Source organism: Calonectris borealis, chromosome 17 (assembly GCF_964195595.1).
Source record: "Calonectris borealis chromosome 17, bCalBor7.hap1.2, whole genome shotgun sequence".
Lineage (NCBI taxonomy): Eukaryota > Metazoa > Chordata > Aves > Procellariiformes > Procellariidae > Calonectris > Calonectris borealis.
The window spans coordinates 580,208-722,806 of NC_134328.1; the positions used below are offsets into that span (position 1 = coordinate 580,208).

At 43.5% G+C, this 142,599-nt stretch overlaps 3 protein-coding genes across 10 annotated transcripts in view; 1 reads left to right on the plus strand and 2 right to left on the minus strand.

Moving 5' to 3' along the window:
• Positions 1-5,603: 5,603 nt before the first annotated feature.
• On the plus strand, positions 5,604-77,448 carry PHF20 (PHD finger protein 20). Of its 4 annotated transcripts, XM_075166180.1 has the most exons (24): positions 5,604-5,729; positions 8,120-8,166; positions 9,588-9,635; positions 12,616-12,672; positions 14,337-14,465; positions 16,999-17,067; positions 18,270-18,384; positions 24,695-24,866; positions 25,079-25,163; positions 25,924-26,003; positions 30,792-31,179; positions 31,586-31,693; positions 32,677-32,853; positions 33,686-33,859; positions 43,971-44,249; positions 53,326-53,505; positions 56,901-56,999; positions 58,923-59,084; positions 61,384-61,553; positions 67,116-67,215; positions 69,573-69,768; positions 72,648-73,047; positions 74,473-74,656; positions 76,263-77,448. In XM_075166180.1, the coding sequence occupies exons 7-24, from the start codon at positions 18,302-18,304 to the stop codon at positions 76,403-76,405; spliced, it is 3,180 nt and encodes a 1,059-aa protein (XP_075022281.1). In that variant the 5' UTR covers positions 5,604-5,729; positions 8,120-8,166; positions 9,588-9,635; positions 12,616-12,672; positions 14,337-14,465; positions 16,999-17,067; positions 18,270-18,301; the 3' UTR covers positions 76,406-77,448. The 4 variants fall into 4 exon arrangements, with proteins under 4 accessions (XP_075022281.1, XP_075022282.1, XP_075022280.1 ...); XM_075166179.1 differs by lacking the exons at positions 5,604-5,729; positions 8,120-8,166; positions 9,588-9,635; positions 16,999-17,067 and having other exon boundaries at positions 12,586-12,672; positions 14,337-14,540; XM_075166183.1 differs by lacking the exons at positions 5,604-5,729; positions 8,120-8,166; positions 9,588-9,635; positions 16,999-17,067; positions 18,270-18,384 and having other exon boundaries at positions 12,586-12,672.
• A 5,806-nt stretch (positions 77,449-83,254) lies between these two features.
• On the minus strand, positions 83,255-87,400 carry SLA2 (Src like adaptor 2). 2 transcript variants are annotated; one of them, XM_075166189.1, is made up of 8 exons: positions 86,948-87,400; positions 86,327-86,463; positions 86,111-86,210; positions 85,886-85,972; positions 85,474-85,577; positions 84,622-84,771; positions 84,327-84,453; positions 83,255-84,224 (listed from the first exon to the last, which is right to left on the minus strand). In XM_075166189.1, the coding sequence occupies exons 2-8, from the start codon at positions 86,412-86,414 to the stop codon at positions 84,074-84,076; spliced, it is 807 nt and encodes a 268-aa protein (XP_075022290.1). In that variant the 5' UTR covers positions 86,415-86,463; positions 86,948-87,400; the 3' UTR covers positions 83,255-84,073. The 2 variants fall into 2 exon arrangements, with proteins under 2 accessions (XP_075022290.1, XP_075022289.1); XM_075166188.1 differs by having other exon boundaries at positions 84,327-84,771.
• A 2,188-nt stretch (positions 87,401-89,588) lies between these two features.
• The window catches only part of NDRG3 (NDRG family member 3), a 64,318-nt gene continuing 11,307 nt past the window's right edge, over positions 89,589-142,599 (minus strand). The window contains exons 2-16 of one of the 4 annotated variants that reach the window (XM_075166186.1): positions 123,843-123,948; positions 119,755-119,790; positions 104,355-104,460; positions 103,586-103,706; positions 103,009-103,071; positions 102,618-102,678; positions 100,835-100,921; positions 100,237-100,293; positions 98,934-99,037; positions 98,478-98,543; positions 96,812-96,863; positions 95,412-95,459; positions 94,674-94,709; positions 94,530-94,581; positions 89,589-90,672 (exon numbers count right to left, since the gene is read on the minus strand). In XM_075166186.1, coding sequence (XP_075022287.1) covers positions 90,605-90,672; positions 94,530-94,581; positions 94,674-94,709; positions 95,412-95,459; positions 96,812-96,863; positions 98,478-98,543; positions 98,934-99,037; positions 100,237-100,293; positions 100,835-100,921; positions 102,618-102,678; positions 103,009-103,071; positions 103,586-103,706; positions 104,355-104,460; positions 119,755-119,790; positions 123,843-123,899 — 1,014 coding nt within the window. In that variant the 5' untranslated portion in view covers positions 123,900-123,948 and the 3' untranslated portion in view covers positions 89,589-90,604. Of the gene's footprint in view, positions 90,673-91,107; positions 92,661-94,529; positions 94,582-94,673; positions 94,710-95,411; positions 95,460-96,811; positions 96,864-98,477; positions 98,544-98,933; positions 99,038-100,236; positions 100,294-100,834; positions 100,922-102,617; positions 102,679-103,008; positions 103,072-103,585; positions 103,707-104,354; positions 104,461-119,754; positions 119,791-123,842; positions 123,949-142,599 lie in introns of those variants that run through there. The other 3 variants (XM_075166184.1, XM_075166185.1, XM_075166187.1) reach the window with 3 other exon arrangements.

Genomic DNA, 142,599 nt, shown 5'->3' on the forward strand with positions numbered 1-142,599 from the left:
CAAGTGCTTCAGTTCAGGCTCAGAGACTTGGGCTTGCTCCTGCAGTCACCTTGGCCTGCCTTGTTACCTGGATCACTTAATGGCCAGAGTAGCAGCTGGACTCATAACGCGCTTGTGGTTTGTTCTCAACTTCCACCAGCAGCGCACTAAGACGCTGTGCCAGAGGGCAGCTTGGGACACAGCTCACTTCTTGTTGGCTCCTTGTAGAGAGGAGGCACCTGCAGCTTGTCTGAGACTTGCCACCGGTCATGGAAGGGTAATGTGCCCTGACGGGGCCAGCACCCTCGTGGCGCTGGGTGCTCTTGCTGGTGCTGTTGAATTTCTGGCCGGTTGAAGTCTCCTTTTCACAGAGCCTGGCATGAGCCTTTGCTGTCCCTGCGATCGTGTCCTGGGAATCTGCAAACAAAAATGGTATAAGCAATTCTCCCAGCTGCTGATTGTAGCTGATAGACACCGTGCCCTCAGGTCTGCTGTCCATGCTCCACCCCAGCTCCTGAAGAGGTTGGGCAGCTGTTGGGGGATCACATGGTTCAGCGTGGTTCAGCTTGAGATGGAGAAAGGTAGGGCCCAAAAATCCAGGGCAGTGGAAGGCCAGTTTTTAGCCTAATCCTCATGTTGAGCTTTGCACTAAATCAGCCCTGTGGGAAAACAGAGACTGGAGGAACAGGCAAGCCTGCGTCAGGAGCCCTGCAGCACCGGAGGGAGGCAGAGATGGGAGGGTCCCTGTCCTGACGCAGCCCCAGTGCGGGTTTGATGTGGGCGCAGCAAAGTGCCGGCGGATTCGGCTGAACTGGCTGGTGAAGATGGCACTGAGCTGGGGCTCCGCAGAGCAAGGCTCAGGCTCCGGCACACCCATAGACTGTGGGACAACCATCAACGGTAAGATGGAGAAAGCTGATTTAGCTGCTGAGCATTGCTGCTTTTAGAGCTCCTGTTGTCCTATAGCATTTGTCAACCACGGTTAATGGTGGGGAGAACTGGGTGTGGGTGCAGGCAGCTGGGAAACCATCTCAGACATGAAGAGGGGACAGGGAAAAGCCCAGGCATTCAGAGTGAGGTGGACCACATATGGACCCTGCTGGAGTTGAGTGCTTCCAGGTGGCCGTGCAGGAATACTTTTGGGACACATAGAGTCACTCATCAGCTGGGCTTTTCCTTTCAAAGCAGGGGGCACCAGCTGAAGACTCTGCCCAGCCCGTGAAGGTTTGACCCGTGAAGGTTTTGACCCTGGGGCTCCTCCTGCCTCCACCTGGAGCTTCCTCCATCTCACCATCAAAGCCATCCCGCTTTGTCTGAAGTGTTTAGTGTTCACCAGCGCCGTAAAGGAAGTTTGTGTCTGAGGACTGAGGACTTGAGGACTGTGCGACCTCAGCTGTCAGGGTTGGGTGCTGGCGGGATTCAGGGCCCAAATCCATGAAGGTATTCAGAAGCCCGAGACCAAGGCTGCTCTTACAAGCTAGTACTTCTCCCAGAGGAGAACTAGTGGCTTATGTCAGCTTGTCTCCACTCGCAGCCCCATTTCCTCCATCCTGTCTGTGCCAGGTCTGGTGCTTCATTCAGATCACAAGCAACAGGGGAGACCGGCTAGGTCGCAGGGGGGATGTGGAGGGCAGGGGGATGGAGGAGGATTGGGGCCCTCTCTTTCAAGGGCAGTGACCTATAGGATTGTTTCAGCTGCAAGGTACAACTTCCCCTGAAATGAACTTGCCTTGGTGCCTGCAGGGGAAGACGAAGGTGCTGTAATTGCAAACGGTACCCAAATACTGGGCTGGGGTGTCCCTGCGCTGTGTGCTACCTCCCCACTCTCGGGGCAGGATAAACATTCAGAAGAGCACAGGACAGCCAGACCCTATAGCCCCAGGGACCACAGAAGGGCCTATAGAGCAGGGTCTCTATGGCCTGCAGGCAGACAGCCCCAAAGAGGATGAGGAGATAAAGGGGGCTGCAGCCTTCCCCCTACTCCCAGTTGAATCAGTGGGGGGGGTGTCTAGGTGCACTGATGCAGAAGTGTCCGCTTGCTTGCATGTCTGTCCCACGCTGCTCCACGAATGGGGCTGTGCCTGCCCTCACCAAGGGCACAGGCTGAGGGTGGACATCCTTCCCTGGAGATCTGCAGCTGGTTCCCAGCCTCTCTCTGGATGCTCTGGCCAACAAAGAAGGGTGAGAAACTGTCCTGAGGTATAAACTGCCCAGATGTGGAGTGCTGTTGTGAGGCAGGCACACTGACTTGGCGAGTCCCTCATCTCCCACCCTTATGTGCACCTTGGGACCAGGCCTGGAGGTCAGCCAGACCTGTGGGGACCTCCAGCAACACTCTGGCAAGAGCAGGTACAAGCAGGGGGAGGCATGGTGGGGAAAGCTGGACGCAGAAAACTCATCCCTAGATGCCTGCACACACTTTAGTGTGGAGGGCAGGGAGTATGTCCAGATGAGTCTGTAAACTCCCCTGGCTTGTGCTGGCCCTCACCTAATCCCCACCAGGGCTGATGATCTGCACAGCACACCGCCTCTCTTGGCAGCAGAGCAGTCAGCTTCTGCAATCGTGCAGACTGCAGTGACCCCGCGTGGGCTGCGCAGAGGCAGCCGAGGGCTCCCTGCTCGGGCTGGCAGAGGCCCTTATGCAGGCGAAGATAAACCCCTGCGGGCACAGAGCCACCCCTTCGCAACCGCCGCGTTGGCCCCTTGGGTGGCTGGTCAGGGAGCAGGGGCGAGTCTCCTGCAGGGGATTATCCAGCCAAGTGCAGAGGCTGGCCTCGCAGACTGCTTGCTGGAACTGGTTTGGCCTCCTTTTACAGTCAGTACAAGAGGCGCTTTCTGAGCACAGTTCCTCTGGTGCCGAAGTGGAGGCAGAAGGCTGGCGGGGTGCGTTGATTTTCTCTGTTCAGTTACAGGGAGGCCAGCTAACAAGCTCAGCTCTTCGGCAGGCAAGGGAAGTGCCAGCAGTGCGGCTGCCTGCGCTCAAGGCCAGCTCTTCTATAGCACAGCTGTAGAGCTGGCCTTCAAGGGAAAGAGCTGGAGGACGCCTCACTGCGAGCTTCCTCCTTCTCCTTCAGGAATGTCGCCTAATCGCAGCCCCTCGCCCTTGGTCTCTGCATGAGCCAGGTCAGCCATTCCTGTGCTGATCTGGACCCTGACCCCAACCCATGGACTGACATCCTCCCTTGACCTCAGAACTGCCTCATCGCTGAGGGACTTGCATGCTCATCTGGTCACTGTCACTGGACCTGCTCTGCTCCCATTTACCCTTGGCCTGCACCGTGCTGGGAAGCACAGTGCCCTGCCTGTCCCGCTGCCTGCTCAGCTCCGGCTCGCCTGTCCCGGCACAGCATCCCGCTCCTGCCACTCCCTGACAGCGAGCCAGGTGGGGTTCATGACACTGCTCATGCTGAGCATAAATAAAGGCTTTGCAGGTCAGACCAGAATTGCTTTCCAGAGAAGGCAGACAGACCCTTCTGGGGCTGCAAAGTTTAATTTGTCCAAAGGTGTATTTATTGGTTTCCTTGATGTGTGTGGGAACACTGGATTCCAACTGATCCAGCTGAGCTGAGCAGAAACTCTTGGAGGGAGCCAAGATCTGAGATGCAGCCGAGAACAGGCAGAGGCGGCACTGGTGTTTATGATGGCTGCCAGTGCAGGAGGAGCACAGCGCCATTCCCTGGGAAGGGCTGCCACTCCGCCGTCGGCCAAAACAGGCAGGTCTAACGTCCGAGGGTTTTGGATAATGTTAACCATGGCTGCTGACATCGGATACTGAAGCTGGAGTCCAGGACAGTGCACAAGGAGAAAAAGATCACAAAGTGGCATAGACACACCGCTGGACTGCCAAAAGCCATCTGCTCTCGGTGGCAACAGCGGAACAAAGGATTATTTCCCACATTTCAAAACCAGTGGGATCTAGAAAGATCCATTTCTGTGCAGAAGGAAGTGGTTTCTGACATGTACCACCTTCTCATGGCAGATGTGCTAAGATTCCATGTTTTTTTAAAGTGATGGAAACTCCTGAATGAAATATAGTGATCTCAAAAAACCCAATACACAAACTATGCTGATGTTCTGGTAAAAAAAAAAAATCTCTATTTCCCTCAAAACTCTGGAGTTATTTTTTTAGCTGCTTTCTATTTTAATTCTTTCTGCATTTCTTTTTCTTGCTTCTAGAAACCGGCAATGTTAAAACCCCATGTGAGATTTCCAGGTTAAAAGATAAATCCAAACTGATAACTACATTTTCTGCCACATTTTTTTTCCTGTTGTGGTATTTTTAGCAAGCGACTCTGCTTCCACAAATTCCCAGCACGCAGGCTCTGTCAAAGAAGCATTAACACACAAGTTGCTGTACAGCTATGGGGACCAGTCTGCTTTAAACCATCCTTTGTGCTCTCCGGGTCCTGTGCTGCTCATGGCACTGGACTGAGGCTGATGTCATGGCAGCAGCCAGATTTGTGCAGTGACAACAGTTCCTGTGGCTATTCGGGAGCAGAAGGATACGAGAGAAAAGCACTCGGACTTGGGGCCGTGCTGTGCCCTCCTCCGGAGCCTGGCAGCACCTGCAGCCCTAGCCCAGCTTCTGCAGACACCGTGGCCACAGCAGTTACTCTTTCGATCCTGAAACCTGGCAGGCAACAATCATCTGCTTGTCTGTGGCCTCTGAGCAGAAAATGATGGATTATCCCAGGAAAACCACCTGAACCAAAAGAGTTTATCCACCCACAGTGACAAACACTGTAATATCTGACATTAAGAACTTCAGCCTGCAAAGATTTTTTACTCTTCTCTGTCAGTCTGGTTTTGGCTTTAACCCAGCATAAAACTAAAAAAAAAAAAAAACAAATTTATTTGCCCCTGTACAATTCTGTATCTACAGAAGAACACCCAGTTCTCCGGCTGTACCAAAGAGTAGCCAGGCAGTTGAGGGGCATTAACGGTGCCCCTCCAGTTGGCAATGGTAAGGCCTCACCTGGAGTGCTGCGTCCACGCCTGGGCTCCCCAGGACTTCAATGATCGGGTCCAAGTCCGACAGATGGCTGCTGAGACGGTCAGAGGGCTGCTGTGCGGGAGGAGCGCCCGCAGACCGGCCAGCCAGGTTCCTGGAGCACCAAAAGTGTCAGACTGCTCTTTTTTGCCTGTATTTCACCCTTGCATGGACGCCCACCACCCTGAAATGCCTCACGCTCCTGCCCGCACAGTGCTCCACCCGGCACTGTGGATTTTTTCCAGGGGCGTTGCCCAGCAGGACTCTCCATGGCCTCCAGCACACAGGACCGGGCACCCGAGGGGTGTTTTACCCGAGAGCTGGGGTGCCATTGGGGCCCAAGCTGCAGCTGCGGCAGGGGAACGGGGTCTTCCCTCTGAGGCGGCCCAAGGCTGGGAGGGCGCCACAGGAAGGTGCCGTTCCCGTGGAGGTGACGGGACGGCCGGGGCCACCTCAGGCCGCGCTCCCTCAGCGCCCTCGGCCCGGAGGTGGCGGCTCCCGCCCCCGCCTCGCGCGCCCAGCGCGCGCGACCTCCGCCGCCACGTGGGGCGAGCGCGCCCCCCGCCCACGTGCCCTGGACGCGAGAGGGAGGGGCTCCCCGGCCCCGCCCCTCCCTCTGGGCCCCGCCCCCTCCCTGGCGGCGCCGCATCGAGGCGGCCATTTTGTGGCGCTGCGCGGTCGGTGGCGCTGGCCTCGGCGCGGAGCGGGGCCCGGGGCGGTTCGGCTCCGTTCTAACCCTTTTTCCCGTACAGATCCCTCGGTAAGAGCGCGGCGGCGCCCGGCCGGGCCGGGCTGGGCCGGGCCGGGCCGCCTGCCCTGGCCCGCGCTGCGGGCCCGCGGCGTCGCGTGGCGTGGCGAGGCGAGGAGGGAAGGCGAGGCGAGGGGAGGGGAGGGGAAGGGAAGGGAGGGAGGCCGGGCGCGGCGCGGCTGGCACGCGTCCCCGCGCACAAAGGGCCGGGCCGGGCTGGGGCGGGCGGTGCCTCCCGGGGGCCCGGGGCGCCGAGCGGGGGCCGCTTCCGCCTCGCCGCGGCCTGGCACGCTGAGGCTGGGGGGCCCGGGCCGTCCCTCGCCCGCTCCCTCCCTCGCTCCCTTCCTTCCTTCCTTCCTTCCTCCCTCCCTTCCTTCCTCCCTCCCTCTCGCCGCGCCTCCGCCCGCGTCCGGCGGCCCGCGGAGCTGCGCGGCCGGCGCGGGCAGGTGAGTATGTGCGGGCCGAGCGCAGGCGCCGAGGGCCCGGCCGACGCGGGTGGCGGAGTGACCTTGCGGCGGCGGCGGGGCCGGAGCCCGAGCCGGGGCCGGAGCGCGGGGGCTCCGCCGGCGGCAGCTGGGGCTGGGCGGTTGCGGGCGGCGCCTGGCGGGCCCGGGGGTCGCGCAGCCCGGGAGCGGGCGGGAGCGGCGCCTGGCGGGCCCCGAGCTGCGGGTGAGCGGCAGGGCGCGGGAGTTGCGCGCCCGGCGGGTGCGGCGGCGTGGTGCCGTTGTCGGCGCCTCGCCCCTTCGGCGCGGGAGGAAGCGGTGCGGGGCCGGTCCCGGCGTGGCTCGTCCCGGGGGGGCTCCGCCGGCGGACGAAGCAGGGAGGACCTTCGCGTGGGGCAGGTAGCTGCATTTTGTACCTTCAAAGTGTTTTTAAGAAACAGAAATAACGGTGGATCCTTGCACTAACCTGCTTCATCTCATGTCTGTTTAATAGATGAAATTGGGAGGCACCATATTCTTTTTCCTGACGTGCCTAGGCTCAGACATGGCTTATTGCCCCCAAAATGGATTATTGTAACTGTAGCCATAGCAGGGCTTGGTTTATTGAAGCAGGTTGTTAGTACAATTTTGGGAAACAGTTATATCTCCTTTACTTACTGAAAATCTTCCTGGTACCAGTGATGTCTCCGTGATCCCAGGCTATTGTTGTAGCCTAAACGCTTGAAAATAGATCGGGAGAGATATTTGAATAGATCGAGAGAGAGTCTAAGCTGGATAAAATAAATGTCGTCTTTCTGTGTACAGAATTTGGTATTGTATGCAGTAGGAGAGTAAAACCAGATGTTAAATACAATGCTAATGACTTGAAGTAACCTTTTGTAGGTATCTATATAGAACCTTGTAACTAAGCATCTCTATAACAAAAATGCTTTTGACCTGGGTTCACTTATATGAACAAGGATCCTTTCACAGGACCAGTTTCCAAAAAAAGCCAGGTGAGAAGACTTGCAACAAAGATCACTCGTAGTATAATTTTCTCTTTAATTTTTGTGTGAAATTAATTTTTGTCTGAAATTGAAGCTGGCTTAGATGAATACTCATTATTTGACCTAAGTCAGCTTGTGGAATACTTCAGTTTACATTCTTGCTGGTAACTTTGTTGATGTCTCCTGAATGGAAATAAAATTTTACTTGAGCAGTCTGAGAGTAAAATCTGCTTGCCTGTAATCCAGAGTAATTAATTAAGGTCAAGCTGGGAATGAGGCTAGGGTAGTAATTGCTCATAGCAGTGCTGCCTTGACTGAAACGTAAGAAGCATGTAATTAATTCTTACCTTTAATTGGATAAGTTCTCTGAAGCGCTTTCTTTTGCTCTTGCAGTTCCTAATAACCTAGGCAATGATATTGATCTAAATTCTCCCCCTTGGTCAGGAAAGGAGGGTGCAATCCCTAATTTAATTGTAGAGTATGATAAATTCTCTGTAACTGCATATTGTAGTTATAACTGCGTTTCTAGAAGCTAGGTATTGTCTGTAGCTGTAATTTGTCAAACCTTGACAGGAGCTGACACTGTTGCTGTAGGAAAGCTGTCCTGCCACTTGTCTCCTCACTTCTGCCCATATGGCACTGTCCTGCGCAGATGTGAGCACTTGTGCAACAGTGTTGTGAGCTGAGCTAAAGAATGTACGCGGGGGGAGGATTTATTGTTCAACCCTACAAGTGGTTGTCATCAGTATTTAAACTGCGTTCTTCATGGTTGCCTAATTGCGTGGGTGCAGTGGTTTTTTTTTTTAACATTAAAGAAAAAGTTGGATATACTTTGGACTTAATGGTGCGTCATACTGAGAAGTCTTGTGAAGTGCTTGTAATAGTTAATTCAACAGTTGAATAAGGCTGCTTTCTTTTTTGCTTCAATTTGTTCCTTATCATCTTCATACTTCTGTTCCTTGCTTGCCTACAGGTTCATTTTGACTACTTCTGCTTCCTGTAGGAAAAGACTTTTTTCAGGTAAGAAATAGTGACTTGGAGCTCTTGTTTTGTCCTTGCTCTCAAAATGCCAATAGCTACATGGCCTGTAAATTTCAAATTCAGGTTTTTTTGTGGATGCAAGCACCAGACTTAAGTGATCATGTGTGTACAGGTGTGTCATGGGTCCATGCTGACTGACTATGGATGTGTGTGGCAGAAAATAATGCATGTTGCAATATAATTGCTTCTTTTTGAGGCTTGTTAGTTGGTTGACATGCCTTTGTGTGGTTTTACTGGGCTTGAGAACTTTCGGCCAGCCTTGTTTCAGTACAGCCAGCTGCAGTCTGCCTTATTTTTTTTTTTAAGAACTCCATTTCAGGTAGGTTTATGAAATCGGTTAAAAAGAGATATAACTGTCTCCATCTGCGTCTTTAGCTAGGTAGCCTGTATTAAAAGAAAGAGGGGAAGCACTACTGCATAGTGTGGGGTTGGGTTTTTTTTTTTTCCAGTATGAGGTTAGCACCAAAGAGCTTTCCTGATCTTGTTGCTGATGTTAAAATACTAGTTTCAAAATGGACTTCTTTCTCTGCTACTTACACTCAGCAGTTCTTTCCCGAGGAAATGGAGAATATCCTCCTGTTCCACAGAGTGCTTGAGTCAGGAAACTATCTTGAATGCCTCTTGAGCACTAGATACTCAGATGTAGAACTAAGCATCCTTAGCCTAGACCTGTGCATCAGTGGCACAGAGACAGTGCCATTGATAGGGTTTGAGTTAGGGTTTTTAGTCTTAAAGCTGAAGGCTTAAAGCTTAAAGGCTTCTGTTAGCGTAGCAGAGGTTGCAAGTATACCGGACTTTAATTGCTTCTTCACTATGATGCAAGTTGCTAATGGATTTTTTGTTATGTGATCCCCTGTATTTATATCATTCCTTTGCCTAGATTGCATCTCTGTCTTCTCAGTATTGCTGTGATCGGTCTTGCAAAAAGACGCACTGATTTCCCGCCCCCCTCCCCATCCCCCCCCGCTGTCCTTTCATCTCTGAGCTGGGGGACAGGTCTACAAGCAGCTTTGAAGTGCACCCCTTTCTTTCCTTCTTGTAATAAAACGGAGGGGCTGCATCCTTCTTACAGTGTGGCACATACACAAATGTTTTGTCTGTTTAATGCATTATCTTAAATGAAGACATAATTTTTCATCAAAGTGTAAGTTGCAAGATTTCCCTTTATTTGACTGTCATGAAAATATCCTCTTCTTTATGAACAAGTAGGTAAATTTGGTCCTGTCCAGTCAGGAAGCAATTGAATAATGAAACAGAATGCCACGTCTAAGTGTCAGAACACTATATACTGACTGGTTGGAAACAGTGCCCTATGGGATTTTCAGTGGCCAATATTGCAGGTGCTATAAATCATCTGTGGAAAATGTTTCTCAGATATTTTTTTATGGATGTTTTTACAGGTAGACTTCTTCTAAGAGTCAGAAGTCCAAGTCCAGTTACTGCTGCAGGTACTGTTACCAGATCATTTTTGTGCTTTCCTACTGGCTTCTTCCATTTTTGGTCATAATCTTTTCTTCTGATAGCTAAAATACATGTTGATACTCACTGATAAGAAAAATCTTAGGTTCAACAATCTGCTGTAAGTGCTGGAACACCCAGAGCAACCTCAAAGCTGGGGGCAGGACATCTGGTCAAAGCTGAGGAATTAATTGGTCAGCTTACTGACCAACACATACACATTTCATAAGTATGAAATTTGTATCTCAAATGTGAACTTCTCTAGAATATCAAGGTATTGTTTTCAGAAGGGATGTAGGTAGCACTTCAGAGCCACTTAATACTTTAATGTTTGTACTGACTTTAAAACATTAGTATCGAGTGCAAAATGGTATTAGACTTGGTAATCTAGGTGTTGTAACCAAACAGACAATACATAGGCAAATGGAAGTCGTGTTCTTGGACCCTGCCTGTTTCTTAAAGGTATGTTCTTTTAAGAAGAAACGTGTGGTCTTTGCAAAATTGTGGAATTGTCATAGGAGTTCTTGAGCCCACGTGCGGTTCCTTTCCTCATCTATCGTGCAAAGCCACTCTCCAACAGTTAGCACCTTGCCCAGGGTTGTTCAATAGGTTCAACATTAGGCTGCTGCAACGCCACCCTAAACCAAATATTTAAATATAGTCTCACTGTAAGTAAGTTTGTCCAAGGAGTTCTGTGGGTTTTTTGTTGTTTTTGCTTCTGAGGGAGTATAGAATGGCAATGAGAATCAGTCCACTTTTTTCCTTTTCCTGATTTCATTTTTATTTGACAAAGGCACTGTGAGCCCATAGGTACACATTAGGCAGGGCAAAAGTGTGTTTTTGAGGGCAATTACACTCGGTGCATTCAGCATCGTGAAGTGGTTTTATACAGCTTCAGTTCAGGTAGAAAAACAGGAGAGATTGCATTGGGATGCCCAATCTGCGGGCTGAATTAGGCTTCTCGGAACAATTCAAATGGCTGTAGCTTGTTTCTGCCACTCCTGCAGTTTGGAGAAGCCTTGCATGTATTGACATGAATTGGATTTATGGATGAAGAAACTGTTTGGGAGAAATTCTTTTAGTTTATTTCTCGTATGACCAAAACACAGATCCCTCTGCCATGTGATGAACGTAGTTTATTCAACTGAGGATATCTTCGTTAATAGGAGAGGGCTGCATTTGGTCATCCTGGCTCATGTTTGTTCACATGGCTAGACGTGCATGGATTGACGTGGTGAACTGTCATGACTTGGAGATTGTGCTTCCATAAGAAAGAACACAGCTTGCTTGAGCCATCTGCAGGTCTTTTAGCTGTTAAACATTTGAACTCTTAATTTCCTTGAGAGAATTCTTGCTGTCTGATATATTAATTTGCACCTTAAAATATCCTTCACACTAAATTTATTGTTTCTTAGCTAAGAAGAGCTAAAACCATAGAGATGTTTAGAGTCTTAAGTTGCTAGAAGCTTTTTAAGTGAAAAAAGTGTTCCATGTAACGTTTTTTTTCCCTGATTTGTTAAGCTGCTTTTTTTGTGTCAGTTGGAATTATTTCTAAATGCAAGAAGCATTTTTTTCTGTCTCTCTGAATGGTTTGAAAGGTATTTTTAAATATTCGGAAAGCATCAGTCTTACCATGATATATCTTGAAAAGCCATGCCTGTTAAATAAGAGTATTTCTGTAATTTGAGCTTGTTGAAGGCTTGTATCTGACCTAGGGTTTTGGTTTGTTTTTTAAAATAACCTGTACTGAAAGATGACTTGTTGAAGTTTGTTAACGACCACAGTATTGCAGCAGAAATCCACCAATATGAGTAGGAATTGTATGTTACATCGGAAGTGGTGACTTTGGTTGTGCGAATCCCAGTCCGCTGTAATTGTTTTACAAAAGAATTTTGATGTACTTCCAAATCTAGAACACTTGGGCATTTTGACCCTTTGACTCAGATTTGGCAGTTTTGATTTTGTTTATGGGCTGCTTCTCATACTTGGTCTTTCAGAATTGAAGCTTTCTCTTTTTTTTTTTTTTTAGCTACTGTCCTGACAGCCTGTGTGGCCGATAGGAGTATAATTGATGCAATGATATTTGTGGAGGTTTCTCAGTAGTAGTTCTCATTAACTCCTGGGAGGAAAAGAGGGTGTTAGATTTGGGGCAGATTGGTTGCATTTAAGTATCTTTGAATGTTTCAGACACATTTGCTTAAAAGTCTTATCTGCCAAATAGCAGTTAGATAGAAAAGTGGGGAGAGCAGTTAAGAATTTCTGCAACTTGGAATAACAGAGAAAGGGAAAGAGAAGGGGGGGCGGGGAAAAGGCAAATGAGATAAAGGAGGGCAGGGACACCCAACGTAGGAACTCTTGTTTTCATATTTAGCAATCCATTGGAAGAGATGGTGAACTCATTATGATCATCTGTGCTAGACCTTTAGGCTGTCATTTCACCTAGAATCATACATTCTCAATGTACAAGATAAAACTGACTGTAGGCTGTAATTTCCTGTAAGTGCAGCTTGGCCTATAGGGTAGATTTAACATGTCAGTGATCTATTCTTTAAATGTCTGCAGACAGTACCTTGAATTTTGAGTTACTTGCATATACAAGGTTTGGTAGTTACACTGTCCACTTGCTTAGTTCATGGAGTTGTTCTGAAATATCTGGTGCATCAAAGCAGGAGTAACGATAAAGTTACTGGTGGCTTCTGTTTGGCAAAGGATAAATAAAAGATGGAGAAATCTGTTGTGGATATGCAGAGGGAGTGTCTGTGTGTCTGTAAAGATCTCTAAGTTTCTCTCTAATTTGGATCACAGCAGCCTGCTGACCCTGTGTATTGAAATCTTTTCAGGTTAAATTGATGTTCTAGAGGTGTTATTGTATGATTGGGATATCGTTAGCTCTAGAGAAAATATTTTTTTGAACTCTAAACTACTTTTAGTCTCAGAATTCACATGACTTATGTTTTTTCTTCCCTGTAGTTATATACAACAGTGTTTGGAATGTTTGCAGCCGTATAAGCAACAAGTTTCTTCTTGGTGAGTATAAGCGTGGATCCTTGGTTTTGTTAATTGTAGCTTTACTCTAAGCTTTTGAATTTTTGCTTTAAAATTCAGGTTTTTCTCAATTCTTGCGGAGGCACTGTGGTTAATATTTCTCTAAATTAAATCCTTACATTCTTAAAACAAAGAACAAAGGCTGCACATTTTCAGTTGGACCAAGAAATGGCAGTTTCATTAAAGTAGATTTTCTTGGATGTTATTTTATTTAGGAAAAACCTGCTTTATTTCATGTGAGTTAAACGCTTTTCCCAAATCTTTTTGCTTGTCCAGTGTTTAAGAGTGTGTGTCTTTTACCTTTAGTGTGTTACAGGAAAAAAGAGGGGAAACCAGAACAGCTAAATGAGAGCTGATCAAATGATTGAAAAGAATTCTTTTCAGTAATGAGTATTTATTTCTTTAATTGCACTTGGTAATTCAAATAGGTTTTATTATAGAAAAATATTTTTTCTGTTCTGTTGAATTGCCCATGTTCATAATTTCTGCTTTCATGTTGGTCTGTCCAGTCTCACCACCAATTTGAATTGACAGCACAGTTACATGGGATGTTGTTGAGAGGATGAAAATCACGTTTTCGATGTCCTGTAATCTTAGGGAGAATGTGAGGATCTTGATCTGGGGAGGGTAACTTACCTTTTCACTTACTGTCACTGAGTACTTCGCGTAAGTCTTAGTTTCTGCCTGAAGAGGAGAGCAAATCCAGATTTTTACTGCTGTCAGTTTTATTAGTCTACTTGTATAAACTAGAGGAAAAATAGGAGTCTGAAGTAAAATACTAAGTTTTACGCTTTGAGGGAATGTTTCAGTGTTGAGGAATTAACTATACGATATCCTTGTTATGGAAATTGTAGGTATCAGTTCAGATCCAATTTCAGTGTTATGTTGCTCAGTCGAAGAGTTTGCCTGTGTAGTTGTTGATTTGAATCTGGGAAACTTTTAAAGCAAGAAGTGAGTGCTCATTAAGATCTAGTTAAGGATCCTACATGGTGCAAATAAGCACTGCATGTAGTCCAATGTCTCATTTGAAATCTGTCTTTTGGGTAGAAAAAGGGAGGTGATGCAGTATTCCTTGGATTTTGTTGAAATGTCTAATGGTCTTCATGTCCAGTTCAAATCTTTCCTGTTTCTGCTCCTGTTGCATTTAAAAAAAACTTGACTGAAGATCTGAGGCATTGTGTTTTGAAATACTGGTGCTAAGGACATCTTCTGAAATTTACTTCTGTATCCTAAAACTTACTCATCTTGCTATGAAATGGTATGCATAACCAAAACATGAGGCAGGAGCATAGGGATCCTTAGATGAATAGCTAGTACAGAAACTGTTTCTGGGTTAATACTTCAACAGGTGTGGGCTTTTATTTCTGTTTTTATATATAGAGTAAAATACAGTGAGGCATACTTCATGGTAGCCACGTTGCTGTAGGCAAAATTGGGCAGGCAGACTTTTTTGTCTGCAGGCAATAGAAGTCTGTTGTAATCAGCTTCCCAAGTCAGCGCCAGAACAATTTTTAAAAGTGGTGTTTAAATGTTTGTGAAACTTGTACTTAGTCTTCATAAGATGCCATTAGGATTGTATAATATAAATAGTGTCTGTAAATACTGTTTTGCAGTCTGATATAGCCATTACCTTTTCTCATCTGCAGGTGTGTGGTTTCAGCACAGCATGGCTGTGGTCATCCACTTGCAAGGTCTTCTGATTGTGGTGGGGACCATGGACTTCTCTGGATTGACCATTCCTGATGGGGGCATGCATATTGTAGGGGGTGAACTGGGTGAGGCTTTCATCGTTTTACCACTGATGAAGATGCAAGGCTTGATGTCATATATGCAGATGGTATAAGTAAAAGGTCAAAACTAATTATTGCAGAGCAATAAAAACCTTAAGTGCAAAATGTGATTGGACTTAGTCCTTGGCAGTTTCAAAATGGGCAAATATGCTAGCAGTTTTGGAACGCTGTCTGGTGCTGGAGTCAGTGGCAGAGTCAGCTTAGGCTTTGTGGAAATGGTAAACCTGTTTTGGTATAGAAACTGCTTATACTGCTATACATGAAGGAAACAAAACAAGCTTGTGTCTTGTCGCTTGTGTGGGAACTGCATTTCAAATCTTGGGGCTGCCTTTAGTATCCCAGTTCAGTTACACCTGTGCTGCATCTCCAGTGAACACAGGACAATCTCTTGCTAGTTGCTTTTAGTCCATGGTTTTGGCAGGGCTTTTTATTAACCTACTACCTCTCCTACTTAACCATGTAGTCCTACTGAATCACCAGTGATGTAGAATGCCTCAAAGGAAATAGACAGCAAGCTTACCATCTGGAATAAAATGCAATACTACTTTGCATTGAAAATTTATATTTATGCAAACTGCTAAAGTTTACTGTGCTCCTTTATCAAGCCAGAGAACTATGTTTTTTCATGGAGTTCCTCTTTTTTTTTCCTCTGTTGTGCTTTGTTGGGGGGGGAAATCCCTAGGTTTGCTACAGATACACTGAAGAATGAAGGAGATAAGAGGCTGAATTGTGGGAGTGAATTGCCTTTCTTCTGAGCTGCTTATGAAGTACTGAATTCAGGCAGTACTAAGTTTGGAAGTGGGACTGATTTAAAGGCAGGGATTTTGGTGTGATAATATGTAGGGAATGGTTTAATCATACTTACCAGTGATTTGGAAAACAGTGTTTGCAAAGGTAGGTAAGGTTTTGAAAAAGGCTGCAGTGATTCTGTAGTTTCCAGAGAGAAAACAATAGAAGCTGTTATTAGTGAAAGTTTGCCATAACTGCTTGGTTTTTCTTTATATGATAATATGAAAGATTTCTCCAGTGTTCAGTGCTTTCTTTCTGAGAAATGAAGTTCTCCATGACCATATGGAGAGGTCATTCTTGTGAATTGTGGATGGGCTTTAGTGTTGCCTGTTGTCCTTGTTTGTGAAGAGCTATGTGATGGCTCCCAGTGAAGGTCATACCATATGGTTTCAGTCTTGCTCTAAGGCTGTATGTTTCAGGGTAAAATTGTTGAGATCCTCTGAGTAATTTATCTCATGTAAAGTTCTACGAAGTATGTATCTGCTTGAGGAAGCTGTTCCTGAAATTAGCTGCAAATGAAAGATAGCCTGCTTTGCAAGGCATACTGAGTGTAGGGACTGCTGGATCAAGTTAAATCCAGTCATGGGATGTGAGAGAGAACCCAAAACAGCCCAAGTTTCATAACTTGGAGGGGAGAGGAAGGAAGACTTTTTGGGAGGGGACAGTGATATGAGATTTTTGCTCATACAGTTTCTCCTCTCTTTCAGCTTTCTGTTCAGCTGCCTTATAACAAGCTTGGCCGAGTTAGTGAGGTGCAGCCCGTGTGTGCTCTGACAAATGCTGGTGTTCAGCTGACTCTAGCTGTAAAGTGTACAGAATCTGCAGCCTCTGTAAATATGGTTAAATGGCTTCAGCCGTTTTTTTCAGATTTCTCTTTAGTTGTGATACTTGTAGGTTTTTAGTATTTGACTGAAACTATAGTAAGGCCTTCCTCACCAAAATTGATGTGCATTTATAGAAGCCCTATTGTATGAGATCCTGTAACTGAAGTCAGGAGATGTGTATGTTCCTTTTCCAACCTCTAGGTGAGCTGAAATGACTCCCATTCTTCAGGATTGCAGCTGTTACTGAAGGGGACACTGCAGAGAGCTTCAATAATGTACTTCCAGTACTTTTAGGAGTACGTTGTCTTTGCGTGTCCCTGCTGAGTGAAAAGAAAAAATAAGTTTACTAGGACAAGAATCATCTTGCAGCTGTAATTTCTCCTACAAGTGTTAAGCAAAATGTGTGTCTGTTCCACAATTGAAGGCATGGTATTCTATTGCTAGTGTGAGAAGGTGATATTTTAATGATGTAAATCTGTGGAGAAAATAGTGGATGTTTGAGGTGTGGGTGGATAAACTGTTTAAAAACGAAAATGTAGCTTTGCACTTGCTTCTTGGATTTCCAGATTTTTTTTTTAATTCCTACTGTTTATTTTTCATCAGAATATAAAACCCCAACCATCCTAACTTTTCCTTAATTTCCTTCCCCCTCTCCTTTCCCAGTTAGAAGTTATGGAGATGGTAGGTTAATTCTCCCAGCCCCAACCTCTAGCCATATTAGAAGACAGTCATTCCTGGACTGATTCAGGCCCATGCTGGGGGAACTCAGAGTTTGTTATCAGATACTCTAGAAAAGCAAAATGTTTCTCATCCTAGGTGGCTAAACTATTTTTTCTTTTGGTGTGAATCACTGTGGTGTGAATTGAGCTTACAGGCAATAGCATTTTTTTTTTTCTCCATTGCAGGCTGCTTTAACAGTAGTGAAGATAAGTCTAAAAGCAGTGCTTTAGAGGAAGACAGCAGATCATCTTCTGGTAGAGAAGTTTCTTTGCAATGTGGTTATGATACTCAAGGTGGTGGGGGTGCCTCCATGGCCAGCCCTGGGCAAATGGCCTGGTTTAAAAAGTCGATGGAGTAGCTTTTGTGTGCAATAGAAGCTTTATGACTTTCCTAAACATCTTTGATTTCTGAACCACTCTTGAACTTAGAGTAGTTCTTCATAAAATAATTTTAATCCTTTTATAGATGCAGCTCAGTTGATATCATTGCTGTTTGTGCATTGTGTGAACTAAAACGCTGCTGCTTATTTCTGTTGCCAGTGCATGTCTCCTTATTCTTGTAGTGTGAGACTAGAAGGTTTTTAAATTTAACTCGCATCCATTTTATACATCTTTAGTTGAATCTTCAAGATACAGCCTTACTGTAAGGCAGACAGTACTGAATAAAACTTATTCGTATTTTTGGATCTTGTTAGCTTGAAGACTACAGGAATGGATCATAATTTGTGTCTTATAATTGTGGGAGATGACTGACAAAAATCTGGGAAACAAAGCTCCTGATCAGGCTTTCCACTAAATGTACCTTGAGAGAAACTACTTTGGCAAGATTTCTTAAACCTTTATATTATCTGTTGGAAGCGTGTCTTAATGAAGACTTTCTGTTTTCTGGTTAAAATGGTGGAGAAATGGGAAGAAAGCAATGCAAATATGCAAGCAGTATAGGCAATCTTCTAAAATTGATTAAAGAAACTGCATATTTCTAATGTCTTTGAACTCTCTTGCATTTGTAGTGATGAGGTGACATAGTGTTCTTGAGTGTTTCACTAACATGGTAGCTGTTGAAGGATTGTTATTGTGTTTGTTTTTGCCCACTTCCTGTTTACTGGATTCCTTGTTTTCATCAAAACTGGGAGGGGGGAGAGAAAATCATGAGACTTCTATTTCAGTTGTAAATAAATACTGGATTGCAGAGTTCTTAACTGACCTGGAACTTGGACCGGTGGACAGAGGTTCAGCTTCAATCTTTCATGGTCCAGTAGCTACCATTTTGAACACGTTTTTGGAATGATTCTGCACACTGTCACTTGGGAACCCTTGTTTAAGAGATAATTGCCCCCATTACTTTCTGCAAACAAAAATACAGACGTCCCTTAATATCTAGCTTTTGGGGATTATGGTGCATAAGCTTATTTTGTGTATGTCTTGATTAGTGATTGATATTTAATTGCATTTTTCAGGGGAATAAAATCAGCAGTGTTGCTATTACAAAATGACAAAACATCCTCCGAATAGAAGAGGGATCAACTTTGAGGTGGGAGCCCAGTTGGAAGCCCGTGACAGATTAAAAAACTGGTATTTTTTTAAAACCATTCATATTATATTAACTCTAAGTCTTTAATATCTTAAACATTTTGTATTGGTACAATATTTAGAGTCCTGGTCATTGGTATGTAGGAAAGTAGTTAATTTATAAAAGCTTATATACCAGTGGTTGAAATGGGCGATACGTGCTGATACGTTGTGCTGGCCCTTACAAAGAAGTGTACTGGTGCTATCTGTGTCTCGGAAATAGGGCTATGCATAAATCTAGTGGGACTTCAGACTCTGGTACTCCTGAATTCACATTTAAATTCTGTGCTATACACAGATTGCAGAGCAGACATTATGAAGAGATAAATCCTTTGCGGTACAGAATACCCAAGGTAGTTCCTCACTACTTCCTTTCCCATGGCTGTTGTGAATTTGTAGGCCTTGAAGTCTGACTGAGATTGTTACGGCCCTTGCTCATGTGAGGGTGGTTGGCTTTAGAATTAAAGAACTGGGTGGGGAAACACATTCTACCCTAAGACGTCTGCTCTGAAGCCTGTCTTGCAGACTTCGGTGGTGAGGAAGAACACTTTTCTTGACTGACCACTGCCATAGGAAAGGGAAAAAGGGCCTAAAAGTTACTTGGGCTAATTTTGAGCCTTCTAACTCTGTTCATTTTAGGAAGTCAGCTCAAAAATTAGCATTTAACAATGCTCAGTGAATGAGGCATACAATGAAAATTGCTGGAGACAAAGACTTCTTAAATACAGGAATTAATTGGGTTTTGTTAGTTCCTTAAGATATCTTCTCTCTCCTGAAGTCAGCTATAGTTGACTTTTATTTAAGAGTCTGTGTGGGCTAGACATGCTGGCAGGTTAAGTGTGCGGAAGTCACAGTGTTGAAAACCATCTGGACACCCCAGAAGGATGGAGCACTGCCTCAGGCACAGGGGACTTGTTCCAAAACATCTTGGTTGCATGCAGAGTATTTCTCTACTTTGCAGGTACAAGGGGATTGGAATTGTGAAAATGAGTAAACATTACTTTTTATGGAAAGAACATGAAGTATGAACATTAAATATACTTGAATGTTATGTTGGCTTTCCTGTGTACCCAAGAGTTGAATAGGGGGACTTGGATCTGAATCTGCGTGCATCTTTTGTATTTTTGAGCTTTGTTTATACAGCAAGAAAATAGTTATGCCTACAAAAATGAGGTTTCTTGGCCTATCTGTAATGTAGACTTATTAAAGATGCAGTTTAGTATAGACCGTGTTTGAGTAAGGTTAATAACTTGTGTCCATGACTATTATCCTTCTGAGATGTTTGGACAGCAATGGTGTCTCAAAGTATGGGACTAAACAGCTCTTACACGGGAAAACTTTGGCGGGGAAATTCAACACCTACTATACTTTTCACATACACATACCCCTTGGCTTAAATTTGAATTTTGGATATGCTGCATGCCCAAACCCAAGCCATGTTGTTTGGTTTTTAAAAACACTTGATCTTAAATGACCTATCTTATGCCCAGTGTTTTGTAACTCTTCGATCTCACAACTTAGTTATTAACTCTCCAGTTCTGAAAGCTTTCTTTTGCTTGCTAAGCTTTTGAAACCTGGGTCAGAAAGTCCATGTTTCCTCAACTGGTAATCTACATGTATGTCTGTTTTCAGGGTTTGTGAACAAAAATTTGTTAAGAGCTGGGGGCTTATTTTCTCTTAGTAGTATCAGTAGTGACAGGCTGGCACACCTCCCCGGGTCTGGATTTGTAGAGGACAGCAGACTTTTTTCCCCTGCTACTTTCACCTGCTGCTGTGTGAACAGGACTGCTCCGTGGTGTGGTTACAATGTACCCCTTTTACCTGGATACAAAACTTCCCTCGTCTGATACTTGCTTTTCCCAGTACTAGACCTTCAGAGGTCCAAGCTTTTCTTTTGTGTACTTTTGTTGCTATGTTGGCACTTAAACATAGGCAGAAGTTTCTTGATCGGAGGGCTGGCTTTGATTTCTGTGCTCAGTACCAAACACACCAGTCAATTCATGGGCCAGTATTGCTTCTCAAATGGTAGTAGTGATTTGGAAAGTATTTAATCTCGGAGCCCCATTTACCTGCCTTTCATGGCTGTGGCTTGTGCCCTGAAATGCTAGTTGGGGACTTTCAGGGTGTTTGGATGTGATGCCAACCTTACTGAAGAGGAAAAAAATTTGTGTATGCCAGCAGAGTAGTCAGTGCAGAGTCTGCTCCTTGCCAAAGTGCAAGGTAAACTTTGCATCTTTAGAGCTCTTATCGAAGGTTGCTTTGTTGTATCTGGAATCATAATGTGTTGGAAGTGCACTTCAATTCCTGGTGCAGTTGTCTGTTACCTCCTAGACTCGAACTGCAGGGAGTAGAGTGAGTGCTTTTAGTGCTTGGCTTAGCTCTTAGGGTTTGGTTGATGCATCAAAGCTGTCAGGAAAGGCTTGTGACAGTGTCTATGACCTCAGGGCACTAAAGGGGGAGGTTCTGGCCATTGGGCCTCCCTGCATACTGAGAGGTCTCTTGGTACACAGTGCTGGAGTTCAGAGGATGGAGTAGTGGGACTGCTCCAGTAGTACAGTCCTAAGTGGAGAGATCCTAGTGAGGCTAGCTGTAACAATGTACATGCACACGCTGTTCTGGCTGAATTGAGTTCTTGAAACTTTTTGCATTGGATCATTTAAACTATTCAGTGCTGGCTAGCTGCAGACATCCTCTTTTATCGAAAAGAGGATGACTGTGCACTGGCTGCCTGCAGTAGGCAAATGATGACACCCCTTGTGTTACCTTATTGTAATGACACCTCTTTCAATTTCTTCTGTCTGTTGTGCAAGTAAAATGGATATGAAGAGACTCTTGATTCTGGTTGAAGCTCTTGAGTATTGAGAACAAGAGTACTATTGTTAGAGTATTGTGCTACCCTGTTAAGGTAGAGATTGTCAGTCCCATGAGTTTAAATGCTTGTGCTGTCAGGACTTTGTCTCAGTACTGAAAAGATGAAACCCCATAGCTGTTGTCTTTCATAGTACTGGTTCTAGATGCTTCCTTTCCTCTCACCATTGCTTTGACTGCAGTAAGCTTGTCCCTTCCTAGCTCAGAGAGAGGGGTTTTACAGCAATTCCATTTTAGTATATAGGAAAGGAGAAGGGAGACAAACTAGTCCAGGACTGAGAGATAGGAACTCCTTCAGTCAGCACCCTGATTCTGAATTTCCAGATATTTACCTCTTCACAGAAGAGAATAGTTTTACACTTGTGACTACAATAAACCTATTTACATACTGTTTGCTGTGCTCCGACAGCAGTAGTCTGAAGTTGCCAGTCATTGCTAACCTCTGTCTGTTGAGAGTTACGCTGTTTGAGCTTTTGATTGTCACTTGGGTTCTTATCATAACTAATGCCAGCAGTTTGGGCATCTTGGAGGTTTTCCTTTGCTGTTTAGCCAGTGCTTAAGGCCTTGAAACGTACAAGCTCATCGTTCTTTTTGAATTGAGCTGGAAAACTACTTGTTTTGGCCTCCCAATATATTGCAAGAAGTTGTGTCTGATTTCAGCTTGTTTTTTGCAGTGTGTTAAATAAATATTCAAATTGGTACCAGCTGGGGATTTCTTACCCAGGATTAGTTAGCTGTCTTGAACACCCATGGAGTCAGCTAAATGCTTCCTTTGTGGTTTGAGGGAGGATGTGTGGGATTATCCCTGGACACATGGCAGTTGTACTCTTTTTTCAGGCCTTAGCCAGGCTTCAGCTATTGGCCTTTCACTTTGTGTGTCCTCCATACGTAGTATGTTTTCTTGATAAACAAGTCTAAATTTTCCCTTGGCACATTCACAGGTCTTTTGGTGCATGTGTATGGATATGCTGTATTACTTCTCTTCTGTATAGATCTGAGGACTTGTGCCTCCTGATGTGGCATGCTTGCACAACGCTTTGAAGGCTAGGGGACAAATGTTGGAGGAAGGAAGCTTGCACTGTCAATATGTGGTGCTCAGGGCTGTTGAGAACCTATAAACCTTTCGAAGTTGCCAGCACTGTGTTTTGCACCTGAAAGGAAGGCGGTATCAGGGAGGGGGCTGTCAAAGTTCATGGATAGATCTAACACAGCTCCTGATAGGTTTAGTGTTCCAGTCAAGAGCACTGAACATGTGTTTGCTGATGTTGGTTGCTTCAGAAAAAGAAAATTTGTTCAGACTTTGCAGCGTGTTATCCAGGAGCTGGCTGAGAGCTTCAGTTCACCCACACTGGCTCTCAGCCAGGCTGAAATTTGGTCTCATTGTCAGTATGTTTTTGCTGTTCTTGATGATAAATCAGCATCTCTTCCCCTATCAGGGAGTTTTTAGAAGGTGAGGTGGGATACGTGCAGATGACACTGGGGCATGTTTCTGGGATGATGGTTCTTCTGGTGGAGAAAGTTCCTCCTTTACGGGGATGATGGTTCTTCTGGTGGAGAAAGTTCCTCCTTTACTGAAGCAGGGAACAGTCTTGCATCATAGAGTTAGTTGGCTCTTGTCACTTGGGCTTGTCTCTCCCCAGTGGGAGAAAGTTAGTGGATTGAGTGTGTTTACCAGAGATGGTTATCTGCATGGACTGGGTTGTTAGCTTAATGTTGAGCCAGTACTCTGTCATTTTTATCAGCTTCCCTCTTGATCTTTGAGAATCTGGACAAGCCCTAGGCCCATTGCAGTCCTGATGGCAAAAGCGTCCTTCTGGCTAGTTTCTTGTTGAGAGGACCTGGGAATTCCTACCTGTGTTTTTGCTGCACTTTGCAGGGAGCTGGATACTGATTTTTGTCATTACCTGTACCAGTGATAGGCAGTTGCTGAGATATATAAGAATAAACTACGTTTAATAGAACTAAGTTGTTATATGTGGAAAGACTCTGAATATTCCTCCCTCATGAACCTGTGCAGGGCAGTGCTTGGGGTTATCTAAATATGAAATACGCTGATTGTCACACGAAGGAAGTTACTTCCTTCCTAGGAAGCTGGTAACCAGTTAGAGATGTCCCTGCCATAAGTATCTCCCATTTGTCTTCCTCTCCTCCACAGCCTTTGCTGCATGTGTTTTGATAATATATTGGGATGAACTAACGGTATAGCTTGAGGCATGTGGCATCAAGTGTTAGGCAGGGCCTTAGTCTGTGGTTGACAGTGTAAGTCTTCAGCATGGCCTATTTGTAGCTCTTTTTGAACAAGTCGTGACTAGATGTGTCTGAGATCTGCTGAAGAATTTCAGTTGTAGGTAGCTTTTCTTTTCTTCTCTGTAGGATTGTAGAATGGTAGTCTGTGCTGCATTTAAGTCTTAATTCTGACATGTCTGGGTTTTATTTTTAGCATCAGGCTTGAATCTTTTGAGATACCATTTCTTTCTACCCCTTGTTCTATCTTTTTAAGTGTGATTTATCAGGTAAAGAATACTTGTGGATTTGGAGTTTTTTTCTTCAGCCCTTTGTTCAATAATTCAGTGGGGCCTTGTCTGTTTTCCACAAATAACTGAAAACATTTTCTCCTAGCGCTATTATTGTGGAGGGGAAAAAATCAATACTTGGGATGTTATCTTCAGTTGGGAGAGTGAAATATGCTATCATTCTGGAATACTTACTGAAGTTACAAATTACCAATGCAATTAAAGAAATGCATAGTTTATAAGGTCTTCCTGATTATAAACAACTGGATTTGACTGTTCTCAGATACCTGTACTTCTAATATACTGAGAGATTTTTATTTAAAAGTCCAGGGACTTTGCAGATGAAATTTAACTTTGAGAATCTAAAACTTAAATTAGGTTTAGTGTGCCTGCTAGGCTTTTACTGGGAAGGTGATTCATGATGCCTGTTGATGGATATCTATGAGAAGTGAGTGTATTGACCTCCAGGTGTTACTCTTCGTAAGAGGGAGCTGAAGCTATCATTTTTGTGTATATGTGAAACTTCTAGGTGTAGGGAAGGTTTTTCTGACTTCTTGATCTCTAGTTATGTTTTTTCCACCCTGGACTTAAAACTCTTAGACAACTTGGACAACTTAGTTGTCTCCTGGTCCTGCAGCCAGTGCTTGCCTTTGCTGTTCAGTTTTGGGATTCGTCCTGTGTTGAGCTCTTAGTCACTTTGTAGCATTTTTATTGCTTATACAAGTGATACATCTAATAACAACCTTCAATTTCTACAATCCTAGTATTAGATATAGTAACTTGGCTCCCCATCACATTTGATCAAGCAGATCTTCAGATATTTTGCTTTTGATCATGTAAAAGGCCCCATTTGTGTAATGTTTTGTACTGTAGTTGTCTGAGGCAGCTTATCTTTTTCTTAATTGAAATATTTTAATCTACCTTTTGACCAGGTATCCAGCTCACATTGAAGAAATTGATTATGAAGAAGGAAAAGTACTTATCCATTTCAAACGCTGGAACCATAGATATGATGAATGGTTTTGTTGGGACAGTCCTTATTTGCGTCCCTTAGAGAAGATACAGTTAAGAAAAGAGGGATTACATGAGGAAGAAGGTTGTGCAGTAAGTAGAAAACAGAGGACATTTGCGTTTGTAACGGTTTAATGTGCAGTTGTACGAATTATGACCATTAAAATGCTTCACTGTTGCTGTGTTGCCTGCTGTATAAGTTTCATGATTTATTTTAAATATTGGAAAATGAATCATTTTGTTTTAATGAAGTTGTATGTTTCAGTAATTATCAGATGAAAACGCTTTTAACTACTGTCTTGTAGGGATTTCATATAAATGATCAGGTATTGGCATGCTGGTCTGACTGTCGCTTCTATCCAGCCAGAGTTACTTCTGTTAACAAAGATGGTAAGGAGTCACTTTTGGTTTTGTCATGTGGGTTAGTAATGCATTTCTAATTGTATTTTAACCTTTTTGCTTAGGTGGAGAGAGAGTACAGCAGACAGAAAACAACTGTGAAGAGTTTTATTTTCAATCATATGCTTTAGTCTGCTGTCAACTTTTTTAACCTGACCTCTTACCCTTTTCATGAGATAAAAGAGCTTTCTGCTGGGATATCCAGTCAGTAATTGCTTTAAGTATATGTTTGGGAAAAGTTGTTGTTTCTTAAGTTTATTGTCAAGAGATGCATGTAACCGCAGTAAAACTAGTGTCAGAGCTGCAAAAGACCCTTTACAAATGGGGGCGGGGGGGGAGCCACAGCCATGCTTCTCCTTTTTGAATATCGGTAAGTAACCATGAAGGACTTGTTCTTGTGCTGTGCTTTCTTTAGATTGACTATATGTTATAAGATCAAGGAGAAAAAGTCTGTGTAATTATCTACTGGAGTATTCCACCAAAAATATTTTGGGGTTTTGTCAGGAATGTATATCTAAAGAGCAACTCTAAGCTTAGACATGCACCTTTATGCTTACCATAATTATTTTTGTAACTTCACTGTTTGTCCCTTACCTGGCCTGTGATAAGACCTCCGCTGTTGAAGTTTCTAACAGATAAGGCAGCTTTTATCTAGAGCTAAATATGCAGCTAGAGAATTGGAGCTGTTAGCAGATGCTCTGTTAAATAACTTCTGATATTTACACTCTTATGCTTTATTTTCAAATTTTAGGTACATACACTGTGAAGTTTTATGATGGTGTAGTTCAGACTGTCAAAAACATTCATGTCAAAGCTTTTTCCAAAGATCAAGTAAGTACTGAAGTATTGTATTTGGGCTACTAATGTATTCTAAAATGAACAGTTCGGTGGCTAGATTTGATGAATTATAGAATATGAAATGAATAAAACATCTGTATTGCTAACATACAATACATCTGAAATAAAATCTGTTAAAATTGTCTGTCCCACGGCATTCTCCTAGAGAAGCCGGCGGCTCACGGCCTAGACAGGTACACTCTTCGCTGGGTAAAAAACTGGCTGGACGGCCGAGCCCAGAGAGTTGTGGTCAACGGAGTTAAATCCAGTTGGCGGCCGGTCACGAGTGGTGTTCCCCAGGGCTCAGTTTTGGGGCCGGTCCTGTTCAATATCTTTATCAACGATCTGGACGAGGGGATCGAGTGCTCTCTCAGTAAGTTTGCAGACAACACCAAGTTGGGCGGGAGTGTTGATCTGCTGGAGGGCAGGAAGGCTCTGCAGAGGGACCTGGACAGGCTGGATCGATGGCCGAGGCCAACGTATGAGGTTCAACAAGGCCAAGTGCCGGGTCCTGCACTTCGGCCACAACAACCCCGTGCAACGCTACAGGCTTGGGGAAGAGCGGCTGGAAAGCTGCCTGGAGGAAAAGGACCTGAGGGTGCTGGTCGACAGCCGGCTGAACATGAGCCGGCAGTGTGCCCAGGTGGCCAAGAAGGCCAACGGCATCCTGGCCTGTATCAGAACTGGTGTGGCCAGCAGGAGCAGGGAGGTGATCGTGCCCCTGTACTCGGCACTGGTGAGGCCGCACCTCAAATCCTGTGTTCAGTTTTGGGCCCCTCACTACAAGAAGGACATGGAGGGGCTGGAGCGTGTCCAGAGGAGGGCAACGAAGCTGGTGAAGGGCCTGGAGCACAAGTCTGATGGGGAGCGGCTGAGGGAACTGGGGTTGTTCAGCCTGGAGAAGAGGAGGCTGAGGGGAGACCTCATCGCGCTCTACAACTACCTGAAGGGAGGTTGTAGTGAGGTGGGGGTTGGTCTCTTCTCCCAAGTAACAAGCGATAGGACGAGAGGAAATGGCCTCAAGTTGCGCACAGGGAGGTTTAGACTGGACATTAGGAGAAATTTCTTTACTGAAAGAGTGGTCAGGCCTTGGAACAGGCTGCCCGGGGAAGTGGTGGAGTCACCATCCCTGGAAGTATTTAAAAGACGTGTAGATGAGGCCCTTAGGGACATGGTGTAGTGGGCATGGTGTGTTGGGTTGACGGTTGGACATGATGATCTTAGAGGTCTTTTCCAACCTTAATGATTCTATGAAAATGAAAAACTTCACGGTATGATTTGCAAAGCTCTCAGGTTCATGTTCTCACGAATGCACCTCTTGAACTAAAGAAGTCATAGGCATATAAATAAAACAGTTTTCTAAAAATCATGGGAAGATTCAGAATGTACATCCTAAAGCTAGTGGTAGGTTACTGAAACACACTTTGGTTGTTTCACCTGTTTGAGATTAGTTTAAATACATGCATTAAGGGATGGGAACTATGGAGTGTACAGAAATGCTATTCTTTCCCAGAGTAACTTGATTGTCTTGAGACTTTTAAGGAAGCTGTCTAGTAATCTTTCACCTGAAAACTTTGAGAAGATAAGCTTTTTTACTAAACCACGTTCTGCTATGGTTTGAGTATTCTACCAACTCTTCAGCTGCTCAGTGCTGTGGATTCAACCTTCCGCTTGTGATGGAAAGTAGTAGTAAGCCATTCCTAAGAAAAAAAAATCCGTTCTGCTCATGGTGAGAAGGAGGAAGTGCTGCTTTGTACTTTAGTTTTCATGTGCGGGCACTTTGTAGGAAAGGCTGACAAGTTCTAGTCCTGTGTAACTTGGTTAAAACTTCTTAAGTACCTGCTTCAGAATAGTTTTCATTACAGGAATGGTTTTAAGTTTGAGATCTTGCCACACATTCCTGTGTGGTAGCTGTGGCCTGTGTTCTTAGTCATGCCTTCTGCTTTTAGTTTTCTGGAACTTTAAGTTTGATCAAAGAAATTTAATCCCTCCCCCCAACACAAGTCTTAAATACAGATTCCAATAATGAATATTAATGGCTACAATTTAAATCTGTCTCTGTTGTGAAGAGGCATGCCATTCCTTGGAGGTCTCCAGATTTGTGTATCTGCCAGGCTGGGAGGGAAAACTATTTCAGGTTTGCCACGAAGTGCTCTTAATAGCTTTCAAATTGTAATAATTGTGCCTGGTTGAGGGCTGACTGATACTCACAAGGGAACTACCTGATGAATTTTCATTGCCATGAGAAATATTTCTACCATATTTAACCTTAAATACATGAAGTTGAACAATCTTAAGAAATATTCTGCATAAGAAAGGCAAAATATTTTGTCTCTCCTTTAGGGAGTTTCATGTTTCGTGTAGCTGTGGGTAGGTTTTGAAAGGAGTTTAAGTTTTCTTCTCCCTTTAACCACTAGCCGAGAAGATTTCTTTTAACCCAAGAATAAGTTATGCTAGAACATTTTGTTCTGTCCTTCAGCATACAAAAGCATAAGGGGAGAATTTCCTAGTGAGCTCTGTTTACACAATCAAAAATAAAGTTTAAAAAATACTTGAGCCACTGCAGAGCTCAAGATTCAGTTGTGAATGTAAGTTACTTAAGGTGTGGATTCAGATACAGCACTAATGTAGCAGCATGCTGGCAGTGGAAAGGAAGCGTCTTGTTCCTGTTCATCAGTAGGAGAGACTGTAGCTGTGAAGACACACATGGCTTGTATTTTAGCTGTTCTTAAAACAAACAAACAAACAAAAGCCCCAAACCCACCTGATTTCTGAAGGGAGCAACGTATGCTGGTTGTCTTGTCTTTAATGACAGTGTTACTCTGTCCTATGTAGAGGGTGTAACATGCTAGGTTGAACAATGATGACCTGCACAGCGTGAATGTGCTTATGCAAGGACACACAGCTTTTAAGAGTTCAGTAACATCAAGAGGTAATTCAGACATACTGGTATTTATGGTTCAGTTTCTTGAGAATAATTTGATTAAGACGGTTCATGTGTGTTCGAGTGCCACATACTTGATTCAAATCGGATGGTTCTATCGGATGGTGGAGTCACCATCCCTGGAGGTATTTAAAAGACGTGTAGATGAGGCCCTTAGGGACATGGTGTAGTGGGCATGGTGTGTTGGGTTGACGGTTGGACACGATGATCTTAGAGGTCTTTTCCAACCTGTATGATTCTATGAGCAGCACAACTGATGAAACCTGATGTCTGAGGGTTGTTTTTTTCGAGTTTTTTTTACTAATGTTTGAGTTTCCACTGAAGCTTCTCCCATAGCTGTGGCATTTAAGGAGTTTACAGAAGACAGATTTTTATGATGTCTGGTAAAAGTGGTGCTCAGACACCTAAGAAGGTGAAAGACTTTCTTCCCCTTTGCCTAGCTGTTTTCATGAAATACACAGCAATTTGATGTCACATTTTTAAAAAGTGATTTTTTTTTATCACCTCTATGCCAAGTATGGTTGAAATAATATCATAGAGGGTGGAGCAGATTGCACATTCACCATTTTATTGCATGAAGATTATTTCTTAAGACTGTGGTCTGAAAATGACAATCTTAAAAGGTATTAGTTCATGTAAGCCACATATAGATAGGAAGATTGGGATGGGAAGAGGCAAGTGTCATACAAGGAGATAGTGAGTCTTAAGTGTATTCTCAGAATTTTGTATAACTCAAATCAGCTGTTCTGCTTTCTTTCCCCAAAGAGGTATCAAGAGGTATTTAGCCTTTCTTGTCCTCTGATCCTTGTTCAAAGTTTAAGCTTGTTGTGCCTTGCAGAACTATGGCTGGAAAGGAGTATGGTTGCTCTTTAATGCTTCAAGTTATTAGGCAACGGGAAGAGGGACGTTAGTTCAACTAAAGGCAGTGTTGACACATGACCAAATATAAATTATTAATCCAGGCGCAAAGTTAGAAAGCTTCTGTTCATCAGAGCAGAGAAGTTCTGGAACAGCCTGTAAGCAGGATCATTGGAAGGGGAAAAAACCAAAATCAGCATCCCCCCAGGTGGTGGTAATATGAAACCTGATCACAAAAGGGAGAGGACATTGAGTAGCAGTGGCCTGTTGATACAGGGGTGTTCTTCCTGGTTTGGTGGTGGTATATAAGAACTATGGGGAAATGAGATTACAGCTGAATATTGTATCAGTAGCTTGCTGGCTGGGCACTGCTAAGGATTTTCATGTCCTCTCACACCGAACACAGATTACAGAAAGACAAAGTTTAAAGTTTTGTTTTTAAATTCACATGTGTAAATTTTAACATCATGTGGTTCCTGATGAAGTTGGTGATTGCAATTGCTTTATATGACTCTTTACTTAGCACATTTCAGTAGCAGTGATAATTACAAGCTAAATACTGGTCTATTTTGAATGAGGTACTTTTGTGAAAGGAAGACGTTTTTTGCATCCAAGCGATTGAGCTGTTTGCCCTTTTCTGTGCTCTCAACGCCCACTCTTTCTTCAGTGTCCCAAGTAGGGTTTAAGTAGTACTGCGCAAGCTAATATGGACCTAACCTGCACGTGAGAACGAAGAAAGAGCAAATCTCTTATGCCGTTGAGTTGTGAAAAGAGTGAATCTGTCGCACTGTCCTGTTGAAGCTGCATGGGTCCTTCAACAGTTCAAGTGCCTCTAAGTTTTAATCTGTGGGTTGCAATAGAGTATATGCTTTTATCCTTTGAAAAACTGGACAAGGATGCAAGTCTGCTAAATACAAAGGCGGGGGAGGACTTTCAGATTGCAATAAGTTTATTTTCATATGTCATTCTCTTTATTCTAGAATACTGTGGGTAATGCTAAGCCTAAGGAAAGAGGTGATGAAATTCCGTCATCTCCTGAAAAGCAGGAGAAATTTAAAGAACAGAGGAAAGCAACAGGTAATGCAAAGAAAGACAAGGATGAAAAGACATTAAAGACTGAAAAAAGAATTAAGCAACCTGATAAAGAAGGAAAATTGATAGTCATCTTGGAAAAAGGCAAGGTCTCAGAAAAGAATATATCTAAGGATGGAAAAGAAGATAAAGAGAATATATCAGAGAATGATATGGAATATTCAGTAGATACACACATTGAGAAGAAGCCTGAGAATGACAATGTAAAGAGTCCACAGGAAAACGCAAAAGAAACTAAACGAAAACGTGGAAGACCACCGATAACACCTCCAACAGGTATGCAGCTAAACGTAAATGTTTAGGCCATATATCAGAATCCTTCTAAACTGACCTAAAAGAATTAAAAGTATCTTGCTCTTTCACAACCTAAGTCTCTAGAAACTCGTAAAAAAATTTAAATTCATCTTTGTTCAGGCTTGGTCAGGACACCTGAGATCATACTTGTTAGCCAGGTTTGGAGTTTCAGTGGTTTGGTCAGAGATTAGATTTAGGCAAGTGATCTTCATATATTGGAAAACATGTCTGCAGTAGGATTAAGTGCTAATATGTAGACTTCGGAAAGCCAGGTGAAACTGTATTTATGCATATCCAGTATTTTAAGTGTGAGGCTTGGGAATTTATGTTTTCAAGAGTTTCGCAGCTTCATTTCCAGTCAATTTTTGTTCTCTATCTAAATATGTAGAGCCAAGTTCTCAGACACTGCAGCCTATAACTTTGGAGTTAAGACGTCGGAAAATACCTAAAGGAGGTGAAGTTCCATCAAAGCGTCCCAGGATTGAAAAACACTTGTGTGAGTATTTTTTGGTGTTCAACTCTCACAGAATCTGTACATGTAAGTTCCTGTAGCTTAAGTGGAGGGGAAAAAAAAAGTCTGCAGTATTAACCTTAAACTGTGATACATGAAATGGCTGAAATGCAGCACCTGTTTTTCTTAAATTGGCCATTCATATGTCATCATGCTGAAATTTCCTTCTAAATCTTGGAAGCTGGGTTTGGACGAAGGAGCCACAAGCTGTGAGTCTTGATACAGAAGTTCATAGACATAAGGAAGGCAGTGATTATATTGCCTCCAATACGTAGAAGGTTATAAAAGCCTTTTTCTAGTTGTAGAAACTCTTTAGTTGCTAGATGGAGAATCTACCACATTGCTTAGCAAAGAAACTTTAATACTAGAGGAATATTCATGTCACTGCAGTCTAATAGCTTCTACTTTATCTTGGTATACTGTGTAGTGATGTTGAAGAACTTGAGTGTGTTGATGAGGAAAGAAAATTATATTTTCTATAGTAGTATCATGAACAAGGAGACAGAGATCTGAAGAAGGCTGTCTTTCCCTTCCTTAGGACCACAAAGTCTTAAAACTTCAGTGTGCGTATGTTATCCAGCTTAGGGTCAAAGTTGTTTGCGTGTCTGCGTTGTCTAATCTAACTTCTGGTATTACTTACATCTGTGGGACGGTTGCTGTTTAAAGCAGTGTTTTACCAGCACGATACTGATCTGTATTCTTACTTCAAATCTGTTACTAAAAGAAGAAGTTGAGAGACCTATAAGATAGGTTTTTGCTCTATTTTTATGCTTATTTATAACTGCTAATACGATCATAGCTTTTACAGAGAGGTCTAATCACCAGGGCTGTTTACCTTTTGCTATTAACCTCAGTCCTTAAAAAACACACTTTCAAACTGTCACTGGGAGGGGAGGTCTTCGAAGGTTGCTTGTGAGCTATTTAGTAATCCTGTAACTGCAAGGTACCATTAAATTTGTCTATTCCAGGTCAGGAAAAATTGAAGAACTCTTCAGATAACCCTGAAAGAGACCGGATCAGGAGACGATCGTCAAGACTCTCATCTAGCATTAGCCATGAGATTTTAAATACAGATCATGTCACAGCTTCAATGGAAATTCAGCCTTTGAAAGATGCAGTATCTAACCAAAATGAATCTGAGAAGGGTAAGCAGCTTCCCGGTATACTCTGGATTTGTGGTGGCATGGCAGTCATCTAGTTGTTGAAAGCACTGTATTTTCACTTGCATAACCTGCAGGCTCTATATCTGCAATTAAAACCTGATTTCATCAGCAGTGCAGAGAAAACTCAAGGAAAGTTTATATCTCTTTCTGCTGCCTTGATTACCTTTTGCTTTTAATTCGCTCTCCATCAGTAACTCTAGCATTGCCCTTCTGTGGTGGGAGCTTTTCCAGTAGAGGAATAACTGGGTGGGATAACTGGCCTTGCAAGAGGAGAGCTCCATCGGTTGTAAAATAACTTAAAGGAAATGTTGTGGGGTTTTTTTTGTTTTCTTTTTTTTTTTTAAGGGATGCAGGTTATGCTTGTGAAAATGAGGTAATTACAAAGTCTTATAGATTGAAGAAGTAACCCAAGTGCTAAATTTACAGTCTAATCCTCTTGTTGAATACTAAAAACACCAAATGGGATGCTTTTATTCTTAGACTGGGTGGACATAATGCTTCTTTCTGCCCTGTGCTTCACTGCCTTTCCCTTTCAGGGGGAGCTCTGGTAATGGTTTGAGGAGACCTGTCACATTTTAGGCTATAAAGAGTTAGCAGCCTGTGTGTTTCTAAGCAGCTCTAAACTGAGAGGGTTGTTGCAAGTAGCTGTGTTGTAAAAACTTAATTTTTACAGCAAGCAGCAATTTTTACAGCAAGCAGTCTGAGCAGAGATGGATATTTGTCTCCACTGTAATGTGGTGAATGCACACATCAGTGTTTTGGAAGATGCTTTTGTGAGCATTTTACGCAATGAAAACTTTTTCCTCTATTCTAGTCCAGTTAGAAATTCCTGTTGAATCTGACCAAAGTTCCAGTAAACAAGGATCTCCTGGAAACACATCACATAGCACAGCGCTCAGTACAGATGCCAGTTTACAGGAAGAAAAAGTTGAAGACACTGAGTCTTCCTCTGTTACTGTCAGAACTCAAGAACCTTCTGCTGCTACAGGTTCAAATTTTGATTTCATATTTAATATTGATGTATTTCTTAAGGCAACTGATGCTAGGTGTTTCATGCTTGTACGAGTGTCACTAACAAAAATTATGCGTTTTTGCAATGTTAACCACAGGGGAAAATGTATATTTTTATTCCTTCTGGACTCGCTTTTGATCTTATCTGTGGAGATTGACAGCAATCTTCCAAAAAGTGGAAATTTTTAAATGACTAGGCGTAATATTTTTAGCATGTGAATGGTGAAATTAACAAATGCTTGTTTTCAGGTTATAATTTAATGTTTGTAATTCTGGATTAAGTTGGACTAACATCTTAAAAGGTCAGGTTCTTTTGTAATTTCTGTGCTGCAGGTATGTGGTAGCATTGATGTTTGGGAATCCTGATTGTGCATTTCTATATCCTTATGTTTTGGCTTCTGTTATACTTAAGCCCTAGACTATTTAGAGGTCTTAGTGCAAATTTATGAAATAGCTCAAACATTTCAGTGTCTGTCTTAATAATGTATATATTCTATTTTCTCTTAGCTGGGGGTTGTTGCTTTGTTAGCTGTGGATTACCTTGCTTTTTCAGATTAAAATTTCCTATACAGATAGACTATGCCAAAATAGGGCTGTCCTGTGATTATTTCTTGTAACGTTAATACTCAGATCTGCAGCTAACTGGGGAAACTTAAACTACAAATTCCCTAGCTTATGCTCTGTCAGAGAAGCTTAATTTTAAGTGGAACTGAGAATTTAGAGGGCTTTACACTTGCTTAGCATTGCTGGAGTAATCTGTATGTGTTAGCTTTCATCCTGCTCGTTGGTGATTCCAAATTTACCCTCCTGTTTGCACATGTCCTCTTTCACCCACTCTCGTGTAACTGTACAAATGAAATGTCCTCTCTCTTTGCCACTGATGTGCACCTTCAGTGCAGGAAGGAATTTACCTCTTTTCCTTTGCTCAGGTTTGATGTGTAAGCGGTCTTTTACTATGTAAAAATTGGAGCTCTTTTGATCTTGCTCTCCTTCCTAACTACGCTGATGATATATCTACCTGTATTGTAACTATGGTGTATTCAGAGTCTTCTCAGTTGATGTGTGTTGGGACCATGCCTTTCCTTCCCTATATTGTGGCAGTGAGTTCAGAGGAGTGGCTGCAGATTCTTTTTGCTAGTCAGGCTGCTGTGTCCTTTTCAGTTTGTAAAGTACTCTTGGGTTTAACTTTTTTTAACTGATGGGTTGTAGCTTTTTTTGGCTCATGAAAGCAAAACCACTGTTTGGTTATTGTAGCTGAACAGAATATTACTCTCTCTGGTGCCAAGGAAATGCCACTACTCTCTGTATTAGCTCTGAGTACATGAGCTATTGACAGCCTGCCTGCAAGTCTCCAAAGCAAAGGAAAGATGTAACAAGTGCTGCTCCAAGTTTAAGTTGAATACTTCCTCTGAGTAATTGCAGTGTAACATCACTGGTTTCCTTAAGTTCATGTGCTCACAACTGGTGAAGCTCCTCACAAGCACTTGTCAGGTACTGCTGTAATAGTCTGCCATCCGGGTGGCTAAACTGGTACCCTGTCTATAAGAAGTTTGCAGCGCCAGCAATGTTAGCAGCTAGTGCTGTGCTTTGTAGCTCTTTCCTTTGGAATTTGAAGTTCCTCTCCTCCAAGGTGCCCTTGAAACTGAACAGGCATCCTTGAATGTAATTTTAAGATGAACAGCCATCGCCTGTTTGCAAATTTTCACCCTGGGGTAGCTTTTGCAGATGGCAGGAGGGATCGTCTGCTGTAGCAGCAAAGGAGCATTAATTTTATCTTCCTCCTTCACTGGATCTCTGGAAGATGTCCCTGGAGTTCTTAACAGAAAGACTGCAGAGACTTGTGTCATTGGGAGTGCAAAGAAATGCTAAAAAGCAGTGATGCTTCTTGATCCTGTTGGAATCTTGTGCTCCAGGCAAGCAGAAAGAGTGGTGGCTGTTGTGACTCCAGTCTTAGGCCTGTGAGAAGGTGTGCAGGTACAGGCATGATTCCAAACGGGTACGGTGAACTGAAACTGGCCTGAGGTGAAGGACTTGCACCTTAGAGACAACTCTTCTAAGAGATATAGCAGATTGTAGCAGTTTTGAAAATTGAAAGAATTTTTAGTATGTCTGATACTCACTTTTCAGCCTCTGACAAACTATTAAATAGAAGAGAAGGTATGGCAAAGCTTTCCCCTACGGTTGATACAGTCACCTTTTGGAAATGCTTTATAAGGAAAACAATATGATAAAATACTTTTGAACTTTAGTGATCTTGCACAACAAATCTACTGCATTTCTTAAAGTGTGTTTTTTAGCTGACAACCATTTAGCCTTTTATTTTGTAAATTCCTGCAAATTTTCAATTTGAAGTGCAGCGTTTTTAAGATGACACTTATCTTTTGTATAATCTTTTGGAGGTATTCATTGAACTACAGATTGACAAACCACAACTTTGCTTGATAAGGTCTGAGAATTTGCAGAATGGTAAATCTTGGCGTTTTGAAAGAACACACTGTATTAACAGTGTATTACCTGTGTTAATGGTTACAGATGTTCTTCCAAACAGTTAATGCAGTATTAAGAAGGCATCTGCTGCCATTGCCTCTGTAAAATAATCCAGAAGTACTCGTGGAATATTCTCAAAAATAAAGATTACTTTACTTGGTACCGTAACACATGTTTGGGGTTAGTGGTCAACTACTATTTTAAAAAATGCCTCCTGCAAGGGCATCTATTTTCTAACTTAAGGACTCATTTAGGCTGCAAAGCTTTTCAGGGTGTTTCATAATGTCTTAGTTTCAAGTAACTATGAAATCAAAAGCGTTTTAAAAATTTTTACTAGTGTATGTGAACTGGTGTGTTGTCGTAGCTGTATGGTCATCTTCAGAGAAGGCTTCTTTCCTTTAAAAAAAAGAAGAGTTTGGGGATCTGAGTTCAGGGCTATAATGTAGTGGGAACTAGTGTGTTCTCAGCAGTATATGTTAGGCGTTACAGCAAACAAATCACTTCCAGTGACTATGAAAGAACAAATAGACAAAACAGGCTTGACTGTGTAAAAATGTTACTTCTCTGTGTATTTGTTGCTGATGGGGAATCTCTTCTCCTTCCATGAAAAAACGTGAGGGAAATGACTGACAGATTTAAGGATTTAGGTTAAACTAAAACACCAGCAGATTTTTCTTCCTCTACTTGCATACTTACATTCTGATTGAGATTGCAGATGCAGTTTACAATTGCCTTGTTTTATGCCCTTGAACTTGTATAATACGTGTTGGGGTGAGATGCTGTGTTTTGTAAGGGAGGAAGTAGGGAGAGGAATTCACTTGTACATTTGAAATTTATAAGGTAGTATTTCTCAATTCTGCTTTTTCAGCATTTGGGGAGCATAATTTCGGCAGCAGGTAGATGGGGCAGGACACCAGTATAATGCTGGTGTGCAACTGAACCATTGGGAGTTCAAAAAAACTGTGACCCCTTTGGGTATCTTTTGCCGTTATTACCACTTCCCTCTGACTTCCTAATGCATATATTGCTGAGTGTTTGTAATTTGGGCTTGAACTGGGGAGAACTCCAGCTGAATGTGTAATACCTACATGTGTGGTGTTAGTCACACTGATGTGATGTGCAGGATGTGGTCTTCTCCTGAACTTGCTTAATTGGATACAAGATGTAGAGCTGTGGGAACATGACTTGGTTCACTTACTTGCCCAAAGCCTCTGGTATAGCTTGTGCACTCTTGATGCTGGCTGGATTAACGTTAATTCAAGAACATGTGCTCATATTGAATTCTGACCTGAAGTTCAGCACTGTGGTGGTGTCTGAAAATCCACACATCTGAGCATGGATTTTGTTTCATTTAATTAAAGCCATCTCATTTAACATTAGAAATGTTAACGGACATGCACCTGGGTGGACATCCAGATGTGGCAAGAAAGTGTTTTTATTGGAGAAAACTCTTAAGGATGGGGAATAAGAACTGTACAGGGTCTTTCTAGGTAAATACTGTAACTGAAATCCAAGTACAAAAATCTACGTTTCCATACTTAACAAACATTTAAAATGTTATTAACAAGTGGTTTGTTGATACAAGAATTTTAAAATCCATAGATGCTATCATGGATAAACCTTCTGTAGTTAGAAGTGGATTTATGTTTTCCTGTACGAGCTTCTGTCTTATTCGTGGGATGATGTCTGTATGCTCCAGTGCCGATGAGCTGCCTGATGGGGGAAGAGTAGGGCTTGGGCTTTCACCTGGGAGTTGCCATGTGACAGAGGTCCCTTGGTGTGGGATCTAAAAAGGTCTCGGAAAATCACCAGTGGCTTCCTGCTCTTGGGGGGGCTTGTGAAGGAGTCTGAGCATGCTGTCCTAAAAATAACTGGTGGTGGAGGCTGAAAGCCAAGTTAACTTATTTCGTGGGTAATTATCAAGGGAACAGATAGACATCTCTTCAAATACTGATAACTGTAAATCAAGCAGTTATGTTCTCAGACTGCCAAGTGTATTAAAGAGATTTGGGGTTTGGAAGGGGGAGAAGTATATTGTCAGACTGGGTGGCGTGGGTAGAAAAAAGGAATGTTTCTTCTGCACAAGATTCCCGCAAAATAAAGCATGGAAGTTAAGGTCAAAGATAACTTTTTACTTAAAGTACAACATTGTAACCCAGTACTAACTTTTTTAAATTTGTCTGTAGGCTTTAATTCTAGTCACTTGATGGGAATTCATTCTCTTCCTGTAAGAAAATACTACAAGACATAATAAAATTAATAACCTTCATTTCCTTCAGTGTGTTGTGTTAGTCTTGTTTTGGCATGGGTGAGTGGTGCACCCTCGTAGTATTAGTTTTAACTTGCATGATGTATAGGAAGAACTTGGTTTTTATAGTATTTGAATATCAGGAATAAGGACGAAAGCTCTTTTTAAAGAGTGTTTCCCAGTCACTGGTTGGTAGATGATTCAGATTTATAGAAGTTGCAGACATTTATAACAGCAAATACAATTTGGAGTGTTTATATGCTTGTTATGTTTTAAAATGTGTATGTCTGTAATGTGTTCTGAAAGGGCAATATAGCATTGCTTGTCAAAACTTAAGTTCCTTTTTAAAAATTTTCAGCAAAATTCTGGTTAATTACATATACTAGAGGATGAAAATCCTATTCTGCTGTTTTTTGGCTCCTCTAATGTTTAGGGACCAGAATTGGTGATTTAGGATTTAGTTAAATCCAAGTTGTCTTTCAAAAAACAGGGTGACAGTCCAGCAAATTTTTGCAGCCGGTTAAAGCTCTGTTTCATATATGTGAAAACAGGCTTAGAAGCACTCTAGAGCTGTTCATGTTGCTTTACTCTTGCAAACTGATTTGAATTTAAAGGTGGACTGCCTTTTCTTTGCACAGATCTGCTATTGTGTTTGTAGTTGTATTTACCAGAACTCTTAAGATTACTTTTTTATTTGCATAGACATGCATCAGGGATTCCATTTGCCTTATCCTTACCATGTGTTTTTCTAATTTTGTCACTTTTAGCTTTGGGTTTCAGTTAAAGAGAAGCATAGTATCTTTGCATCCAGTTTGAGAGAGCAGCTGTGTATTCTGCAGCTTACCTAGGTAGGCTTTGATTCCTTCAAGGTAGTGTAAAAGTTGTCTTTTTAAGCCTAACAATGTAGTACATAAAGAGCTCCATCCTGCCTTGCTCACTTAGTTTCTTACAGCCAGGCACCACGATCTGGACACAGTGTTTCAGTTACACCTCAAAGTGCAGGTGAAGCCTTTACATCCACCCAGCTGCTAGCCCCCTTTACAGGTATGTAGAGGTTTGCACAGTAGCGCATTGCACACTTACAAGCTTTTTGTGCAGTATAGACCTCCTTGTTTTTATTGTGACAAATTTAGTGCCAGCACAGGGAGAAAATGGTGAGTGGAGGATCAGATGAAATACTGTGTTGGGTAGTTCTTGCAATGTCAAGTAATGTTTCAGGCTCAAAAATCACAACTTTATGAACATGTAATGATCTGTGATTATTGATGCTGTATCTGTTTATTACACCAAGCATCTACTTCGTCGTTGAGTGGATTCTGGACACACGGGAAATGCTTGGATGCTATCCTTACCTACAGTAGTTTGCGAAGAGCAATTCGGAAGGATGCTCTTTGTTTCACAAGAGATCTTGAAAGACAGAGATTTCTGAAAATAAAGGAAGAAACATAGTTTGGGTGCTAAAATGATGAACAGGAACACTTTTGGCAAGCTCAAGAAAAACAATACAAGATTTCAGAAGAAATAAGACCAAAGTAGTAGGTAATTAATAAGGAAGCTAGCCCAGTGGTGTGAAGTGATCCAAAGCACAGTGTAAAAAGTGTCAGCTGGGCTAAGTAGAAGGTTGTATTTAAATGTGGACTATTATGATAACAGACGTATTCCCAAGCAAGCACAGGCTCCAAAATTGTTTTTAGAATTTTGAGACTGACTGCGCTGAACCAGTAACATTGGACCCCACAGGTCAACTTCACATCTGTGTGACTAGATGGAAATGTGAGAGATGAGGTTTTGTTATCGCTATCCAGAATCACCTATGTGTGTGCAGTTACCCGCAGGATACATAAAATTTATGTCTGCAGTTCAAGAAAGGTAATGGTGACAAACAAAATAATCTTGAAAATAATACAGATGGAAGGACCAGAGAACATATGTTCTGGAGAGATTCAATGCGTTTAGTTTAACAGCAGGTGAAGGAATAATTTGATTGTCACTTAATATTTCTGTGGAGACTAGGCAATAGAGACTAGAAGTCTCATCAGTTTAACAGGCAATTGTTTGTGAAGATCTAATGGCTAGAAACTGCAGCAAGGCCAGTTTTATTTGGGGGAAAATGCTCAGTGTTACGTGTACTGTTAGCTTTCTGGGATAGCTCACCGACATGTTGCAGAAGATGTCTCCGGATGGCAGACCTTCAGTCAAGATACTGTGCTGCTGCCAAACATTCCTGTCCCAGCAGGAGTCGATTCAAACAAAGAATTGGTGATGGGGCAAAAAAAATCTCTTGTGGACTCAGAAGCTTCACACAGTGACATTTTACAGTAAACTTACTGCTAAACATGGTCTTAGCTTGAACCTTGGATAACACAGCACAATGACAAGTGAGAGAGATTGCTGACTTGAATGCTGAAGGGATATTTTTTTCCCCCTCTGTAGTGGAATTTAAAGGAGACACCGTTGTTTAACCTTGAGCATCTGTGCTTAATATTGTAATGGCTAATTGAATGCTAGGTGAGGAGTTTTAATTTTGGTCGTAAACATGGAAGAAATAGCAGGTGGTAGGTCTATCGTTAACTTCTGTACTCAGAGAAAACACCCACCAAGCTCCTCTGAAAAGGCAAGTGCCTGAAAATCTGAAGCTAATACAGCAAAACTTCCTTTCCATAGAAACCATTTTTAGTACCATGCATTGTGAGCAAAAATTGTATATATGTGTATATATGTGTAAGGATGGAAGTTCCCCCCTTTGGGTTGGCTTCAGAGCATTTGGCTGGGAGCACAGGCTCTTCAGAGGCTCTCCTGGGTGGCAGAGTTGGGCATCAGCTTCCTGCTGTGCCCTGGCAGCAGGGAGTTCTATTGTGTTACTTGTAAAGAAGGAAAATGCCCCCAAATGTGGTGGTGATGGTAATAATTTAAACTTTGTTTCAAACTGTGTGGGATTTTCTGTTTTTATTACTCTGAATAGATTCCTTTTGCATTTTACAGTAAGTTTGTCTTCTTTCCTTCCCCTTACCCTGTGTCTTTGTTAGCTCTGTTTCTAAACTTCAGCTAACGTGATCCTGTGCTCCTCTTCTAACTTGTAGCTGATCAACTGATCATTCCCTGTATCTTCTCAAGAATTTGTCCATCTCAATGGAAAGGAAGTGGTCTGAGCTTGGATACAGGGCCTCATCATGACAATTGTGTGATGGTATAATAGTTTCCCTTGTCATTTTTGTAATATTTTTTGGCTAAATCTTCAGACCCTATTACCCCCTTCTGCTGCAGTTATGTTTCCCATCTTTATGTTAGTTATTAAATAGAAACAAGTTCTCTTTCATTGTCCTGAACACTGGTTTTTAGCTTTATAGTCGAGAGAACCTTTCTGCACTTGCTTTCACTAAACCTACAGGCCATTTCACTGACTATTCCTGAAATATTTTTCATTCTTTATGAACGTAACTTTAGATGGTGTACAGTATATTTTGATTTTGGTATTGGCAAACTTTGTCATTCTGGAAGTGGGATCCAATTGTCTGGCTTTGTTGCAATCTTATTACCATAATTGCTTGAAGCAGTATCCCTGTCAGGATGTTCTTAATATGGCTATGCCAAAATGTCTTTCTCTTTCTCCTTGTCATTATCTTTGTGAAACACCCAAAAGCAGTATCTTCATTTTTACTATTTTCTTCTCAAAATTAACTGAATATTCTTTCTTTTAACCAGCCTGATGTGCATATGACTTCTTAATTCTTCCCCGTACATCAGCTTCCATAGTACCATTACTTGTTTTTTCTCTAGCTTCCAAGTTTTGTTTCTTTGTCATAACACAGTACTTAAAAACTGAGTGTGCTTCAGATACAGCGATCTAGGATGATTTTCTTCACTATGACATAACCTTTAAGTATGCAGCTCAGTAACACTCACCATTTTTGTTGCTACACACTAAACATTTCTGAACAAGCTGTCCTGTGTTCTTACACCAAGATAGTGTTGACGCTGCCTTTAAACATTCCCATTCTATGCGTTCTGGCATATGTGCACTTGTGGAAAGTCTTATTTTTTTCTGCGCTTATTTTTGTTTGTAATGTTTCTGGGTCCTTTTGTGTTCCTTGTTTTCAACTACTTCTAATATAATGTTTTAATTTTCATTCATGTGCTGCATACCTTCAGTTTTGCATCACTGTTGCTAGGTCTGGGTCTTAGCTTTAAACACTACTCCTTTCTTAATCCTCCAAGTTTGAAAACATTTGTAAATATGGAAATTAAATTTTAGTGCTGGCAAAACAAATGGAAAAATTATATTTGGAAGCTGTTTTATAAAAACGACACCTCCTTTCCATTGCGCCCTAGTTGGTGAGGGATTTTTTTGATGCTGTGTGCATATTAGGGATGGATAATTGCCTGGATCTCTTTATATCTGTGTGTTTCCAAATTTCTACCTCTTCTCTGTTGTATCGGGTACAGATACTGGTGACAATAGTCTGATTTACTCTTAGTTCAGAATGTTTCTTTTGTGTATTTCTTAGCAAAAACATGAATTAAAGGCTTCTGAAATGCTGGAAAAAGTTGTAGGAATTTACCAGGTCAAGTTTAGGTGTAGCCCTGGGTTGCACAGCAGTGCTCTGTAAAACAGATGCCTTAAAATGTTCTTCAATTGAGTCTGAAGACTTCCCTTGCTTTTTTTGAGAAACTAATTAACTATAGCTCATAGGGGACATTTTTTAACAGATGCAAGTGATTTTTCCTTTTGCTTAGTTTCATTCTTTCATTGCTGCTTGAAAATTGAAATAAATTTCAATTTTACTTGAAAAATGTAGTTCTGACATACTGCTTCCATTGTTCTTGGAAATAACCAGACTTTGGCGGTAGGACAAGGCATCCAGAAAGCAGGTAGCAAAATAGTTATAAGGAAAGAAGCAGAACTGTTTTCCTTGGAAAGTGCTTTCACCAAAGGTGTGAACAGTTACAAACAATTAAATAAATAGTTGATAGAACATAATCTTCAGTGTTCTGACTAAAATACACAATCTCTGTGTAATTCAGTCTCGTATCTATAGTAGCACTATACACAGTAATATTGGCTGTTGAGCAAGGAACTCATGGAAGCAAAATGTCGTTTTCTTGACAGTAACTCATTCATAAAAACACTGGTGTCATGACAACCAATTTTTAAGAGGACAGTAGGGCGGTGTTTTCCCGTAGAAGCTATTGATCTTAAAGGCAGATACAGCATAAAATTTTATTTTTAGCATTTCATAGCTAACATGTTTGAATGCATGCCCATTTCTTAACTTTTTTTGTTGTTTTAAGTTTAGGAAACCATTTGATAAATATAGCAAAAGCATGGAGGAATTTATCTGTTTTGTTCTTACAGTAACAAAACCTTGTAGGAGAGCAGATTTTCTTGCCTCAAAAAAAGCTGCAACTGTTGATCAAGATCACAAGTTTAGATGCAAGTTCTTGGACTGTCCAAAATGCTTCCGCAAAGCCAAGTTATTGCATTATCACATGAAATACTTGCATGGAGTGGAGAACGCTGCAGAATCACAGCAGAACCCTGTAAAAAGAAATATTCAAACCAGAGCTTCTTTGGCTTCTGAAAAAGCTAATCAAGAAAGGTCAAAAAGAGGACGGACCACAACTGGTTCATTGTGTAAGTATGTTGCTGATCTCTTCCTTTTTTTTTTTTTTTTTTTTAAAAGCAGCAGCAAGCAGGAAAGAGCAGAAATCAATTTTCTTTTGGGCCGAAGGAGTCTCTTTAGGGCTCTGTCTTAGCATATTTCTTTGTGGAGAAAAAGCGTAATATGTGTAAACGTCATGTTTTAGAGAAGATAAAATTGAAGAAATTCCTTCATCTAGAAATACAGATCATGTTCTGTAATGAACTGACTACGCAGCTTCTCTTATTGCTTTGCAACAATATACTTGAATGTTAAACCTCTGTTCTTTTTTCAAAACTACATTTCCCTGAGTTTCTGATTTTTTTTTTCTTTTTCCTGGCTTGACAAACATCTAAATAGTATTGTTCGAAGACTTTTTTCCTTTTCTGTATTAAGGAAACAGTCTGGGTAACTCCCGTTCTCTCCTGTTTCTTGGTCTTTACATTTCATGATCTGACTTCAAGAGTATACTTAGCTAGAAATCCAGTATCAGTTTCTGCAGTACTTACAGTTCTCATTGCTGGACCAGGGCAGGGGGGGAAGTCCTAGTGTTTAACAAATGCTAATTGCTATAGCTGTACTTGAAAAAGATCCTTCTACAACTGATGGGTAGTGGAAAGGGATAAAAACTTAATGGTTAGGAAAAAAATCAATTCTTAAGTTATAACTGCTTTGCAGTCTTCAGAATCATGTTAACTTCTGCTTCACCATCTCGTTCTCTGAAGCGCTTTCTTCCTAGAGTCTTGCATAACATCAGAGTGGCAATCTAGGTCTAGTTGTGAACTGCAGTGTTGGTTGTTGATAACCTATCCAAACTTTGTTATTGTGGACTGACTTCTCTTTGTGCTGCAGGTGCATAAAAATTGTCATCTCTTTTGTCTTCTGATTGAGTCTGTCCTATAAAATCCAACTTTCTCTTTGCTGAATTCCCTGGTGGTTTTTGTCTTTGCATTTGATCTTTCATTAATATTCTGTTAATTAAGAATTTCAAAGTCTTGCAAGTTGTTCACTGAGCTACAGCTTACTACAGCAGAATATATCTGGCCTTGCTTTGCTTCGTATCTGCTTTTCCTAATGTGTCCAGCAAACATTTTTTTTCATTTGAGGTGCTACTGCCTGTTCCTAACAAGATAAGTGTAACTCAACATACTGCTACTACATGTAAACTTACATACCCCAAATACTTCTGTAACTTTAAATAATGCGAAGGCATAAGATTTGGTTAAGTAGAGGAAGATTTTTCTTTAAATGTATTTGGATGTGCGAACTTGCGTTTATTATGCTTTGCTTGCAGCTTAAATAAAACTGAAGTACTGCCTTGAGAAACACAACTGAGATGAGCGCTTTATGAAGAATAGCTGCTAACAACTGCACAGTGATGAAAATAGGCTTCTTGTGTGTCATGTGCTTTTCCATAAACAGACTTCTATTCAGCTTTTTGTAACTGCATAATTATTTTGGTTTGAGAAGTTGTTTTCCTTGTGATTGTCTTGAATGAACTGACTAGTGACTCAAGATCTTGACCCTTTCATTTATCCTTTCCCCCAAATGCACAGTGTTGGTTTGATGTCATCTTGGCTGCACTGGCAGGTAATTCTTGATGGTGTTGAGTTGTAACCGTATCTGCTTATTTTAAGCCCCCACCCCTTTCATTTCTCATTTGTGGATGGATACTTTTAACCTGGATTGTTTCGATGATGTGCTTCATAGCATATCCCTGCAAATAGCTCCTAGGTTGTGCTGACAGCTCTTGAACAGTGCATCAAGGTGGAAGGTGGACCGTAAAGTTTTCAAGTCACCTTCACTGTCAAAGCCTGCTATTGTGGAGCTACAGTAAGGTTTTTCTTGATGAAGAAAAGTGATGTCATTATGTATCGGTTATATCATATGTCTGATACTAAGTGCCATTTTGTTTTTAACTTAATGTGTGCTTAATTCTTCTAATTTTTGTTGGGGGGGGTACCACACATTCTAAAGGAGAGTTAATGGGGTTTATGAGCTCATACTGTTGCATTTTGTGTTCTGTTGTCCTGTCTTTTTGCAAGCATCTCTTCTGTTCTTAATGGCATGTATAGGAAGTCAGCCTGCTAAGCAAGACTTTCTCCATGTCTACTGAACACTTTTATGTCACCTTTTTAAAAGGCTTTTCAGGACGTACTGCTTAGTAAGTGTGAAGGCTTTTGAATATATAATTAAGTATGGTAGATGGTGGGTTTACTTTTCATCTTTACAACCCTTTTGTGAGCAAAAATTCTCCTGTTCAAAGTGATTTAAATCATTTTACATTTTGGTACAAATGTCCTTTTCCCTTCTTATATTTCACTATATTAGATAGGTTTTCGTGCTTAAAAGGTGGCAATTTCTAACAGGTAAGACTTAGAAATCACGAGCCTTGTTATTCCATAAGCTTGGAGATACTCTTGCCTTAGAAGCTTTATCACACTTAAGTCCTTATCTCACAAGTTTTATTTTGGAGTTCTGTGTCTCCTTACTGTTTCTGCTACACATTAAATAAATAAATGGTGGGGTGCACTGTTGGCTAGATTTAAAGTGAAAATATGTACTGTTCCTAAAGTTCTAGGAAATTATGCAATAGGAACAGTAGGAAAACCTTTTCTTTGTAGTGCTTAAAATTTAGAATTTCGACACAGAGAAAAGAAGATGGATGTAAGTGGTCATCAATGACTATGTTGTGGGATGCAGGAAGGAACAATTTAAGTATATTACTTTGCACTAAAGTGGAGACTCTGAAATTTCAACATCTGAAATGTAGATTGTGCCACTTGGCATTGGCTTCAAAACTTCAGTGAGCTGGAAAGGCTAATATGGAACTGATCTGTCCTGTCTCTCCCTTTTCCCTAAGAAGGATCTTACCCCTTCACAGTGGCAAATTTGACAGATATCTCTCTAAATTCTGTAGTGGCTCTTCATTGAACAGAGGGGAAAGAACTACCATTGCCTAGCTTGTATTTTAGTTACGCCTTACTACTCTGAACTACTCTTACTACTCTGAACAGAATGACGCAGACTTAAATGGCTACTGGATACATTCAGGCAATACCTCTTCTCTTTAATTTATCAGGAAATATTACAAGATCATTGTGATGAAACAACTCTTCCCCGGTCCCATGTTATAATACTTACCTCCATGAGTATTGCTGCTATTTTGTCTTCACTGAAAGAATTGTCTTTATAGAGAATAAGGCCGTTGATTTTGTGTCCCCCTGGAATATAGGAGATGCAGGTGTTTCTGCCCTCACCTCTGCAGGTGCATTATAGAGCTACTTGCAGCCGTTCTGTTAAAGAGGAGAATCAAGACCTGCACAAACTTATGTGGATGCATAAGCTTAAAACAAGTTTTTTGAGCATAGGCTGCAGGTGGCTTCTCAAAGTCTGTCTTGCAGGAAAGAGTTGCTTAGGTTTTTGACAGTTCAAATTGAGATGGTCTCTCAAATTTATCACTTGGAAATTGAATGTGGTGTAGTATCTGTTAAAATTTTTGGCAACTATTTACTTGTTGATTGCTGTAATAAAAAAAAGAGTAGAACCACACTCCACGTTCATATGCATTAACCCTAAGATAGGCTTTTTTCTTTGTGGTCCCTTCTCTTTCTCTGCACAATCACTTCGTTTACTGTTGAAATACGTCATCCCATACAGTGATTTGTGCCCTACAAACACTTACTGTAAAAAACTTCCTCTGAAGGTGCCAGTTTTCTCTTTCAGATGTCTGTCTGTCCATGTTATTTTGTGTGAAGTGTCTGCAAAAGGTTATTTTTAATAAAGTTTGTTGTTTCCTGACCTAGACCACTCCAAGGGAATGAGGCATGGAATAGCTTCATTTCATTCTTTTTACCTGCAACTCATAATTTGAACATCTGAAGCATCTCTCTTGAGTTTGAGTCTTTCTGAATTGATGGCTTTCATTTTTTAGTAAAATCTTTTCGTTTGGAGGTTCAACAAAATTTAGTTCATGTCCTTGTGTTGAACAGTTTTTCTGAAATCTGAAAGTCAACTTGTGCCAAACTTCAGTGCTTGCATAGCTGATGCACCTCACCTCAGACCTCGGAGAGGCTCTGTACTTGACAGGTACTGAAGATTTGTCAGGAAATTCTAACCTCATTAGATGTGAACAAGTAGGGGAGTTGATATGTGTGTTGAAGGAAGTGCTATCAAAACCTTCACTAATGTGGCTGGTGTAGTCTCAATGCTCTTAACAGCTTAGTAGTGCTGACAGACAAGATGCTGCCCTCAGCACAACGGTTGTACTGGCAGGGACTTCATCAATTCCCAGGATACAGCTCAGCTCCCCTGAGGAGTCTTGCTCTAGTGGAAGTTAAACCTGATTTTGAGACTTTAAAAACGCCGTGCAGTATTAGGTTGCAGTTTCGGTATGTGGGTATATAAATGGCAGCCTGAGTCTGGCAAGTCGCTGCCAGTCTTGACTCTGCTGTTCTTCTTGCCATGAGGAAGAAAAGAAAGCAATGGACCTGTGAGACCAAAGCAGTGGACCCAGAGACTGGAAAATCTGTCCCTACTGAGGAGTCCATAAAAGGTACTTCAAGAAAAAACATGCATTTTGTCAGTAGGTTTTTTTTGTACGTGACCTTGTTGTTAGAAAATTCTTCCTACTCAAAGTTAGTTACGATATGTCACGTTAATGCACGAGTGTCTTAATGCTGGGCATACGTGTAAAGAAAAAAGGGGTCTTGACTTTACTGATGTTACTGATGAGATCTTAACCATGCATGCATAGGGAACAGGTTGGCAAACTTACTTTGACAGCTTAAACGTGTAAAGCATCCAGTTGTCAACTGAGAGCTTTTAACAGGTGAACCTCTGGCATGTGGCTTGGGGGTTTTCAGGGTGATCCTTTGGGGGGTTTCCTGTTTCCTCTGAGTATTGGCTGATGGATGCCTCTTCGCTAGGCGATGGAATGTGCATGGGTGACCTACAAACACAAGGTTTCTCGCTGCAGTAGGTGAAGATCTGCATTAACACCCTCTGTGGTCTGCAGAATTGCTGATCAGCTTTGTGGCTTATCTTGAGATACTGCATTTAGTTTGTGGAGGAAGGCTGTGTGAAATACTTCAGCTGTAAGCCAAGATGATATGTGGTCATTCAATTCTTGAAAATATCAGTGGATGTTCTCAGCAAATGATCTCACAACTGTGGATGGCGAATATTGTCTAATTCGTAACACTTGGGAATTTAGTCTCTTTGCTTCCTGTGAAGGCTGAATTATTTTCTTAACTGAGGTCTGACATCTTTTGTGTTCCATCGAACAGAAAGCTATTGCTTTGTCTCTCACTGAGTCTTGACATGCTTAGGTATAAGTTCTCTTAAGGCTCTGTCCTTGTGGTTTCTGCATGGTTGAGGCGGTTTCATATCTCAGGTCTGTGTTTGTTAGTTTCTAAGATCCTTCACTGCTTCTGGATCGCCTCTTTATATGGAAGAGGATGCTTCTCCCAGGCTTAGAGAAGAGAGGCCTGAAAGAACTCTATGGAAGAAGGCTATGGGCAGTTATTCAGCAAGCCTTTTCATCTCCAGTTTTTTATGAACATATCTCCCCTGTTAGTGGTATTTAGCGTCATCTGAGCTAGAAATTAATCTGCTGGTGTTTAATTCCAACATCACTGTTCAAGAACAGTGAAACTGTTCACTGACCTGGATATCAGGAGGGCCTTTGTGATCTATTTGTAGATAATTGTATAATTCTAATAATGATTAATGATATTGTGGATCATAGAGGTATTAAAGGGTACTAATACCTACGTTGATTTTTGTTTGAGTTGGGCATCATCAGGAATGTGTGGAAGTTGTTGCTTAGATGCCACCTGTGTCCCACCTCAGGGTATCTCTGAGACAAGTGCAGGTGTCTTCATGGGACCTGCATAGACAGCTTTAGGAAATGCATAGGAGTCTCCTATGCACTTCCTAATAGGAGTCCCTATGAGCATAGTCTTGCTGTTCACTACAGACTCACAGTACAGTCGTCTTGTTGCCTGATAGTCTCAGTAGAGTGCTTACAGGGACAAGTGACTTGCGAGAGAAGTTAGTTACAGCACTAACAAAAGTTGAAGATGATGTCCATGTAAATACGGTGTATTGTGCCTCTGTGTTGGCCTTTCTTGAAACTGCAGATCAGGAGTTCCTGTGACTGGGAGGAGGCAGAGGAGTAGGAAGCCTTCTGGAGAGTGAAGGTTGGCTTAGGGAGTCAGGAGGATGAAAGCCCATGGCACACTCTGCAAGTGGTGCAAATGCAGAAACTCTGAGCCTGGAGAATGTGCAAGTTTTAAAGGCATATACCTAAATACAAGTTCTTGATTGTGGTTATTACAGTAAGTAGTTGCTCTTTGTTCTTTTCAGGGTAATTTTATAAATTGGCCTGTCTGAATTATACTTGAAAATGTTGTATTGAGAGGAAACGGGACACTAAATGTGGAATGCTTACAAGTTTGGGTCTTCATGGCACAAGTTTTAACGTTTACTTTCCCAAAAGTTTAGGATAACTTTGCAGTTTTTTAATCTCATCTTCTCAAATGTAGTCTCAACTGCTAAAATATATTACAGAGTGCTCAAAGATCTCATAGATTCTCTAAACTTTTCTATCAATAGAGCAAAAGGTGTTTCAAAACTTAATATATTTGTTGATACCTATTTTTTTTGTCAGTTATTGAAGAAAAATACATCTGGTGTATGATAGAGTACCCTTGACCTCCCCCAGGATAGTGTTACTGGTGGCTGAAAAATCTTACAGCAATGTATTAACCTTTCTGTGTCATAAAAGATATGACATATTCTTGGCAAAAATCTCCTTAAACTTCAGTCTCGCAAAGCTAAAAAACCTAATGGATGCAAAATACGGTTTTGTTTCACCAAGAGTCCGCGTGCACAAATCTCAACCTACAGGAAACCCGGATGTCTTGTGCTCTTTGGAAGACTGGTGGGATCAAGGGGGCCATGGGATTCTTCAAATGTTAATTCATGAAATTGAGTTGAGCTGTTGTGAGAGGGGAAAGTTAGGAGGCCTAAATGAAAGTTGTCTGGTTTGTATAGCTTTTTCTGTTGTAATTTTGGGGTTCCCTGAGATGGTGTTCTGTGAATATTTTTGGAACTTAATACAGAATGGTAGATAATCAGGAAAGCTCAAGAAAGGCTTGTTTACATGACTTTTCACCCTGTACTCCTACGAAGTTTGCATTTCAGAAAGTTTGTTAGGATACTGGTGTTCCCAAATGGGTTATGAAGTACCTTAATCTTATTTTTCAGCTGCTGTGTGCCATGGAAAAAAGTATTGTCTGTCTGAACTGATGATGTCTTGTTCAACGCACTAATCATGGAAGTCCTCAGATGAGCAAAATCTGTTAGCAAGAAGTCCTACAAAAATAGACCTGTATTTTAAAAAAACAACAACAACAAAACCCCCAAACAAACAACAAAAAACCCCTCTTTATACTTGTTCCTGCAAGAGGAGGAGTTAGTCCTGTTCAAAACGGAAGGCCATACACACACTGCAGTATCTTACCAAGGAGTATTTTCTGGTTTTGATACTTTCATATACTGCAGTATCTTACCAAGGAGTATCTTCTGGTTTTGATAATTCTTCGTGGACAAAGCATGCTACTCTCTACAGTCTTGCAGCTCTTGAGGTGAATAAGCACCCAGGGAAAGGCTACAGTGAGTTGCCTGCCTGAACAAAAGGTACCTTTATGAGACAGTCTTGTGTGGAAATCTGGGGTTTGGTCTAACTTCTGTCTTCCATTGTAGCTGCTCTGAAGCACTATGGCAGGTGGGTAGAAGGTAACCATTTGGTTACAGAAATAGTTACGAATGGCTCCTTTTCTTTTTTTCCCCCCTCAAGTTCTAATGCAACTTCAGAGTGAGAGGACCAGGCCAGAAGGCCATCTGATGGCCTTCAGATTTCTGGATCTTGGAGAAGAGAGCTACTTGATTCTGAAAGCTCCATAATGACATGTCTTAATGTGCCTTGTTATAGCTTCAGCTTGAAATGTTGGTCAGGGCAGAGTACTCGATCCCATTTCTTCTCCTAGGTATGCTCTCTTGGACTCTTTTCCTTCTGTTTTCAGTCATTTTCAGGTACTGCTCACAATTACTTACTTAGAGTGTCCAAATGAAAATCCAGCAGGCATGTAAGTCTTCAGAAAAGAAGGAAATTGCCCTTCATATCCACTGAACTTTTGAGATGCTTATGATGATAGAATTGGATGTTCTTGATGAAAGTCAGCAAGCTGTCACCTTGGCTACTGGGTCTCCTTGACCAAGATACTTGATGTCATACTCCAAAATGGCAACCTACTTGTCTCATTTAGTCTGACTGTCCTACATGCCATGCAGCCTTAGCTTTTATCAGCTTCACTTCTCTGTTTCCACATCCAGGAGTCTTTCAGTAGGAGTTGCTAGCTGTAGTTAGGAAGATGAGAAGTATTTGATTTGACTTAAATAGTAAATGGAATCTCAGATGAAGCCGTGTCTGCGTATCATGATTTCTGTGAGTTCTAGATAGTGATCCTGAACTCTTGCATCTCACTCTTGGTTGAAAACACTGTTGTTTCAGTGGTATGTATTTAAAAACTGCCCTTCCTTAGATGTGCAGAGCTGATCTGTGCCACTTCTACATGCCTCATTATAAAGCACACTTTTGAGAACAGGCTGCGGTTCCCCTAATTAAATCAACAGGGCCCCTTTTCTTTTGTCTTAAACGAATAACAAAAATCACCTGACCAATATCTCTGCCAAACTGAACTGTTTCTCTTACTATCTTTCTTCAAAGCCACACTATTTCTGGAAGACTAGAGCTTTGGGGAATGCATTTGCATCTGCTATTTCTTTTGGAAAAAAACCAAACCAACAAAAGCATTGCAGGTTTTAGCCTTTGAATTAGCTTCTGTTTAAAAGCTTTTCTGTGGTCAAGTTACTAGGATTTTGAGTTGAGCAGTGTGTCTGATCACAAATGCTCCACATGGACTACCAGAGCTGCTGCTGGTGACGTAGACTTACGTTTTGAAAGTATTTAAAGCTTGGACTTCGTATTTATTCTCTTTGTAGATGCTCCTCTACACATAGCCCTAAGGAGTACCCCGTATAGAGATGAAAAAATAGAAAAGAGAAGAACTTCAACTCCTGTAAGTGCATTAAATAGTCACCGACATACTGTTAGAGAACAAACCAAGAACCACATAGCGAGATCGCTGCGGAAGCCTCAAGAAAAAGAAAGAGTTGAAAATGGTACGCCTTTTTAGTTTGGAAAGGTCTTGGAAAAGTTTTAAGCATTATAAGGAACTGATAATATTGACAAAGTATTCTGTATACCTTCTTTTAGGGAGTTTAATTTTTTATGAATGTACAGTATAAAATGTAAGTGGTGTTTTTTCACTGTTTCTTTGCAGTAGTTTCAAATGAAGAATCAATATAGGGAATTTTATAAGTTTTCTTACTATACACATTGGGGTTTAATCTTCCCAGTCACTATGTAATATTTTTAAGATGTAAAAAGTACTAAAGTGTTTAAGGGCATGAAAAGATTCTTGCTTATTTCTTCCTTGTTTGATACATGTGTCTTAATTCCATTAAACTCTTGGTTGTCCAAAGCAGTAAATATTTTAAGTAACTCTGAACTTGTTGAGATACCTAAGCTTAATAAAGAAGGGGGGAAAAAAAAAAGCGGGGGAGGGGCGGGCAGGCAGGCAGGACAGGACAACTTAGTTTGTTCTCTGGTAGTTTTTTTTAACAGCATTTGACTACTTCTGGTAGTCAACATTCCTTGCTACTAACATGTCTGAACAACTTTACTTCACGACTTTGACTATTCAGTGGTATAGTGTAAACCCTCTTTATACTGGAATCTACTATAATATAGGTGGGTAACAGCCATACAGGGGGTGCTGTGTGTGTGTATACATACACACATATATATAAATAATATGCATTTTTTATATATATATATACATAAATAACATATAAATAATTTCTAGCATACTTCCAGATTTACTACATCACTACTTTCCTTCAGATATGTGGTGAGAATTTGAGTCACAGTGATGAGGAAAACACAAAAAAAATCTGTGCTTAGACTGTTCTATTTGTAACAGGTGATCTTTCCTCTGGAGGTAGTCTTGAGAAGATCACCTTACTTGCCTGTCACTGTGTTGTTCGGTTGGTCACAGTAGTCAGTCAGTACTTACCACCTCTGTTTATTCTTGGGCATCCTTTGCTGCCTTCCCTTATGGGAAGGTCTGAATGAGATCTATTAGTGTCTCCTCTATTGGGCTGACTCAGTGGGATATTTCTTGTTTGAGAGTATGGCATATAGAGATTGGAATAAACTTTTACAGTGGTGGTGGAGGATGTGGCTGAGTACTCATCCTGGTCCTGATTAGTCTTTCTGCCATTCAAGGAAATTGAGAGGGCTTAGGTCTTTCTATGTTTTTGCCAAAAACCCCTTTTTAAAAATGTTGAGTGATGAATTTTTAGGATTATATAAGGCAGTTTACCTTTCTCTTTGATCACGTGAATCTGTGAGGATGCTCCTAACCTAGGTAGCCTCCTTATCTGGTCTTTTTTCAGTGAGAATTCATTAGACTTCAGAGTGCTTACAAGAAACAACATGAGACACAAAGATTCTTCAGTACAGGGTTTTTGGAAGGTCCCTTTTATAATACTCATTATTTGCAGGGGTTTTTTTTTTAGAAAAAAAAAATCCTGCATTAACTGTGTGCAGTTAAGAAGATAGCTGTACACAGAAATTTGCAAATACTTGGATTTTTTCAGATTTTTAAAAGACATACTGGCAAGCTCAAGGGGAAAAAGTGTGGAACAAAGTGACAATTTTTTGTCATATTTATCATGGATATGTTGAGAGTGACTGAAGTAGCATACTCTGCGTTCTCGGATATCTTAAAACAAATCAGATGATCTGACCATGCAAATTTCAATTCCCAAGTGGAAAGATGCAAAGTTTTCCTACCTATGTTGACTTCCATTATTCTCTCTTTGCCCTTATGGAAGAATAAAATGGCAGAACTTACTTGCATCCCTGTGTATGAGCGGGGAGAAGGAAATGGTACCCAGAGGATCCTGACTGCTGGAGGACTAAGAGATGAGGACAAAGGAAAGTAAGAAGGAAGTTGGAAGCTCTGTGCTGAGACTTAAATATAAGCCTCTTTCTTCTTTCTTTTTTTTTTTCTTAAACCCTCCTCAACAAGTGGTAATGGAGGGGGAATGAAGTTTGTCTTTTGTGCTGCCAGTCATACTCCCTCTGAAGGACGTGTAGTTGGTATGGCAGGCTGCCATCAGTGTCAACAGTTAATGTGGCTGCTGGCAACCCACAGTTTTAGCAGACATCACTAATGACATGCCAAAAGGGGAACATACGTGCCAAAGCAGCAGGAGATGTTCAAGGACTAAGAGGATGAAGAGATACAGAGCTGAAGACTCTCATGAGGAGGAGCTAAAGAGCATGTCTCCTGCATGCTCATCACAGTTGGTAAAACGGGACTGAGATTTCCAGTTTCTGAGTGGGCTGTTTGTGCCATAAGTACATAGCTTTAGATTGTGAATTGGGCAGTTTACTATTAGCATGTAGGAAAGAGGTTAACATAATATACTGGTGTTGCTGGTTTGCTTCATGAGTGGTTACAGACCAGCTAGGGTTCTTAAATGTTTTATGTAGGAGAAGATTTCTTACAGTATGGAGTGTCTTTAGGTGCTTATTCTGATATCAATAATCAGGAATTGAAATAAATTTCTAAATGGGATGGTGAGTGGCTTAATCATCTAAGCACTCAGAGAGGAGAGCCCTTTTGAGGTGCAAGGTATCCTTCCGTAATAGATTTTATGGTTGCACATATAGTCTTGGCTGAGTCAGGATAATTTACTTAAGGAACTGTATAAGTATCTACAAATTCTGCTGCAGAGACCTAGATCTGAAAGACAGGTGTTGTAAACAAATGTTAGGATATGGAAAGCAAGGGTTTGTGCACATTACCTTGCAGCAAGGTTATACTTCGTGGCAAGTGCTCTGGAAGCATGCTTTGAGGATGGACTTGATTGAGAGATACCACCCAATCAGTTAAAAATTACTTTTTTTTTTTATTCCCATAAAAACAGGATGGAGAGCAGATGGTGAGAGAATAGCAGTTAAAGCCAACTGAACCAGTTGTTACTCCCTTTTCAATGAAAACAAAATATTTGACTGAGGAACTGTACTAGAGTTTGGGGGGTTGCAGTTTTGTTCTTGCCAGACTTCTGTCACAATGCTACTGAAATGTTCAGCCATAATAATTTAGAAATGGCTATAACAAATGCCCCAGTATTGTCTTAATAATCTCTGAAGCACGTAAGTAGTAAAGGGGCATTGGTGTACAGTTGATTTCTCCCACATGCTATTGTAATTTTGTTGTGGGACAATCCAATGAGAACTTAAAACAGACCATCCCAATTATGAGAGCTGGGAATTCTTACAAGTGAGTTTTATTGTTGTTTTTTTGCAGTGAACTGGCCCTGATTGTCCAAATCAGGACAGTCGTGCTCCACGGTTTCTGTAGTGGTCTTTAAGAAAATTAATAAGTAGAATAGGTGCGTATATATCTTAAAAATTAAATTGGAATGTTGTCTAATTTCAGCTGTTAAAGAACATGAAAAGAACAAAGAAAGAAAATCCAAAGACTATGGAAGGTCCAAGTCAAAGAAAAAGAAAAAAAAGAAAAAGAGAACTAAGCCTGGTAAAGCTCTTTTTTTCTTCTGTAGAGGAAAACAGCTTCATTATTTTGTTTTGCCTGTTATCCAGTTCCATGCTCTTAAGAGCGGGCATTACAGATAAGACTGCTTTCTTCATTAATCTATTAGTTCTGATTTTATTAGGTGGTTAATATTAAATTGTGATTGGCAAGATAATTTATTTCCTGGTTGAGGTGGATCATTAATGCTGGATGATGGCTTATAATAGTGCTTGTAATGGCACAGAATAAAGCTAACTCCAAAATGGATATGTCAGTCTTTAAGTCTGGCTTTTCATTAGCCAGTGTGCTTGTATACATGTTTTACCCAGTTAAAGAGGGTGCAGATCCCTTTGATTTGTTACCAGGTACTCCCTGTACCAGATGTTCTCAGTTACGAGTGAGTTTTGGGGCTCCTGTATGAATGACAGAGTTTGGAAATGTTGATGGGTCCTCTTTTTCTGCCATTAACCTTGTTATTTCTTACATCTTCACTTAGTATGGGATTTCAGAAGCTGTGACAATGAGCTCTATTAAACCTGTCGCATTCTAAATTTTTTTCCTAAAGGATAAATCTCTCCTCTCCTGGAGACATAAAGTAAAAGCCCAATTTAAAGTCTGTACTCATGCTGTGTCCCTCTTGTGTCTCATAACATGTTGTTCCACCTATGTTAATAGGGTTGTAGTAGGAACATGTCTTCTCTGTTGATTGCATCTACAGAGGCTTGGGAATGCTTTCCTTGGGCCACTTTACACTTTGAACTTCATGTGTAGGCCCAGGTGTTATTGGTGATTGGATTCTTCACTTCTGAAAATTGCAATTGACTCTGAAAGATTTCTCTAGTGAAACGTTTGCAGATCAAGCATGGCAACTTTCTCTACCATTGGTGGATGTCTAGGATCATTAATGCGGCACATTTCAATCTGGCATGCATAATTTGTTAAACTAGAGCTGCTTATGCAGGAGTTTCTGGGACGGGAAAGAAAATACCTTATCTTTTTGTTTGCTGCCATGAAGAAATAGGGCAGGTTGTCGTGAGAGAGTAGAGGGGAAGAACGAACTACAGGTAGACTGAGTGAGAATTGTATGGAAACAAATCATGTTAGTGAGTTTCTGATTATATGGTGCCCTCAAATATAATGATAATATGCAAAGTCTAATTTGTAAACTTATGTAATAGTTGTACAAATAGTACCCACAAACTGCTTGTCCATCTGTCCTTGGGTTTTAAAATGCTGCTTGCCTCTTTTTGATGTTGCCCTTGTGGTTCTTCCAGGAACTTTGAAGGTTTTCTCCAGATAACTGATTGGAGGGTACTGCTTATAACTGCAGACAGCCTTGATTTATATACAGTCCAGGATGTGACGAATGGATACTTCACAGAGGAACTGTTCTATGTGTTTTCTCCACACGTTCCGAATTGGGGCTGTTCTTTTCTACCCATGCATCCTGTTCTGTGTATACACAGGAAAATAAGAGAAGAGATGCTTTCTGTCCACTTTGTAGCCTGTGAGATTAGGGAGTGTGTATAGCCCCTGTGAACAATAGTGGGATGTGAGGGAGAGGTCTCCAGCTAACAGTGCTTGTGTAGAAGTGCCTGTAATGCAAAAGCATGTGTAGACAGATTCACCCTGAAGAACAGTTAGGTTTAAGTAACGAGTCTTTTCAGGCTTTCTCACTTACATCAGCTGTGAAGGATGACTGAGCTGCATAAGATTTTTCTGGCTCAGACAATAACTTTCTTGCCTCTAGAAAGCTTGCAAATCTTTCAGCAGCATAGTGAAGTCCTAGAGTCCTAGCATGTTGAAGTGGAAACTGTCTCAGTGAATTATACGTGCCTGCTATGGGCGTGCATGGTGCTGTTTTTTCTTCTGTCAACTCTTCTTGACCACAGATTTCTAATAATAACACTTCTTATAATTTTACAGAATACTCTGGCAGTGAAGAAAACACAGATATTTCACAGGAGCTTTCTCCTGAAAAATCAGTTGTCACAAAATTTATTTCTTCAAATAAATTATCTGCCCACCCAAGCACACTGCTACACTGCTCTGATTCTGGACAACACAGAGGAAAATCAAAAACAAATGGTAAGATGACTATCCTCTATGGTTTGCTGGTTCTGTCTTTCATTACCAGTAAATGTGTGAGCTGCACTAATATACACAAAAGCTGGTACTCATGATGTAAATTTGACTCTTCTTACACAGGACTGTGTGTGTTTCCTTTCCCCTGCCTGAAAAAGTTGAACCCAGTTCATTTGCCAGGGCTTGATGTTGCTGCTTTTTGCTTTGACTCTGCCTTCACAGAAGCTTTAAGATTGTTGCCCTTATTTCAGAACTCAAACTCATTTCGCACGTTTTTGCAGCACCGTATTAACTCTATAATAACAATGTTCAGACTTCAGTAATTAAATTTTTCCTATTTCCTAAGGTTTCCTCAGAGTAATAACTCAGAGTTAAAAATAGATGCTATGCAAGTTTTATACAGTATGTGTGCTGTATTTGAGAGACCACTGGATGTGGTTGTGTGTAGTTACATGTACTTACATGTAGATAAAGTATAATGCATGGTTATAATTACTTTCTGAGCTTCACAATGATGCGAAGCTCTTGATTAACTTTATTACTGTCTTCATAGTACTTCATAACAGAGCTAATAAAAATGTGGCTGCTGTGTTCCAGCTTTCATAATTTTTAATATCTTGGTACATCTTGCTATTTGCTGTCACAAGCCAGTACAATAAAAAAGGAAGACAAACATTTTGTTCTTTCTGTTATTCTTAAAGCTCACAAATTTGAAGGAAATGGGGAAATGTATGACGCTTTGATTATGTACAGGAACCTTAAATTCCTTGTTGCACAGATACACTGTTGGTGACCATTTGAATTTTTTTTTTGACACAGCCGTTTTATTGTTTGGTATTAGGCCAAATGTAAAAATTAACTTCAGTTTATTATATAGAGAAAAGAGGAAACATTAAAAGCTACTGAAGTGTAATGTCTTAAAACATGTACTGCAAGTCTGATCAGTTGCGGTTTTGGAGCGTATCGACCATAGAATGTACCCGCAGTTTAGTAACTTGGCCATCAGTTGCTCAGACTTCTTTTGATCAGTTCATAGACATTGAAAGTGGTGAAAAGTATTGGAAATAGTTTTACTTCATCCTTTTCACAATTGCTTTGCTGCTTTTTGCATCTGCAGAACTTGTACTAACAATAAAAGCAGTACCTATATAAATAAGATCTGGTGTAATAGTAAAACTCTTGTGTAGAATGACAGTGTAGCGTGCTTAACCTGTTGCTTCCAGAGTACTTCAGGAAAGAGCCTCGTATCTCAGAGGTGGAGTAAAACTTTTAAACATGGAAATTAACTAATGCATTGGGTTCTCAGCCCCTTAAATTTGAGAACAGATGTTTCTCTGAAAGATCTAGTTTATACCACAGACTGGTTCTTCTGTTTCTACAGTCTTTTTTTAGGGGCTAAGTGATCAGTATAGTTCTACCCAATATAGGTGAGAGACCACAATCTAGTTAAGAGTGACTAAAATTTTTACCTTCCACTCTCCTCCAGCTCATTAGAGTATTTCCCAAGTAATTAAAATCCTTATCTTCGCCCTCTGACCCTCCTGTCCTGTCCCTAAGGAAGGTTTAGACATTGCATTAATGTTATTGAGGTAAGCATCTCAATTTAGCGTATTGTTCAACAAAGATTTTCTTGGCAGTTTTATTCAACCCACAGAGATCCATTAATGCTTTAAGTAGCGTGGGAGCATTCTTAAAGAATACCTTGAGCAGTGCACTGCCCCTGAATTGATAAATGTGTCCTCAACAGGAGTCTAAATGAAAATAATCATTTCTGAAGCAGGATTAAATTCTGTGTTGGACTCTGAATGTTTCTGTAATGGAGACATTACTTTGTGAGATCGAATGGTTTATAAGAGATAAGAACCCTCTTATCTCTTCTTGGGAGCTCTGCACTTAAAGTACCAAGTCACAGTTCTATACAAATTGCAGAAAGTAGTATGAATCCTATTTGAATTTATAAATCTAGTTTTGTTTATTATACTTGTCTAAAGAGACTATGTGCCTTTGGTTTGAGGCACTGTATATTGAGAGTACAATTTTAATTACAGAGGCTGTTAAGTTGGAGCATTTTGAAGGAGCTATTAATGAGAATATAAAACTTCATTATGTAGTAACCTTCAAAATACTGTTTATTGAAGGTTTATTGAAGGTTACATAATGTAGTAACATTGTGATGTTCCTTAAATTACATGGTGAACTCATGCTTTTAGAAACGTATGTCTGCATACTCGGGATGAAATCTTGAGAGTTATTTGACCTTTTTGCAATTAATCAGGATTTTATCTAACTACTTTTTGTACAGAGGATGACACCCTGAGTGAGTCATCTATGGATAGCTTGCTTTGGAGTGATGATGACTGCAGTCAGGATGTTGATGTAACCACGAACCCTGATGAAGAAGTTGAAGAAAGTGATTTTGAGATTGTTCGGTGTGTTTGTGAAGTAAAAGAAGAAAATGACTTCATGATTCAGGTATGAAGTGGAGGGTGATTGCACATTTCAGTGAATACAGTGGAAGGTGTCAGTGGAAAAGCTGTTGTAGAAATATGCACAGGTATGTTCTGTACATGAAATAAACTGTTGTTGTCCTCTGAAATCATAAAATTTTTTAAGATAACCCTTTTTTAAGCAGGGTGAGCAACTGCTATGATAGGTAGAAAACATTGCTTTTTGATACAGTTTGTGAAAAATCATCAGTTTGGTTTTTTTTTAACCAAAGGAAGGTGGGGAAAGAGGGGCAATTCTATATAAGCCATTAATGGTTGGCTTGTCACTTGTGGATTTGCATTTTTCTAAAAATTAGAACACTTCCTAGGTTTAGAGAATACATATTTAAAATCAGTGGCTTTTTATCTGGCTTTTCTGCTTCCCTCTAATTCTGAGCATGTTCAGAACATTGCCATGAGATGGTGGTACCCTTCCACTTCTCTGCCCTGGCAAGAAGTCAGACTTAAACATACCATCCTCTGGATACGATGAACAAAAAAAAAATCATGACTTGAGTCTTCTATTTCGAAGCAGAGCTGCATTTGTCCATTCTGCAGCTTCTTCTGTAGTTTGTAAATTCAGAGTTCCTAAGCTGTGTAAGGCCATCTGTCCGTTCTCCATATATGTACTCTTTTTAAAGCAACTAACAGAAAACTGTTTCCAGCCAGAGCAGTATGTAGTATCTCTCCTGCTTAAAACTGTTGATAAAAGCCTCTTTGGAACTGCCGTAGCTGTTTACTTTTACTTTTTGCGATGTTTATAAATTATCAGGAAACCATTCCCCACATAGCTGCTCTGAGCCATTCCACCCAATTCCTATTAATTTCAGATAGTGAAGTCAAACATATAAATTAAAAAACTTCAGCATTTTTTACTCTAGTTCGTTTTGCCACTGCTTCTTACATGAGCTGCATGGTCCCCTTTGGTAATTCCCCCTCAGTCTTAGAAGAAGCATACGCAGGGGCTTAAGTGTGGGATCACAAGCTTTTCATAGTTGCCCTTCTGAAGAAATTAGTTTTTTCTTTTTCTTTCTTTCTTTCTTTTTTTTTTTTTAGGAGGCTCCCACGCTTCCTGTCTAGATAACTTTTTGCTTGTTGTGGGACCTCAGTTCAAAGTGACAGTAGTATAGCTTGGCAGCTGTGCTCATTGCAGATTTTAAGGTAATTACTGCATTCTTTTGAGAAGGTTGGTTTTTTTGTGAAAGGATATGGCATGACACTGACTTCAGAAATATTTTTCTGGCACATGAAGCTCACCCCCATCTGAAGCTTTTGAATTCGCTTTCCCAGGCATTCTGTTGCTAATTTTTGTGAGGTTTGAATCCCACTTTATGGGACCCCTTACTGGGATAGCTGCTGGCATGTTACTGTGAATTGTGTTTCTTTTTTGCTGTTTGGAACTAGGAGGAAAGACAGAAGCTGATCTATACCTACCTCACAGCTGCTGATGATTTTTTGGTGGACTTTATTGCTTGAATGGAGGTAGAAGCCTATTAAGGAGAAGAGGGGGTGCACTGTTTAAATTGTAGTGTGAAGAATTCCTGGCTTCTGCAGCAGGACAGTAGAAACACCTTTTTTGCTCTGAACATCAACAGCCTAATTTTAAAATTTTTTACAACTTAGCTAACGCAGCTAAGTTTGGTTTTTGTCCTCAATGGTTGAGTTTAACAGCTAACTTCACTGGGTATTTTTCTTTGGCCTTCCGTACTATTTTATGGAGATTTGCTCTGGAAGGTGTGACACTTTTTCTCTTAGTGCTTCATTTTGATGGACACCTTTGTATTAATGTTGGATCCTGACAACGCAGGGTGAAAGATACCTTGTGCATTAGTAGGAAAGGGTGCAGCGATGGGCAGTGGTCAAAATTATATAAATAGCATCTGAGTGTACAGGAGGAAGAGGAGTCTGACAGTTGGGAATAAAGGGGGCTGGCTGCCTTCTGAGGAGATGGCTCAATGAAAAACACAAAGATACAGTGTGGAGTATAGTTTTCTGGCAAATGCAGGCTCAGCACTAGTCTGTGATTGGAGAATGCAGAGAACTGTCAGCTAGTTCAGGACATAGTCTATGGATAGCTTTCATGTAAGGTTTTGTGGGCTGCTTCTGAGATTGGTTTTCTAGGTTGAACTAGTTTGGGGTCTTTTTGAGTGTATTGAGTTTTAAACACTTTAGCTGTGTTATAAAAGAATTGTCTAGGAGAGCAGGTTATTCTCTCTGGAAAAGAGATGCAGATGGATAGCATGGTAAGTACCTGCATTCATTATTGAAGCAATAGGAATTGGGGAGCAAGGAGCTGGTAACAAGACTTTTGGGGATGGGTTAGGCAGATGGTTTGTATAAGGTACCAAATGCTGTGCTCCCCATACGTTTCTGTCAGCCTGTTTTTGGGAAAATGTTTTGAATAGTCTGGTCTTCTGTTGTTGATGTGGAAATGCCTGAGTTAGCTCTTTAGGTAGAGAGCGTTAATACAAAGCAAAGATGCTATGTTATACAACTATGGAATTATGACGAGGGGAACCTATTTTCAGCTTTTCAGAGGTGTAGTGCCAAGATTGACGCTTCCCTTTGACTTTATAGAGTGAGAATCCTGTGTAGTTGTCATAACTTTATGAGGGAAAGATTTCGACCCTATTTCCTACTCAGACTTTAATTTGACACTTGGGAACTTGAATTTAGAAGTGTCTACTCTAAAGAACTTGCATTTAGACTTGCCCTCTCTTCCTGAAGATACGTAGTTTTGCTCAGTGTATGGGTTTTTAGAAGAATATTGTCATTCTTTGCACTTGTCTCCACTGGGGTGTTTATTCTGCCCCTGCTTATTACTCTGACAAGATCCGACTGAAATATGCTGACACTTGGGGTACTTGCTTGAGCATGTGCCTGTGTGCCAATATGCCTTGACTTGGTATGAAAATTAGGAGCCAGGGCAGTTTCTCCATGCATGTGACTGGAGGTTCATTCCTCCCAGGATACGGTGCCTTCTTACAAGAGGGAGAATGGCAAGGCATTTTCTCTTTGAACTTTGCTCATTTCCATGAATGTGCCAGCTTTAGAAATAATAAGGAAAAAATGTTAATTTTAAAAACAAGTAGCACCTTTATTTTTCCTGAATGATCGGGGACCATTAAGGTTTAATTAAACTTTTATACAGTTAAACTGAGAGTTTGTTCCATTTAGGTCTTTAAACTAGTAATAAAACCCCAAAAAAATTCAGCTTAGAGGTTTTGCAAAAAACTCTTCCTTTATCTTGAACTCACCTTAAATTAATTGTCTCAAGCAATTTGTGCATAAAGAATACCATTCATTACACCAGGATACAGAAATACGGTTTTGCATTTAAAGTAAGTACCTGCCTCAGTTAGTAAAAGTTAAAACTGGAAAAAAATATAAAAAATAATGTATCATTGGTCAATGCTGTTTCATTCCAGTCACTATAACTTTGCAAGGAGGTTACTAGATTTCATTTATGGAGCCAGTGTAAAGTAGTAGTTTAGCATTGCCATGTGTTACTTCTGAAGGCACAGGACTCCCTTTGTAGGGTAAGGCTTGGGCCCAAAGAAGTCCAGACAAAATGTTGTTGTCCCTTCCTTTTTGTTTTTATACACCAATATATAAACATTGGTGAATTTGTGTGTGATGTAGAGAATTCTGGGGCTGGATTTGGTGGCCTTGGAGGTGGTAGATGTAAATGGATATTTTTGGGATATTTTTGTTCTGGTAGATGAAAAGCTGCTTTAAATACATGTCCATTGGGTTCGTTTATTTCTTTCACAATTGAACTTCGATTTAAATATTATTGCACAACTCTACATGTTTTTCCTCTTCAAAATCTTTTATTTGAATCTCCCTACTACTGCCTGGGCAAGGGGTAGCTTCTGTGTGGCATGTGTCCGGAGCAATAGGCTGTAGCCTGGCCAGCCAAGCTGTGAAATAGAACATGCAGATAAGAGGAAGGACCTGTGTCCTGATGGGGTGGATATTTAAATATCAGTTGAGTAAAATAAAAAAAGTTGGGATGCTTCATTAGAGTTCTGGGCAAATTTGCCTGGAAAAATCACTTGAGTGTAGCTCTGTGCCGTATGGCATGATTTATAGGATGCAAGTGTAACTAGGTCCAGGAGCTCCTTTCTTTCTAGCACGCAGTCTATTTTTCTTAATCCGTTTTCTTCCTTTTAGGACACCTTTTTCTGGCTCCTACTAATCATCTTTGTGAAAGGACGATGGTCTCTCAGCCCTTTTTGAAAACATCTCCTTATTGCTTTAGGACTGTTTACCCATTTTGTAAGGCAAAACATTGTTAGTCCCACCTTTCGGAAACCTGTTTCTCTCTAACCTTTTACATTCTCTGTTCCCAGTGCTTCTATTTCCTCCACACCTAGACCACTAATTTAATACAACGATGTATTCAAAAACTGGTAGTCCCTCTCTGTCTCTTCTAGCTTGAGGAAAGGCAGCAGATAAGAAGAGCGTTAATAAAACTGGTGTAAATGGTGTTCAACACAGATGAGATGTTTATCAAGTTGGCATCTTTGTAGGTCAGTGAAGAGCAGCATCTAAGACTGCTTGCAGTTGCTGTTTGTGTTAGCTCATTTTGAAAACCTTTGCCAGTATTGATGAGATCTCTGCATTAAGCTTTTGGCTTGTGCTCTGAGGAATAGAGGTTATGATCTATTGTCTCACTGCTTGTGAAAATTGTAATTCTGAACTGACACCACAGTTTCAAATCAAAATTGACTTGATATTCTTATGTAGGGTTTTGTCCCATGTTTCAGTGGTCTTCAGGCTACTGTTGAAGATTTGTCTGCTTGTTGAAGTGTGTGTGGGGGGGGAAGTGACTGAAACAGAACGTGTGGATATAGTTTTTCCTGCTCTAAAACTGTATGGCTTTAAGTACAGTGATTGCATTTTAAATAGTATAACTGCACTAAAAAAGTCAGGCCAAATTATATTCAGTCTTTGCCAATATGATTGCTCACACTTGGAAGGATGTCAGAAGTTTTTAAAGCTAGTACAACCACATCTGCGCTTTAGTTTTATATTAGTAGAGCTACCTTTGAAATAGATAAAATGTTAGAGATAAAGTATCAGTAAAGCATAATATTGGCTAGTCCTATGTGACTAATCCCTTGGATTTTATAATTGAATGTGATTTACTGTTTGAGGGGGAAGCCTCTTAATTCAGAAGACTTGATATATTTTGCTAAAGAAAGCTTGATTGTTTACTGTTTTCTGTCCTGATTATGTGTGCATGCATCTTGTGAAAGATTTTCATCTCCAAAGGGAACATTTTTGCACCTTTCAGGATCTCTGTTTCCATTTCATAATTGTTGTCATTCTCCAGAAATCCATGTGAAAAATGTGTGGGAAGGGTTGAAACCTTATTGTGGTCTGATTCTTCAGTGTATTTGCTTGTAGCTGGAAGAGGGGGGTGGGTATTAATACACCTTTTTGTCTTAAGATATGTAGATGATGTTTCTTAATTGAGGTAATCTTACTGAGCTCCTGTAGGCTTCACTTCTGTTGATGTGCACTTCTTGACTTCAAACAGTGTGAAGAGTGTCTATGCTGGCAGCATGGAGTCTGTATGGGTTTACTGGAAGATAATGTACCTGAGAAATATACCTGCTATTTTTGCCAAGATCCTCCAGGTACAGAAATTTAAGGTTACAGAGCCGCCTTTTATATATATATACAGTAACTTTATTAGTTTATATATATATTGCAAAGATTAAACTTTTTTGCTCCCCTAGCTGTGTCTGTCATTATAGGAGATTGAGTTCAGTTATAAATACAGAAAATTTATTTTATGTGAATGTACATGAGTCAATATTGTGGAATTACAGCTGCACAGGAATGGAAATGAATGTTTTAACTGTGATGAACATCTGTCATATTTGCCAGTAATAAGGATTGTACTGTCTGGCTATGGAAGGCACTCAGGAAACTTAAGCAAAAACTCCGCATGGGCACATCGTACGGGATGTGATTGCAGCTTTCCTCCAACAAGACCAGGCTTACGCATTCTTTAAAATAAGTCAGCAAGAGGCTCGCTGGTTCTCAACAGCCGTGATGTGCTAGTGCTTGTTACGGAAAGGCACTTGCAATCTATGTATATAAGTACAAATATAAATTATCTTGGGTAATGCAGTCAGAGTTGATTAAGCAATATGTTCTGTACTCCTAACTATGTATTTTAAAATGTGTTAGTCCATCTTATGCAGCAGGTAAAATTACACTTACGTGGATCTTTTCTGACTTCCTACTCTATGAATTGTAAAGCCTTGCTGAATATGGAAATGGATGAGGTTCGGGCTTGAGTCCATGTTCATAAATTATGAGAAAATGGGATCTCTGTTTGCCTAATCACAAGACCTTTTTGGTGTATATACATATTTGGATCGTGATTTCTGCTTTTTTTTTTTGGCTATTTAAAACTACCAAGTCTTTGGTAGCTTAACTCATTGATTTGTGTAGTTTGTATATTAATGTTGTTCGTACTCATAGCAAGGAAGACATGCTATGCTTACATTCAGTTATCTAAGTAGTAAAATAGTTTAACACTTATTTAATTTTTTTTACAGTATCTTGCATCCAGGATTTTAACCCTCTATTTTCAAGATATTTTGCTTTGATTTGTGTCAATTTGAGTTAGTTTTAAACTAATTATTTAAACTTAACTAAAGTACACATGCAAACTGAAGTTGTATCATCACACTTGAACTATTTGTGTTTAGTAAGAAACTTTATCAGAATGCTTTTTAGTAAAAACTGATTACAACTAACACTTCATTAGCTTCATTAGTTTAATTATTTTCATTAACTATTGCTTTGAAGGTCCTGAAACTTACTTTTTTTTATTTGGGCTTAATTTTTATCTCTGTCTTGGAAAAGGAAAACATATCCAACTTTTTGACTGCAAAAGTGGCTTCTCAACTTCAGTGAATCTGCTGTTGGCTTGAAATGAGCTAAATAGGCTTTATGAATCTGGAAAGAAGTTGCTTTTAAAACTGGGCATGGCCATTCAGCAAACTCTTATTTAGGAGCTTTCGCCAGTTTAGTGCTGGGACTTGTAACAATACCATTCATATTATTGGAAATAAAAGCAAGTTTAGTGTAATTATGCCAAAAAACTGTACCAACTGTCATTTTAGGCAGCTTTTTTTGAGTCAAGTGGGATTTTTAAGAGATTTGTTAATATTTACCGTTGCTTAAACATTATCAAGATGCTTATGATGTGACAGATTCATTCAGGCCATAGAGAGCATACATTGTTGGATATTGTCTTGTGTCTTCTCTTAAGCTGATACACCTAGAAAGAGAGTACTTCTTGTCTCCGAGTCCATCGCTAAGTAAAGAAAGGAATGGATGGGCTTCAGCTGGATAATCTCAGTGTGGTTAAGATGACCATGGAGTTCTAAAGTTGACAATTTTGTTCTTGTGGACAGAACTTCATTTTCTGTCACAGGTGGTAGCTTCTCTAACACAAAAATGTGTAGGGGTTAATACAGGTATGTCAGGAATGTCTCTAAAGTGGTTCTGGCCATACCTAATATGTACTGATACATGTATGATGCTTAAAAACAAGACCACTGGAGAAGGGAAGTTCACTGCCTTTTGCTGCGTTTTTCTGTCTGCAGAGAGCTGTATTCAAACTGTAGATTTAGTTATAACCATGGTTACTAGACAGTGTGATACCCTGCTAAAAATACACTTTTCTCTGTGCATCAGCTGCAATTACCTGTTGTGGATGTCCTTTGATGGAATTTGGGATCTGAATGCTTTTACAGTTGTGCAGAGTTTTCTGACTGAGGTTATCATCTCACTTCCCACTTCACAAGTTCTTCACGTCTTCAGGGTTTTGTCTGCTATCATAGGATCTTTATTGGTACTGTTGATAAGAAAAATAAGCTGTCGCAAGACTTTGAGATAATCGGAATTACGACCAGTAATGTTAACATGCCATAGTTAATGCTTCATTTTAACACACTCATTACTGTTGCTTTAGGTCAGAGATCCAGCTTAAAGTACTGGTATGAGAAGGAGTGGTTAAGTAATGGTCACATGCATGGCTTAGCATTTTTGGAAGAAAATTATTCCCACCAGAATGCCAAGAAGATAGTAGCCACTCACCAACTTCTTGGCGATGTACAGAGAGTGATAGAAGTACTGCATGGACTGCAGCTGAAGATGAGCATATTACAGTAAGCAGTATTTAAGTATCAGTCGGCATGTTCTCAATGTGAATTAGATTTCAAATAGTAGAAAAATAACTAGAAATGCAGACTTATTCTTGTGCTTCTTTGTGGATATATAACAACATAGTTTGAATTGCTAATGTGATCTTGGGAAAGGACTTGGCTGTTTAAAAACTATTTAAGTGTATTGAGGAGTCTAAATTGACTGTGTATAGAAGGGTTGGGAGAGTATGAAGGGAAGAGGGAGAAAACTAATAACAGCTTCTCCTAAAGCACCTGAATAGATTTAAGGAGCAAGAAGAGGATAGGCATATAACCTATGGCAGCGTTCTTGTAACACTTGCCTTCTCCATTTCAATAATTCTAAATCATAGCTTTACCAGCAGAAATAAAATCTTTTTGTTTGGCATAATACATTGCTCTGTTGTAGTGGGAGAGCAGTTGCACCTTCAGCAACCTGTAGCCATTCCTTTCTATGCAAAGATTATTACAGATATATATGAAAAAATAACACATTCTGTAATCACTGTAGAAATCACGTTTTCTGCATCCTTTCCTGTTTAAAGTCATCCTTGGGTTCTGATGACAGAAAAATCTTTTTCTAACTCAAATCCAGCAGTTTTAAATTGATTGAATTCCATATTTATAATTTATTAGTTGATAAATTGCACAGCAGCAGCTATTTGGAAAGCAAAGCTTTTAGTGTTTCCAGTGTTCTTTAGAACTTTTTCCCTCAAATTTAATCTGTGGTGATGCAGTAGGGCCACTGGCAGTACCTGAAATGCTTGAACAGTGGAATAATGCTTAAAGCAAAAGAGTAGCAATTTTAACATAAGGTTTTGCTTTTCCACTATGATATCCTTTAGTCAGATCTATAAGTAATCTCTTTCCTCTTTGGAGAGGGTGGAACATAAATATTGTAAGACCACTCCTTAGGCCTTTTCTTACATTAGCAAGACTTTAGATTATGACTTTCCAATTGTAGAGTAAATTGAGATTTGCATAGCACTAAGGTATGGAGCACTGGGCAAATATGTGATGCTTGTTACAGACTTTGTTCCTTTTCTCTCCCATCTTGAAGTTGGGGTGATGACCTGGTTTAATTAAAGATGAGGTATGGTCCTGTTAGGACCATCTTGTTAAAAGCTATAGCCCCTGTTTTTCTTTATTACATAAATCACAAAGGATTTTAAAAATTGCTGAATTAGAAGAACGATTATATTGTCAATGCAGATCTACTATCTAGGGGGGAGGAGATGATTTCACAGCTGCCTGAAATTAATAGGAGAGTGTTGCTCAGTATTTCAAGAGGTGGCAAAGGATCAGAGGTGACGTTGACAGCTTTGGTGCAATGGGAGGGAGAGCCAGAAGGCAATAGTTAAAAGGTTGCTCAAATATTAAGCATTCGAATTTTCATCCTTATGTAGCTGGTGCATCATCTTTCGATTTTCTGTCTTCTGTAAAGTTATCCCTTTTTGCTGAGCAAAATAGTGCCTTTAGGTGTAGCGTATCAGTGGAGCTGGAATAGAAAGCTTTGGTAAATGAACACTTGGCTTTCACTTTTGTAGGTGAGCCTTCAGGATTGCTCACCAAGGATATTATAGACACGCAGTCCCTGGAGGTAGAGGCGCTTGTATAAAGCGGTCTGAGCAAGTCCTTGGCAGTTGTGTTAACTGCAGTTTCCTCTGACGGACACTGAAGAAACCTTAGCTACTGTAGAAGAGATTAGAAAGCAGTTACTTTGGAAGTAAAATGGTCATGTTTTGTTGAGTGGTTTGGCTAACAGCTGGAAAAGCTGGATCCGTTTAATGGCGTAATTCTATCTACCTTTGTTTGCAAGGAAGCATAGAGTGGGGTTTTGAAGCAGACCCCCTCCTTTCCATTCAGTTGAATGCAGGTGCTTCAGGGTCAGGATTTGTTTCTGCTGCATTGTTGCAGATAAGCTGCCTACCCTTTGAAGATAAGCAGATTGATTCTGCTTTGCTCTCCTTTTTCCTGCTGTTTTAATGCCTGACAGACATGTGGAAGAATAGTATCAGTTACAATGCTGAGTTACAATTTTTTGTTCGTTTGTCATACCCGTGTAAGAATCTGATACCTATAGTTGTCCCTGCTGCTGGAATAAATAATGTATTAGTCAATTTGAAAACAATTAAAATCAGAATTTTTATAAGAAGCAGGTGGGGGGACTATGGCATGTTGGTGTACCAGGCAGCAGAGTTTGCTCAGCATCTTGGGATTTAAAGGAAGGTTAAAGTTTCAAAGGGAATAATAAAGAAGTTCTACACCACCACCACCCCAAGTCCCCAGTTGTTGTTGTTATTAGAGGGTTATAAAATATCGATGGATTGAATTTTAAAGTTTATTTTGGGGAACTACATGCTAAAGTTTGATACTGAGTGGTTTGAGGGGGTCTTTTTGTTTTATTGGGGTTTAAAATTGTTAAAATCTTAGTTTAACTTCAGTGTACTTGACTTACCTATTTAAAATACTACTAAAAATATCCCAGAGAAAATGAGTTTATGCTGTTAATAAGTTGCAAATATTGAAGCAAAATGCTCCTCCAAGGGCAACATTGGTGAAGAGTTACATGTATCTATTTGAAACGTACTCTTCATTTTTTTTTTCTTAATGCCAACACTTGGCTTATATACCATGTTATAGAAATGAAAATAGTGAACCTAACAGAACACTGTAGGAAGATACACAACTGAGGTCAGTTAAATTATATTATTTCAGAATATTTGGGTATTTTTTTACTGATTACGGTGACTAAAGCAGGCAGTACTTCAAGTATTCTTACTTAATTTCTTTACATAATAGGATAGTTTGCTCAGTCATTTTGAAGTTTAAGTTTGGTGGATGTTTTACTTATGTTTGAACAGAAATAAAGAACATCCTGACTTAAAGTTGTGGTGCCATCCATGGAAGCACATTACAGTGGATGAAAAAATTCATACAAAACACATCATTCACCTTGAGGAAGACTGTTGCAAAGAGGAGACGGCAAGTTATAGAACTTGGAATGGGATGGTTGAGAAACCCTCAACCATTCCTTCTGTGGAGGAATCTTACATTACGAGTGAACACTGTTACCAGAAGCCTCGGGCCTACTACCCTGCGATAGAGCAGAGATTGGTTGTGGAGACGAGAGGTTCAGCCGTGGATGATGAAGTGAATAGAATAAGGGAAAATGGGGATGATGCCCTGTCAGAGAGATTTGGCTGGAATCTGGACCGAGAAATATGCAAGATGGAAAATGAATCCAAACACAATTACTCTAAGGTATTGTTATTAAAATAACCCTCTCTGCATAGAGGATGTGTTTGCCTGGCAAAGTGCAAAACTCAATCCTCTGTAATAGTATTTAGCTTGTCTATTTGTGTTTAGCTTTTTCCTATACTGTTAAATTTAAGTTGCTAATATGAATTAAAATGATAGACGTGATCAACTCCTCCATTTCAAATAATAATAAAAAAAAATCTAAGTTGAAGAGGACTTCTGGACCTTAGATCATCTGCACAGTCTGTGGAACATGCATTATGGCCCACTGTTCATTGCTTCTTACTTTTATGTGTGCTAAATGTAAGAATAAACGCTAGCAACAGGATAGAGAGAGAACAGGGCAAGCATGTATGATACTACCAAATACACTGGTATTCCAGCTTTTAGTTATTTCCCTCTTGTTCCCATGTTTCTTTTAATAATTACATTAACTAAATTGATTCCAGGTTCTTCAGGCATTTCGTGGGAGGGGGAAGAAATAGCCTGAACTGATTTTTTAAGAATGATCACTATTCAATAGTCCTGTGTCTTTTTCCTACTGGAGGACTCTAGTTTTATCTTTTCAACTCTTGGTTCTCATTTTCAGCTCTATCAGGTCTATCAGAGGCCTTTCTTTCTACACCCCAATGCAAAAATTTTGCTTTGATTAGTTAGTGCCAAGTCATGTGAAATACGGCCTGACAAATGTTAGAAAGCCTCTGGGAAATACCGACCTCCCTTTTTTAGATTAAAAGGTTGTTAAGCTTTTGTTTCATGCATATGTAAACTGTAATTTATGTTCTTTTTAACTTCTCTATCAAACCAATTGAGATTGCTTTATGTTTCCCAGAAAGGCATATATTTCAGTTCTTCAGTCTTTTAGGAGCCTTTTTCTAAATTCTGTTGTATTTCATCAGAATGATGAAAAAAGTAGGGGAGTAGAATCAACACTGCTGACAGCGTAGTCAAGTTTTATAAGTGGTGGTAATGGTTTTTTTTCCTAGATGCTTCAATGAAAGTTTTAGTAGCATTGAGATAGATTCCTTCAGGAAAAATCCCTTCTCACTGCAAAATCATTTGCTTTTTAGTTGATTACTGTCACGTTAAAAATGGCTTTAATGTTCCCTAGGATGCACAGATTAAGTGCAGTATCTTCCAGTTGGAAGTTGGCAGGGAGCTAGCTATGTGTATATATGTTACCTTTTGAAAATCAGATGCTTGTGAAGTGCAAAGAATAGGTCTTAGCAAAATACCTACAAAAGCACGTCTGTATTTAGATCCTCTTGCCCAAATGGCCTTAATATTTGTGTGTGATCTCTGTGTCTCTGTCCTCCACTAGCCTAAGATTAGTTGAGCAATTAGCTTGGACAACTGTAAGGACCCAGGCAGTCTGGCTCACCAATCCTATTTCACTGTAATAAATATTAATGTATGTATTTCTGCTAGGTAAGAGAGTCTGTCTCTAAGAAAGTCTCTCCAGAGGAAGCTATTGAAATGAAATTGCTGGAAAAAGGCAAAGAAGGAGTTGTGAACTCGCAGCTGCAGTGGCAGCTTAATCTTTTAGCTCATGTGGAATCTCTGCAAGATGAAGTCATACACAGAATGGATTTCATTGAGAAGGAGCTAGATGGTAGGTAACACTTTTCTATTTCAAAAATAAACTATATTTAACTGAACTACCTGTTCCAAACATGTTAACTTGAATTTTACTTCTGCAGACCTACAAAGAGATGAGCGTTGCTTTGTCAGATTTACTGCATTTACTAAAAGAAAATAGACATGCTGCTGATGTTGGGCGGGTCGATTTTAAAACAAAGATCAAATTAAAACTGAGCAGAATTTTATAGAAAAAGTTCTAGTTAGATCACCTCTAAATACTTGCATCAGATGATGTAGTGGAATATCTTCCATGTCTCTTTGCTTTCAGGTTTTTGTCATTTTTCCGTAATGCTTCGGTGTATCTGAGCTTCCTGCTTCTTCAGGGGCTTGCTGGCTGTTTCAGCCTATTCTAGGTGGCCTCTTTGGTGCACAAGGCTCTTATCTTTTCCTGTCTTTTACAAATTCTTTACTTAAATGTCTCTTGAAATTTGTTTTCCTGGTAATGGAAAACTTCTAAACCCTTCATGTGTTACATTAAAGAATCCAGGATAGTTCTTTTTCTTAACATCTTTAAGTCTGACCACTGGTTGTAGTCATTATAGCAGCAGCTTTTCTTGCAAGGGTATTGGGAATCTAACCTTTGCCAGAGTAAGAGTCCTCTTTTTGTAGTTCAGTAAGGTAATGAAAAGTTGAACAACTAAAGGAGTGTTTCAGGTAATGAAGATCAATCAGGCCTGTAATCCTAATGCCTATTTAATAAATGAAGAAGTTCTAGTTCACAAAAGTCAGGCTTTTTGTATCTGCTGCTGAGCTGGAGGGCTGTTCAGAGCATTGCTACTCTGATCAGAATTTTCTTATTTCAAGGCTGGAGGTGTCAATAGTTGGGTAATGCCCACTAGTTCCTCAGCAGATACTGCCCTTAGGTTAAACTAGCCTGTAATCTAGTTAGTGGCAATGGCCACTGCTGCTTCTCTTGACAGAAGTGTTCTGCCTTCAAGGTTTCAGTCTCCTTCTGCGATACTACCCCCTCCCCTGAACTCATCGTAGTTCAATGTGACCACCTTTCTCGTGGCTGTATTACATTGTCGCCTGAGTTGTCTTTGGTTAGTCTGGTTCTTGTTTCCTGCTGAGAAGCTTTAAAGCAGGAATTAATTTTCTTGGTGCAGTAGTCTGCTCTTTGTGCTTTTGGATTTCATCCCCTTTTTCTGTTACCCAGTTCTTTCTGTCTTGGTCAATTGTATTCTTTCATTAGCATAGTCCTATCCTTTTAGGATCTTCAGTGAAAATACCATGTAGTTGCATCTAATGCTGATCTTAAAGGTATTCTGATGGTATAAACTTCCTGTACTGCAGTGTCCTTGTTCTGGAACTGATACAGATCAGAGGAAGTTTAGCATCAGATTTCACAGTATCTAGTCCTGAGTTTTCCTTCCCTGCTTTCTCCTAGGAACATCTGCTTTTTTTTCTGTAAAGATTGATGTGAGGAGCCTGGTTTTCTGATTTCTCAAATACCACATGTCAAAAATATTGCCCACCGCTCTCTCAAGATTCACAAAAGATTTAAAGAATTCCTGTTTTGTGACTTAAGGTGGTGTATTTGAGAACTGGAATAGTGATGGTTTTGTTTTTCTTTGCAGTTTTGGAGAGTTGGCTGGATTATACAGGAGAGTTGGAACCACCAGAACCGCTAGCTCGACTCCCACAACTCAAACATTGTATAAAGCAGCTTATAACGGACCTAGGCAAAGTGCAACAGATTGCACTGTGCTGCTCAACGTGAGACTAGAAAATGTTGGAGACTGTTACTGAGTGCGAAGTGGGAGCATCTGATGTGAACAGCTCTGTATATTTAAATGAAATTAGCATGCTGATTGCATGTGATGCAGATTGACTTCAGGGATTTGTGAAGAAGTGCTGTTCAAAGAACAGCAAAAAGGTTATTTTATCTCATCATAATTTCAGGTTTATTAGGCAATTAAAATTATATGGAAGAGGTCATACTGTTGTCTTCAGAGGTTGGGTGTTGGTTGATAGATTATACTTAAATTTTCACTCCTTACAAGTTGCTCATTGAAATGGTAGACTTTCATAATTAAATTGACTAAAAATTGTGCCACTGAAGAACAGAGTTCTAAGAGCCAAAAATGTTTAGTTGACAGAGGTTGTAAATAACTTTGCATAGTTAAGTGACTTGTGTCATGTTTTATTCCTTCTGGTTTATGCATAATAGCACACAGTATTTAATCATTAGGAAATGTTATAACAGTTTTCCGACTTAGTAAGTATGAATGTCCAGCTCTTAACTACAAACTGTTACGTGGAGGTTTGCAAGTAACAGTGGCCTAAACCCCACTTCTATTACGTTAAATAATGTAGCAGAAGGTCACAGGTGGATTGCACTTATTTTCAGAATAAATGATTGTTTTCCATATTTATGCTGTCCCTATCACATGACTTGGTACTGGGGAAACCCATGAACGTTGTGTTTATGTGCATTCTTGAGCTCTTAAGTATGGCCATACCGTGCCTCCGGAAGCAGTGCTAGTGGGACACCCTGGTTGCGGCAGTATGAAATACCGCCGTGAAAAGACTGGAGATGCGCTCGGAATTCCAGACTTCTGCAAGGTCTGTAATGGACGTTATGTAGTTTTCTACCCATTTGTTAATACTTGCCATTCCGGTTATATTTTGAAATGTAGACTTTTTTCAATACTCTGAACGTGTTCATTGTAAAGACTTACTCGATGAATGTGTGGTTTTGGGAATCAGTTTATTTTATATTTGTGTAAATAAAGCCTCAAGATCTATGCATGAGGTACTGTCCTTGCAGACAGTGAGTGGGTTATTATCTTAAATGGTGTATGTTCACAAAGTCCCTTTTTATACCTTAAGTTTTAGTCTTCTGGTTTGTATTACTTTGAGAGCAAGGTGAAAATGCTGCTTATGTTCAAGTCACATTATACAGTACCTTTTGAAACATTGGTGTATTGTAAGTATTTGAGATGTTACAAGTCTTTCAGCTGCAGATCATAGCTCCATAAATAATGGCTGTGACTTTAGTTTTCCTTCCCAAACTTTGCTGAGTTGAGTTCGCTGTGGAAATTGGTAAGCTGTTTTTGCAGTGAGAGGGTGTCCTTAAAAAGCTGGGTTTGTTACCTTGATTTCATTGTGTGTGATGGTACCACCAAAGGGTAAAATGTAAGCACAGTTGTAATTGAAAGGCCCATACAAATTATTAATTTCGGCTATGAATCTATAATCTTTATATACTGCAAAGAATAATGTAAACTTGAAATATCCAATATTATTGTAGGAGTTAATGGTATCTACACAGTGAATATTTTATTTCCTTCAGAAAACAAAATAATTAGGCTACTCTAGGTAGTAACTAAGGCTTTTGTGCCAAGACTCATTTCAGGAAATAGTTTGTCTCACAGTTTGATAGTACTAGTTTGTATATAGTGAATACAACATCTGTACAGCAGGAAAGTAAACTTATTTTTCTGTAACACAATCGGAATAAAGCTTACATATTTAAGAATCACTTTGCTCTCTGAAGATGAGACCAGTGCTTATACCTTGTCTCATTCCTGTTAATGACACCTGAATTCATGTATACTGTGTAGCCCTAGGACAGGCGACAGTAACCGGACAACTAGAACAGCATTGGCAGGAGCACCCCAGACAACTGTGAAGGTTTTTGGGTCTTTTGAGGTGAGATCGACCAAAAAGGTGTTCCCTGGTTGAAATCTGGAAAGCAAGCTGGGTGTCTCTCCAAGACATAGCTGCGTTGTTAACAAGTCAGCTGTGCTTACAGTTTGAGGGCATGAAAGCAGTTGAATTCCTGAGCAGACTTTTCACTCCAGAGTGGAACTTCTCTTCCCAAGCAATTGTTTTTTGTGTGTTCATTGTACATTTTTATTTTGCCAGTTTATTTTTGCTCAGGGCAGTACTTAAAATTTGGAAGAAAAGGCGGTTCTGATGGGTGAATCAAATGGCAAATACTGGAGACTTGTATTCCTTTAGTAGAGCTAAGGAAGCCCTTGCAGATAAAGACTGAAAATATTTATTTAAAATAGAGTAGCATTTCTCATGTTCAGAAAAGATTCTTTATTGTGCTCTGCCTGGATTAATTTTTGTCCCTGTTTTTGCAAGTTTCCACATTGTTATTTCTTAGTCTGGACCAACTGTTCAGTCTGGCAGGTCACTTTTTAAATTTCTTTAAATCACTGGTAAGTGAATGCAACGTGGAGCCTTGATGAAATGAGCAAACATTGCACTGTGGATACATAAGTATATTTGTCTTTGTTTATGCACTATTAGAACTGAGGGCGCTGTATATAGAATTTTGCTTTGGAGCAATATTTGCGAAACTTGAAAACTTCTGTATCTTGGTGTTTGGAATAAATAAATAGGTTTTTGTTGGTTAAGTCTTAGTAAAGTCTTTGTTTCAATTAATGATTATTCAATAAAATAATTTTGGACTTTTTTCTTCACATGGTATTGAAATGCAGGTACTGTAGTTTGTCAGGAATATAGATCTTAACTGTTCCTAAAGTATGGAAATGATTGTTTTCCAGATCTGTGTCATATAAATATTCTTAATAGATAAACTGTTATGTACTGGTTTATGTTGGATATTGTTTTATCAAGGAGCTTGTACATTTTATTCCCAAATCCTCATATATGTAATATATTAGGACCTAGTATATGTAATCTCACCCTGATTTTTGCTCCTGTTTCAACAAATAGCCTACCAGGGCTGCTGCTGAGCACTCGGCGGTGTCGATGAGAGGGGCCCGTGGCTCATCCCTCTGATGATTCATTTCACAAAAGACTTGAGTGCTGCAGGTAGGAAGCTGCTTTAACCAGAACAGTGCAGCACTGTAGCATCTGGAAGTGTGTGTGTGAGACTTCTGTGATGGGAGATGAGTGTGAAGTGGGGATGCTCGTTTCAAGAGTGCAGACACCTGAAGGCAGTGTAGCTTCCCTCAACAGTTCCTCAGACCAGGTGAATTAGGACAAGTGCTGTCAGCTGTACAGTGCAAACTGCATAGAGGAAATAGGTAATTTCTGTGCGATTTTCAGGTGGAAGTGTTTTGCCCATGTAGCAGTGGGCTAGCAGTTGAGTTTCAGGTAGGTTTGGGAGGGTTGCGCTGGAGGGGAACAACATGTGGGTGCTGCGCCTGTGACATTCTCATGAAAGCTGCTGCCATACTTCTGGGCAGCAGCAAGCTTGGTGTAGAAGCTGGGTGTTTACTGTGTGAGGGAGTGCTGCTTTAGCGTTAATGCAAGAGAAGGAGCTTTTGATGTATTTGAACAATCCATATAGAGAAAATGCATAGGCACGGGAAGGGAAGAGGCTAGGAAGTGCTGGAGAGGAAAGTACCTGGCACAGGGTGCACCCGAAGGCAGGGGCAGGCATTGATGTGCCTTCAGATGCATTTTTGGTTCCATCTCTTCCCCTCTCAGTTTCCCCAGTAGGAGGAAAACAAGTTTATTCCCTTGTCCTAACAAATTGCCCTTCCTAACTTTGTTCTCAAAACAAGATTCCTGTAAAACTGGATTTTAAGGCCGGAGGGTGCATCACTCTGCTAGAGCCTGGCTTGTTGAAGCCTGGAGAAACTTCTGCCACTGATGGCAGATCCAGGTGTGTCTTTCATGGTTCAGTCAAATCGTGGAGGTTTTGCTGGTCACTTGTCTTCAAAACCTGATTTTGACATTTATGATCTGCATTTGAAATAACTTACTGAAATGTGTGCTGTGGTTAGCCACGTTTCTGGGAATGTGTGCCCTCTGACTTGAGCTTGTCCAAGCTCCCTGTTTACTTGCTTGATATTAAGATTCTTGTAGGGCCAGACTGTCACATCAGGGGGCAGTTGCTAAGTCATCTGTCAGCCTTCATGTGGGTAGATTCACCTAGGAGTTCCTCAGCTTAAGAAATCTGACACAACCATTTTAACATTCTTACTGTTACTTGACCAAAATGTCATCTCTTCTCATTACATGGTCTACTGTTGATCATCGTCCAGACTGTGGATCTCGTTTATGCTCAGTTTGATGGTAGAGTATCATCCCTGCTGCTACAGCACTGGCACTTCATCAGATTGCAGAAGCGTTCAAGACTGATACTTGGTCTGGTTTTTCCAATGGCATTGTTAAGCACCTCAAGCTGTTAGAGTTGTTTAGAAAAGTATTTCATATCTTCGTACTAATCTTTCAGCATTTGCATAGCAACTCTCTTGTGAAGGGAAAAAACTACATACAGCTCTTCTCTGCTTAATACCTGCTACAGCTAACCAAAAAAAGTCTATGTTCAAATAGGCAAGTAGTTTAAAAACGGAAAATACCACCGTGTTTTCCTATTAGAACATACATGCAGACAGCAAAACTGAGAACAAAACAACAAAAAAGCTGGAATTCATCATACTCTGCCTGCAGGGTGTTTCTGCTGGTGGTGCATGCGTGCCATCGAGGTGCTTGGTCAGTAAAGGCTGAAGGGTGCCACAGTCGCGTTGGTTAACACTCCACACCAAGTTTTTTAAGGACAGTGTGGGTGCTGTTTCCCATTGTTTAGGGATGTTGGGTGCACCTCCTGAGCCTTCAGACTGTGGTGGTTTTAAGTTATGCAGATTGAATACATAAACTGTTGCAAGGGACACCAAGGGAAGGACCTGCTCGTGAAATGGTGGGTTTCTGTACCCTCGTGTGTCAATTGGACTCATAGAATAGTTTGGATTGGAAGAGACTTTAAAGGTCCTCTAGTCCAACCCCCCTGCTGTAGGCAGGGACATTTCAACTAGCTCAGGTTGCTCAAAGCACCTGACCTTGAATGTTTCCAGGGATGGGGCATCTACTGCCTTTCTGGTTTGCCGAATGCCACGCTGAATCTAGGCTCCAGAAATGGCCGTGTCCTCTGAATAGAGGTCCAAAGGTACTGGAGATACTTTGGCTATTTTGCAGCTCCCCCAACTACCTTCAGAAGTCCCTTTGATACCAGCAAATGCTTGGTAGCTGCTCTTGTGAAAGAGGTGCTCAAACAGTTTGGTTTCAGGTGGATGAGGGGGCAAAGCATAGGCTTGTATGGCAAGGCTGCACATCTGGATGTCACCAAGTACTTGTCACTTCAGAGGAAGTCAGTGACAAAGCTTTCGGAGGAGGTCAGTGCTGTCCACAGTATGGTTGATCTGGCTGAAGTGGCCACAGCTCTGCAAGCTCCGTGTGCCCCCGACACAGCGGAGAGCATCTGAGAAGCTCCTCTTCCCATGAGCGTCCTGGGCAGCTGGAGCACCTCTGCTGAGGACAGGTGGCAGCCCCTGTCCCTCCTGGGTCTCCACAGCTGCCCACCCTTGGGTGGCTGAGGCAGCTGGCAGGTCCTCTGCTGCCCTGGCACCGGCGGGTCTCCTCAGGGCTTGTCCTGTCCCTCCACAGCCTTCGGCATCCCAGTCCTGTGCTGCCCGGGGCAGCAGCCCTGCAGCCGCTGCCTCTGCCCTCCCCTGTCTGGGGCAAGAGCTGCTGCTGGCAGGAGATGCCGGGACCTGCTCCCTGCCGCTTCCAGCTGTGAAAAACCTGGTTTGGCATCTGGCTTTGTGCCTGTGATGGCAACTGGGGCTGCGGTGTTCAACAGTGGAGGCAGGGAGCGGGGACGGCAGCACCCTGGGCTGGGATCCCCCCAGCAGCAGCCTCTGCTGTTCTGGGGCCTGCGAAGATGGTTCCCAGCAGCAGTGACGTATGCGCAGAAAAGGAGCTTTTGAGGCAGGGAAGGAGGAGGGCTCGGAGGCTGCCGGTGTTGGGGAAGGATTCAAACAGGCTTTCCACCAAGGTATTTCCCACCTTACCAGTCACCAGGATACAAGTATCAGAGAAGCAGTTGCTTGACAGTGGCTGCCTCCACTCTGGTGTAAAAGCATCCAACAGTCTGGATCCAGGTTGGAGGTGGAGGAAGGAGGCCCAAGAGCTGGCCTTCATTCACACAATATGGGTTAATGGCAAAAATAAAGGAAGCAAAACTCTCCGAGCTGCTTTGGGGGCTCCAGTGGTGACAGCAGCAGTCTCAGCTGGCTGCGGGGCAGGGGCAAGGCTGAGGGATAAACCCTGACCTGTGTCCTGTGCCGAAAAGACACCTGGGCTTGAGGCCAAGGGCTGAGCAAGCATGTAAAGCTCTGGGCTGCTGTGGAAGGAAATGAGAAAGCGATGGTGGGTTTGCAAGAGCAAGCTTGTCAGACATGAAAATGAAGAGGCGATTCGAGCATGTCAGAGGCAGGAGACCTGCAGATACAAGGGCTGTCCTGCTGCACCAGCGTCTGGGCGCAGAGGGAAGGAAGGAAGGGATGTCACCAAGCAGCAAAACTGCTTTTGCACCAGTTCTCACCGCAGAGGAAGCTTCGGGTGCTTTCCCCGGGCTGTGCTTTGCTGATAAGGGGCTGTTGAAAGCGAAGGCACAGGTGTGTTGCTGTTCTGAGGCATTTCTGCTGCTTTTAAGGCCTCCTCTAGCCCAGAGGTGTATTTGGACACAAATATTTGCATTCTGCCTTTTTGGATCATCTAGTCCTGGTATGGACTCATTTCTTTCCACATTGCTCCTAGAACAGCAGTTGTGATGTTACTTAAACTTCTAGGGCTCATTAATTTGCCCTAAGCAAGTTGGCTGAGGACCAGACCTGACCCACAGGTTGGGGAAAGCTGGTGGCAGGGCTGAGGTGAGGGCTGCGGCAGGAGCAAAACCCCCCAGGCTGCGGTGGGTGGAAACCTGCCCCGCGGTTGCAGCTGGCAGTTCACGATTTATTCACAAGCCCTCAACTGTGAACGAGATGCACTTTAATTAAGAGATTATAAATGGTTATTGCTGCGTGTCCAGCAGGATCCTGTTTTATGAACCTTAAACCCAGTACAATCCATGTGTCGAAAGCTTTAAAAATCAGCTACTTTGGGAGCGGTAAGGGGCTAGTTTCCTCCCAGCTGCTGCTCTGCTGGTCCCAACAAGCAGAGGGGTGAGTTAGGGGTGGATGAGAGCAAGGGTCTGCGGCTGCTGCTCGCGGGCCCTGTCCTGCACGGAACCCCACCCGCCTGTTGGCCATTTGCATCCCATTTCCCTGCTGCTGCGGGAGCGCAGATGCCACGGGGCCCGGCTGCAGCCTGTGGGGGAGGCAGGGCTCCTTCTATGTACAGCCTCTGCCTTCTCCTCCCTTGGGTGCTGGCTCGTGCTCGGGGTGCTCAAACGTTACATCCCAAAGCACCCGGCTTTGGGGAGGACGGGCCCTCGGGCAGCCCCTTCCTCCAGCACCGGCGCCTGCCCATCCCCACCTTGCTCTCAGCTGTCCTGTGTCCAGGCCAGCAGCCCCTGGGTGCCCGGCTCCTATGGCATTGACTGCAATCGTGGCTGAAACCAGGCAAATGCTGTAACGGGGGCCAGGTGTCTGCCGCGGGGCTGTGGCCGAGTGGCCTGCCCTCAGCTGCTCTTCGTCCCCTTCCCCACAGGGCCCTTCTTGGGGGCGGTCGTCTCGGTCAGGAGGACGTAGGAGCTCATGGCTTCCCGCAGGCCCAGGCTGATGGGAGAGTCCTCCTCCGGTGGGGAGGTGGCCTCCGAGAACAGGAGGGAGCTGCGAGAGGGCGGACGGGGCAGTCGGTGGGCAGCCCTAGACCCCCGAGTGCCTGGCAGGGGCGGTGAGGGGAGCCCTAGCCCCTTCCCCGGCCCACCCTACCTGTCGATCTTGTCCCAGTTGAGTGATGGCTTCTTCACGACAGTGGGCATGGCGGGGACGTGGGCCATCCTCACCCCTTCCATGGAACAGGGCTCCCCGAGGGGGCAGCAGAGCCCCTCTCCGAACTCTGGGCAGGGAGCCGGCAGCATCAGCAGGGTGCCCCCCACTTGCACCCCAGCCGCGGGGGCACCGGGGCAGGTGGGGGACTGGCCACTACCTTTTGCCCCTCCCTCCCTGCAGGGTGCAGGGCATCCCCCCCACAGATTGGGGATGCTGGGGGCTGGCGGGGCATTACCGGAGTAGTGGTCCACCAGGTCATGCAGGCTGGGGAAGGTGAGCCGGGGCGAGATGTAGAGCCAGTCGTTCTCCAGGCGGTGGATGCGGTAGTGTGTCACTGAGTCCCAGGAGGTGCGTTCACTGCGGCGCACCGACAGCGAGTAGCAGCCTGCCAGGGCACAGGGTGAGGGGCACGTGGCCAGGCTGCTGTGGGCACCCACCCCGCTCTGCCCCACTGCCCTGCGCTTTCCCACATCGGGGATTTTATCGCCCCGTGGGGGTGGCCGGCAGCACCCTTCTCCCCATGGGGCTGTGTGGCTGCGAGCATCCCTGTGCCAGCCCCATGCCATGATCCCCTCCAAACTGGGGGATGTGGGAGTGCTGGGACATGGGATGACCTCGGGCAGCTGCCTGCCACGTCCCGCGCGCCCTCAGCATTGGGTGCTGTGGCTCTGTGCCCGAGTCTCCACTTTCAGTGCCCAGGCAGCCGCGGGGCCATGCAGCGCCCTGCCCGTTCACCAGCCGCGTGCACTGGGGCACCCGGCAGGATCTCCTCGCGGGGTCCCCTCGGCACCTCGTCGTGATGGGGGCACCGTTTCATTTCGGAGGCTGAGCCTTTCCACTTCTCTGCTTAACCAAAAGCTGCAGGAAGCCTGCTGGTGGTTTTTTTCTTTTAAGGCCCTGTGGCAGAGGCAGAGGCTCAGCACGAAGCAGGGAGCAGCGGTGCCAGGAAGCTGCCATGTAGGGCAGGCCATTGCCACCAGGTGCGAGCGATGGAGGATCAGCCCCACTGGGGCCCCACTCACACCATCAGCACCCCAGTGGGGACGGCTGGGAGGGAGTACAGGAGACGGGGCCCAAGGGCTCTCACCTCGCCTGGTCTGGCTCTCCCGTATCAGGAAGGACCCGCTGCGGTTGCCTGGCTGGAGCAGCAGCTCCTCCGCCTTCTGCCGGCTGACGCCCTCATACAGCCACCTGCGCAGGCAGCAGGCGCTGGCAGAGCCTCTCCCGGCTGCGCAGGGACACCCAGCGCCCCGGGACCCGTCCTGCCCTGGCCAGGGCGGAGGGGACAGTTCGAGGTGCAGCAGCGCACGTCCTGGGGACACCCCGGCATGCCATGCCGCCTCCCTGAGCCCCAGCGCTGGTCCATGGCCCAGGGAGAGAAACGGGGTGGGATGTCCTGGCGCGGTGGCTGGGGTTTGGCCTTGGGGTTGGCCAGGCTCTCTGCGGTGGGGCCGTGTCCCCTGGGGCCCACCCTGGGATGGACCCTTCCCAGCATTTACCTGTGCCTGACCTTGGCCACACAGCTGCTGGGGATGTGGCACTCCTTGCCGGACACCTTGGACACCACCAGCCACCACTCCCCGTCCCTGCGGGGAAGGGGGATGAGCCATCCTGAGGGGCCAAGGCTGCTGGGTGCAGGGAGGGGACCCCCAGGGTGGGTGCCACCATCATGGCCCCGTGGGCTGCACACCGGTCAGGAGAGCCCACTCGGAGCAGGGACTTACTCGGAGAGGACGCGGAGCTGCTCCCCCATCCTCAGGATGGCGGCTGCCCCTGTGCCGGAGGGGAAGTCGCAGAGGGCCAGGGCCAGGAAGCCGCTGGGGGCTGCAGGGAAGGTGAGGGGGCTCAGAGCTCCCCTGGCACCACCCAGCCCCAGCTGGGGCAGGAGGACCGTGCACACTGGGGGGTGCTGGCCAAGCTGGCAGCTGCCAGGCGCTTACCTGCCTGCGTGGGCAGCGGGGGCTGCATGGTGTCAGCAACTGCTGGTGGCACGCTGAGCGGCTTTTCCCGGCTGGGTCGGCTCCCCATCCCTTGTGGTCAGCACGTGCCCCTGGCCCCTGGCCTCGGTTGCTGCTGGCTGAGAGGGAGGGAGAGGCTCAGGCCCAGCGCCAGCAGCACCACGGGCCCTGGGCAGAGCCACAAGCCCCGCGGCATGGCCGTGTGGCGATGCGGGCTCCTGGGTCGCAGTCACCCACCCTGTGCCCTGGGGCAGGGCATCCCCGTGGGGTGATGCCAGTGCGGCGGCTCCTCAGAAAGACAGGGCTGGGGCAGGGCTCCGGGGTGGGGCTGAGCCTGGCGGGCAGCTCCCTGGGGAGCCCTTTGAGGAAACCACCTCCCCGCCCCCGCCGGAGGGTGTCTGGCCACAGCGAGTGGGGGCCCTCCCCATCTACATCCCCATGGTGGGCAACTGGCCATGCTCACCCTCTGGGTGCTGCCATCCTGCCCCAGCCCAGTGTCCCCTGGTGTGCGAGGCACCTGTCCCAAAGCCCCTCCCCTCCCCCGCTCTGGCTGAGCCCCCCGACCCACTGCTGCCCTCGGCAGGGGGGGTGACCGCCACTTACCTGCCTGCTGCTGCTGTCGCCATTGTGCAGGAGCCGTCAGGGCCAGGCAGGCATCAGCTGGGCTCTTCCCCGCACGCTGCTGCTCCAGCGCAGTGGGTCCCAAGGGCGCCCAGGTTGCAGGGGTTCCCGCTGGTGTGACGGGCCTCCCTCCTGCAGGGCAACCCCCGCCCTCGCAGGACCTCCTTTGTTCTCCCTCGTCCCTCTGCTCTAGGGCTGGGTGTTTTTGGGCGCCGGAGCCGGGGCTGCTCCCGGCAGATGCTGCCGGCGCGGGGTGCGAGGTGCCGGAGCTGCGGGCTGCCGCCGTTTCCTGTGACGTGCGCGCACACCAGCGCAGGTTTTCTCTTTTCACTCAGCCAACAGCTCCTCAGCTGTGCCCCTCAGGGGACTCGGTAGGGGCACAAGGCCTAAGAAAACCCCTGGAGGCACTCAAGGCACTATTGTCATCGCACGGGATTTGGGGAGGGATGGGCAGCACGTGAGAGCGGGAGAAGAGCCAACTCCAGGACTTGGAGGTTGAAGCTGGACAAGTGCTGTCCCCAGCCAGGACAAACCGTGGGGGGGTCCCAGGGTGCCTCCGCAGCGCGGGGGCTGCTGCTGCCCAGAGCTGTTCCCCGCAGCACCAGGGCCACGCACTGTCTGCAGGATGGCGTGCGGTGCTGGCCGTGGTGCAGTGGTGGGATGCTGCACGGCCATGCGTGGGTGCCTCCCTGGCACAATGCTGCTCCGCGCCCAGCACTGCCAAGCCCAGCTGTGCCCACATCTGGCTGGGTTATGTGTGGAGCACCCACAGCCCCAGCTTCATATCTGTCCTATCCCCATCTCAGTCCCAGCTTCATCCCCAGCCCTACACCACTATCCTCATCCCAAACCCCATCCAGCACCAGCGTCCACCCAGCCAAGTGCCAGCAGCTGCCATCCCGGCATAGGACATCCCTCTGACCATTTCCCAAAAATGTGTGTGCCTATTTCACTATTTCACTTTTCAAAGCAAACACCATTTGGCTCAGCCAGCAGCTTCCTGCCCCGACGTCAGGACCCTCTGATTCACCTCCCTGCCCCCCCGCAACCAAGGAAAGGCCTTAAGATTTGCTTTCGGCAGCTTCTGTGCTGCCATCCTGGGCTGGGACCTGCCATGCCGTGCTGGTGCTCATGGCCCAGCTGTGCAGCACCGTCCCGTCCCGGCGTCCCGCACCTCCCCCCCCGCCGTGACCCTGCTGCAGGGCTGGCTGCTCTGCGGCCTCCTGCCCCGGCCACGCCGCTGCGGCTGAACATCCTGCTGCTATTTATGCTGTGCCCCTGAAAGTTTCTGGTCAGTCGTAAACCACCATGGCAGTGTGAAATGCACACAGAAGAGCATTTACAAAAGCAGCCACCTGCCGGGGCCTTGCGTGGCTGTTGGGGGTTTAGGGTCCCCCCCAAGCCTGCTCTGAGCTCGGACACTGCTGGCTTGCAAAGGGTTGAATATATTTGGGAGAAGATTCATTTGCTCCTGGAACTGGTGGTGAAGCCCTGCTGGGTCCCGGGGGTTGTGAGGGACAACCCTTGGTGTGCCATGACCTGTCCCAAATGCAGCTCAGCTCCCCTGAGCTCAGCTCTGTGCTGCCCAGCACCTTCTTGGATTAGTGCTGGTGAAAAAACGAGGTCCCTAGTCACCCCCTCCCCAACCTGGACAGTGGGGCTGGGGAAAAGGGCTTTATCTTAACGCGTGGGTGGGAATGTGGCACACAGGGCTTGCAAAAGCGTAACCATGGACAAAGCTCCAAGCAAAGCAAGCCACAGCAACCATCCCTGCAGGTTGTTTCAGGAGTTAAGATCAAATAATGGAGGTTTTGGGGGTAAGGAGCCCCTGAGGTTCCCAGTCCTGCTTCCTCCTCAGTGCGTGACTGATACCAGCTAGGCTGTGGCTCTGTCTTGAAAACCTCCCAGGATGCACATCCCTCCCCTTCATCCCATAGCTGCCGCGTCCTGGCCTTAAAAACAAGGAAAATTCCCAGTACCAGTTCTGAGCCTCCCAAACACAACTTTTTAACTGTTACTCCTCGCAGCGTCATCTGGCACCACCACGAAGAGTTTGACTCCATCACCTTTCACGAAGGAGCACATCCAGTTGTGAGCGCGCAGGATGCTCCAGCCCGGGCAGGGGCTGTGCATGGCTGCAGCTGGGGCCACCGAGCTGGGGTCAGCAGAGCGAAGCTGCCTTCTCGCAAGGACCATGCTTTTCTGGGTAACGTACAGCACCTTCCAGCACAAGAGGCACCGCAGCCGAGCAGCTGCCTGGCAGAAACCTCAGCCCATGGCTGTGAGAAGTGTTTTTCCGTCAGTGACCTCAGAGAAACCTTCAGCAGAGCTCAGCGAGACTCACCCCACGCTGCTGAAGAAAAGGATGCACGCATTTACTGATAGAGATTTGGGAGCTTGGGCTGGGAGTGCCTCTGAATGAGCTTGTCCCAAGGTTTTGAGCAATTGGGAGTTCAGGCCTAAGGGCGTGGGAGAACTGGAAAGCGCTGGCTCCATCCGCCTGCCCACCCCCGGCTGAGCCCCCTGCCCGGGCATGCCAACTCCAGCCAGAAGAAGGAGGTCTAGGAAACACTCTGGTATGTCGCAGGGACAGACTCTAACCCCAGTGTGGCCCCTCGAGGTGTGGAAATGCACAACCACGTGCGCCCCGCCGGCGGGTGTCCAGCTCACACCCCAGAAGCTTGCAGGACCAGCGCCAGTGTGGTTTGGGATCTCAGCCCAGGGAAGCCTGTCCCAAGCTCAAGCTCTGCTCCTGGATTTGGTTGGCATTGCTCTTGCCACCCAAAGAAACATTTTCTCCTTTATTAAGCTCACTTCTCAACATGTATTTAGCTTTGATTTTTGTATTTTTACCAGGAAAAGCACTTGCTTATGATGTGAAAACAAGTTTACTTTTTCCAGTTATCCTTGGGGTAATAAAATATATGACAACCCTCACTACAAATCTTGCGTTGCTTATGCCTATGAGCCACCATGGCAACAAAACTCTTCTTAACCATCCCCCTTCCAAATTGCTAAAATCTCATCTATTTACTCTCCTGGATTCCTTGTCCACAGGCAGCCTGTAGCTCTGAGCTCTCCTCCTCCACATCATCATAAACAGTACTCGGCGAGCTCGCACCAACCCCTGCTGTGGCATTATTTCCTCTAACTCATTTCATAGTCATTTTAATATTGTTTGCCTTTCTTTCGGTCTGGTTGCTGTATTTTCATAAGGGAACTCAAGGAAGAATCGTTTCTCAGTGCAGTTAGCTGGCAATAAATCAGAGTGCTGCACGTACATCAGCTCTTCTCTTGCGTTCGTTGCTTTGCATCCAGCACTCGCGTTTAGCAGCAATGAACTTCACATGGTATCTGGTGGCCTGGTCTCTCTGATAGTCTCCTGTCTTCTATAGACTCAAATGTATTTTTGTTCATTTAATCACTTTGTCACTTCACTACTCGCTCATTAATACAACTGGCCAATTTTTCCCATTTCTCACCTTTCATTCAGTTTGCGATTCATGAAAACACTTTGTCTCGCTTCCTGCAATGACCTCTCCCGCACAGACCTTCCCCAAAGCACGAGGCTGCAGGAGTCCACCCCGTGGGCACGACAGCAAGACAGGGACTAATCTGTGACCAACATTTAACCCCTCTTCAGTCCCAGCTAGCTTTCTGTGAAAGTAAGATATCAGACATCTGAAACTTGAGAGCAAAAGCTGGATCTGAAAAGCAGAAGATGAAGAAAAGGTTGCGTTAAACAACCGGCTGCTGCGCGTTGCTACACCTGCGCCTGGCTGCGGCGCAGAGGGCAGATGTGCAAACAGACCTCACGCTGCCTTCCGAACCGCCCTCTGCCTTTTCGTGTTACGACAACTGTCTTGGCACAGGGTTTACAGGTTAACTTTGCGTTACACCTGTAAAACACGTTGGTGCAGAGCACTGTTCACCAGGGAAGGCGGCTCCTAACACTTGCCTTTGTTTGGAGGCAATTCTTGGTGGCATGCTCCCGCATGGCCGCGGGGACGCCTCTCGCGAGAGGTGGCCAGTGCTACCCCTTCCACGGCAAGGAGTTTGCCTCTCACGGTAGGAGACAGCAAAACTGAAAAACTGGCAAGGGCGTCAGGTTGTGCCAAGAGAAACAACACAAGCACGCAGGGTAACAATGAAACTCAGTTATAGCTTTATTTAATAACTGGTACAAAGTCCCCCTCAGGCAGAGCCTCCCAGTCCCATTCCCTACCTGAAATGGAGCAGAACATGAGCGTGACCCTTGGAGGAGCTGGCTCCCCGTGAGTCAGGACTGCTCAACAGTTAAGAAAGGATGTTTTGCGCATCTATCGAAACCTGTAGTAGCCTGAACACTCATCCCTTTTCTCCCATTAACAGCTAGACCCTGGCACACAGCAGGCATTTGCCTCCCACTCTCTGTGACCCAGCCAGATGTAAGAAGGCAGCAGAATTGTGAATTCCACGAAGACGGTAAATAGTACCTGCATAGAGGCATTCACTGCTCACGCTTCTGACCTGACTCACACCAACATGTGCCTGCTGGCAGTCATTTACATTCACTGATATTTCCTGAGCCTCAGTTAATACCCTGTGCAGACACCCTGCCTGGAGCTGGCAGCCCTGGGAAGCAGAGCTGGCAGTGCAGGAGATTTCCAGATCTCAACCTGGCAAGGGGCACTGCTGCCCCTTTCACAACCCACTTGATGTTAAAGATTGACCTGTGCCAGGGCAGAATAGTGACTCGGTGTTAACTGCATCTGGCCCTTCTGTAGGAGAGGCAGAGGCGGTCTGGAAGCCAGGGCTGCTGTCGTTTAATCCCTTGTACTCGGTTAATAGCGCACCTCGGTTAGTGTAAGTTTACTTGTTAATTGCTTTGCCCTTTCAGGAGGCTCAGGTAAGAAATCACTCTTCTCCTTCTTAAGACACATACAGAGATGAGATCAAGACAGTATTTCTGACCGTTTGTTTTCCCCACAGCTGCCTGGCATGCCAAGAGTCCTGGGAACACAAAGACCTTCTGGTGGGTTCTGCATTCCAGGCACAGCTCTACCAAAGAGCATCGCCTGCTCCAGCGCCTGGAGTTTCACATCATCATGGTCTTGCTTTCCCACGTCCCACAGATGCCATCGCAACTGCACCACAAGGGTCCTTTAGCAGAAGCACAACTAGAAAGCAATTCTAAACCTCACAAAGCCACAGAAATTATATTTAAATGAACAGGGAAGACAACGGCTGTCATCTGGATTGATATACAGCACAGACAGGAGATGGTATCAGCATGTACAGTTATGTGACTTACTAAGACCGCGGAATGTTAATGAGTTTTAAAGAGGCTCTGATGCCAAGGGCATACAGAAAGGACCAAAGTAATGCCAAGTACAGACTACCAAGGAGGTGGCAGCTCAGACGGGCATGCACAAGTTAGAGAGAACGGTTAATGCCATGTTGGATGAAATGCTAGATTCTGAGTGGGTTCAGTGGGGGTGAGTGGAGTTGTCTGAATCCAGAAGACGGGCTCCTGCCTAACAGGATACTTCCATGGTTTGAGGTGCATCCTGGAGGTCAATTCCTTCTGGGGTTCCAGCACTTCCTTCACCATGGTTGCTGGTATAAGACCGGCTGCGGATGCTCTCCCCAGAGCCCACACTAGAGGAGGAGTGAGTACGGGAACGCATCAGCCTGGTCATACTAGCTGCTGGCACTGCAAGAAAGAACAAGCGTGGGACTTAGAGAAGGAGAAAGTGCCTAGAGCAAGTATCACAGTCACTCAGATATGTGTCACTGGGTAAGCACAAGAGAGCTATATCCTCAGGAAGAAAACTCACTCTTCACTGCCAAAATTAAGTCTTTGCACGTCTAAAGCAAGATGTTTAAGGCCCAATTTCAAAAGGTCCAAGGTGAGCAAATGCCAGAAGTGTAACTGATCATTTGCAAGTGCAGTCATGTTGAGTGTCTGTGCAAACCAACGCAGCTGTTGTACAGATGACCTTTTGAAAGTCAGTCTCGTCACTCCAGAAAACCACAGAGCTGAAGTCATGCAGCAATCAACAAAATACAAATGAAAGGTGAAAAACCATAGCATACATGTTGTACAACGGATCAGCCTAGCTCGCACCAGGCCAGCAGGACATGCCGAGAGCAATGCACCCGAAGAATCATTCAACTCAGTACACAGACTTGGGCCGAGGCGGATGCACAGTTGAAGGTACCTGACTCAGTGCTTAGGTGGCTGAGCTGCACATAAGGGACTGGAAACAGCATGAGACAAAGAAAGGGACGAATACAGGAAAGAGCCAATTAGTTGCAGCGTGTGACTTAGCAGCTGCACTGCTCCTGGGATCCCCAGCTACTTTGCCTTCCACACCCAGCTCACACACTGCGCTGAAAGCTCCCAGTATTTGTGAAAACAGCTGCTAATGAGCATCTCGGGGAGATCCCAAGCTGACTCAAAAATCCATCAGGGCCAGATCTCTTCAATGCCTTTAGCTGGAAATTGCACTGTACCTGCCCACTGTATACACCGCAACTGCTCAACAGAGATGTCATTTTCCTATGGCGGGGAAACTAAGGTACACTCTGTAAGTCCAGATACAGAACAGAAATTCGTACCTTTCCTCGAGTTGACAGCATCAGATTTCTGCCACAGGCCTCCTGCAAGGCATTACCTTCCACCTGCAGTGTCAGCACAGGCAGGTCCAACTGTTTCAGCCAATGTGCAGAAGGCACAAGAATAGCTGTTGAGGAACTGTCTTGTGCATTTCTAGAAATGGCAAGCTGTGATTTGCTTCTCTCTTGTTCTCCCTGAGAGAGGAGGCCTTGCTGGCCAAGCTTAGCAGTGCCAACACAGTCTTGCCCACCAAAGCTGGCAAAACCATTCTGGGGCTGGCTAATAACTCTGGTAGTAGAAAATTATCCCCTGTCCTTCCCCAGTGCTGGGGATCTGAACAGCTGTCAGCCTGACACTCAGGACACAATGTCTTCTGCCTCCAAGCACAGGGAGGAAGCCATAGGGCAGGGCATGCAGTGGATCAAAGCACAGCTCCCTCTGGGCTCTCTGGGTGTCTCAGAAGTCACCCAGCTCTCTGTCCTGCCATTAGAGGGCTTCATTCTGAGATATCGCTTACCCCTGGTGAGAGTCTGAAAGAAATAGGTATGTCTGAGGAGAAAGGAAAGAGCTGTCATGGACCCCCCACAACCGCGAGGCTGTACTGCTAACTCCTTCCCCTCCGGAGAAGGTATGCCCAGAAGATTTCAAAAGATTTACTGTTCTTGGGAGCACGCTTTTCTGGACTGGCACAAAGACGGACTTACAAGGTTTTACCAACACCAGCAACCAAAAAGAGGTCACCACTCCAGCTGCAGTGTGGATTAAACACAGGACAGGGACCAACATTGGTTTCCTAAGGCTTGTTAGCACACTACTTGATTTTCCAGCGTGGATGGATCTCCTGGCAACCACACTAACTCACGGGTGGGGACACAGGTGCCAATGGACTCAGATGGACCAGAAAGGCTGAGTTCCCTTCACAACAACCCCGCTCCAAAACACAAAATTTTGTTTGCCACTTACTGTAGCCCATTCCCTGCACAAAGTACTTGAAGGCTTCAGTCAGCTTGCCAGGCTGTGGAAACAGAAAGGGCGGCTTTAGCGCGAGCAGAGCAAGGAGCTCTGTACAACTCAAATGCCGTGGGACAGCCGAGAGGCGTTTCTCACCTGAACTACCTGGGGCAGGCCCCCGCAGTCAGCCATCTGCAACAGCAAACAAAAGGGAGGTTGAACCATCCTTCCCACTCCAGGAGGACAACCCCAGAACCATGCCAGCACTGCCCACCCCACTGGGGCTGACGGCACCAGGCTGCACTGCTACGAGGCACACTTCCACCATCTCGTCTCTAAAGCTGAAGCAAGGCCTGGTGATACGTCTTCTGGGAGTCTGCTGCTAGAGGAACCCAGCACCTTGGAGGCCGCATTACCAAGCCATCTCAGGCCATACTCTAGAAGCCCAGGAGTAGCCCTCCACCATCCTGGCTCCTCCTGCCACTCTTCCCAAACCTGTCACTTTACACTTCTATACAGCAGCTGTCTGGCACACTGCGGAGCCATAGGTGAGGATGGGAAGGACTGGTATAAAGCTAGAAAAAGTGATGCTGTTGCTGGCAGAGAGCAGGGTGGAGGCAGGGCATCTCTGCTAACTCTTAGCAAAAAGACCTGCTAACTCTCAACCTGCTGATTGAAGATAACAGAGAAGTGGCCATAAAGCAGGGATTCACGGACCCCCTGACAAACTCTTCTCTCCCCAGTCTGGCTCCATGCAGGAGAGAACACAGCCCTGAATGACTGTCCACAAAGTTCTTAAAGTTAAAAGTATGGAAGGCAAAAACCTAAGTGGAGCTGGCCTCAGCAAAAATAATGTCTTTGTGCAGGTTGGAATGATTCTGGAGTGGCACTCACCTTCAGAAGGGTAGTTTTAGTTGGGTCGAGACGTGAATTGCATTCAACCTAAAATAAAAGGAGGAAAGAAGGACATGATATCACACAGAAAACTTGAAGAGTCAGATGTAAAATGCGAGGTAGCTGCACCAGAGGCAGTGGCTGTCTTCAGCAACGGGAGCTTCTCTGGGGCCAAGAAGGACTGAACAAGAAAGCAGGGAGCATGTAGGAAGAGAACACTGAATGAAAGATGCAGAAAGGAAAGGCAGATGTTCCCATCCAAGGGGACCTTGTGGTGACAGAATGTCACTGTTCGGAGAGATGGGGCCATGACTTCAAGGGAAATCATCCCCTGGTTTTGGGGATGCACCTTCTGGGCTCTCACAGCAAGACTGGGAGGGAAGGAGACTTCTGTGCAGTGCAGCATGGAGGGAGACCACTCAATCCCCTGGCCAGACAAGGAGGCCATGGCCACCTCTTCTCTGTAAGGCTGCTGCAAAAAAGGGAATAGTTGGGGGCCCTATAGGAAAAGCAAGCCCAGCAGGGGAGATTATTATGAGCTGGGAACCTGGGCAACCTGATAGGCAAGTCAAGATCCAGAAGACCCTATCCCTGGGAAGCAATGAGAATCCTCATGAATACTATCCTAGCAAAGTCAAAACTTGGAGAATGTCTCAGACTTCCAGACCAAACAGACTGATGAGAAGGCAACAGGCCGTGACCAGAAAAAGCCCTGCAGCAGTTCTCCATGCACAGCTCCTAGGTCCAAGCTACTGCTTTAGGAGGCTACTGCACAATTTCTTAAGACAACTTCTTTTCTTCACAAACCCCTGGTCTCCCCACAATCACTGGCTGAAGGGGAGGAGCAACACCACCACAACCACGCTGCACTGTGCCATGCCCCATTTATAACTGTGCTGGGAGGGAAGTGGGTTGTAGGTGCCTGCAGAGAACAACAGGAAGGAGATGCTTCTAAGTATTGCCTTACAGTGCTTTTGCAGAGCTCCCCACCACAGGAATTGGACTCACACTGCTTATTTTTGAACCCCAGCCAGCCTCAGTACAACATCAAAAGAACAGTAATTCATGACTTGAACGGAATGCCAGGCTGGCAGAGCTCAGGGAAATACGGAAATTCCTGAAAGGGGTCCTCTGCGTCACTTGTTGAGCAAGGACGCTTATTCAGATCCTGCCATCCTCACCTTAGAGCTGCCCTGCAGAGCCATTAAGCCTCCCGAGCCCCGGCTCTCCCACTAGTGGCCGACAGCTCTCAAGAGCTGGGGGATAGAAAAGAGCTTGGGACAAAGAGCCACTTTCTGTGACTAGTTCCGGGCAAGGTGAAAGCACTGCTGGGTGAGGCAGGTTTGCCAAGTGATTTGTGGGGCTAATGTCATGAGAGGAAAGAATTCACTTATACGTACCACTGCTTCCACGGCAGGTGAGTTGTCACCAACCACTAGCAAGGCAGGGCACCTGGTCAAACCCAAAACAGAGAGATGTTACTCACAGTGCATCTAAGGGATTTCTGAGAAGGTTGAGCTCTGTGAACCAACAGCCTCATGAAAGGTTAACAACGCTCAGTAAAATCCCTACCTGCCACCACGCCATGGCATTTTGTTGCACCAAAACATCCTCCAGGGCTTGCACACGCACCCATACTGTCCCCTCCATGCACACCAACTACCACTACTGTTGCACACATGTTAAAAGATGTGCCTAGGGCTGGCAGAAACACCATCCCAGGCTGCAAAAGGGAGCATGCTCTCTGAAATGAACGCTTGTTAGGAATTTAAGAATAACCACATCCAACAGAGTTTAATGCTTCTGAGGCTGGCTAATGCTCAGCACTATATTTTGGTTTGGATTTTAGAAAGAAACACAAAAGATGTCGGGGAATATACTGAAAAATGTCACGATACCAAAGCCTCTGTTGGCAAATCTGTGCCTTCATATCCGTTTTTATATGTATTGTAATTCTAGAAGAACAATTAACATTCAATATGTAAAACACACAGGAAGTCACTGACCAAGTGGCTGTGAATTTACACTATTCATTTACAGATCGAGGTAAGAAAGGGGTGGGTTGACTAGATGACAAAAACTAGACTAGAGAGGCTGTGAGCCACAGACCTCAGAGCCTAAGGAGACAGAGGATCTATATGCAAGTCTACTGGCACAGAGATCCACACTTCCACAAGAAGTATTTTAAGGGTCTGCAGATCCCCGGCAGTCACTTGAATGGACGGACAGTGCTCTGTGACTTAGCGCTGCCTGCATCACTGAGAGCAGCACAATTGGCTTTGCCTGGAGACCGAGAAGGGAAATCCACCTCTTTTAGGTTACCCAAGATCTAGGGGGTCTGGCTGTGGGTGCCTAAAACATTCCTGGGACTGGCAGGAGCAGAAGTTCATACAATTTCCAAAGAGCAAAGAGCAGAGCCTGGGCAGCAGTCTCTAGCCCAGCTCAGGCATCCTGCCTCAGCACTGCAATTTGCAGTCTTCATGTGCTCTACACATTGGAGATAATTTGCCCCTTTTGCTTCCTTGCTTGGAATCTGAAAATTTACTTATATTTCCCCTGTGCTGATTATGACTAGTCTGCCCCTTCTCTGCTGTACCCTGCACAGACTCTCGCCTCCCAGATGAAAGAGTCACCGCCAAGGTGAGAAAACACCACTGCATTCTCTGCATTCAGAACCCACTGCCATCTCTGGGAGAATTGTGCAGGTAACTTTTTTCGGCAAGGTGGGGGAAGGCAGTCAGTGGCAACAAACAAAAACCTGCCTCCCTAATTTTTCTTGCAAAAAACCCAAACTAACAGCTCAGCAAGTACAGTGACTGCTGGCTGGATATACTTATTCCTCTGACCCTGCCTTCTGGAGAATCTCAGTGTGTTCTTAATGAAAGGGCTTCCAGACACCTCTCTGCCCCACTCAAGCTGACAGCACTGCACCAAAGCCTGGGACAGTCTGAACAGTATTCCCAGCACTTGGGCTTGTGGGGGTTCTTGCTGAGAAGCAGCAACAGCTTTTCTGCTGAAGGGACTACACAGTAAGTAACTGATACAGGCTAATTCAGAGCAACTTACTTGAGTGTTTTTGCAGTATCTTCATTGATGCCAAGAACTGGTCTCTCAATTTCCAGGTCTCTACGACTGAAAGACAAAACAGTTCTCCATCAAATCAGCAGAGGAAACTGTTATTGTGGGAGCATACAAAATCCAACCAGGAGTGCTGGCTCCAGCACCCAGGCAACGGATTATCACTCCCTATGGCATGCCAGGAGCAGGAGCCCCAGCAGTAACTGCCAGAAAACAGGATCCACGCTCTCACGGCAAGCTTGCTGTGTACTTAGAGAGATGATCTGAGGTGTGAAAGGGTCATCCAGGCATGAGGCTGAGCTTGGCTCAGGATAATGGCTGAAGACTAGGCTTAGGACAAAGGTTCATATGACATAATACTCAATAGAATAATACCTACGGCAGCAAATCTACTGAGCATGGAAACTATGGGAGCAACCTAGCAGGCAAAAAGGTATCCTATACCTGTTGTATGAGGTGAGGAACAGCTGAAGGTTATCTTGGTTAATGTCCTGTGCGATGTGAAGCCTGTACGTTTGGATCAAATCTAGATTTGCCTGCAGTTCCTCCTGTACAAAAGCAGAAGAATTTAAAGACAGGGAACATCACCTTTTTCACAAGTAAAGAAATGATGCTCATACAAATACTGAAGCATTAAACTGCCTCCATACACATCGCTCCCCTGTGAACAATAACACAGAGGGCAGAGACTCCAGATTGCATTAGTACCTAGGCTACGTTAAGTGTTTCTGTGACATGACTGTTAAGTGCCATACTTTGGTAATGTGACTACACTTTTACAAATGGCAGTGCACATGCTGCTGCAGGAGTACAAAGGTATCCTGAGATGGGATAAGTTAGCTCCTGAGCCTTGGTAATGCTTACACAGATACAAATCACGCTGTTTTAGGAAGGTCTTCCGCTTATGCTTAATATTAAAGAAGCAAAGCTTTATAGGTAAGCCCCAATACTGGGACCAAAGGAAAATTTAATCCCAACACCCAATTCTACGAAGAAACTGCATTCCAACGAGAGCTAGAGAGAGAGGGAGAAAAGGGAATGCAAGGAAGCACTACATATAATGAAGTGGCTTGAAAGCGGGGCGAGAACAGCACGTGCTCTAAGCAGGAGGAAGCTATGCGACTCCTTCCCGTGCTGATGTGTGTTGCTGCAGGAGGGCTTCAGGTCAGGGACTGATCTGCTATATGTCATATATAGTGTGCACGAGGCCCAGACTCTCTCAGTTGCCCAATAAGCTTGCTGGTTGGAAGCCAGCAAATCCCAAACAGAAGGCATTGCTGTATCCAAAGTTTTGAGGAGGGGCGGGTTTGCCTCTGCTGAAACTGAAGGGGAAGACAAACAGCAGAATGCAGCAGTTCAATGTCTGGACACATACAATATCCCACTGTCAACTCCCAGCTGATCTGTGCTCTACCCACAGCCCAAATGCTTCCATGCTGGCTACAGAGAACCAGCTGCCACTTGTTTCTGCAGACAGTTGCCTGGGCACCACAAAGACAGGAGTTCTAGCACTACTGTGTGGACACTACTTCCTTAACAGGTCCGGAGTCTGGAGACAGTTAGGGCAAGCGTGAGGACACGCATGTTCCCCGCAAAGCCCCGGTGCGAGCTTGCCACACTGAGAAGACAGTACTGTCTGTGGCAACCCTTATTTGATGAACCAGAGCTATTTCAGAGCAGGTACGTACAGAAGTTATAGCTCCATGTACAGTTGCACAGGCAACATTAACACCTGCTGGGTACTTACATGGCCAAAATGATGCGCCAAGACAATATCCACTATGTTGGTTGTCCAGCCTGAAAACTGAAGAGTGACCATGAATGAGGAGGAGGGAGAGTAACCGGAAAATGCAGTTTCTTTACAAATTTCAAAGCAGCTCCTCAGAGTAAAGAAAATAACAAAGAAACTATTCAAGCGATATAAGAAACAAATGCCTGAAGCTTGGGATGGGCGTACAAGGCTCCAAAGAAGCCTTGAGAAACTTAGAACCCTGAATAACTGCAAGTGGCCAGAATAACACAATAATTAAAAGATCCATTCAACCTCAGCCAAATGAAGCCTGCAAGCATGAGTACTAAATCAGAGGAAAGCTGAATGCTCAACAGCCACTCATCTCCAGGCAGATTACCAGGATTTCTCATTCACATATGATTACACCCACCCCTGCTCCTATAGTGGAGGCTGTACTACACCCAGACTGAGAACGCAGCAGGGACAGAAATGAGATTGTACAGTTTTTGCCATAAACCGACAAATTCCTGTACTCTGTCCTTTTTCTTCTTACTCTACACATTGTTCATGAAGCACTGTGGAAAGGAGATGTGCAGGGGAAGGAGGATCTCACCTTGGATGCTGCCCAGTCAATCCAGCCCTTTGCACATGGATCAACATTAATAAGAACGAGTCCCTCCACCAGGTCGGGGTGGCTGAGCTGTGGGGAGAGAGCACAGGCACACTCAGAAGGATGATTCAGCCCACACATTGGTCAACGGCAGAGGCAGCAGCTGGAAAGCTTCTTGCAAAAGGAAGACAGAGTAAAATGAAGACTATGTGGGGAGCTCCTTCTGTGCCGGGCAGCCAGTGGCATTTTCAGAGCCTGGCCCAAAGCTGGCTCCCAGCCAGACCTTACTCGATTCAGCTGCTGGCGCCGAGGGACTGACTGCTCACGCAGCACCTGCAGCCTGAGCAGGCCGCAGCAGTGCCTTCTGGTGACCCATGCATCTGGTGCAGCCACAGGCCCTGCTCAGGCTCCTGTGTGTTACAGGGCTGCGTGCAGTGACTCTCTGCTCCCATCTGGCACCTCCAGGAAGGACCTGGACAAACTCCTGTGCCGCAGAGCACCTTCCTTCCACTCCTCAAGGAGGAGGCAGTCTCCCAGTGGAGATGTGGCAAAATGGCAAGATTTGGCGAACGGTACAGGAGTTGGTGCTGAGGCCCCGCAAGCACTTGCAGCCTGAGCAGAGGCCTGGGAAGCTCCAGCTGCAGGGGCACCCGGCTCACCAGAGGGCACCCCCACTGCCCCCCAGACACCCCTTCCCCTCCTCCAGCCTGGCATCCCCAGCACCCTGCAGTTTACCTTGGGGGGTGTGTGTGGGGAGCAGGGGTACAAAATACTTTGAGAGCTGCTTGCAAACACAAACCCAGCAATCCAACACAACCAGAGAACTTTGAGCTCTAGGCTCACTCCACAGCTGAGGTTCTACGGCAGCTCTTCTGCTCCATTCTATAGATTAGCACTGGTTAAGCAGAAGGAAACAACTCTGTCCTTAGCAGGAAACTATCTGCAGTCCAGGTAGCAAGGCAAGGGCTTTCTGGCACTTCACTGAGCTGAGGCCAAAGGCTTATTTTCAAGACTGAAAACTACACAAGATACAAAAGGCAAGGAACAGAGCAAACACCAGTGCCTCACACTGCCCCAGGCTCAACCCTGACGGAAGGAAATGGGAAGAGAACTTTTTGTAGGAGGGACAGCTGCATGGTGAAATGGCTTTAAGAAGCAGTAAGTGGCCTAAATCATCGGCAAGTCTCTGCACTCAACAACTTGAAGCAAATTTTACTGAGAATGTCAGATTTGTGTATTTTTTTTTTAACACTATCTCTGAAAGACTCGGGCAAATTCCTGGGCTACTATACTATGTTCACTGATTTCACATGCTTATAAACACTCCACTAGAGAGAAATGTAGAAGTAAGTACCAAGATAAAGCTAGCACTCTCTTGTCAAAGGCTGGAGTGCAAAATCTACTTCCTTCCAGTTGAAAAAGCACATTCCTCATCAGCGCTTGTTCACAGCACGTGACCGAATCAATTGTTTGGTGTCAGAAACACTGGAAACAGCATACAGTAATGCAGCCAGTCTTTGTGAAGACACGAGGCTGAATATTCCTAGCAGCCAGGATGGGCTCTGCAGACTCAAAGACATCACATCACAATCATTCCACGTCTGGCAAAGCTTCAGAGTAGCCTTGGCTGCTCCAGTTTAACCATCTGGATGCAACTTAGCTCTCACATGGCTCCCTGCAGGCCTACTGTAATTACTGCTACTTTGCCGGTGCCCCACAAATGGTCTGTTTGATCAGTGGAAGACCACAGCTCATATAAGTCACAAGGAAATGAAGAGATACTTACTGCACACCTGCTGAGGACATAAGCGCCAGCTCCCAGTCCAATCCCAATGAAGCTTTTCAGGCTGAAATATAGGCATTTCACAATCAGCAAGGCTAACTTAAGCTCACAGCTGAAGCATCCCTAGAGGCAAAGCCTTTCCCCTCTCTGCATCCAGCTATTCACTTATGGTTCATTGTCAAAAGAATCCAGCAATGACGCAGCAGCCATAAATTGTCTCATGTGGCAGACAATGTTCCCAACATAAGAACCGAACAGGGTTACACAGGTTAGGAGATGCTCAGGCCTCTTGGGACAACTCAGTGAGCATATCAGATGTTGCAAGCAGAGATAGAGGTAGGTGCTGGAATGGCTGTATCCAGCTGGCTCACCGCATTTCCTTTCAGAGACTTACTTCAGGTGCGTCAGAACAGCGGGCAGCATTTCAGCCAGTTCATCCATACTGGGATACTGGTACCTGAAAACCAAGAGAGACTGAATTCAAAGCACCTCCAAATACAGCTCGACAGAGGTTACCTTCCAGTTCCACCCAAGGCAGGAGAGACAAGGAACATCTTGACAGGCATGTGCATAGGTAATTATTTTGCAACGACACTGTGTATTCCAGCTAACTGCATGGATGCCATCCCTCAGAGCAAGACTAACACAGAGCTGTTGTTTTTTGGGCAGTCAGACTTCTGTGGGAGGATGGGCAGATGGAGCAAGAATGCCAGCTACACTGCAGTGTGCTGGGCTCATGCTCAAGTTAGAAAGCTGGTACCAGCACTCACCACTAGTGAGGGCTTTACCCATGCCTCAGTAACAGGAGAGTTCCCTGAATGCCCCTTGGGAAGCCTCCTCATCTTCCCATTTCTTCTGCTCCTGAAAGCTGTCTCCCACTACACTCAGTTGGCTTAAACTGGGGGCTACCTCAGTCCAGACTGCAGTCCAGACCACATCTGGAACAACAAGGGTTTCTGCAGAGCTCTTACCCAGATGGGAATGGGGGAGCTCCTTCCTGCTGGCCTGGTGCATCCACGTGGCACACGGCAAAATGCTGAGTGATCTCTTGCATGTCTTCGAAGTTAAAGAATGCATTAAAACAGGATTTGTCTACAACAGCAAAAAAAAGAAATGATATGTTTCCTGAAGTTTTATTGTGATCCGCCCTCCAAACACCATGGCACACACCTGCATGAGCCCACCCCCCCTGCTGAGTCTGCAGAGCAGTGGATGCTGGGTGATGCATGCTGCTGTGCCCCACTGATTGCAACGCAGCAGTGAGTCCCTAGCAAAGTAACTGCCATGACTGGAGGGCAGGCAGACAAATGACACCCCAGCATGCATGCTCAGGAAAATAGGGCCTTGCAGCACTTGGGTACTCACAGTACATACTGAGGAGCACCTCTGTGAACGTAACAGTACATGTTGGGTGGGAAGACACGTGGAAAGAGCAACTGAGCCCGCTACAAACACTACACTACTTCTGCAGCAGTAAAAGGACTTGCTCACCTGCCCAGCATCCAGGGAATGGATGCCTTGTGGCAGCTCTATCGCACAGTGCAACAAGTCAGCTAGAGCATTCTATAGTGTGGTGGGTGGACCTATTTCTACATGCTCTCTCTCCTGCAGACTTTTATCTTTTCACCCTGGAATGACCTGTCCCATCTCAGCTCCAGGCCAGTACCGCTGGTCCCCACACTCAAAAGCAAATACCACGAACAACCACTTTTTCAGGGTCTTGGGAATGCAAGGGCTTACGGTTGAGGCCAATGTCATGGTATGTGAGGATGACAGGTCTGTTCCCCTTGGGTGTGCCCCGCATGGTGACATGGACCACTCCAAAAGCTGTCTCAATGTCATGTTCCTGCAGAGAGAGAAGAAGGAGCCTGTGTTACGTGTGCTGCCTGCGCTACAGGGAACCCTAACTGAGGGCCAGCAGAAAGGGCCTCATCCACACTTTAACACTGCTCTCCTATCCACAGCTGGTGGCTCAGTACAGCTCTTGCAATCTGCAACCCTCTCAAATCTCTCTCCAACCACTGCCAAAAGCAGGTTGCTTTTGTACAGGTGTGTGAAGGGTTTGGGGCTGTGCCTTCCTGTGACCAAGACCTCATTTCAATGGCCTTTAGTGACGTTGCTGCACCGTAGCAGAAGCTGGGTGTCATGTGTCCATCTGTCTCTAGGGGTTCATGGCACCACGAATGCAGCTCCACTCCCACAGCCAAGCCCTTGCTCCCCAGCTGGCATCCCCCTCCCTCCAACCCACCAGCCCACAAGTCTCTTTTCAGTGTGTCTCCAACCCACACCCCTGGAAACGTCCTGTCCACGGGCAAGCTGATGCGGGGGGACACAGCAATGTCCAAGAGGCTGGCAGCAGCCCCAGCCCCTGGGGACCATGTACCAGAGTGTTTTGGAAACAGCATGACAACATAGAGCAGGCAGATGGCTGGGACAGCAAAGAGACCCGAGCTCCGCAGATCTGATCACTGGCTGCCTGGAAGGTTGTACCCATCCACACAGGAGCGGGTGGCAGCTTCTCCCTTCAATAGCATTAAAATGAAAGATACAGATCCACACGTACTTGCTCTCCTGGGCTGACTGTCTACTGCAGACCCACCTTGGCCATTTGGCCAAGAGCCCATCAGATCTTGACCACACTGCTGCATTAATGTTCGCTGCAGCTTGGCCCACAGCCCTGACTTGTCACGCCAGGGAAGGTTGAGCACTGTGCCTTAACCAAACACGTTTTTCCCCTGCTAGCAGGCTTGCTAATGTGACAGTAAAACACCCTTAGGCTCCTCCAGCAGCTGGCACAGATACAGGAGGTTATGCTCGTTTCCAGCTGGGTATCAGTGGAGCAGTTTCATGACCTGTTTCATGATTATTTGCCAGCAAAACTATGTGCCTTTTCCCAAGGAAAATATTGAGGGCTTTTTTGCACTGTGCCTTGCATAAAAGAGCAAGAGGACCATAAGGCCTTTGGGTACCTCTCCGATACTTGTCCAGTGCAGAAACAGAAGCCACAACCTCACGATGACAAACACAGAAGTGCGCACAAAGTTGCCTGAGTTTAACTGAAATAGCTGCAAATGCATTTAGACAAACACTGATCTGGGATAACTACGGACTTTGGAAAAGCTGCGGAGATGGCAGTATGGCTGGGTACACAACGTCATCTGTAAGTCCTTTCTCTCATCTACAGAAATCAAAGGAGAGACATGCTCTGACTTACAGACACTGTAAAAAGCACCAATTATTTTCTTGATATTAAAAAAAGATCTGCTTAGGGAATAGCCTCATGGTTCAGCCTGAAGACAAGACATTACAACCTCAAAAATATTTTTTACTAGTTTACACGAAGTATGTGAAATTTTTTTTTAAACAGTAATTTCTAATAACCTGAAAGTCATTAGACCAAATACAGGACAGGTGAGAGTACCTGGCTTGCAGCACATCAGAAATTCATCTCACCCTTCCTTTCTGGGCACTCCCAAGGGCTGGCTGTGGGCCAGACTGATTTAGTTCTTGCAGTGAAAGATCCTCCTCCCCCGAGCTGTACTTGTTTTGGGGGGCCCCAAAGCCTCTCCCTTTCTCCCAGAAGCATGGCAACAGGAGCAAGCTGCCACAGCCAAATCACCCAAGGTAGCCTGAAGCCTTCTCCAGCTTTGAAGGATAAAAAGACTCCTCTGACTGCCCTCGTCCTCAGAAAGGGGTTGTGTTTTATTTGCACGCAGCTGTTGCATTGTGCACGTGGAGAAGCTGGAGTACCTACAAAGCAGCAGTGACTGGCCTGCACTAGATGCAGGCAAGAGAATAAAGCAGGCGAGGTTATCCAGCCTGATGCTCACCTGGCTGCCTTTTCTTTAGGAGGGAGCGATGTATGTGCCAAGGCATCCTGCGCAGGTAGGAAATGACTAGTCCGTGTGTGCAAAGCGAGTCTGGGTCCATGCAGCAGGACTCCTGCCCTTGCAGCACGGGTGCACAAGGAAGCCCAGGGCGCAGCCTGTGTCTCCTGTGTCTCTGGGAAACCGCCAGGCTCTGCTCCTTGCCAGTCTTCTGGGCTCTCTGGGCTGCTCTGCTAAGCTGCGCAAAGTCCTGTTTTGTACTCCAGCGGCATATGTGCAGCCATAGCAGTGGCCCTCATTTTAGTGTTCTCCAAGTTCGCAGGTGTTAACAAGCCCTTTAACAAAACTGGCAACTTTTGGACGAGGCCAAGGGTGGTGACTGGCAGTGCACGCAGCTGAAATGGCGAAGCACAGCAAACTCACAGAAGAGTCCAGCAAGTGCCAAAGCAGCCGGAGCTGCAACCCTCAGCTGCACTTCCCTATGCATCTGAGCTAACCACGTGGCTGACAGCCATTAAAAGCAGGTCTCTCTGCCAGCTCTGGCAGTTGTTGGCCTCTTCCATAAGCAGCTTTAACTCACTGACCTTGCAGGAAACTATCCAGCTGCCTTTTATTTTTTTTTAGTCTTACTTTGTTAGATTTCTGCCAGGTCAAGGAGTTAAGAAGCTCACAGAGAGGTCTGGCAAATGCTGGTTCTGGCTCAGAGCTCAACTGGAGTGCATGGGGTGTAGAAGAAATAACCCTGCCCTGAGCACGACGCCAGTTAAACTGACTCATACCTCATGAAACTGCACCTCCAGAAGACTAGGAAGGGTTTTATAAGCAGCAGCAAAAGGTTGACTATCAAACAAAACCCAAACTGAGCCAACAGTGAGAAAAGTACAGAAATCAACAAAAGAGCTGATGATCTTAAAAGAAGTCAGCAATACAGCGTCTTTTCTGGAATTACATTCAAACTTACTGCTAAGGTCACACATGCTTCCACTAGGTAGAATACTGGACAAGGTACTGGAAACAGAAACACCCACCTCTCTTCAGAGCTTTTGTTCAAGCACCTCAATGTGCTTCATATTGCAACACTCTGCATTTTTGTCTTCTGAAGTTGAGCTTGGGTCTTAGGTCTCTCGTAGGGAAGGAAAAGAGTTTCCTTGAGCTAAAAACCAATCCTTGCTCTCCCACTCACTTTGACTTTGCAGATCGTGTAAACTGCGATTTGGGGAAATGAGATAGTTTGTCGAGAGGAGGTTTTTCATGTCACCACCAGGCACCAGCCCAATCTGAAGGGTACTCACTTTGCTACTCCTTCAATCACATTAGTGATTCAAATACAGAGAACGTCTACTGAAGATGGAAACAACTTGAGAAATCCCATCTTCAACAAACCTCAGCAAGCAGCACTTTAAAAAATTTAAGACGATAAATCTGCAACTTCTTATCTGCTCTGTACGGTGACAAAGCCTCAGACTGGGAGTGCTTCTTTCTTCTCTTGCTAGTTCCCAGGCAAGGTGGAAATCCTCCTCCTGGGAAGCAGCTTCCCTCCTATGCTTCCTCTGGTTAAAGCCTTTTACTTTTTTAAGGCTTTTTCCAAGCTCTACAAAGCAAGTAACAGACACTACATTCAAAATAAGGGTTTCTAATTCACTTTTTTAGCTACACATTACAACATCGTGCTGACCTCTTTTTCAAGATTACCTGGAGAGATAAGACTGAGTTTTACCCCTGGCTTCCCTGCAGTTACTTCTATGTCCATTTTTCCAGTGAATTTTATTTTCTCTGAAACTTTGCCCTGTATCTTGACCTATGACTGCAAAGGACAAAAACATTTTCAGACCTCACACGATTACACCACACATGACTTCCCTCTCACCTGCTTTTCTCCAAACAGCTCTCCCACATATCAAAGCCAAAGGACAGCATGAGGCAGATGCTTAATACAGAGCTTAAGATGGCAATGGCAGTCTATACACTTGTAACATAAAACTGCTACCTTGAATTGGCCAAAAAAAGGTTATTATTTCATTACATCATTACTGGTTTATTCCTCTTCCAAACATGGAGCAGAATAATCCAGTTACAATGGGTACTAGAGTACTTGGTGAGAGAACAGCAGCTTCACAGGCTGCACTCTCTGCCCTTGCCAAACATGCGTTCTTCACATCCTTCTTGTAGACATGCCTTCCCTGCCAGCCACCCAGCGAGATGTCCTGCCTGTGTCACACTGCCTCCATAACTCCTGCCCACCTGCAATTCTGCATATTCTCTCCTGATATTTGCCCATTGCCACGTAGAAATGTAGTGTTGGAAAGTATCAGACACTTGTCATCTTTACTTCTCAGACACTGGCATGCTTCGTTTCAGGCCAGCTTTGACACATTGCAGCAATCTAGCTTGTACGGAGATTCAAGGAATGTCACCTTGCAGCTGTCTAACTCCAGCTAGATCTGGTCCATAGCACAGGGAAGCAGTGATAGGAGAAGGCAGGTGGAAAAGATGTGGCCAGAAGACAGCCAGTTTTTAACAAATGTGCAGTCTGCAAAATAACGGAGATGAATGCGAGAGAAGATGATGATCTGCAGTTGTGTTCTGAAAAAACACAACTTGATAAAATTTAATTTTCACTTAGGGACTGGAAACTTTATCAGAGGTTTCTCTGAAGAGATTTTATCTTCTGCCTTTATTCGTACAGTAGGTAAAAAATCAAGAGCAGCTGCAGACAACCCGCTGTAAATGGGAAGTCAAGAGCAGAGGCAGCCTCGCTCTCGGCAGCCTGCTCTCGCTGGCCGCAGGCGCAAAGCTGGTGACGCACACATGCCGAACAGCAGCACGCTGCGGGGAGACAGAGCAGAGACACGAGTCCTGTGCAGGCAGCTACTATTGATCAACTCAAATCAGCTGGGAAACACTGCTTCCAAAAACAGCAGTTCCCTCGGGGCATGGATGAGAAGAGCAACGATTGAGGAGGATCAGGAGGCATGGAGACCAGCTGTAGCTGGTCCAGCCAGCCTCCTAGTCCGACTTTAAGAGTGTGTGCTTCTGGAAAAATAAAATAGAGCAAGCACGTAGTGATACTTCTGAAACACTTGCATCTTGTAGCAGTTTTCCTTAATTCTCCCAGCCTCCAACAACCTGTAGGTCAAAAGAGACTTCCTGAACTGGAGGTGTGGTCTTCACTTTGGCTTTCTCTTCTCAAAACTGGGCAGTCACCTCCTGGTACCCATGCCTTTGGCACCTGCCTCACCCTGTGACCAAAACAGCCAAAGCTTAACAATGTGTGGGGTAAAGAACCACTTCGTTCCCCACCTTGTATCTGCTGGTTTTGGATGAGACCCACCAGTCCTTGGTTTGGAAGACGGAGAACAACTGATCCCATTTCCATAACCCACAGCAGTGATGAACTAACAGCTTGTTGCGATTCCCCTTCATGTGCCCCTTTCTGGGCTGCTGTGCTCTGGACTATCTGGCAACCCTGGTACAGCAGCTTTTTTCTGACTGTACTGCTGTTCTCCAAAACTGCTCCATCGTGCTCTGTCCCTTCTGAGACACGGGGGCTGGCAGTATGTCAAAATGGGCGTGCTGTGGATTTACATGGTAGCACAATGAGGTTGCTTTGTTCTCTGTTCCTGATAAACCAGAATTGATTTGCTTTGTTGAAAGCCATGAGCCCTGAGCTGACATTTTCACTCATCTCTTGCAATGTTAAGGTCTTAGGCCTTTGGGTTATTATCAGCTCTGAGCCCACCCTTTTATATTCCACTGTACGATGGTTTTACTCAATGTGCATCACACTTTATGTTTACCCAAAGGCAGATGAAGTTTGCCATTGCACCTTCCATCACTTTTTCCAGATCATTTAAGAGTAGATTTAAGCAGCACAGGTCCCAATACAGATCTCTAAGGTGCTCCTCTAGTGATCTCAAACAACTGTGAAAATAATTGCTGGGGTTTTTTTCTTTTTTAATCAATATTTCATCCATGAAAGGACCTCTCCTCTGACCACATGGCCACCTAAGTCCCTTAAGACATATGTCTTAGGACCCCTTTTGGTAAGGGGTCTCGTCTTTTAGAAATCCAAGTAGGCTGCATCAACTGAATTGGCTTTATTTATATGGTTACTGACTCCTTCAAAGAATTCCAACAACTCTGCAGAGCAGGACTTCTTCCCTTTACAAAAACCACATTGACCCTTTCCCAATATTTATCCGTATAATTCATCCACTATACTCCTGGCTAGTTTTATCAGTCTGTCTCGTACAACAGGTCAGAACTCCTCTGGGATCTGTTTTAAAAATCGTGTTACAGGTGAAGCACTGCAGTCCTTGGGTACCATGGCAGCTTCAACAAAGGAGCATAACCTCTCACTTAACAATTCAACTACTTCAACCTTAAACTCATTTAAAATTCCTGGGTTGATACATCCAGTCCTGGCAACTTGCTATAAAAGCATATAGTTTAGCTTTTTTACAGCCTCTGCAATAGGCACTGTGGTTTAAGGCAGGGTGTCTGAAGACTCCCCACTAAAAGCATTCCACCACAGTAACCTCTGTGATCTGCTCCGTGGCAAGCTTGCGTGCAGAAAAAATTAAATTTAGTTTTTCTGCTATGGCTAGATCTTCCCTGAGTCCTCCTTTCAGAGCCTGAGCAGCCTTAGCACTCTCCAAACTCTCTCATGTGGTTCCATTCCTGACAGGTTTGAAACAGGACTATTATTTTTTTCCCCCTTTGCAAGTCATCTCTCAAAATCCCCTTTTGCCTGCTTTGTTCTGTTCATATCTTTAAACTGCTAGAGTTTATAACCTTTTCCATTTTCTCTAGTTTTTTGAAAAACGCTTTTTTGTTTTCAACAGCCTCCATGCCCTTCTGTTTAGTGATGCTGACTTCCCTGCACCATTTCTCATGTCTGCTGTGATAGATGGTGAGCATTTGCTCTCTGCTTAGCTTATTTTCAATAAGCTTCTCCATTTCTGTGCAGTTCTTGTTTTGAACTTTGAGTGCAAAACCAGTGAAGTTTTCTATGGTTTGTTTTTTTTTTTTTCTTTTTTTCCCAAGGATGTTGACCTGGAGCACGTTATGGTTCCCATCACAGAGCAGTTTTCTGAAGACACTGTTTTCAACACATTCCTCTGCCCTTCTCAGAATCACGTCAACGATGGCTTCTCCTCCCTGGGGCTCCCTAACTTGTTGCTCCATAGAAGTTTGCACTAAAATGGAGTATTGGTGTCATGTCCCACAGCCACATCTGTCTAATTGACACAGGACAGCTGAAGCCTCCTACCCTTGTCCTGTCTACTAGCCTTGTAGCTTCTCTGATGACCATCTTGGGCACTCACACAATTACAGAGAAAACACAAATTTCTTATTTAGGCCTGGGATTTCAGACTAAGGGGAATCTAACTTATTCACTGACATTAGTTACAGCCAAATCAGATCAACAAGATTCCTTTAACATGCCCCTGCATCTTCTACCACCACCTGCATCTACTATCTCCTTTCTGCACACTGTATCCAGGTATTAGTGTTCCACTGTCAGTGTCCACCAAGAGGGACGTCAACTCTCTTCTGTGATCTCAGACAAGAATACAATAACCACTGGCAGAAACAAAACAAAACTGAGATTTTGGGTGCAACTTCTTGTTACAGATTGGCTGACTTGATGATGAAGTGCTATCGAAAAGAGTGTTTCTCTCATCCCTCTGCCCTGCCCCATGTCCAGTGAGCTGATGGTCTCATAGAAACCTGTAAGTGGGAGTGCAGGGCTGGGTTCACTGTCCCACTGCATCGGGAAACCAAACCAACTGACCCTGCAGCCATATGATCTTTCATTCGGATGGAAGATAAGCACTGTGAGTGCACGGCGGCAGAGGCACTGGCTTGCCTTAGCTATACTGTTAAGATATACTCTCAGGTAGGGGTTGGGCAGAAGAACAGATAACAGCCAGAGAAACGCCACCAATGCTACTGACCGTCTCTGAAAGCCACGTGATTTTTGCTATATATCTTATAGCAGCTCCCGAGAATTACTCCTTTTAGTCAAAGAGCCCTACACTTAGAAAATGAGATGTGTCTGAACCATAAAGGCTCAGACACCACAAGGTGATAAGACACTACCCAACAGCAGCCTTAAAACATTTGAGATTAAACACCAGCAGGAACTGCTGGGAGGTATTCCTTGCTGGGGATTTGCAGAAGGTCAGATTAAACTGGGACATTATCCTATTTGGCCTTAACATCTTTGAATGATTCTTAAACCGAGGAGGAAAACACACACCCAACTATGACTGCCAAAGTCTAAATTTACTGTGAGCCTGATTATGGAAAGAAGTGGGCGCATGCCCACGTGGCAAAAGGTTCAAATGGGGGAACCATCTCTGACTGCCACCCTGTGTCTTTGGCCAGAAAGGGAAGCAATGACAGTGCCATTAACAAGTGCCACAGAATATTTCCCAGATTAAGAAAAAATATTTCTGACATCCAACAGCAGCTCCAGAGGTGCTAATGCCTTGAACTCCAGAAACTCCCATGCAGCAAACAGAGGTACCTGAGTGCCAGACTGCAGCAGTCCAAATTCCAGCCACGCTCCCTCAGCTCCAGGTCAGAATGTGATCCAGAGATTAAGTTTTAAAAGTTATTAAAGTCTGAAGTAAACCATTTGTTTCACAGTGGGAATGATTAATGATGAGAATTCATATTACCAGTGCTTTTCACAACTAATTTATTAAGCTTCTTTTTTGGCATTACCAGATGAATTTTACTCCCAACGTGAAGCTGCTCAAAGTTCAAAATTAATTCCCTGGAAAAACTAAGAATTGATTTAATTTGGAGACCGACAATAAAGAACACATCTGTGAAATCCCTTCAATTTATTTTTTTTTAAACTCAAATCTGGCAGAACATAGAGCAGCAAGTGCCTGGTGCTCACATTCTGCTCAAGCTTGTCTAGAGGGCTAGAAACATCCTAAAAAAACATTCAGTTTAAGGACACTCAGGTCCTGGTTCACTTAAGGCAAAGAAAACTGCCACTGCCACTTTGCTGTGAGCTGGAGGAGATGCAGATTACTCAGGTCAGGTTTTCCCCTTTTCCAGTGATACTGTAGCGACAGCTGTTATTTACTTTATGTCATCTTTGCCAGTCTTGGCAAAGGTGGAAAACAATTGCAGCATGCTCCTCGGGCAACCTATCACAGCTATTAACCACGGAGAAATTAAAGTAGAGACTCCATTGTCTTTGCTCTTTGCAACAGCTGTCCTCAGATTTCTACACATTACTAAAACAACACCACTATGCCTATAAGCTAAGAAAAAAACATTGTAAGACTGTAAAACATTACCATCTGGTAACTCTTACCATTACAGTACCACAGACCTTAATGCAGTTGGTAGGTTAAGTGCTTACCACGTCCTCTCTGTGCAAAATTATTTTGGAAATAGTAGAGCTGAAGGAGACGGCTGCGTGGGAAGGAAGCCTAAATCAAATTCAAAGCAACATCTTGAACTAAATTATTCATTTCCATACAAAGCAGAAATTTATTAATAGAAAACACAATATGATCTTTGCAAGCAGGCAATGGTTTCCAGTACTTTGTGTAATTGGATTAAGTCTTAAATTAGAGAAATGCTAATGGGTGAGAATCAAGAACAGCAGAAGAACGAGGTGTGTAATCTGGTTACAGAAACACAAAAGCATCAGGAGACAAAGGTGCTGCTGGGCTAGCCCCAACCTATTGCTGTATATACAAACAAGGGTTTGTGTGTTCCTGTTCCAAAGGCACATGATGCTGAAGGACAGATCTAGTCCATATCTATAACCCTTTCTCTCTGTCAGCCACAGAGAAATGGCAAGTCACGTCCAAAACACAGCCTCTGCTAGAGAACAAGATACTGGCTCTGCAGCCAAACGAAGGCAAGTGACCTACAACAGGAGTACAGCTGACAGGTTGGGTTTGCGCTCCCAAACCAGAGATCACAAACTCCTACAACCACCCAATATTGAGACCGGTAAGCAATTAATGACAACACCTACATGTCGAGATGGAGCAAGATGTACTTCTCCATCTCCTGCCCTGCCCATGTGTTACAAGAAGCAGTTAAAGCCACAACTTTCTTGCTAAGTTAAGTATCCAATCTCATGAGCAAGGCACCCAGCACAGACTTAGAAATACATGGTGCTTCTTACTCCTGCTCTGAAAGTAAATCCCCTCTTCCTCAGCTAATGCAGGAAATTGGATCTGCCTAGATCTATAATAGTTCAGAGTGAATTAAACCACTTGCGGATCAGCTCTTATCTGCACAAGTCTGGCAGCGAGTTGTTTTTTCCAGCAGTCTGCACTACTGTTTTGAGTCAGTAGAGTATCAGGTTGCAGCCTTCGCTGGTGGCTGCAAACAGAACAGGTTGACGCCTCTAGTGCTCTTCCATCCCCTGGACAGTGGGCTCAAGGTGCCGCAACCTGCCGACACACAGCTTTTGTAAACCTGAATCCTACACAAGGAAGATCTGAATGCGCTAATACGCAGGCAAGTCTAAAAATATTTTGTGTGACTGCTAGACCCCAGACCATCTTAACCCCTAAAGGCAACCTGGAAGATAGGCCAGGGGCCGTGATTCCAGCCACGGACAATCCACCTGCTGACACGATGTGCCGAACTACATTTCGGTATCTTGCTGAAGACCACGAACATCTTAAAATCTCCTGAAGAAGAGAAAGCAGGGCCATGTTCTGTATCTCCAAACCTGTTAGTGGAAAGGCACCATTCTTTTTTCTGAAGGCAGGAAGGAGGCAAATCCCTTTCTCAACCTAAAGTGCATACATTTGCTTTGCTGTAAGAACTCACTGACAAGAACAAAAAAAGCACAGGAACTTCAAATACCAAATCTGCATAATCAGCCTCTTTAGCACACTGTTGTCACAAGCATACAGAAAGCAAAAGTAACGTTTAAGTAAACCCCGTGGAAGGATTGTGCTTGTACATTTAAAAATAAAAATCATGTTTCAGTCCAAGTCCAGCTAGCAAAAGCTTTTCAGAACCCAACACCGCAGTTTTACAGAAAACAGAGTTTTTAGATGGAAAGCCAGTGATGGGAGGAATCAGAGGAAGAGCTTCGCAAGAAATAAGACTAATGAAAAAAAAGTTCCAAAATAAAATTCCATTTTAATCATTTTTAGCTTTACAGTACTTGTTGCTGTGATGTCAGCAGAAGTCAGAACCAGTACTTCAGTGGTGACACTAGTTTTAATAAGATTCCTGATTTAGTAGGCATTAAAAAAACTTGCTTTTAGATCAAAACATCTTCTGTGTTGTAATTAATTTCATCTAGCCCTTTGAACAAGAGAACAAAAGAACTCATTGTACAAATCAGACGAACAATGGTCCTCAATATGCTAGACAAAACATTTCAATGCTGGTGAGAACAGCTCCCCTGTAATTCATAGAGAGAAAGCAAACCCTTCCTCAAAGTGCTAACATTTCATGTTATTTCATTACAATAAACAGAGATGCTTTAAAACATCTTGTATTCAACATCACTGTGTAGCAATCACAAGCTGGCTTTAATGATTTCATGAAAAAATGAACACAGTTTTGATTCAATGTCTATGACATCAGCAAATGCACATGATGGGATATTTCAATAACCTTTCAATAGCAGAATACCATCTCCTACTGCACAGCAAGCAAAAATAAACTGAAGAGTTTGGGCAAGGATAAGCAAACTTCTACAAACGCAGATTTAAAAGCTTCAAACAAATGTACTTGTGGAAGAACTTCTCCAAAATTGAATCAGTAAAAACACGGGCTTATTGAAAAGTTGTACTTTCAGTAGAAAAAAGTGGCAAAAAATTCCTCATTGAGGTCTGTTGTTAACTCCTCAAATATTTTGCTGTGTTTTACTCTGGGCACAGGAAACACCGAATAACTCTACATTTTCAATTAATTCCAGCAATGCATAGCAAGTTGTTGTACAGGGAAACTTTAATTTCTTTCCTCCATGGGTTTACGCATGTCCTGTCTTTCCCGTTTCAGCTGAACTCTGCATGTCCGGACTGACTTACTCCCACCTCTCCCATACCTTGTGAGCTTTCTGCAAATACTCTGCCAAATCCCAGACTGATCTCCACACCCCAGGTCCTCTTCTGCATGGTGTGTGCTGGAGAGCAAAACACTTCCCTCCCTTCATGTGGCTGGGAGGCAGCAGAGGGGAAGTATGAGCTACAGATCAGATCAAATGCTAGCTTATGTCAGACTGAAACATAATGCAGATTTGTTTGGATAGTTTTACAAATGTAGCAGCATATTTGGTATTTAAAGCAAATAACCTGGAAAAAGGAGAGAGATTTAGGCTAACACAGAACACCTACTTCTCAAAGCACCTGAAGAGGGTCTGCAGATAATAATAATAATACAAGCACAAGCACAGCTCTATTAATTGTGTAGGTCACCACACCATCTGTCCATCAGCAACGCAGACCATGTAATCCACCATCTGCCTGTGAACATTAGAAGAAGCCAAGCCTTGATTTCATTAGGGTTCATATAGCTTCCAAGTAAAATGTAGGTCTCAGATTTAGGTTAATACATTTTATTTCTGAGAATAACCTAGATTCATATTGATAAAGACCCCTAAGCCACCATGCTAGCTCTCCTTTTTATCTCCATTGAACAGGATGTGGTCGGCCCCAGGCAAAGCCACAGCTTTATCTCCATTTAAAACAGCTTTTTTTGGACTATTAGAAAAATAAAAAGGTCTGAAATGCAGGTCTTGCATCACTGATGCCATGCTCTCATACTGCAAACACTACACTGTATAAGATAACATAATCCGTCCCACAACCCCTCTAAATTTTGTCTTAAAACCCTCCAGGTCCCTTGCAGATGTTACTGCTATCGGAAGCTGATCGAGAACTTCACTGCACTGTAACTGGAAACCATCTTCCAGTTATCAGCCTTCATGAATTTGTGGCCAGTTTGTGCCTGTTCTTGTAAAATTGAGATCCTCCCCAAGGCTATTCCTCCCTGTGAAATTCTGGACAAATTAAACCCCCGCCTCAGCCTAAGTGCTTTTCAGTCTCTCTTTACACAATAGGATCTCCCTTCCTCTGAAAGCCCCAGCAAACTTGTTCACTCTGAGTTCCCCTTTCTCAAACACTGGTAAGAAAAGACACACCAATTTCAGAGGCCTGAATGTGGCACCCGGAAGTGCTTCGCCAGATTAAAAAGCAGCAGTAATTTTTCACAGGACAACAGAAGAGCTCAACCTCCAAGTTTAAATACTGTTCCTGGTATTAGCAACTGAGACAAAAAATCCAAGGACCCAACTCACCATCTATCCTCTCACAGATCTCAAGCAGAGAGACTTGAGCCCTTGGGGGCACTTGGGGGCCACACCTTGTAGGGAGAGATGCTGGAGGAAGGTGAGGCTGGGACAACATTTACAGTCACAAGAGACTGTTAACTTCTTGCTAAAAAAAAAAAAAATTCTAAATGAATTACCAAGAGGGCTCCTGGAAGGAACATCTTGTCTCCTGCTCAACTGTTGCCATGGCCACCAGCTCACTGCTGATCTAAATCAAAGCACAGAGAAGCAACAAGCACGTCCTCTCCCAGCCCAGCACTCCCGAGAGCCCCTCTCCCTGGCTGCGGGGCAGCTCTTCCCGCAGCTCAGCCCCGGGGCGGCCAGGGAGCCGAGACAACAACGGCACCGGGACGTGCCAAGCGCACCTGAGTCGCTGGTTGCAGCACCGTGTTTCTCTGGGGCTCGCACAGCTTCAGATTTAAGGTGTTCTTTAAAGGAGGGCACAAAGAGGCTTTGCTTGTAGAGGGAAAGAGTAGAGCGAAAAGGCAGCAGCGACGCACAGCTCTGTTACAGGGACTCTTTCCTACCTTCCCACTCCCTTCTGGCTCCGAAGACCATACCTGCTCACAGACAGGCAGGGCACGGGCAAATGCAGAGCTTTGTTGGGTGATCAGAGAATTTCAGTGAAGGCTAATGCACGCAGATGCTCAGGCACTGTATTTATATTCTTTCCCATCATGGCAGACAGGCCCCAATAGGCAGTGCCTGTACTCCCTAACGCTCTTACTCAAAAGCATTGCACCTATTTTTACTCATTCCCCATCCAATGTGGGAGCACACTGGACCTCTGGCGGAGATGGAGAATATGCAGAAAGACAGACGGAGACAAGACGGTACAGGGAAATGTTTTAAACACATTACCCACCTTTATTAAAACAGAAAAACCATTGCCTAACACTGTTGCCGCTTCTAAGACTAGACACTAAAGTTACAATGTACTAAGATAAGTAATTTTTATACTTACAGGCTTTAAGATAACACTAAAACTCACAATGCATCAAGCTAAAGCAGTACAGTGACATGTGCCTGCCGAGATGGGGTGTACTTTCAGCGTCTGTTATCAAGAGATGGAAAAAATACAAACTACCTTAGGACTGTATTTATTATGTTCCTGTTCTGCACAGGCTTGCAGAAGGTTTTCTGGAATCATCTATATCAACAGACTTTTATTAAAAGCTATCATGTGATGTTGACAGCTTATCCCCTGGCCGCACCACGGGTGTAATACAGCCACGAGAGCCTGTCCTGTGCTAAGCAGAACACTACAGACACTGCAGCCTCCTGCAGCTGAAGAGAAACAAAAGCCGCTGGCTGCATATCAGCATGCTGAGTGGGAAGTCAGCAAGGTAATTCGGAATGAGCTTGTGCTCTACAAAACACACCACGTAACTTCAGTGCTGTGCTCCGCCTAACAAAGAATGTGTCCTCTGTCTTGGATGCTTGCGGTGCAACTGCTCCTCTGAAAGGATTATCCCTATAGCAACCAGAGCGATCAGGCTCATCTCCGCACTGCTCTGCCAGGAGAATAACCTACCAGAAAATGACCATGGTTTTGTCATGACCCAGGCCCAGCAAAGCAGGAGCGCTGTATCTGGGGCAGCCTGGTGACTTCCATCTCCTCTCAACACAAATAGACCGAGCTCCTCCTTTCCTAGCCAGTGAACCAGATGGGATGTGACAGAGCTGCAGCTCTTCAGCATATTGCATGTCTCAAAGAAAATGTTTTTCAGGAGAGCAGTCATCCTGCAAGATGTTGTGGAGCCTCAGCAGAGCAGTCCAGGTCTGCACCTCAGAGGTCAGAACAATGTGCTCTGCAGGAAAGGGTGAAGGGCAGCTTCTGCCAACTGGACATATTCAAGTTCTTATTTATTAAACCTTAACAGGAGTTAAAATTAAGATACTCTCTCTCAGCATTACTGACGGGCCATGGGGAGTCTGCCCACAGATCCCTGTCTCCTGCACGTCTTACCTGACAGTCGAAGTCCTGGAAGTTGCGAGCCGCATTCTGTTAACAAAAACCAGAGGGGGAAAAAAAAAAAAAGAAAAAAAAAAAAAAGAGTTCAGCACAGTACCCCAGAACACCCCCAACAACATCACGAAAAGTTCCCCTCAGAGACCTCTGCTTCAGCACAGTCTAGCCTGACTGCAGTCAGGACAGCAGCGAAATGTGAGACCCGTAAAATAAAACTTCATGCAAGTTCTGCCCATTACTATACAGCAAGTTTGCTGGGGGCTGTCAACTAAGGATAGTACCTGTGGACACAGCTAAGAGTTGAGAGCATTCCAGCAGGGACAGATGCACATAGGAAGGACCCTCACCAAAGCTGGGCTGGTTATGAGGCTGGGTTTTGTCTGGTTCTGGTGCCCATTATCAATTTGAATGCAAAACTCTTGAAAGGACTACCACTAGGATCTCACTGAATGAGCTATGCAGTCAGGTACTCTGTAGTAACAGCAGTGTGCATGGTATCATTCCACAGCAATCAGTGACCTGTAAGCTACTGAAACCAGAGCGCATGGGAACTGGGCTTAGCAATTCACAACTGACTTTTCCCACAGCGTGACACCACACATACAGGCGAGCACAGTAAGTACAGCACACATATGGCGTACTGCAAGCTTGAAAGTCTGCAGTAACTTGTCCGTATGCCTGCATGCTTCGTAATACTCTGGCTCTGACCACAGAGTAGGTTATGCTACTGAGTGCTGTCAAATGCTGCAAAAGGCTGAGCAAATAATTTGAGACAGCATTCTACTTGTTTTAGGCATAACACCTTAGTGCTAATATTACAACTAGGACCATATATGCACAACAGAAACACCCCAAATGTTTCTTCTGGCTGAGCACCCTAACTCCTCTCCACACGCGAACAAATGGCCCTGTTTTCCTCCTCTCAAAGCTTTGCCACATTAGCAAGAACACAGGTTGCTACCTACATTCTTCAGTCTGAGACATGTAAGTTGAGATATCTGCAAATCTGTTTTAAGAATCCCCCTGGTGTTAACTATTGAACCGTGTCAATGTTTTGAACGTGACGTGGCACAAAGCACCAAATCCTCAGGATGGGGGAAGAGAAAATAAAAAGCAGCTCCCTCTTATTTCAGTTTGAGATCCTGAAGTTAGTTGAGATTTCTGACAACTCTGTCCATGCCTGTTTCCCTGCTCTGTTAAATACAGACAGTAGAGCCTTCTCATCTACCAGGTCGTAAAGAAGGTAAATTCAGTCATCCAATGCCACAGTGATTAAGGACTGTAAAAAAGCCTATGAAGAAATGATGAACTTCTGTACCCAGCACTGGACTTGGATGGTGCATGCTAACTAACGAAAAGGCTGATCTGAATTTGTACTGAGCAAAACAAGATTCCCTGGGCGGGGAGCAGGGAGGAAACGACATGAAGCACAGAATTAAGGTCTGCAACTGTGTTGCTTATTGTCAGGGTATACCACCATGCACAAGTAGCACTGTTGCTGACATGTCCTGACTCCTGGATACTTGATTTTAATACACCGAAATCTGACTTTAAACCATTAATCTATTCATTGTCTTAACTTGAGAAAGTCTAAGACTAAGGCATGTTTTTCAGTCCTCTGAAGGTGTGATGGCTGCACCTCAAAAGCAAAGAGCTAGCTGGAATGACCCAATCCAGCCTAAGGGCTGTCCATTCAATCTCCTGAATCAAGCTGTTGCATTTCAGTAACTTTTCACCGAGACTGTATTAATAAGAGTCAAAGGTGCCAGAATATGGACCAGCCAGAATAAAAGTGTCATTGGGATAAGTTTTCTGATCAGGTTACAGGCACTACTCTCTTTCTCTCTCTCTTTTAACTAGATGGGAACATTTGAAATTGATTTTCTTTCCCTATATAAAGTCACTGTATTTTAGTGAGCCTTAATGAGGTGAACATATATCATCTACTGTATTTTACTTCCCTGCACTTACTATTAGGCTTAAGTTACACACAAACATATAAGCGTTTGTGTTCTTTAAAAGTCAGGCTTGTAATTTTCTGCTGACTTAGATCTGAGACAAAACAAAGCCAGGACTCAGCAGTCCGGCGTGGCATTTGCTACAGTTCAGACAAGTGAACAAGGTATGACCCATTTCCATTTCCCAGGCAATTCCACTGGTTTTAAAGTTTGAATATTAAGACACCAGAGCTCCTTTTCTCTGTACAGCAGCCTTTATATCTGAAGAGTTCATACGCACTCACTCATTAGCACCTTAAGAGTTTTTCTGTAGTATTTCTGACCATTAATGCATGCTGGCTCAAACTCCTACATCTAAAGTGGGTTGGTCAGTAAAAATCTTAGTGAACTGCTGGCTCAATCCTTTTTGGACTCTGATATGCTGCACAGAAGAGCACGTTATGGCACCACACCCACATGTTCCATAAACTATGTCTAAAAAGCACATGTGTATTATTTCAAGCTTGAAAGCATTAATAAGGGCCAGACCTCAGAGATGGTAGCTCCCTGAGGCATTTCTTTTGTTAAAGTGTAAAAAGGAGAGCCATAGCACACTTCTCTGCCCATGCAATGCTAAGGATGGTTCTAGAGCCACTCTACGTATTTTTTCCTACTGAGATAGTATATACTTCCTGTAACTTCAAAATTCGAGTCAAGGAAATCAAATATCACTTCGTATGTGCCCTTCCGTATGCTGGTTAACACCACCGGGCTGATTATGTAAGCACTCTGCATTTAAACTAGAACTGTCCCAGCTATCAGCTAAGAGAAGTGGCCGTGCAGATGACAACACGGCAGGGACCTGATAGGACTGACCAGGCAATACTTGGCAGAGAGACTGGAAACTTATAAAGTGAAAAACATGTTGTTTTGGCATGCTTCAATACCTCCTACTTAGGTCAGCTCACTGAAGCAAGGGGAATCTACCCTCTTGGACTCAAACATGGAGAATCCTAGGAGAATCATGAGCAAGAGCTGGGGCACTGCATTTAGGAAGCTTGTCTTCTGTAAACGTTTATCTCTCATTTTGAAGTCATAAACTGTTTTCAAGGCCTTTCCGTATTTTTATCTGCTGGCCTACACTGATTTTGTTCTTCCAAGGCTCACCCTCCCTGCAAATGTTTTAAAAAGTTATGTTTAAGCTATGGTGGAAGCCTAGTAGTCAGCACTAGACTGTAAGAATAGGCAGCTGGACTGCAGATTTCAGATTCCAGCTGAATTTTTAGATTTTACCGATACTAAACAGATATGCTAGCACACTGCAGAAATGAGCAAAAACTAAGCAGCACAGACTAAAACATAGTGGAATTTCAGAGTGGCAAAGCATCAAACTTGGCTGTTAGGTATGCAAAGTGACCAAACCGCGTTGCTCATAATTACAATTTGCAGATGCAAGATTCTAGATCTTGTTGGGATGGACCATAATGACTTAGGCACTGAGAGCAACAGTTCGTGGCAGAATCCAGTGAGGCTAGGGCTTTCCTAAAGCCCAGATGGCTCTCCTCCAGTCCACAGAAGACAGAGTGAAAGCCTTGAACAGCTGCTGCAATACAACGATTTTCCGAAGTTTCAGTATTGCATGAATCCGGACTGCTCTAGCTAGGCTCTGCAAATATTAAAAGTAAATGGATCTCCATTACTAAATCCAGGGACACAGGGTTGTTTCAGGGGTTAAAACACAAAAGGGTAATTTAAGACAAAAGATTTTAAACCAAAAAATAAAAAAAAAGAAAATGGGATACAATCCAAGGTTTCTCTAACAAGCACAAACTTATTAGAGGTTCTACAGCTCCACCAGGTCAGGAATGGTATCACCTTTCTAATTTCTGCCCTGCCTTTGTAAATCCTCAGTACAGGCATGACATACTGTTTGGCCAGGACTCCAAACTTACCTGAACTGTAGTGGTCTATCTTTCCCTGAGTCTTTGGAAGAGTATGTGATGGTGGATTACCAGAGTGGGGAAGCATTTACTGTTTTTCAGTACTTAAGGTACTACAAGCTGTAAACAGACTCTGGCAATCAGGGTTCCTTGCCAGACAAAGTCAGCCGGAGTACACCTGTGAGAGCAAAGGGGCAGCTAGCATTACCTTATCGTTCAGGAGCGGTTTGATCTCTGTCAACTGAACATCCTGCAGTTCGTCCATGGTTCTGTAAGTGGAGCCAATTAACCCTCAGAGCAGCAAATGGGTGATTCTGAAACAAAGGCATGTTGTTAGAAACAGTATTACAAGAGATGGTAGCCAAAGAAAGCTTTAAGATCTTTCATTAGGCTTGTATATGCTCAAACTGAAGCCTGAAAGAAGCTGGTTCTTGGTGCAACACAAAGCACCTGCAATGTAGAAGGCAAACAGCCATGCTTGCGCTGAGTGTCAGTTATGTTACTCGTTACCCTGCACATTGCCTTGCCCATTGAAAGCTGTCCCTGAAAGTTCAGGCCTTTCTACTCAAAGTCTGGATCCACTTCCACGCATTGCTGGTACTTCAGCCATAGTCTGCCTGGAAATGAACTGGAAATGACTGGATCAGCAGAGTGAAAAACTGTTCAATATGCAGGAATACTGACATCTCACTGCCATGCCTGATGCACCTTAACCACAGCATCCAGCCACTAAAGACAGGGCTGTGCCTGCAACCCTCGAGACATGCAGCCAACACTGCATTTGCACATGGGAGACAGAGATGCGGAGATCCAAGTACCTTGTTGGCAGAACAGACAGCCCAGAACCCAAGGCAGCCCTTGTTTTATGAGGTGGGATACAAAAATGGCCCCCAGATAGTCCTGGTCCAGTTGAACACGTGCAGGGTAACACTGTTAATTGTGGAGCCCAAACAATCATTCTCCATCAGGTGATGCAGAGTCATCAAAGGAAAGAAAAAAACGTCATCAACAGTATGTGAGATTGCCATATGTCTATGGGAAATCACTGCTGCCACAGAGTCAGGGGAGAAATCTTCTAGTGTAAATACAACAACGAGGAAGGAGGAAAAATATGGCAGAGTTTACCAGGGATTTAATTTTTATTCTAGAGGCTCTACTTGTGTTTCTAGACAGGAGAATTTCTAGAGCAGGCAGTTGCAGCAATTTGAAGAGGGTTCTGGCAATAGCAGATGATCATGCCTGATGGTGCAGATTATTTGGTTGTTCAGGAAAACTATACATATTACTGTAGATGAAGTAAAAGAAGTCATGGACATAAGTAGGGACAGGAATAGGCATGTGGTAGGCTTCCTGAGCATTAGTTGAGCGTGCTGGAAAAAGACTCTCAAATACTCTCAAAAATCAAATTCTTTGTCCAAAATAATATTCTGCTGCTAACCACGGAAGAAAAAAAGTGGAAAAAGAATACTGCAACTGTGCTTCTCCAGCCACCTTAATTGCACACATACATGCACTGCCCCAGGAAGGAGGGCAAACGCTTTGCACCCCAAACGCTGTGCAGAACTGTGCATTCTTGTCACCCGCCTTTGTGCCAGGACTAACATTGGTGTGGCTGAAGCCAGTCTGACACAGAACAAATCATAATGCCTTTTCCCTTTGAAAATCAGCCATAGCAACTCCCCTCTCTTTTAGCTCCTTTGCTTTGGGAAACTTGAAATTATTCTTTTTCAGATTTTTTTTGCTGTAAAACACATCCGTTGTGAGAGTTCCAAGAAACCAGTTAATTTACAGGTAACAATGAATAACAGTTTACCCCACAATGAATTTTTATTCAGAAGAGCAGTAAGAGTCATTATATAATGCATTGTAAGCCCCAGAGGAAGAGCTAATTACTGTAATTCTGATAAGGTGTTATGGAGACCAAAAAATATTTTCTACTAAGGAATTACAACTTCCCTATACACTGGGACTGATTAAGAGCTCAACATCTACCAGGTTTTCTCCAAAACAGCATCCCACAAGGTTACAGACACCAAAGGAGTTTCAAACAAGCCTCACAAAGCTTATCTGCAGCAGGTGACAAAGTACTAGAACAACCACCTTATTATCTGGAGAGCTTATTCCTCTCTTACGCTCCTGTGGCAAGACACTCACTGGACCTGATGGCAGGCAGGAAGATGATGCTTATTCTTGGGGTCACCCAAGGGACCAAGAAGTTGTCCGCCCTACCCAAAGGGATTAAAAAGCTGTGCGCACACCAGCCACCTTTCTCTGTGGGTTTTTATACACAAGGGAGTGGTAAGTTATGCTTGTTTTGTGGTTCATGAGTCTCAGGCTCACACTTAGCATTTTTGCTTAAACCAGAGTCTACAGTGAAGTAGGGCATCTAATAATCACTCTCTACCAAGCTTTGACTGACCAAAGAACAACTCAGAGCACCAATTGCTCTGCATTAGATTGCTCAAAAATACTTTTGCTAAAGCTTTCCAGATATTCCTCCTAGTTTCCCCTGAGCTATACAAAGAGCAACAACTCCCAGAGAAGCCTGGGATGCATCCTGCATAAACCTGCCCAGGGACATCGTTTGCTGCTGATACAAGCATGCCACTCCATGAAGTGTGTAAAGCCTAGAGAGAGGGAGACAGACACATTTTGTAAATCCCATGCACTACTTCATTAGTAATTTGTAATATGAGAATAATAAAAAAACAAAGTAGGTGTTCAAAGCAAGGATTATCAAATGCTTTTATCTCATAAACCTCAATTTCATACTTGGTCACTAGATGCAACTACAGTGCACACAATAAACAACGTCATTCTGAAATTAATCTGATGCTTATCTTCCTGGTCCACTATTGCTCCAAATACTGTTTCAGGAGAAGGGGGGTCTCCAGGGGCTAAGGCAACAAACTGCTGTGTTATACCTGCACTGCGTATTGCTCCTTTGTTAAAGCAAGCTGGGCAGCAACAAGAAAGGCTGCTGGTTTGGATGCTGGGCTCAGAATTAGGTGAAACTTCCTTAAGAGAGAAGAGACCACCTTCCTTAACACCAACTGGGCTCACGTAGCTGGGAAAACTTCTGTAGAGGAGCACGCATGAAGAGTAAGAGACATGCTCTGCAATGAGCCTGCAGCACAGTCAGCCTGGGAGACTCTTCGGCTCAGAGCAGACTCTCACCCAGGCTGCAGGAGCAAGAGCAGGACCTCCGAAGGGGCCAGAGGGGACCGAATCCTGAGGTGAGCCAGGAAGCCACTGAAAATTGCTGAACTGAGAGCAAAATCAGACAGAAAGATTAAACCTGCACAGCCACAAACAGCCAGATGGTGGATTTCTTTTTGTGCTGGTTTTGGCTGGGATAGAGTTAATTTTCTTCATAGTAGCTAGTATGGGGCTATGTTTGGGATTTGTGCTAAAAACAGCATTGATAACACAGGGATGTTTTCATTACTGCTGAGCAGTGCTTACACAGCGTCAAGGCCTTTTCTGCTCCTCACCCCACCCCACCAGCGAGTAGGCTGGGGGTGTACAAGAAGCTGGGAGGGGACACAGCTGGGACAGCTGACCCCAACTGACCAAAGGGACATTCCATACCATATGATGTCATGTTCGGCATATAAGGCTGGGGGAAGAAGGAGGAAGGGGGGGACGTTTGGAGTGCTGGCATTTGTCTTCCCAAGCAACCGCTATGCGTGATAGACCCCTGCTTTCCTGGAGATGGCTGAACACCTGCCTGCCGATGGGAAGGAGTGAATGAATTCCTTGGTTTGCTTTGCTTGCGTGAGCGGCTTTTGCTTTACCTATTAAACTGTCTTTATCTCAGCCCACGAGTTTTCTCACTTTTACCCTTCTGATTCTCTCCCCCATCCCACCGGGGGGGAGTGAGCGAGCGGCTGGGTGGGGCTTAGTTGCTGGCTCGGATTAAACCACAACACTTTTCTAAAGCTTTTGATTCTAACCCACTCATCCAGCAAATCTGAGTTTTTCCTGCTTTCCTAGAAACTCAAAGCTTTTTGAAGGTTTTTTGAAGGAAAAGGTACAGGGGGTCCCCATCACTGCTTGCAAGCATTTTTTTTTTAGATTGCTGAACCAGTTCTTCCCAATCCACTCACTTGTGAACTCTCTGGAAAACGGCTGTCACAGCCTCAGGACTTCATTTGAATCCGTTTAGAGGATATTCTGTGGGCAGATGCACACACTTGTCTCTTCCCAAGGTCTTAGCAATCTGAATGTGATTGCCCTGGACCAAATCTGGGTAACTTGTTATTACAGCACGAGATCTGACTCACTCTACGTGATTATTCATCACAACTTCACCTGAGCACTCTGCTGTGCTAACAGCAACGTGGCTTTTGGTTTGAAACGTGGCCAAGGGGCACATTTGTCCAAAAAAGGCCACAAAAATTTCTCAAAGGAGAACGCTTTGTAGCAGAGAGAGCTGGTAAAACACATCTCCAAATGCAGAGGCAAAGGGAAGGGTGGGGTATTGGTGACCTGGGCTATCCTCTGCTCCAACCATGTGAAAGACTCCTTGTAAAAAATCTGCAGACATGTCTGCCCAGGAAACAATCAATTCTCTCCCTCCGCTCCTCCTGTTATTTAAAGAAACAAACATGTAATTTCATAAGCTGAAAGCAAGTTTAAAATACCACAACAAAGCAGCATAAATATTCATAGCACACAGAAGAGCTCTGTAGAAGACAGGCTACAGGCAAAGCAAAAGATTTGCCTGGAATGATCTGTGTATAAATCATACTTTTTTCTGTAAATGTCCCAGTACCACCTGCTTTGCAAATATTCCTCTTGCCTCCATTTATATATGACTATAAATACACTCAAATACCCCAATTTAAGCCATCTGTCCCTTTTCAAAGCTTCCTGAAGGTTGGAGTAGACTCTATGCTCTTTGAAAACCAGTAAGACAAGAATTGAGGAAAGACATTTGGTGAATCATTAGCACAGAGACTAGACATCAGGATAGGACACAGACGGCTGCAAAGAACCAAGGCAGGTGAGCCTCAGAAAGAAACCATCTACCTATAAATAATATCTGAAATATGTGCTCACAGGCTTACTCCAAGATAAGGGTGCTTTTAATTTACATCATTTCAATATACAAAAAAAAAAGTTGTGTTAAAGTAAGTTCAGTAAGTCAAGAGGATGAGTACTACAGACCTGCACCCACAGAGCCAGCACTGTAAACTGCACCGCCTGTGGGTACTTAGGCTCTGGTTTCTATTCAGCAAAGTTCTAGCAGTACTGCTCCCCACAGGATTACACGCTGCAAGAGCTGGATCTTGAATCCAACTCTCTGGGCACCTCCTTGAATATTCTGTTTTATTATGGAGGTGCAATCTCTCCACGCTGTTTAGGAACTCAGTGAACAAAATCTTGTATTCAGAGGCTGAAAATTCTTGTTTATTCATCTCTTGACTCATACCTCAACTTGACTACAGCTTCTAACTTGTTAACTCCATATCCCATTATATTCCTGCTTTGTATGTTAACTGCACTGAGGCAAAATTACACAAGACAGTTATCCAGCTATGCTACAAAACAAGGCGTTAAGCGTACCTAAATAAGCTCTCTTGTTTGGCAGCCCAGCAGAGGCTGGCTGAAAAAGCCTCCTCTCTGAGGACTGACTACACTTACAGTCATGACAATCTGGGTTAGGTTTCCAAGAACTGCTCTCTGACACAGCTACTTGCTTCTTATGAGATGGAAAAAAGAAACGCTGCTCCAGGGTGTGCAACGGAAGACGGGAACAAACCCAGAATTTGCAGCCAGTGCAAGAACCAAAGTAAACGACCCACGGTCCTCAGTTTGCAGCTCAGGCATTTATTCAGCCGTGTGTGTTGTGTAGCTTTTCACTACAGCTTTTTCCTTTCTGCATAAGGGTATTCCTGCTTCCTGTGCCTCCTTTATGTCTCTCTCATACACACCGGAAGACAGGCTGCTGACAAGGCTCCTCAGTCTGCTCGGGCAGACCGCCGCCTTGGCATACAGATCTTAAGTAAAATAAGTTTCATTTATGGCCTTTGAGACCCTTGGGCATTCCTGTTATGTTGCTCCTCAGTCCTTTGTAAGCCTCTCGACAGCAGTGTGCTTCCTAACTACCTGCACAGGCTACTCTGTTTTCTACCCTGAAATGCTGGCTGACACAGTAAACTTCCAGCAAAACAGGCAAAGGGCCCAAATTCACTTTCAAAATATTTTCCTAGGTTACTCACTTTGTGTTCCAGCTCATATATTTTTGGGAATGCACCACATGGTGCTCCACCTACAAGACAAACTGTGAGTCTGCAGAGAGAAATTACGTTCCGCTTAACCAGCGCAGTGCCAGCTACTGCACAGGAGAGACAGCAGCTTTGTAACAGAGCATGTTTTTACCTCCTTTAAATCTGGGCTACACCCAGGACAGAAATGCCAGCTGCTAAATATACTTTCTAAGGAGTTTAAATGAGATCTACATTTAACAATGTTTTTGTACGGAAAAGGTCCGTGCCCAGCTTTCCATTAATTTTGGAGAAAGAGTCCAATTCTAATTACAAGAAGCGTCACACTGCCATGTGTGTAACTGAGCTCAGCTAGCAGGACGTCATCCTTAGCCACCATTTGAATTAACAGGCGTCAACTATAGGGCTGATTAAGCAATAAGGCAAGAAAAATGTAAAAGTCTTCAAACTGTTTTGGGTTACCTGGACTAGTGCCCATCAAAACACTGAATGATGCTGAGCTCCCCTGTACAGTACAGTCCAAGAAGTTCTAGAGTGGGGATATCCAGGATATAAAATGGAATGAGAAATTTCTCCTATGAAAATGATGCGAATTATTGTCTCCGAAAGAGCCTTTTCTGGTCATGGTATCTCTTTCAGATAGCTTTGCTTCCCTTAATAAGCTGTTCTCCCCACTGCAAATGAAATAAGCAGTGGCTCCTATTATCAATTATGTTATTCACATGATTTTTCCATGTCCCTTACTTGCCCAGTGGCACCACTCCAAAGCAATACCTGCATTATCCAGCGTCAGCAGTTCACACAGCTCAGACTAAACCACAGAGCCATTTTTATGGTGAAGGACATGTTCAAATGGATCTGTTCAAAGACACTTTCCCCTCCACTGAGCCACCTGTTTCCACAACCCCATACTTCAGGAGGTCCCACCCAGGTATGGGTTAGGGCTCTTGAAGGCTTCAGTTGGACTTTTGCCCCAACCAAAACATCCGTAGCTTCTTCATCAGCACCGTCTATCATCACTGCATTCACCACAGCTTCTCCCCATGCCATCTCCTCTACCCGTCCCATGACAATACCTTCAAGCTCTCACCCCACAGAGGCAGTATGTGTAGCTGAACTCAACTGCTCTGCATGCACGCATCCTCTGATCTGACACAAGGGAAGCGGGGAAATGGGTCCCTTCGGCAGCAGCTTACTCCTAAGCAGCTTACGATTAAATCTGGCTGCTTCCCACCAGATCCTTCGGTTCGCTTTGCAGTTTTATTTTCAACTTGTTTCTGCTTTGTTTCAACTATTCTTCCTACTAACTGACTGTGCGTTTTTTACATTTTAAGTGAAAAAAATTAATCAAATGTGAGTATGTATCCCATTGAGCAAAATAAAGCGTTCCAGAGCAAGACAGATTGGAAATCTTTTTAAATGAGATTTTAACAATTATTTTTATCATCAAGCAGCGCATTTCAATTTACTGAAATTTAATGCTGATTTTGCATTTTATTTATCTTATTGAAAAAGTTGCATTTTCACTGGCTACCACACATCAAATTGCATTAATAAATATAGCCTTTACACCCAACTGAGCCTTCTTGCTATGTGGGAGGAACCACAATTTAAGTTATGGTATAGCTAAACAAACATTAATCAGACCTCAGTTTTCATATTTTATAATGCAACTGTGATTGATCTTTTTTAACTCATTTGTGTGAAGTGCTATTGGGATGGAAGAAAAATATTTGGATCAAATGCATGCGAAAAGTTTGTAGAGTCACTTTCATTTTAAAAATAAAACTACCTTAAACTTTTTGTGTTCACTCAGATATATTAAATTGTACAACCTAAAACTGATGTGATAACATACATTCGGCATTGAAGGAATTGCACCAAGTAGTTTTGGTCACATCTCTTGCCATGTGCAGTGTAATATAAAACTAGCTTAATGTGGGTACAGAAATCACCAGACGTGCAAAGCTCAGGAAGAATGAATATATCCTGCTCCTCAGCAGCTAAGACAACACAACTGCTTCTGGTATCAGGTCATTCAGGCAACTAACACCCTTTCATTGTGCTGTATATGCATATACATCTGAATCACTTTTACTAATGTCTTTGCAGAGCAAAACCAAACTTTTCTTCTTACTTCATTCAAACTTGAATAAATGGATTTTGACCATCAGGAAATAGTATACTTGCAGTCAAAAGCTGATCAAACATTTCAACATCTCCAATTCCAAGTTATCCACCAGACAGGGGAGAGACCTTTTAAGTTTTATCACAGCAAATAGATATTGGTTAGTATTGAATAATTATGTCTATTGAATATAAGAATACACATGTACACAGAAGACAGATTCAATTCTCAGGATGCAGTTTCACTATTTTAATCTGCTGTAACTGCAGACTGCTTGCAAAAGGGGCATTCACAGGATTGATGTAAAGTTTAAGAATGCATATACATTGTATGAAAAACAAATTGCTAAAATTAAGATTTTTATTATATGCTTTTTTCCCCTTCTTCCTCGTTAATTAAATGCATCTTTCCCTTACCCGTGTAGCAGTGCTCCTTAGAGCTTCCCAGAACAAGCTCTTTCAGTTTGGTTTATTGCCCATCCTGCATCATCTGAAGGACAATCTCTGCTCAACTATCAGTAGCATCACTTCAAAACCATCACAACTGCTGTACTGCTGTCACTTCCATCATTTCCAGTCTGTGAATTAACTTCCAAACAGAAAATATCCTTGTGTGTCAGGCTGGATTTTATGACCCTTCTCAGGCAGCTGGCCAGCGCAGGAGAGGCAACTCCAATTAACACAGTTAAAACCAGTAACGGATATAGGGCAACTCAGAATCAATTCAGGATGTAATTTCATTATTCATTTAATATAATTGTGGGTTGCTGCCAAAAGGGATTCTCTTGTCCTCTCTCCGTACACCAGCCAGAAATTCCTTCCTCTCCTTCCCTTGCACCAGGTCGATGATTACGCAGTAACGTGGCAAGTCAGATCTGCTTACTGCCTCCTCAATTGTTTTTTACAGGACTAATTTTCACTTGAATCAGTGAACTGACTGAGGAAAAGGCTCATTCAGCTCCTTGTGTACCACCTTTTTTCTAAATCTCTCAAGTATAAAGACCTTGCTTTGAGATTTGATTGTAAGAAAATGTTTTTTTGGCAGTGTTAGCTCTTCAGTTGAATCACGGAGCCGATAAAGTACATGCTCACAACACTGCCAGATGATACACAGGGGCCTGCACTTACCTTCAAGATATGCTAAATCTAATCAATTTAGATAAAGTGTATACAGAAAATAAGATAGAACTCAGTTTGCTAATCTGAGTTGCCTTGTTGTAGGGTATTATTTCAGGATACAGAGGAATTAAAGTTTCACCTTTCAGCCTCTGAAAAGGAACATCAGACCCTTCAGCTCTCTTCTCTGCCCTGCTCCTCTGTCCCCTTGCAGCCATGACCCAAACCCTGCCTTAAGCAGTGTCTGGCATGCCTGACTTTAATATGAGCAGATTTAATGCTGACTTTTTGCCAGGCTAGCTTTCTGCTGTTTTAGCAAAGTGAATGAGCCTATCAGACAATCATACGAACAACAGACCGGCTCATGTAATGAGGACCAGACATGCAATGAGCTCTGCAGTCAGCTCCAAATCCTGCAGCCCCAGCTGAGGATCACGTACAACGTACAGAGTAGGCAAATATACAAATAAAGTAGCTAAATCACTACAGTCTTCATGATGCTCCCTGGCTATAAGTAACCAGGTCTATAAATTAACATCTAGTACACATCAGCATGGGCATTCATGTTACAAGTTTCTGAAATGGGTAGAAGCCCTTTGATAAAACAGGTAATAATGCCTTATTTCAGAGAGGGTGGAAACAGATAAGGGATGCAGCAATTGACCACGTCTTCTTTCAGCCATTGTAAACATCCTCCCTTAGGAGTAAGGGGGGCAGTTTGTAAACACCTGCATGAATACAACAGACATAGGATGGAAAATGCCAACCGCTTCAGCAGTAAATCGGGACTGCGCAGTGCGCCCGAGGCTATCAGCTCCCTGCAAGGTACATCTGCCCAGGTACTGAAATGTTAACTCCACAGAGTTCACTGGGATGTACTTGTGTCAGACCCTGGCCCTTCCCTCAGTGACACTGGGCACACAAGGGCTCCAAGTGACCTGGAATGATCCTTTGAAGGATACTATTGGAAGATCTGTTTTTCAATGGAAAAGACAATACAATTAGGCTAAATGCTGTAGTGTGACAGAAAGCCAGTAAATCTGGCTCATAGACACTCAATTTCAAGAAAAGAAACTATATAAAAAACTGAGACAGCTTGTCAAAACAAACTAAAAAAATAGAAAAAGCCACAAAAAGAAGGAAACCTACAACGACCCTGGAAACTGTTAAAAATGCTGTATGAGAAGCCCAGGTAATCTGTGTGCCACTATCAAGCACAGAGACAGAGTCACCGTATATGCAAACCCTGCGTGATTCAACAGGAAGTTTAAGGAGGCAATCCTGTGAACGGATGGAATTTAAAAGAAATGGGAACTTTGTCCAGATGAGGAAAACAGGAAATCCCACAAAGCGCAGCAACCAAATGCAAATGGGAAGCTAAGAGGACTAAAAGAAAGAAAGAATTTGAATTGCCCCTTGGCAAAGGATGCTAAACTGATAGTTTGTGTTACTTGTTTACGTGCTAACTGTTACTCGAACACGTCACAACCAGGAAGCCAGCTACAGAGGGGATGAGATCAGCCAACCACCACGACATTGTGCATGGCAGAGCCATCGCGGGCACCCAGCGAAGACCTGGCACTAGCCATCACTTCCAAAGCTGCCAGGGAAATCCCACACCAGCACGTTTTGTGGTGCAGACAGAGCATAGGAGTTAGAGCATCCACAGAAACATCAGGTGGTTCAGTACTTGTGAAAGTGTTTGAAAGTTAAAACTCATTAAAGAGCTTAATTTAAAACCACATTTTTATTCTTGCTGCATTTGTAAAACTTGGGGGTGGCGAATGTTTTTTCTAAGGCAGAGGTTTGCTTTCTGCTGTTTTAGTGAGTTGGAGCAGCTCACCCTGTGATCACAGGAGCAATGGAGCCAGTGCGATAATGGGAGTGAGGAGAAAGGAAAGGAGAGGGGGATACGACCCACCATTCAGGAGAACTATTAATAGAGGTCAAATATTCAAGGTTTTGGAGGTAAATAATTTCAGGAGATTCAAAAAAATGGTTTGATACATTCAGGAGAAAGCATCCATAAACAGACACTGGACCGGGGGGGGGGGGGAGGGGGGGAAGAATATATCCTCCAGTATCTATAGCCCAACCTTTGTGGATCCTGGGAGAGCATGGGGAAAAGCAGCAGAAAGCTGCCCAGCTCGCAGCCTCTCCCTAAACAGCTTCCCCCACTGCCACTGTTGGAGAACTGGATGACCAGATGCACTGCTGGGCAGGCCAAACAGCATCCCTCTTATGTCCATCTTTATCTAACACACTTTACATGAAGCCCTTACCGTGCATTTCTGTACACGCTGAAACAAGCAAGTAGCAGAGAAGCTCCTCAGCATAGCTCAGGGCGCTCAGCCTGTGAGGACACTACAGAATTATCTGCCCACCAGCACCAAATTGGTTTTGACTGGGCCTGGATTTGGCCAGTTATTGTTCAATTGTGAAATAGCATCACCTGAGCAGCGAGCCACTGCCCTGTAACCCCCCCGACCATATACAGTAAGATAGCAGTTTTTGGACAGCCGAGTTCTTCCCTGTCACCAGATTAAGTCACCTCATGGTGAAACGCAGAGGTGCGAGAGATGTATTTCACCATCAGCTGTATCAAAAGGAGGCCAAGAGCCCCCAAACAGATGCCTGCCCTTCCTCCCTTGCCAGTAAAACCCATCCATCAATGACACAAATTATTTAAATCCTCTGTCTAGGAGCAGAATCATGCTACGCCAGGCCTGGGATATCATCAGGCATGCCAATCTTTGGCTAAATTCTGCAAGTTTGATGATAAATAGGATGCTTGAATCTGGGTGGCAGCTGCCTAGAAGTAACGCATTCGTGTGGGTCTCCTCAGTGTTGGTCAGACTATCAGACAAGAAAGAGCAAAGAAATATTATTTTCCTGCAAAATGCATAAACTATTTCAGGAATGACATCAGTTGCTCCTGAGGTTTCAGCAGCAGAACGGGCTCAGAGTCTACCTCAGATGCTCCCGCTTGACACGGCAGCACAGTCCTGAGCAGCCTGGGTCCCAGAGGAGTGTAGGAGGGGGCACAGGGGAGCCAACCACTGCTGTTTCATAAGCTCTTACGACCAAGTGGCATTTTACCCAAAATAAAAAAAGGAGCTCCTTCCAATGATGGGCCTGAGCTCTATTGATCGTTGCCACTCGTGGCTGCTCGAGTAATTTGTCACCCTTGACAGACCCATGGAGCAGTGTTTAACAATCTCAGCACAGCCTCATGGAAGTCTCTAGGGTCTGATTCCCAGCCATCAGTAACTGATTTCAAATCACTATTCATAAGAATGACTTCTGTTTGAAGTCAATTATAAAACTACACATAAAGTAGGTACTTAAAATATCTTTGGAAGGAAAGTGATGTTTTCCGTCAAATTAGGAATGTCTTTCTGAAAGTAGCTGGAGGCCAAAGGAGGATGGCACTCCGCACCAAATATGCCTTCCCAAATTTTGTTTGTCAGGTAAGGCCTAAGGAGGAATCTCTGACCTAATTACTGGATGCCATGAGCACCCAAACCCAGTCTGCTCTCCACAGATTCCAGTGGCTCTTCTTGGCTCTGGATGCTTGCGAGTTTAGATCTTCCTTCAAAAGCCCTGGCCATTATTGCCCAAGATCTACCAAAGTCTGACAGACAGATCCTCTTGAAGGTGCTTCCTGCCCTGGTGAGATCTCGTCCCTCCAAATCCAAGCCCCATTGGCATTTTAGGCGGGAAAGAACTTCTGCTTCCCTTTTTCTCCATCCTTCCTCCCCTCCCTTTCCTCATTCATCCCCACACTGATTCACGATAAAATTTGTGTGGTCAAAATTAGAAGCTGAAGCTATTTAGTGAGTGAACTAGACTGGGTAAACAACTTATACCAAGAAAAGAACAGTTGTTACAAAGGTAGGTTGCATCTGTGTAGTTTTTGCTACAATATCTCTCAGGTAAAAGTAATCTTTTCTTTTTTTCCTCACCCAAACTGCTCCAAACCAAAGTCCATGGTGTAGACCAACTGAGTTTAGTTTTCACTAAGAAATAATAGTGTAAGTTAAGGTGATTCCTATTAAGTGAAATTCAGTTTTCTATACTTGGGATACAGCAAAAACATTCACAAGCTTAAGAGAGCTTCACATCACGTATCTTAGAGTGGAAATCCATGATACCATGGACACTCCAACTAGGACGTAGTTATCTACAGTAGGACATGTAGAAACACATGTCTATGTGTTTTGTTAAAAGATAAAGATTTTACTTCTTTCAAAAATAGCTGAAGATCTCAATGTAAGTGATTTAGTTTCAATACTCTAGTCCTGAATAAAGCTGAATCACCACATGGGTTTCATGTTTAAACCCCCCCCCCCCCCACGTTTAGAAAGACTTGGTTACAACAAATTAATTCCTGATTTCATTCCCTAGAAACCAGCATGAGACGAGGAGGACATACCACACCAAGGTGACAGTGAACGGTAAAGTTGACTACACCAAAGCCTAAAACTAATTCCTCGAGTAAGAAGTACTAAGAGGAAGTTTCTCATAAGTCTGTTCACAGCCTTTTCTGCAGGTGAAGGCACAACAGACACATTGCAAGGTTTCCATTTACAGGATCTGAATGCAGTCGCAGAACAATGTAGGCTGGAAGGGATCTCTGGAGGTCATCTAGCACAACCTCCTACTCCAAGCAGAAGTAATTTCAAAGGTGGATCCGGTTGCTCTACGTCTCTAAGGATGTAGATTCCAGCATTTCACACCACTCTCATGGCAAAAATTGTTTCCTTTTATCCAATGGGAATTTCCCTAGCTGCAAGCGGAAGGTAGATGCATAAACAATGAGACTTTTAATCTGAAAATATCACAGACCAGAATAAAAAGAAAAATGAAAATCTGAAAGTAGTGACTGTTACAGCCACACATCAGCACTATTTAAAAATTCCCTTTCTAAAACTGTTTAATAATGAATAAGGAATCACGTCAAATACTTCACATTAAAGGCGTAGATGGAACAGAGATTCATCTCCTGGTAGATTTTTTTCAGGGCAGATGTTAATATGTGAACATAACAGGTTTAATATTAAATTGATCCCTGCCCTTGAAAAATACTCAATACTTTCCAGAATAAGAACACATGAAGAACTGCACAGGATCTGTGTAGTGCAAGATTTGGTCTGATACAGTTCAAGAGCAAATGCCTAGGAAACAGCAAAAGAATAGCACCTAGCGATACTTCCTCTTTGCTCATACATCCACACATACTTCAGACGAGCGTCAGTCTCTCTCGGGTATTGTAGAAGCTTCTTCCCCAGTGCACTGAAACACTGTGGTTCTTTCCAAACACAGTGGTTATTTATTCTCAGGCTTTGTGCTGCAGAAAAACTGGTAAGGCAGCCTTACCCATGAAATCTAGTTTTCCCTCTCTTCTTCCCTGACACTTACAAAAATTATGAACATCTTTATCTATTATACACAGAATACTCTTTCATCCCAACATGACAAAACCAAAAAATAATATTCAATATAAAGTAACACACTCTGAAGGCTAAATCAAAGACTAACTCTTTCTGACAGCCCATTTCAACAGCTCTGGTCAGCCATAACTTTCCAGAAGTCAGCGTGTGTTGTCCAGAGAAGGACCTTCCCAATGCAAGGCCCATAGCAAATGGCAAGCGTTAGAACGCCAGCCTTGACCCTACAAATGCCTGTTGATAATACCTTCTCTAAAGACAGGGCAGCTTGCCAAGACTCACCTGGAGAGAAATTATCAAATATTTTAACCTGGTTTTAGTATTTCCTTCCTGTAACATTACATGCACATTTCCCCCATATTAACCTTTAAGCAGAATTTAGTTTAAAGACACTGCTGATGCAGTCATCTCAGAAATAAAATGAAAGCCCTAGTTAGTTTTGGATTGATTTTATTCGCTCCAATATTACTTTTTTCCCCTCCCTCTCCAAGCTTCCTTGCCTTATCCTTTTGGAAAATGGCAGATATATTTACCTACCCTATGTGCAGTACTGCAATGTTACAGCCATGAATTCTAAAGAAACTCTCAAAAGTGATTTAAAATGTTCTGAAGAAGGGTAGTCATACCATAAGATGTAATTAAGACAGTATTAGTCAGGTGAATTGTGGTACTAACAGGTGCCAAACCCAATTGTAAAGAATATCATATTAGTTTAAACCACCATCACGGAACCAAAGTGTAGATTCTCTTTTGAGCCTCCTCCACAGCAATTTAAGCTAATGAGTTTTAGCTGACTGGTGGAGAGGTCTAAGAGCACCCACAGAGCATAACACAATCAGTTATCTGTTAAGCCCCAGTAATCCAATTACTCTGGATCATACGTAATACTTTAAAAGTAAAATGATAATAACCCACCTTATCACACAATATTCCCTCACCATCGCAAGAGCCTGATTCAGTCTTGGGCACAGCCGTGCCCTGCTCAGAAGCGAGGGGTCCCCAGGCAGACATCAGCCTCTCCCAGGGAGCGAGGTCCCTGAGGCCACACGCTCACAATGAGCTCAGCACACGTTACAGCGGTTGCAATGGAGGGGTTATCTGGACAACACCACAGACCCCATCACTCCTCTCCCTGCTCTTTCAGCCTCCGAATATCTCAAAGATTTGCAGATTGAAGTAATGTATTTTATTTAACTAGCTAGAAATAATGACAAGCTTTTGTGACCAGAAGTCCTTCTCCAGGTCAGGAGCAGATGTTAAACTGGAATACAACTCAAAGCACAATTCACCTGAGCAGTCTATGCGTTTAAGTAAGTGACACCTCTCTTTACAATTAAGTAAAGAAATGTTTAGCAAGGTGCTCTGAATCAGCCTAAAATGGCAAGAAATTAATTTTGTCAATGAATATGAACACAACAAAGCACAGGTAATAAACCACAAATAAATAGCACCTGTACGTTGGAACCACGTCCAGTTTCCTTGAATCCAAAACCTCCTTCTTCGGTCTGTACTTTTCTAAATCCTGTGGAGCAATCCCAAAATAACACTACTGCCACTGGTTGGTATTTTATTGTTGTATTATTTCTGCAGTAGCTGAAGCTGGAACTACCTACCACATCTGTAAGAATATGCCACCATCCCAACTCACTGTCAGACCAAGAAGATATATTAGCTCCTGCTGTCACAGAAGTTTTAATACTCCAGTAACAACCCCAAAATACCAGCCACAAGGCCAGGCTGTATGTTGTGATCTGTACAAACTGTATTTGACTTTACTGGGTATTTCCACCAAAACACTTTGTTGAGAAGTTGCATGGATTTTGCCCAATGAAACATGATCAGAGAGGCTGTTTCAGCCTGCCAGGCTTCATATCCCTACTCCAACATCCGAAAGGATTTCTCTTATGAACAGAGCTCTAGAGCTAAGCTTTCAAAGCCCTGTGAACAGCGTTCTGATGAAGTGTTAACTGCAGAATTAATCAGCCTAAACCCAGGGAATTGTTCCAACAGATTAAAACCTCAATGCCAATGGAAAGGAGGAAGTCCTGCTCTCACTTTATAAATATTTCACCTTGTTTTGCGCCTGCCACCTGCTACCTTAATTAGGTGGTCTTAACCCTTTTATTGGAAAAGACAGTGAATAATGGGTTCATGTACGCTCCATGGTGCTAAGACTTTATATGCTTCCATCATATCCTCTTCAAAGAGATCTTTTAGAGCCTGAAGAGTTTTGATCTAGTTATCATTCTTTACAAGGAACTCATTTCACACCTTTGATCATTCTTGTCAACCTTTTCAGGATCTCTCCCATTTTCACTGGGTCTTTCAGAGCGATGAGACCAGTACTCATGCAGCATTCACAATACGGGTGCACTATGGGTTTACACAGCAGTATGTTTCCTAGTTTGATCACTATTATTTTTCCACAAGCATCTAACTTTCAATTTGCTTTTCCAAACACTGAGATAATGTTTTGATAGAACTGCCTATTACAACCCCCAAGTTTCATCTGTGACTGGAAAGCCAACTCAGAGCTCATCACTGTATACATACAGCTGGGGCTGTTCTCCATGTGCATTATTTCACTACACTGAATTTAAAATGCTATTTTATCACTCAGTGCCATAGGATTTTTCCATGTTTCCTCAAAGTTAATTCTTCTATTTATTGTCACAAATTTATTTTTTATCAACAAACAAACATCGTCACCTCTCTTCCATTTCTTTTTCTAACTTTGACTTCTCTGTGCTTTTGGCCTCTGCATCATTCTCTGGCAATGGCTAACATTGTGAAAACACTGCATAAAATAAAGCTTCCTTCTGTCCGATTTACAGGTAAATTTTTATTGGATGTCCCAACGAGAGTCCTCACGCTCTCAGAAATGCTGGTTATTCTTTACTCACCTGCTATGCCAGTCATGCTTTCATAAAGCTTTATTACTTTTTTTTGTCCCCCAAGTGGCTCCTTTCCAAGGTGCAAAGTCCTGAACTGTTTAATGTCTCCTCCTCACTCTTCTCATTCCACACCTTTGCTCTCTCGTCACCTTTCTCTCTCTAGTTCTCTTATATTCGAAGAACTTGCCAGAATAATTATGCTGATAATGAGCTCCAGTGTAGATTATGTCTAAGATTTTACTGTTCTATAGGACCATTTTTCACACTTCCTCAGGGAGACATATCAGAATTTCTCCTTAGAAATATGCCTTAATACTGGCACATACCTTCACAAATGTGCAGGCAGCCTTCTACATAATGCCCTGCTTCCCCCACCACTCCCAGAGTTGGGAATTTTGTTAAAAACAATTATTACATCTTTTCAAATCTAAGCTGCTCATATGCTTCCCCCTTAACCTCAAGTTGACCTCAACTTTTAATTTTTTTTTAAATTAGCCCTTTTATGTACATTTTCTGCATTTGTGAATGAGCTACACTAGGTTAGTTCCTGGTAGCTGCAAACAAAGAGAAAAGTGTCCATCCACTACAGCCGTGGAGAAGTCCTATACGCCTCTACTTGTTCAAGAGCTTCAATCGAAGGATGCAGTGGGAATCATTACAGGCTCAGGCATTCGTTTCTTTTCAAAACAATGTGTTGATCTGATTTAGTTTCAGTAGTTCATCCTAATCTATTTCTAGTCTGTACTCTTGGTTTTCTTGGACCTTCAGGTAATGCTTCTTATGTCGGTATTATTCAACACAGTAAAGTCAGAAGAGATCAGTTTCATTCCTCTGTCTGAGCCTCCTGCCTAGCACAGGATAACGAATTTCTCTATATAATTCCTTCACCAAGCCACACATGCTGGGATTGAACGGTGCCATTTCTCTTGGGATCTTTTGAGCCAGCACTGAATAACTTTCCGTTTAATGAAGGGGCCAACACTTTCCATTGCAGCCCGATGCACTGGCATCTGATACGCTCATCCTGTTAAATATTCATCTCAGGTAGAATTTAAGTGGTTTGTTTTTTCTTCAAATGAAGCTGTAATCAGGGGAGAAACAGGGAAAGAGGTAAGAGCTCCAAGGCCACCTCCCCTGCAATGACT

Coding starts and splice junctions, on each gene's coding strand:
- SLA2 (XM_075166188.1), bottom strand. CDS start 86,414: ATGGGGAGCCGACCCAGCCGGGAAAAGCCGCTCAGCGTGCCACCAGCA. Junction 85,973..86,110: donor CAGCTCCGCGTCCTCTCCGA/GTAAGTCCCTGC, acceptor CCTTCCCCGCAG/GGACGGGGAGTGGTGGCTGG. Junction 85,578..85,885: donor GTGGCCAAGGTCAGGCACAG/GTAAATGCTGGG, acceptor CTGCCTGCGCAG/GTGGCTGTATGAGGGCGTCA.
- PHF20 (XM_075166180.1), top strand. CDS start 18,302: ATGACAAAACATCCTCCGAATAGAAGAGGGATCAACTTTGAGGTGGGA. Junction 26,004..30,791: donor AAGCTTTTTCCAAAGATCAA/GTAAGTACTGAA, acceptor TCTTTATTCTAG/AATACTGTGGGTAATGCTAA. Junction 67,216..69,572: donor TTTTTGCCAAGATCCTCCAG/GTACAGAAATTT, acceptor CTGTTGCTTTAG/GTCAGAGATCCAGCTTAAAG.